Here is a 144,179-nt window from a genome sequence, read left to right on the forward strand (position 1 = left end):
CAGCTAACTAAACAGATTAAGCTATGAAGGCAATAAAAGAAAAATTATTATAGTACAACCAGTTTTAACTTACTATAATTAGGCTTTAGAAAGATTTTTGAGTAAAAAAAAATGCTTCAATTATAACAATATGTTTGGCAAGTTCTGTATGGCATGATATTAAAAAAGAGTCACATTCCTTTGCTGCACTATGATTAATAGAAATTTTGTGTTAGTTACTAATGCGTACAGAAATTTATTTTAAATTAATCTTTGTCAAGTGAACACATGAGTAAACTTAAATAAATAAATAATTCACTGATTTATTGCATATGCTAATAATGTTATCATCAGCAAGTAGTGTACAGAATCGTGTGTTAAGGGAAACAGTTGATAATGAGCCCAGTCCAAGGTCCCATTAAAAGACCATTGGATCAAAATGTCATTGACACCACATCTTACTGCAGGACATGTAAGAGAAAAAAGATAATTGGACAAATGTCAGTTTTCATTAACAATCAAACTGATCGCTACAAAGATGTTATAAACAGCTCCACTAGCAGCTCTTTTAAAATAATGAGTATACAGACTCTGTTGAAAAACTTAGGTCAATAGAGAGCCCATCTCTCACTAATTATAAACCTTGGAGAGTTGTGATGTATTGCATGATCATTAGAACACACAATTAAGAATTTCACTGTAATGACTCTGTAAATCTATACTACTGGTTGAATTGGACATTCCAGACTTTGGGGCCTCCTGAATTGAATTAGTTAAGTTTTAGGGTAGCAGGGAATTAAGAATCTACTCTGGAAACATTTGGCACAAGGCATAAGCCAACCATGGATGTGACAACAGACTATTGTAGGGTCACTCATGCTCACTTAAGTATTTATATCTCCTGTCACCAATAAGCCTTGTCTTTGCAATGTAGGAGGAAAACAGAGATGAACAAATGTGGGCACCTAGAGATCTTTCAAAATCCACACCATGAATTAGTGAATTTAGAGCTGCGAGGATGCCACTCTAACTGATGCACCCTTATGATGGACACATTTTACAACATCCATCCATTATCCAACCCGCTATATCCGAACTACAGGGTAATGGGAGTTTGCTGGAGCCAAACCCAGCCAACACAGGAAACAAACCCCGGGCAGGGCGCCAGCCCACCGCAGGGCGCACACACACACACCAAGCACACACTAGGGACAATTTAGGATCGCCAATGCACCTAACCTGCATATCTTTGGACTGTGGGAGGAAACCGGAGAACACGGAGGAAACCCACACAGACATGGGTAGATCATGCAAGCTCCAAGCAGGGAGGACCCAGGAAGCGAACCCAGGTCTCCTAACTGCAAGGCAGCAGTGCTACCACTGCACCACCCTCATTTTACAACAGATTGCTCAAAATAGTTCACATAGTGGCCCTTGCAAATATGAGTAACAGAAAATCCTAACTTAAGGGAAGTGTGCTAACAAAGCTAACATTCGTTAAAGGAATACTCCACCCAAAAAAAATGTGTATGTTTCTTACTTCGTATGTACACAGTGATGGCGGAGAAACATTTTTCTTAGTGATGACTGAGAAATAAGTTTTATACTTAGAGTAAGCAAAACATATGTATTTTTTGTAAAATAATAAAATATTGATGAGTAAATTACTCTGGAAAATGAAATTAGTTCACACACAGGAAGCTTCTTCACAGGGGTTGCACTTTTAATTTGTAGACAAGACTCTTGACCAACGAATGAGAAGGAGAGATGGGTCTTCAATTGAAAAGCTCGTTTTACCCATGGGGAGCATATGACACCAGTCAGAAACTTTATTAAGTCCATTTTTTTTCCTTGGTCACCACTACAAACTACATGCGGTAAGAAACATAGCAGTGGTATTCCTTTAAGCCCCAAACCATCAAAACACTTTGGCAACATTAAACTTTTAATATTTAAATCAATGCATAACTTGAGATAAAAACAGAACAAAGGTACAAATTTCAGGATTGTAAAAATTAAATATATGAAAATATTATTTCAAAATGCACAAACCCAAATTTTGAAAAGAACAAAAATATTGAAATATTGTATATTAACAAACTGTAACAAAATTACTGACATCTCTAAATATTTTAACCAAAACCAGAAAAATAGATACATTTTTATTAGTTTTGTCATCATTGGGAATATTTGTTTTTCTTTTTTGCATCGGTGCTACCATTTTGTTTTCTTGCATACTATGATGCATCATGTTTGCTAAGCACATGGCAGCTGTGGCTGGTGGCATTTAACATGATCCAAACTTTTACCAATTAAAAGAGTGACTCTAGTGTTCAAGCAAACAAATTAACAATTTAGGAGGAAAACATTGTGGTTTTAAGTTTTTTTTTTTTACTTTGTTTTTGTTTATTGTACTTGTTGAACATTAAAACTACATTACTCTGCTTCATGACTTTGCTCTGCTTACTCTGCTACTTGTCATTAACACAGACCGTGACCAGCACTAACTACTGTACCAACACGCTGCCCAGAACTAAACTAATATTATGAAAACAGTTTATTGTTCAGACCTTAAACAAAATAATTATCATAACTGCGATATGTTTTATGCAATATTGTATACTTGTGGAAGTCTTTAATTGCAACATGTGCTGTATATGTTTTAAAAGGTTACAGAAAATTGTGATAGAAATTCATAACTTCATAAGTTACTCAAAGTACTGTTATTTATAATGTTGCATATAATTGTGTGTAACAAATCGGTGCTACTCCTGATAAAGATAAAAGAGAGAATATTAAAATAGAGGTTAACCAGGCTAGTATCATGGATCATTTTTAAAGACTCCTAAAAACACTTTTTTGATTTGGCTTTTTTTGTGGCTACATTTAAAAAATATATTCATCATGTATTTGCAATCATTACTAATCTCCACTTTTCTCTGTTTTCTTTTCCAGTTTTCCTGATCAAGGCACTGTGCGCGAATGAAAGTGGGTACCCCTGCTGTCCTTGAGATCCACTGCATTCCGTCCTAGTGAAATTTCATTATTTTCCTAATACTATATTTTATTATACCTGTACTTTTGAACTTAATCACCCTTTCTTCAATTGTGCAGCTCAAATGTCAGATAACATTTTAGATAACATATTTCAATATTAGCCAATCTCCTGTTTTTCAGTGGTTTTGCCTTGTATAATAATAAGAGGTACTGTATACTCTTTGACTGACTGTTAAAAGATGGTTCATACTGAATTTTTCCTGACTTCACTGCTGTTTTTTCTTATCTTTTTCATACTCTTCTGAGTTTTTAAAGCATTTTAATTTCAATTGTAATTAAAGATTTAATTTTAAAGTTATATTAAGTAGTTGAATTATTTTGGCGCTATTTTGTTTTGTATGGGATGCCATTTTGTGAAGCGACTGCCACAACGTCACTAAGGAATTATACTAGTATGTGAGATTACAAATAAACTTCTGAGTTATTGTGCATGTATTTAGGGTGATCATATTCATGTAAAAAAACAACTTTGTGCTTTGTTTAAACTACATTGAATTACAAATATATTTTGGAGTTATTGCTAGATTATTTTGTTTTACTGGAATTTGAATTTGGCTTTGATTTTTGCCTTCATGTGTTCTCCTGCCTATTCTGCCTGAGCATGAGAAGAGGACCAGGAGATGAAACATGTTTAAAAACCAGAAATTAGACGAAACCTAAAGGATGACACCTTTTTGCACCAAAGCCAAATCACTAACTAGAAATTAAAGTCAGAGTGAAAACAATAAGATCAGAAGCAAGAAATTTGAGAAGGAAACAAACACTAAAGTGTGATAATGTAAATCATGGATACAGAATGAGTCTTTATGCCAGATTTAAAGGGTCGCACTGATGACGCAAGGGGCAGTGATGTCCTAAACAACATTCCATGGCAAATGGGAGGATGCCAACAACGGGAATCACAATATGGCAGCGCCCAAATGCAAAACAAAATAATGCTGTGGCACTATGAATTAATGAATCATTATATTCATATAGCATTATAATGCAAGGAAACAACACAGAAAAGTTTCAATGAAAAGGCAACTCATATTCCCATGTATATTTCTGTTCTAAAAATTTTATTTCAAGAAAAGAAAATCTCAGTGTGAATAAATCATAACACTGTCTTTCACTAAAAACATTACTGCTAGTTACCTTCTTAGGAGATCATACTGGTAATACTGGCCTGGTAAAAGTAAGTAGAGAATATGTGCGGATATGTCCATGTGAGCTTCTGGCATCCCACCTAGGTAACTTTATGTTGTATTCTGTTGGACGTGTTGATGTCACTTCCCGGGGTACCCCTTAACAAGCACCCGCGAAAAGGATAAAACATTAAAAGTGTATTAAATTGGTGCGAAACAGCATACACTGCTGTTATCAGCAACTGAGAGAAGTCTCTGGAAAATGGCTTGACAATCCCACTTCAAGAGATTAAGTTGTCACCTGTGTCTGCCTGGGGAACTTGAGTCTTGTCCAACACAGGACAGTAACAAATGCATGCAACATCTCAGGTTTGTCTGGGTGTAAACTTCACTTGCCTGGGCTCTCACAGTCTGCTTTATATACACTACCAACCAATTATCTTCTAGTAAAAGTTGTTTTCTTAATTCTGACTGGCCAATAAATGTGACTAACTCACTGTTGTATAGTTGCAATGATTTGGTCACAAATGAAAGTTTTTGTCACTTCCCCATTGTTGTTTGATCAACATTTTGATCCTTTTATTAGGTTTCTTCCTCTTCTTCAGCTGCTCCCATTAAGGGTTGCCACAACGGATCATCTTCTTCCATATCTTCCTGTCCTCTGCATCTTGTTCTGTTACACCCATCACCTGCATGTCCTCTCTCACCACATCCATAAACCTTCTCTTAGGCCTTCCTCTTTCTTAGCATCCCTTTCCCAATATACCCAGCATCTCTCCTCTGCACATGTCCAAAACAATGCAATCTTGCCTCTCTGACTTTGCTTCCAAAATGTCCAAACTGAGCTGTCCCTCTAATGTCCTCATTTCTAATCCTGTCCATCCTCAACACACCCAATGCAAATCTTAACATCTTTAACGCTGCCACCTCCAGCTCTGTCTCCTGTTTTTTGGTTAGTCCCAACCGTCTCCAACCCATATAACATAGCTGGTCTCACTACATTTCTGTAGACCTTCCCTATCTCTCATTATTTTTTTTTTCAAACAAAATGTATTTTATATAGTTAAACTATTTTTGTGTCATTTTCATCATCATTATCATTTTGTTTATAGAGGGTGTTGCCATTTTATAGCATGTCTGTTACTGCTGGGTAATCGACCAGGAAATGTCTGGCTGGTGACATCATCAGCCTGTAGGTGTAAAGGTCACAGCATCCCATTGGTCCGAGTTTATAGACAAAGAACCAAAAGTTTGTGTTTATTTAGCTAGTGTTTTGGGGTTATACAACCTCTGCTCAGTTTATTTTTGATAATGAACTATTCTTTTGATCTTTGGTTTGATGGAAAATGTATATTTGACTTCACAGTTATGAGTATTTGCTTGATTTTTGGCTCACATATTTTCTTCTGGTCCCTTATTTAAAAACTTTTCTGTCAAACATACCATGGCAGAATAATAGTTGGTGGATTTTACTTCAGAGCTTTTGTCATCCTGATCAAATTTTGCTCATTTGAGGATCAGCCCAGCTTAATGTTAAAATTTAAACACAGTCACTCAGCTAATAAGTAGCAATGCCAGTCAGCACAGCACCTGTCATATTTAAAACAACCGTTTCACAAACCCCCAGCAATCATATTAGCAGCACGTTACAGACTCATTCTGAAATATACAGTTTTTTTTCTTCTTTCAGCTGCTCACGTTAGGCGTTGCCACAGCGGATCATCTTTTTCCATATTTTTCTGTCCTCTGTACCTTGCTCTGTTACACCCATCACCTGCATGTCCTCTCTCACCACATCCATAAACCTCCTCTTAGGCCTTCCTCTCTTCCTCTTCCCTGGCAGCTCTATCCTTAACATCTTTTCCCCAATATACCCAGCATCTCTCCTCTGCACATGTCCAAACCAACACAATCTCACCTCTCTGACTTTGTCTCCCAACTGTCCAACTTTAGCTGACCATCTGATGTACTCATTTCTAATCCTATCCATCCATGTCACACCCAATGCAAATCTTAGCATCTTTCACTCTGCCACCTCCAGCTCTGTCTCCTGCTTTCTGGTCAGTGCCAACGTCTCCAACCCATATAACATAGCTGGTCTCACTACTGTCCTGTACACCTTCCCTTTCACTGTTGCTGATTTCCATCTGTCACAAATTATTACTGACACTCTTCTCCACCCATTCCACCCTGCCTGCACTCTCTTTTTCACCTACTTTCCACAATCCCCATTACTTTGTACTGTTGGTCCCAAGTATTTAAACTCCCCCACCTTCGCCAACTCTACTCCCTGCATCTTCACCATTCCTCTGCCCTCCCTCTCATTTATACACTTGTATTCTGTCTTGTTCCTACTGACCTTCATTCCTTTCCTCTCTAGAGCATATCTTCACCTCTCCAGGGTCTTCTTAACCTGCTCCCTACTATCACTACAGATCACAATGTCATTAGCAAACATCATAGTCCACAGGAACACCTATCTAATCTCGTCTATCAGCTTGTCCATCACCATTGCAAATAAGAAAGGGCTCAGAGCCGATCCCTGATGTAATCCCACCTCCACCTTGAATGCATCAGTCACTCCTACTGCAGACCTCACCATTGTAACACTTCCCTCGTACATATCCTGTACAATTCTTACGTACTTCTCTGCCACTCTCGACTTCCTCATACAATACCACAGCTCCTCTCGAGACACCCTGTCATATGCTTTCTCCAGGTCCACAAAGACACAAGGCAACTACTTCTGGCCTTCTCTATACTTCTCCGCAAACATCGCATCTGTGGTGCTCTTTCTTGGCATGAAACCATACTGCTACTCACTAATCATCACCTCACTACTTAACTGAGCTTCCACTACTCTTTCCCATAACTTCATGCTGTGGTTCATCAATTTTATCTCCCTGTAGTTACTACAGTTCTGCACATCACATTTTCTACATGATAAAATTTCAGATTTCATATGTAAAACATGAGAAAAAAATAAAAACACCTGTCTCCTCCTAATTTCAAACTATAAAACCAATTGTAATTTTTGAATATGTTGTCACAGACTTGCACATAGGAAGGAGCCAATAGGCTTGAAAGATGGTAATGCATGCCGGAATAGGGGGTGGCAGTGATCCTAACCCTTTCTCACTTTCCCCAACAGACCACCTGAAGGAAATCATGCCTGAACCTAATGACCTCAGATCCAGTTCCGACCATAATGATATCACTTCCTCCAACCTGCCTATGTAAATGATATTTTGCCTCCATTAATTCAGTTCTATTTTCAGCTCAGCCTGTAAAGACCTGTTACTGATGATTTTTTTTTGCCTCATTTTGTCAAATATATGGGGTGGATACCGCCAACCTTAATCTCTTTCCTTGTTGTGTTTCACAATGTGTTAATTTAGAATGTTCAGTTTTGGAATTAATATCAACATCAATGTACTGTTATGTTTAATTAAGGTAATACCCAGTACAATGCAATAGTATCATTAAGATAAACCTCCAGGTAACTTCAAGATGCTGATGGTGGCATTTTTCCCATGCTCCACAGTATGAGCTATAATGTACACATGCACCCAGTAAGTTAACAGCTAGGAATCATTGATCATTGGTGGTGTTTAGCAAGACAAACACAGAACCACACTTGCTGTATGATGAGAAAGCATTTCTTATATTGCAAGTAGTGCATTAGAATGTAGTTCATCTCCTTCAGTGGCATTGTTGAGCAAATCATTACTGTATTACTCATTCACAGACAGCAGGCCATATACTGGAAAAATTATATTTGCCTTTAATGCTGCATAGTATTTAGTCTAAACATTTGAAAGTATTTAATTTGAGAATAAATATTTACGTATTTAATATTCTATGTTTTGTGTTTTTTTGATTTACCATTTGTTTTAGAAAAGAGAAATAACCTCCTGATGTTGCTTCAGTCTTTAATTTCTGGATCATTAATTGCTCCACAGTGCTAGTGTCATTTTCTTTAGCTCCTCTCCATCCTGGAAGAAAGTGTTCTTTAAATTAATGGCTGGATAGATTATTTGTTTCAGTTTAAGTAATTTTATTACCATTATACTGTATAGTAATGTATTAATTTTTTGGTGCCTGTTGATGTAACTGACATGGCAACATTCGAATGACAAATGCTTCTTTTCAAGGGCTAACAATTTTCATATTTAGATAAAAAAAGATCATAAACTCATCCAGTTAGTGTCCTGTGGCTAAACTTAAAAGCATCCTGTAGTTTGTATAGCAAGCATATGGTAGAAACGCCTCATGCGTGTAAAGGATTAGGGATACACTCTTTAGTTTATTGGCTACACATTTTCTTTGCTCTGTATTATTTATTCATGCTTAGATTTTCCATACTGGTGAATTTGTTAACAAATTTAACTTCCCTAGAGGGACTAACGATCTGTTGTTCCACTGACTGTAATGACATCTAAATCAATAGGTTTCACTGCTGCTGTTGTTTTAACTTTTGCCTGCTTCTGTTTTACTGCCAGGCGGATTTTGGCTCTCCTTTTTCCTCTTCAGAGGCCTACAATCTGCACCAAATGTTTCACATTACCCAGTGTGAAAAACCTCCTATTCTTTCAGATTTTTTACAAGTTCATACATCCGTGGAAACTTGATATTTCATATTTCATTCTGCTTTGTGGATGTCATTGGGAGGGACGCTGGTTCACATGCAACAGTCCGCCGAGGTCTTTGATCAGTCTGACCGCAACTAATTGTGGATGGAGAACAAATGAAAGAAATATTTACAAATTTCATGGGAATTCAAGGAGAGAACTAAGCTTTCTTAATACTTACATTAACAGAAAAGGTCCACTGAATATTTTTTCTAAGGTTTGTGTTTATTTATTTATTTTATGTTTTGTTTTTTGAGTTAGGTGAGGGCAGTCAAATAAATTAAATAGAAGGCTTGCTGGTAAAGTTTTCTCTTATGCTTAAGAGCCAATAGACTATGAAACAGAAGCACTGTGATTTTAACCTCCCAAGACTCAATGAACAGCATCAAAGAGTTCTGGAAAACTCCCAGAAATAGTCAAAAGGAAAAGGATATATGGATAACTTTAATGGAAATTATTGCAAATTATATACCTTTTAGGGTTCATATTTCAGACTGAGTTGGCATTATGCTATACCCATTCATTACCTGGAACAAATACACCTACAATGAAATAATTCATGACATCAAATAAAAATATTTACATGTGTAAATATCCTGTAAAATGACTTGTGAATATAAATCCAGAGTAGCACCATGGTTATTGCTTCTACCCCACACATCCAGGGTCATGTTCAGAGTAGCGTTTGCGAGAAAGTTTTCTCTTTGGCTGTGAGGGTTTTTCTCGCGGTTCTCTGGGCTTTGTGTTTATGAAGTTAACTGGATATGCTAAACTGCTGCAGCGAGAGGGAGAGAGTATACGTGTGAGGAAGCCCCATGATGGACTGTCAGAGTTGTGCCCACTGCTGCTGTAATAAGCTTTGGTCTTCCACAACCCTGAAATAGATTAAACGGGCAGTGTGAGAATGTTGTGTTATGTTATGTAATTTCTTTATCACTAAAAAACAACACACTCCATTTACTTAAGTAATATTACTTTGCGGCCAATTATCTTACACCAATTAGTTGATTTTTTTTACATTTCACTGAGGGGCTGATTACTAGTTCAATTTTCTTTACTATACTTAGTATAAATTGTATAACTTGTGCAGTATGTTGTTCCTGTTTGACTAAAATCCACTGTCGCAGATTTGTAGCTCTCCTGTAGAGTAGGAAAACAAATCTGATGAGCTAAAGGAATGTTTCCTTAACCTGTGAGGCTACTATTACTCCTCTGTCAATGAACCACTTGTAACAGGTTACTTCTTTCTCTTTTACACTGTGCACACAGTTTGACTAATAATTTTATGAATGGCACCACATAGTGGAGTTATGGCTAGCACTCCTGCCTTATACATCCAGATGACTGAGTTCCAATGCCAGCCTAGTCACTATCTTTGAGGCATTTAAATGTTACCCAGTGTCAAACCGACAACTTGTTTATGATGAACAAACATACAATAAATGCAACTGAGACTTTGTTACCAATTTGCTGCCTTGTTATATGCACCTTGTTGATAACTGGCAAATAACTGTTTGAACAGGACATCCAGATGTGCCAAACAAAGACTGGAAATGGCATGAGGCCTTCAAAGAAGCAAATCAGAGACCCAGTATCTCTCAAAAAGACTGTAAAACCTAAAGGGCAAGCAAAGAATCTTCTTTATATATATAAAATACAACGTCTGTCTGTCTTTATGTCTGTCTGCTGTTCATGAAAGATCTACTTAATGGATTTAGATCGCGTTTTTTTATATAATCTGTTTGAACATACCAGTTGATTTTGCAACCTCTCACATTGCGCCAAATATCATAGTTCACTTGTGTTACCGATTTATTTGCACGAATCCGAGAGAGACGCAGCGGGCCGAAGGGAGAGGGGCGGGGTCCTCCTCACTCATGCGCCAACCTCGGGGAGTACCTTACATTCGCTTAGCTAGTGAATGAGAGAACTACTTAATGGATTTAGATCGGGTTTTTTTCTACAACTTGCTTGAACATTCCAGTTGATTTTACGACTTCTCTCATCGCACTAAGAATCATAGTTTGCTTGCAGCAGCAATATATTCACGCTAAATCTGAGACAGCGGCTGCAGGCCGAGGGGAGCAGGAAGTGTGACATCAGGAGTGAGGAGTCACTCTGCCTCTGCGTTTTGAAAGGTACTTTCCCTCCGCTTAGCTAGTGATACCTTTTTGTTTATTGATGTTTAAAGTTTGTCCTGTTTCACTACTATGTGGGTGGAAGGGTGGGGGACAGCTAGCTATAAATAAAATGCTCTTCTTAAAAAAAAAAAAACTTCAATGAACACAAAGACACAAAAAGAAGGCCTAAAATAAATCAACTCCTAGGCAAACCACTTCAGTAGAGAAGTCAAAATACAGTGGAAAATTTTTAGAAATCCTATGATCACAAGAACTGACTAACACACCTTATGCATCGAAACAAACTGCCTTAGACAGAAGGTCACCCTAGCTTTAATAGAGTTGGTGGCAGTTCCAACTGGAAGACAGACAGGTGGCCTCATCTCCTGGGGAACACCCACAAAACACAAGAAACAAAGAGGAAAATAAATAGACACATTGAACCTAAATGATCAAATATATGGACAAAGAATACATAATTATACCATAATAAACATGGACAACATTATTAACAAAATTAAAGCTTCAAACATGCACAGCAGACATAAAGAAGAAGAGAAAAGAATTAAAACAAAATGGGGGGGAGGAGGAGAGAAGATGGGAAGAAGCTGCTATGTCATACTGACGACTAAAAGGGCAGTCAGTCTAGAAAATAGGAGTGAGGCACAGAAGAAAGAATGGAGTTAAGGCAAAGCAAAGGTCAAAACTAAAAGTCAAAAAGTGAGACGGTCAGAACCAAATCATGAACCAAAAATAAGAGTCAAAAGGCAGAGCTTTGTTTCAATAAGGAAAGTGAGTTGCTAGGTTTGCTCCAGTTTCGGATACAAGTGACTGTTTTGGAAGAAACTTTATACTGGTACACTAATGACATCAGAACTTTCACATCCCCAGTGCATCAAGATAGAAAGTCCCAAGGAAATAGACAATGCAATATGCCAACAAATTGCAGCACCCATTGAAAAGCCAAAATGAAGCTGAAAAAAATGGCAAAAAAAGCATCATCTTCAAAATGGAAGCTCTAAGTATAATTCTGCCTGCAGAATTGGATTCCTTGGATATTGAAAAACCAAAAATGACAACAAGATGAATTTCTGAGCCTTAGGAAAACCCAAGAAAAATTAAAAAGAAACTCAAATCATAACACTAGAGTCAGTTCACTTAGGCAGGGGCATTGGTGAAAAAAGTAGAAAGGAGTTGTCGATAAGAAGTCTAAGGAAATTCCCACATTACAGTACACCCAGCCCAGTAGATGCTAAGGGTACCTAACTCTCTTATTAGAGTGGGGGTCAAGTTAGCATAAACTGACAAAGGCCCATTACTCTCTTGCAAAATTTTTAGTAAGCAGCATATGGTCCCCACAGTGTTGAAGATAAAACACAAGGTACCTTTTTCAGGAAAAGCTCAACAGGTGAGATGCCTGGAACACACAATAGTTTAAGAGCTATAAAGGGTTCATGGTCCATGCTAGTGGTAGCTCTAGTTTGGTATCCTTGTAGGTTAAAGAGGGGCTATCTATGATATTGGAAGTGATTGCTGAATTTTGCTGGAATTGACCCCCAAGAAGTAAAGTGAATGAGAAAAACATGCACTAGAAAAAGAGATGTAAATTGATATAAAAGCACAAAAAGAAGGACATGTACTAAAGAAACAGGTTATGCTCCATTATAAGGTAAGACATTATGCAACCCTGCATGTTTCATACCCACTCTCTATAAGATTTTATAGGAGATTAAACCATCTCCTGGATGAAAGAAAGCAGCGCATGTCAGAGGAAGTGGATTATATTGCCCTTTTAATGCTGTGGTCATGGGTTTTATTATTATTATTATTATTATTATTATTATCGGGCGGCACGGTGGCGCAGTGGGTAGCGCTGCTGCCTCGCAGTTGGGAGATCTGGGGACCTGGGTTCGCTTCCCTGGTCCTCCCTGCGTGGAGTTTGCATGTTCTCCCCGTGTCTGCGTGGGTTTCCTCCGGGCACTCCGGTTTCCTCCCACAGTCCAAAGACATGCAGGTTAGGTGGATTGGCGATTCTAAATTGGCCCTAGTGTGTGCTTGGTGTGTGGGTGTGTTTGTGTGTGTCCTGCGGTGGGTTGGCACCCTGCCCAGGATTGGTTCCTGCCTTGTGCCCTGTGTTGGCTGGGATTGGCTCCAGCAGACCCCCGTGATCCTGTAGTTAGGAATATAGCGGGTTGGAAAATGGATGGATGGATTATTATTATCTGAAGCCCATTTGGCAGTGGCATATAGCTCCATTGTGGAAGACATTTATCTATATTGGCCTTTCAAGAGAGGGAGGATTGAAGCTGCCAAAGGGACTGTCCTAATTTTTCATCTAGGACACCAGGCTAGAACACAATTTAGTAGCCTCAGGAGTGCTTGAACCCCACGGCAGCCACACACTCCTTAGCTCCTTGTAGGAGGTAACTTGTTCCTTCTATTTAAAAGGAAGAACACCTTGTGGCCTCCATGTTGCCTCGCTTCTCTATCGACTGTCAACTACAAACGATAAACACTTGGTCACCTGCCCTTTAATGTCCTTATTTCATACTTCAACCGAGTTTACAGAAAGAAGACCCTAAGAGATTCTTTGAGTGTTTTAGTAGTTAAAGAACAGTCAAGGAGGAGGTCAAGTGCATCAGGAATAGTAAAGGGGAATTAAAAGATACAGACAGTGAAATAGCAGATGCCTTAAACTTACATTTTTCTGAGGTGTTTACAAGTGAGCAAGTGGATAACCTCCCAGAGGTAAACGCGACTACTAAGGAGGTACTGAGGGATTTGGAAATTGTAGAGGGAGAAGTACTGCTCAGATTAAATAAGCTGAAATCGAACAAATCACCAGGACCAGATAATATTTATCCTCGTGTTCTTAAGGAGGCTAGTGAGTACATATATAAACCCTTGATGCATATTTTTAGGAAGTCGCTGCGCACTGGAGAGATTCCGAAGGACTGGAAAATGGCAAATATCATCCCATTATATAAAAAGGGTGACAGGGCAGATCCAAGCAACTATAGGCCAGTAAGCTTAACATGCATCACTGGAAAATTAATGGAAGGAATTATTAAGGATAAGATCGAGCAACACCTGGCAAGGACAGGAGTTATTCTAAGCAGTCAGCATGGGTTCAGAAGAGGGAGGTCGTGTTTTACTAACATGCTGGAATTCTATGTGGAGGCAACAAAAGGATATGATCTAAGTGGAGCTTATGATATTATTTATCTGGACTTTCAGAAAGCATTTGATAAGGTGCCACATGAGAGGTTGGGCATCAAATTAAAAGAGGTGGGAGTTCAGGGTGATATTTGTAGATGGGTGCAGAATTGGCTCAGACAAAGGAAGCAGAGGGTGATAGTGCGAGGAACCTCATCAGAACTGGCCGATGTTAAGAGTTGTGTTCCACAGGGGTCAATGATAGGGCCGCTGCTATTTTTAATACATATAAATGATTTAGATCTATAATAATAAAAGGCAAAGTCCTCACTGACTCACTCACTCACTCACTGACTGACTCATCACTAATTCTCCAACTTCCCGTGTAGGTGGAAGGCTGAAATTTGGCAGGCTCATTCCTTACAGCTTACTTACAAAAGTTAGGCAGGTTTCATTTCGAAATTCAAAGCGTAATGGTCATAACTGGAACATATTTTTTGTCCATACACTGTAATGGAGGAGGCGGAGTCACGTATCGCGTCATCACGCCTCCTACGTAATCACGTGAACTAAAAACAAGGAAGAGATTTACAGCACGAGTCACACGCGGGAACGAAGGTAAATGACGTTAATTTTTGACTGTCTTTTAATACTGTGTAAGCATACATATTAACACATGTGCAATTAAACGTGTGCATTTACGGGGTGATTTCTCAGGCTTAAAAGCTCACCTTTTATCAAACGCGGGGAACAAAGGTAACTGACGTTGTTCACTGTCTTTTAATACTGTGTAACCATACATATTAACACATGTCCAATTAAACGTGTGCATTTACGCGGTGATTTCTCAGGCTTAAAAGCTCGCCTTTTACTAAAAAGGTAAATGCAAAACTATTTTCAATCAGTTTATTGAAACGCTCCCGTTAAGGATTGCAATAACATATTCGCGAGATAAAAGAACGAAGTAGGGGGAAATGGAGGAACAGCCGCAAACAGCGAAGAGCAAAAAATTTATTAAACAATTAAGAACGGAGCGAGTTAAGCATACAAGCATGTTCATAAGGGAAACAAAGCACGGTGTAAAACGTAAGTTTAAATTAAGTTTATAGAAACGCTCCCGCTGCGGATTGCAATAACATATTCGCGAGATAAAAGTTTAATGAGAAGACACGAGGTATAAACGAACCACACGCCGTGGCGCAACGTTAGGGGCAACAGTTTCAACCATTCTATGATCTGCTTCTCGCAACTGAAAGATGGCACATGGCGGATGTTAGCCGACTTGCTGACCGCAACGTTAGGGGCTTCAACTATGGCGCTGACGCCACATCTCAGTGCCAACACTTTGCAGACTGTACTTAAAAGACACGCCCTCCTCACTGGACAGTTAAAAACACCAATCAAACTAACGATGACATCAAGTATTACCCAATCAAAACTAGGAAAGGAGGCATCTTCATAAAATGCGTGTGGGATGATTTGCATGAGACGCTGCTTTAAAAAAAAATGATAAAAAAAATACGGGATAAATCCCGTCCAGTATTGATTCAAAACGGGACGCGCAATTTCATTCTCAAACGCGGCACGATTCCGTATTTTAAAGGACGGGTGGCAACCCTACAGTGCCAGGTAACCACCCATACAATCAGATTGTGATTCAGACTAGGAATGCAATGAATGTAATTACCCCGATCTACATACAAGGCAAAAGTCTTGCAACATTCAAAGATGATGGTTTGGGATAAGTACACCATACAACATAAAAGAGCTTATGAAGCCTTGAACCGAAAAAAGCAAGATCTCAGAGATCGTAAAAAAAAAAATAGGAGGTAATGCCGTTTTACTCGCTGTAGATTTTAGTCAAACATTACCAGTTATTCCACGAGGGAGACCAGCAGATGAACTCAACGCGTGTTTAAAATCCATGCTTCTCCCACGCTCGGTTATATGTCGCGTGTTCTCGGGTAGGTGCACCAAAAAATGTATACATTTAAGCATGTAATGGGCAAACAAAAAATGAGGTATACCCGAAGGCACTGCAGTAGTACTTAATGTAACTTTACTTCTTAAATGTTAATGTTTTACTGTTTAATAATTTATACGCTTCTTATATGTTGTTCAAATTCTTTTATCAAAATACCACTGACAGCGCAATGCACGATAACATGGAGTGAATACACCATACGCATCCGCCCACGGCTGCCCTGCTGTGCGCAGATAGGAGTTGATTCTACAATAAAATAAAATAAACATAAAAAGAGTAAAACAATCATCACCCATAAACCGTGTGTGTGTGTATATATGTGTATATATATATGTTGATATGTGGATGTGTATATGTATATATATATATATATATATATGTAGATATGTATATATATGTGTATATGTATATGTATATATATGTTTATATGTGTGTGTGTGTATTTTATATATATAAAACACAGCAACACTCATAACAATGACAACACAATTACATTGACAATCATGTTACGTTATTTTTAAAATGTTTCCTTTTTTTTTCATAACCTCTTTAACACACTACTTCTCCGCTGCGAAGCGCGGGTATTTTGCTAGTAGGAATATAAGTAACAAGCTGGTTAAGTTTGCAGATGATACCAAGATAGGTGGATTAGCAGATAATTTGGAATCCATTATATCATTACAGAAGGACTTGGATAGCATACAGGCTTGGGCAGATTTGTGGCAGATGAAATTTAATGTCAGTAAATGTAAAGTATTACACATTGGAAGTAAAAATGTTAGGTTTGAATACACAATGGGCGGTCAGAAAATCGAGAGTACACCTTATGAGAAGGATTTAGGAGTCATAGTGGACTCTAAGCTATCGACTTCCCGACAGTGTTCAGAAGCCATTAAGAAGGCTAACAGAATGTTAGGTTATATAGCACGATGTGTGGAGTACAAGTCCAAGGAGGTTATGCTCAACCGTTATAATGCACTGGTGAGGCCTCATCTTGAGTACTGTGTGCAGTTTTGGTCTCCAGGCTACAAAAAGGACATAGCAGTGCTAGAAAAGGTCCAGAGAAGAGCGACTAGGCTGATTCCAGGGCTACAGGGGTTGAATTATGAGGAAAGATTAAAAGAGCTGAGCCTATACAGTTTAAACAAAAGAAGATTAAGAGGTGACATGATTGAAGTGTTTAAAATTATGAAGGGAATTAGTGCAGTGGATCGAGACTGTTATTTTAAAATGAGTTCATCAAGAACACGAGGACACAGTTGGAAACTTGTTAAGGGTAAATTTCGCACAAACATTAGGAAGTTTTTCTTTACACAAAGAACGATAGAAACTTGGAATAAGCTACCAAGTAGTGTGGTAGACAGTAAGACGTTAGGGTCTTTCAAAACTTGACTTGATGTTTTCTTGGAAGAAATAAATGGATAGTACTGGCGAGCTTTGTTGGGCTGAATGGCCTGTTCTCGTCTAGAGTGTTCTAATGTTCAATGCACCATTGTGCCACTCATCAAATATTAGGCATAAGCTGAATGTTTTTACACTCATAAACACACACACTTAGCGACACACATGCCGTTTACCTCAATTTACTGTATGTTATTTTTTTCTAATATACTGTACAAAGAATATTCTTTACATTTTTACACCAGCATCTATCCACTTCACTCCACCCAACTGTAAGGCAGAGTGAAATGGCAGACAGAGTAAACCACACAGTTGCCAGTTACAGTGGTGTGAAAAACTATTTGCCCCCTTCCTGATTTCTTATTCTTTTGCATGTTTGTCACACAAAATGTTTCTGATCATCAAACACATTTAACCATTAGTCAAATATAACACAAGTAAACACAAAATGCAGTTTTTAAATGATGGTGTTTATTATTTAGGGAGAAAAAAAATCCAAACCTACATGGCCCTGTGTGAAAAAGTAATTGCCCCCCTTGTTAAAAAATAACCTAACAGTGGTGTATCACACCTGAGTTCAATTTCCGTAGCCACCCCCAGGCCTGATTACTGCCACACCTGTTTCAATCAAGAAATCACTTAAATAGGAGCTGCCTGACACAGAGAAGTAGACCAAAAGCACCTCAAAAGCTAGACATCATGCCAAGATCCAAAGAAATTCAGGAACAAATGAGAACAGATGTAATTGACATCTATCAGTCTGGTAAAGGTTATAAAGCCATTTCTAAAGCTTTGGGACTCCAGCGAACCACAGTGAGAGCCATTATCCACAAATGGCAAAAACATGGAACAGTGGTGAACCTTCTCAGGAGTGGCCGGCCGACCAAAATTACCCCAAGAGCGCAGAGACGACTCATCCGAGAGGTCACAAAAGACCCCAGGACAAGGTCTAAAGAACTGCAGGCCTCACTTGCCTCAATTAAGGTCAGTGTTCACGACTCCACCATAAGAAAGAGACGGCCTGCATGGCAGATTTCCAAGACGCAAACCACTGTTAAGCAAAAAGAACATTAGGGCTCGTCTCAATTTTGCTAAGAAACATCTCAATGATTGCCAAGACTTTTGGAAAAATACCTTGTGGACTGATGAGGCAAAAGTTGAACTTTTTGGAAGGCAAATGTCCCGTTACATCTGGCGTAAAAGGAACACAGCATTTCAGAAAAAGAACATCATACCAACAGTAAAATATGGTGGTGGTAGTGTGATGGTCTGGGGTTGTTTTGCTGCTTCAGGACCTGGAAGGCTTGCTGTGATAGATGGAACCATGAATTCTACTGTCTACCAAAAAATCCTGAAGGAGAATGTCCGGCCATCTGTTCGTCAACTCAAGCTGAAGCGATCTTGGGTGCTGCAACAGGACAATGACCCAAAACACACCAGCAAATCCACCTCTGAATGGCTGAAGAAAAACAAAATGAAGACTTTGGAGTGGCCTAGTCAAAGTCCTGACCTGAATCCAATTGAGATGCTATGGCATGACCTTAAAAAGGCGGTCCATGCTAGAAAACCCTCGAATAAAGCTGAATTACAACAATTTTGCAAAGATGAGTGGGCCAAAATTCCTCCAGAGCGCTGTAAAAGACTCATTGCAAGTTATCGCAAATGCTTGATTGCAGTTATTGCTGCTAAGGGTGGCCCAACCAGTTATTACGTTCAGGGGGCAATTACTTTTTCACACAGGGCCATGTAGGTTTGGATTTTTTTTTCTCCCTAAATAATAAAAACCACCATTTACAAATTGCATTTTGTGTTTACTTGTGTTATATTTGACTAATGGTTAAATGTGTTTGATGATCAGAAACATTTTGTGTGACAAACATGCAAAAGAATAAGAAATCAGGAAGGGGGCAAATAGTTTTTCACACCACTGTATATTCCCTGCTCCAACTCACTGCGTCACCCTGAGCAAGTCACTTAACCTGCCTGTGCTAGAATTGTTAAAAGTAAAAAAAGTAAACATTTGTGTTATCTACTGATCTTCTAACTAGCCTTGGATAGACTAATATCCCATAATACAGCAGTTTTATTAAAAGCCATAAATATCCTTCACCACCCCTCGTATTTTTAGCCTTTCATTTCACGTAATTTACTATATGTCATAAAATCAGATTAACTCAAAGAATTGTTCACTTATTTTCCCACACAATAGCTGTATTACAGTGAGCCACGGGTTTAACCTTGTGGCATCTGATGACAGATACATTGTACTGCATTAATCTTTTCAACCAGGTTTCAAAGAAACATTTTTTAAGACAACTTTCAGGAAACTGCACACTTTCAGTGCTTGCTTACATTCCTTTTTCATGATGTCGGAGACAATTGACAGATTATGAACACTGGATCTCTTTCTGTAGACCATATGTTGATCAAACACTACTTAAGTATCCATTTAGAACTGCTAAAAATATACATTTATGATCCCCTTACTTTAACCTCATTATGTCAATGCATTTCACTGAATAGTATAGTCATTTTGTTCTCAGAAATGTATTTTAACATAAGTGCTTTTTTGCTACAATCTGAGACCCTGCCTATTCTGTTAGGAGCTTAAATATTTTAATGCACCCTGCTCTGTTTTATACAAAAAGTAACACAGGAGTGCAGATGGGTATTGACAATTTATACAACAAAAACTCCATACCTGTGCCAATGCACATTTATAATGCCTCATTGTGACTGTGACTGCTGTTGTTAACTCTAGCCAAGTCAAAAGATTTTCTTACTTTTATTTTCTTTCCTTTTAGTCATTCTGGTGTATATTTGAGAGTGGGGATAATTAATAATTTAATATAATTTATTTATTAAACCTCTGTAAAAAGTGAAATTTCCCCTGGGGACAAATGAAGTGCTACCTATCTATTTTAAATTATGTATGAAGGAAAATGCTGCCTGAGCATTGGGAAGTGCCTTATGTTACTTGAATTAAAACAAAACAGCTGCAGAGATATTATAAAAACTTTCTAAAGGCATTGATGAAGACCATAGTCAGCAGAATCTGTTTGCTCTTACTTCTTGATATACAGTATAAGTTCTATAGCTGAATTTGTTCTTATAATGTAAATGATCTGCAAAAACTAAATATAACATTTCCTTAAATAAATAGATAGTAAACAAAAAGAATGCATAATTTTCACTTGTTTATTGATTATCTAACCACCATTTTTCAGTTTAAAGGTTGGGGGTGAATAAATAATAGTTTAAAAATAGTTTTTACATTAATCTGACACATTAATTTAAAAATCAATAACAATAGGTAAGCATGAAAAATATCACTAACATTTCATAACATTCAATAAAAAGTAAGTAATTACTACCCCCATCATTTCTAGCTACAATTAACTATACAACTGGAGAAAACTGCTGGTAAGAAAATAGACAGACTAAATTAAAATAAGAAGAAAAGGAAAAAGCTGTAGTGGAGCTGTCTTTCAGCACTAGCGAGTGAATTCATAAATGAATAACCGACTATAACTGTCATGAAGGTAGTGCTGATGTTACTGATTCAAGAAGCCAACCCTAGGATCTAAAAAACAAATTACCCTGCGGTCTGGCTTGTTTCTCAGGGCACCGTCTTCTGATATATCCAAAAATAGTTTCACAACTAAATTTCCACAGGGTGACCCCAGGAAAGTGAATCTGTCATCTTAAAGCCAGCGTTTAGTTTTCCAGAAAGTATAAGGCATATTTTCAAATTTTTCTAATATTTATGAGAACCTTTACAAAAGCCAGACAGTGCCAAAAATCATGACAAGGCAATTCAAAAAGTCAAGATTTATTGCTCTTGGAAAAAATCAAAATCTGTTAGGGAACCAAAACAGAGAACATTAATGTCTTCATTTGTTCAAGCCAAAAACCATCTATCTTTTCATTTTTAAGGCATTCTGCCCTGGCAATGCTTCAGTTTGCTTTTTACATCCCAAAGATGTGTAAGCCTTTTTAAACTACATGAGAATGACTGAGTATAGATTTGTTCATAAAAGTGCCCAGCTATGAACTGGTATACTGTATATGGCCAAAAGTTTGTGGACACCTGACCATCACACTTATATGAAGATGTTGGGCATCACATTCCAAAACCTTAGCCACTAATATGGAGTTGCGTCTCCTCCCTACAGCTATAACAGCTTCCACTTTGCTTTGAAGGCTTTCCACAAGATTTTGGACTGTATTTGTGGGATTTTGTGCCCATTCAGCCAAAAGGGCATTTGAGAGGTCAGGTACAAATGATGGATGAGAAGACTGGGCTTCCAGTTCATCACAAAGGTGTACAATGGGTTTGAGGTCAGGGCTCTGTGCAGGCCACTTGAGGTCCTCCACACCACATCACACGGTGTCTTTATGGACCTGACTTTTGCACAGAGGCAGAAACATTCTGGAACAGAAAACAGTCTTCCCCAAACTGTTGCCACACAGTTGGATATTAAGTTTGCTTGCAGCTACTCAGCTGAGGAAACTCATTCCATTGAGCTCATGACACATCCAGTTCTTGAGCTGATATTGGTTCCAAATGCAATTTGCTGTGAGTGATGTAGCAGAGGATAGGTGATTTTTAAGCACTATATGCTTTAGCACTTGGCAGCCCACCTCAGTGTTGTCTGCTACTTCTTGGCTCAGCTGTTGTTGTTTCTAGACGCTTCCACTTCACAATAATAGTACTTTAAAGCTGGCCAGGGCAGAAATTTCATGTAGTGACTTGTGGTAATAGTGGCATCCTATGATATTTAAAGTCATTAAGCTCTTAAGTCTGGCACATTTTACTGCCAGTGATTGTCAATGGAGATTACTTGACTACACTATGTGCTGGATTTTATGTACCTGTTAACAATGGGTGAAACTGAAAGACTTGAGTTCAATAATTTGGAGGGGTGTCCATAAATATATACAGTAATCCTTCACTATATCGCGCTACAACTTTCACGGCTTCACTCTGTCATGGATTTTATATGTAAGCATATTTAAATATATATCGCAGATTTTTTGCTGGTTCGCGGATTTCTGCGGACAATGGGTCTTTTAATTTCTGGTATATGCTTCCTCAGTTGGTTTGCCCAGTTGATTTCATACAAGGGACGCTATTGGTAGATGGCTGAGAAGCTACCCAACCAGAGCGCGTATTACATATTAAATAAAACTCCTCAAATATATTGTGAGCACAGGGGCTGTTCGCACCCCTAGAGGATACGTCCGCTCCCCAAAAAACGCTGAAAGATTACCTTCACATTGCTCTCTTCCTTGCTGGGCTTACATATGGCTACTTTGTCAAGCAATATGCTTCCCGCACTGTGCTTCGCATACTTAAAAGATCAAACAGCACGTATTGATTTTTGATTGTTTGCTTTCCTCCCTCTCTTGCTCTGACATTCTCTGCTCCTGACGGAGGGGGTGTGAGCAGGGGGGCTGTTTGCACCCCTAGACGATACGGACGCTCGTCTAAAAATGCTGAAAGATTATTTTCACATTGCTCCCTTCTGTGCAGCTGCTTTGTCAAGCGACATGCTTCCCGCACGGTGCTTTGCATACTTAAAAGCTCGAAGGGCACGTATTGATTTTTGATTGTTTGTTTTTCTCTGTCTCTCTCTCTGACATTCTCTGCTCCTGATGGAGGGGGTGTGAGCACAGGGGCCGTTCGCACACTGGCCTAGAGGATACGGACGCTCCTCTAAGAAATGCTGAAAGACTACCTTTACATTGTACATCCTTGCAGCTGCTTTGTCCGGCGGTGCTTCGCATACTTAAAAGCCAAACAGCCCTATTGATTTTTGTTTGCTTTTTTCTCTCTCTCTCTCTGACATTCTCTGCTCCTGACGTGCACTCCTTTGAAGAGGAAGATATGTTTGCATTCTTTTAATTGTGAGACGGAACTGTCATCTCTGTCTTGTCATGGAGCACAGTTTAAACTTTTGAAAAAGAGACAAATGTTTGTTTGCAGTGTTTGAATAACGTTCCTGTCTCTCTACAACCTCCTGTATTTCTGTGCAAATCTGTGACCCAAGCATGACAATATAAAAATAACCATATAAACATATGGTTTCTACTTCGCGGATTTTCACCTTTCGCGGGGGGGGGGGGGAGTCTGGAACGCAACCCCCGCAATAGAGGAGGGATTACTGTAGTATATACATACATACATACACGTATACATATACTGTATATATATATATATGCACATACCGCTAGCTAAGCGGAGACAAGGTATGCTCCAACATGTGGCGAGAGGTATGGCGACTCAAATGAAAGCTGTCGCATGAGTGAGGATGGCCACACCCAGCTCCCTACTCCTGAGGTCCTGCCTCCCCCTCCCCTTGGCGCGCATCCTGTCTCTCAGATTTGTGCCAATAAATCAGTGCTGCAACTGAACTATAATACTTAGCGCAATGATAGAAAACACCCCGATCAAAATCCGTTAAGTAGTTCTCTCGTGAAAAGCGGGCAGACATACAGACAGACAGACAGATTTTAGATCTTATATATATAGAGATTGCAGTAGTGGTTTCCAGACTGGAAGAGGCGAGTTTAAGTGAGGAACTGGAAGTGACCTCAAGGTTCCTTGATTTTCAGAGCTTCTGATATGCAGATGAGAAAGGAGAAGATGTGAATAACCGTGCCCGCTGTCAACCTGGGTTGGAATTATAATTGCATTAATTGAATTATAATGAGCCCTTAGAATGTCCCCACTCACGTTTGTGTGATAATATATATATATATATATATATATATATATATATATATATATATATATATATATATATATATATATATATATATATATATATATATCCATCCATCCATCCATCCATTGTCTCCCGCTTATCCGAGGTCGGGTCGCGGGGGCAGCAGCTTGAGCAGAGATGCCCAGACTTCCCTCTCCCCGGCCACTACTTCTAGCTCTTCCGGGAGAATCCCAAGGCGTTCCCAGGCCAGTCAAGAGACATAGTCCCTCCAGCGTGTCCTGGGTCTTCCCCGGGACCTCCTCCCGGTTGGACGTGCCTGGAACACCTCACCAGGGAGGCGTCCAGGAGGCATCCTGATCAGATGCCCGAGCCACCTCATCTGACTCCTCTCGATGCGGAGGAGCAGCGGCTCTACTCTGAGCCCCTCCCGGATGACTGAGCTTCTCACCCTATCTTTAAGGGAAAGCCCAGACACCCTGCGGAGGAAACTCATTTCAGCCGCTTGTATTCGCGATCTCGTTCTTTCGGTCACTACCCATAGCTCATGACCATAGGTGAGGGTAGGAACATAGATCGACTGGTAAATTGAGAGCTTCGCCTTGCGGCTCAGCTCCTTTTTCACCACGACAGACCGATGCAACGCCCGCATTACTGCGGATGCCGCACCGATCCGCCTGTCGATCTCACGCTCCATTCTTCCCTCACTCGTGAACAAGACCCCGAGATACTTGAACTCCTCCACTTGGGGCAGGATCTCGCTACCAACCCTGAGAGGGCACTCCACCCTTTTCCGGTTGAGGACCATGGTCTCGGATTTGGAGGTGCTGATTCTCATCCCAGCCACTTCACACTCGGCTGCGAACCGATCCAGAGAGAGCGGAAGATCACGGCCTGATGAAGCAAACAGGACAACATCATCTGCAAAAAGCAGTGACCCAATCCTGAGCCCACCAAACCAGACCCCCTCAACACCCTGGCTGCGCCTAGAAATTCTGTCCATAAAAGTTATGAACAGAATCGGTGACAAAGGGCAGCCCTGGCGGAGTCCAACTCTCACTGGAAACGGGTTCGACTTACTGCCGGCAATGCGGACCAAGCTCTGGCACTGATCGTACAGGGACTGAACAGCCCTTATCAGGGGGGCCGGTACCCCATACTCTCGGAGTACCCCCCACAGGATTCCCCGAGGGACACGGTCGAATGCCTTTTCTAAGTCCACAAAACACATGTAGACTGGTTGGGCAAACTCCCATGCACCCTCCAGGACCCTGCTAAGGGTATAGAGCTGGTCCACTATTCCGCGACCAGGACGAAAACCACACTGTTCCTCCTGAATCCGAGGCTCGACTATCCGACGGACTCTCCTCTCCAGGACCCCTGAATAGACTTTTCCAGGGAGGCTGAGGAGTGTGATCCCTCTGTAGTTGGAACACACCCTCCGATCCCCCTTCTTAAAGAGGGGGACCACCACCCCGGTCTGCCAATCCAGAGGCACTGTCCCTGATGTCCATGCGATGTTGCAGAGGCGTGTCAGCCAAGACAGTCCTACAACATCCAGAGCCTTGAGGAACTCCAGGCGTATCTCATCCACCCCCGGGGCCCTGCCACCAAGGAGTTTTTTGACCACCTCGGTGACCTCAGTCCCAGAGATGGGGGAGCCCACCTCTGAGTCCCCAGGCTCTGCTTCCTCATTGGAAGGCATGTTAATGGGATTGAGGAGGTCTTCGAAGTATTCCCCCCACCGACCCACAACGTCCCGAGTCGAGGTCAGCAGCGCACCATCCCCACCATATACAGTGTTGACACTGCACTGCTTCCCCTTCCTGAGACGCCGGATGGTGGACCAGAATCTCCTCGAAGCCGTCCGAAAGTCATTCTCCATGGCCTCCCCAAACTCCTCCCACGCCCGAGTTTTTGCTTCAGCAACCACCAAAGCCGCATTCCGCTTGGCCTGCCGGTACCTATCAGCTGCCAAAAATTTGGGAGGGAGACTAGGGAGACGAGACATGATCTTCTCGGAAGACAATCTGAAATCCCGCGAGAGACACTTTAACTTGCTCCCACCTCTTAAAACAACGACAAGCGACAAGCAAAACATGCAGCTCGCAAGCAGCAGAAAGCCAGCAGATGATCCGACCGCTTTTCCTTGTGTGCGTTCAGCCACACCCCCTTCACAACGCGAGCAGTGTTATACGTTCTGCGAGAAAGAGATGTAACAATGCCTGTGGCCGGAAATAAAGAACAAGTATTGTTTTTACAAAAGTTTTAAAGTAAAAGTGAAAATAATGCATATGTAACACTTCCCATGAAACTAACAATCTCTTTAAATTGTATATCCGGTAAACCAAACCCGGGGGTGGGTGAGCAAAGCGAGCAGGGGTGGAGCCCCCTAGTATATATATATGTTTTATATATATATATATATATATAAAGTATGTGTCAAGCTTCAAGACCCAGTTTCCAAGGAGAAATAACTTTATTGTTGAACAGGCAGGAACAGGTTTATGACTTTATTCAAAATGGAGTTTTTACTTCAGCCGGCACACAGACACACAGAATATGAGCAGCGATGAGGACAATCGTCCTGCTTTACCTCTCTTCTTCAGATAAATAGAACACAAAGTCTTCTTCCTCAAGTGGGCTCACCAGCTGAGAAACACAGGCTGGAGCAGACACAGTTTAGAGAAGAGAAGAAAGGAAAGACCAAAAGGGCAGGTGAGGACTCAGTTTTAAATGTTTTAAACATTGTGCAAAAAGCACGTTATGTGGTAAGCATGCAGCTGAGGTGTAGAGGGCAAATTAAGAGTGTGCTTGTTTTCCATTGAAATACTGTTTAAGAGGTAGTTTGCCTTTGGTTTACTTTTTAAGAGAATGTCAGCGCACAGCTAACAGAATATCAACGTGCAGCCAGGAGGAATGTGCAGCAGACCACCTACCAAGCAGTCTTTGCACAGCTGCCACCTTCATAGACAGCGAATAAGTGGCGACAGCAGTCACTAAATATATATATATATATATATATATATGTAGTGGCAGGATAATATATAAGGTTATATATAAGGCGGAGCGGCACGGTGGCGCAGTGGTAGCACTGCTGCCTTGCAGTTAGGAGACCTGGGTTCGATTCCCAGGTCCTCCCTGCGTGGAGTTTGCATGTTCTCCCCGTGTCTGTGTGGGTTTCCTCCGGGCGCTCCAGTTTCCTCCCACAGTCCAAAGACATGCAGGTTAGCTGGATTGGCGATTCTAAATTGGCCTTAGTATGTGCTTGCTGTGTGGATGTGTTTGTGTGTGTCCTGCGGTGGGTTGGCACCCTGCCCAGGATTGGTTCCTGCCTTGTGCCCTGTGTTGGCTGGGATTGGCTCCAGCAGACCCCTGTGACCCTGTGTTCGGATTCAGCTGGTTGGAAAATGGATGGATGGATAAATAAGGCGGCAACAGCCCAGGCAATGTTTATAGTATTTCTCCACATGGGGAAATATTGCAATGGGGATATAGGTGCCAAAAATGTGATGTTTGCATTTTTTCACATTCGCTTTAGAACATTTCTCGAAACACACTTAACATTTGAAAAATAGTAATTGCATTTCTCAAAACAATTCTTACAAACAGCACCACACAATGGATTACCTATAAGGTCTGTAACATGCTCAGAATCCTTAATTTTCTCTCAAATGTAAACATGTCAGTATTTTCAGAATGACAAGTCCTTGTGTCATTGTTTACAAACAAGATAGTCAAAATGCTTAGTCTTGTTGTTAGTATAACAGTGTATTTTATGCTGTGAGCTATAACTATGACAATGATTGAAAATGCACAAGGCTGCACTGTTTCTATGGCATATGTCAGTTTCAACTGTACATTAACACATTGCTGTATGTAGGAGATTGAATGCAAGAGATTGGACAGGATTCACATTTACGCTTTTACTGCTTGTAGTGTAATTTGTTGACAGACCATGTCATTATGATACAAAAAAGAAAAAGACAAGGCTGTTTTACATCACTGCATAGCACAAAGGAAATAAAATTGCAAAACTAGAAATGTAAACATAGGAAATACCCCTTAGGCAGAACTGCACATGAAGCGATGTATGGTAAATTACAGTACAGTCTTTCTACACCTTCCGACATTCTTGTGTGTTTCAGCTTTCGTATGGTATTTATCTGTATGAAGTATAACTACTGTGGAAATTGGACATGTTGTTTTGAGAATTTCAATTCTGATCTGAGAAATGCATCAAAATGACTGAGAAAAACTGTATTATAAAAACAACACAAATAAACAGATGGCCAAGCAACCTTCTATCTCTGCACTGGACCTGACGCTTCATCTTCTAGCCGTCTTCTAGTGACCCTTCATCCTTTTGTTTGAACAAACTACAGAATTATATTGTTCTTTTGCCCACAGTTTATGTGTTGATTATTTCCAATATTGCATACCATTTGGTTCACTTTATAGGCTACAAACTAGCACTAAGTAGAAAAAAATATATATACATACATACTGTATGTATATATATATATATATATATATATATATATATATATATATATATATATATATATATATATATATATATATGTGGGGCGAAAAAGTATTTAGTCAGCCACCAATTGTGCAAGTTCTCCCACTTAAAAAGATGAGAGAGGCCTGTAATTTTCATCATTGGTATACCTCAACTATGAGAGACAAAATGAGAACAAAAAAATCCAGAAAATCACATTGTCTGATTTTTGAAGAATTTATTTGCAAATTATGGTGGAAAAAAAGTATTTGGTCAATAACAAAAGTTCATCTCAATACTTTGTTATATACCCTTTGTTGGCAATGACAGAGGTCAACCGTTTTCTGTAAGTCTTCACAAGGTTTTCACACACTGTTGCTGGTATTTTGGCCCATTCCTCCATGCAGATCTCCTCTAGAGCAGTGATGTTTTGGGGACGGACACGGACTTTCAACTCCCTCCAAAGATTTTCTATGGGGTTGAGATCTGGAGACTGGTTAGGCCACTCCAGGACCTTGAAATGTTTCTTATGAAGCCACTCCTTCGTTACCCGGTCAGTGTGTTTGGGATCACTGTCATGCTGAAAGACCCAGCCACGTTTCATCTTCAATGCCCTTGCTGATGGAAGGAGGTTTTCACTCAAAATCTGACGATACATGGCCCCATTCATTCTTTCCTTTACACGGATCAGTCGTTCTGGTCCCTTTGCAGAAAAACAGCCCCAAAGCATGATGTTTCCACCCCCATGCTTTACTGTAGGTATGGTGTTCTTTGAATGCAACTCAGCATTCTTTCTCCTCCAAACACAACGAGTAGAGTTTTTTTCATCTGACCATATGACATTCTCCCAATCCTCTTCTGGATCATCCAAATGCTCTCTAGCAAACTTCAGACAGGCCTGCTCATGTACTGGCTTAAGCAGGGGGACACGTCTGGCACTGCAGGATTTGAGTCCCTGGCGGCGTAGTGTGTTACTGATGGTAGCCTTTGTTACTTTGGTCCCAGCTCTCTGCAGGTCATTCACTAGGTCCCCCCGTGTGGTTCTGGGATTTTTGCTCACCGTTCTTGTGATCATTTTGACCCCACAGGGTGAGATCTTGCGTGGAGCCCCAGATCGAGGGAGATTATCAGTGGTCTTGTATGTCTTCCATTTTCTAATAATTGCTCCCACAGTTGATTTCTTCACACCAAGCTGCTTACCTATTGCAGATTCAGTCTTCCCAGCCTGGTGCAGGTCTACAATTTTGTTTCTGGTGTCCTTTGACAGCTCTTTGGTCTTGTCCATAGTGGAGTTTGGAGTGTGACTGTTTGAGGTTGTGGACAGGTGTCTTTTATATTGATAACGAGTTCAAACAGGTGCCATTAATACAGGTAACGAGTGGAGGACAGAGGAGCCTCTTACAGAAGAAGTTACAGGTCTGTGAGAGCCAGAAATCTTGCTTGTTTGTAGGTGACCAAATACTTATTTTCTACCATAATTTGCAAATAAATTCTTTAAAATCAGACAATGTGATTTTCTGGATTTTTTTTCTCATTTTGTCTCTCATAGTTGAGGTATACCTATGATGAAAATTACAGGCCTCTCTCATCTTTTTAAGTGGGAGAACTTGCACAATTGGTGGCTGACTAAATACTTTTTTGCCCCACTGTATATATATTATATATATATATATATATATATATATATATATATATATATATATATATATACTGTATATAAATATATATATATATACACACACAGTCATGCATGTGCGTTGGAGGACCTTCTCAGAGGCTCGAACAAGGTACGTGTTAACCTCACATGACTGTCACTATTGCTGATGTTCTCTGCTACTTCTCCCACCCTCCAGCTCTGAGAAGCCACCCAGTGAGGGCACTTAGCTCCACCCCTTGCGGGACACTCTGATACAAGAATTCTGGCCACCCAGAGAGGAGTTGGCATTTGATCCACAAGTGGACCGCTAGATTGAGCTCAACTTAAACAACTTGTACTACCTGAAAGTAGCCAAGTACTATATTAAGCTCCAGTTCGGCAAATTGTTTTTGTTGCATTTTGGACATTTTGTTTGAACTACCTGAAAATTACTAAAAGGGACAACCTGGTTAGTGTCCCAAACATAGTCCTGTTGTCTGTCCTACCTTACCACACACACCTGGCCACTCTCTCTCTCTATATATATATATACACATATATATATATAGTTTTTTTTATTTGACGCTGAGGCACAGCTGGAATGTCTCTTTTATCTGCGTAGATAATTTTTACTTTTTTTTCCATCAAGACAATAGAAATCTCTTGTAAATAGTACTAAATATTTTGGTATTAGTTTTTTCTTAGAGTCTCGTGTGTTTTTTGACTCGGGGAGGGGAAGGGCTCCTTTAAGGCTTGCTTTGACTTGCAGCTGCAGTGTGTAGCTAATTACACATGCATTCAGCCACTGTTGCAAGTTTTTTTTTTACAAGCATGCACAATGCAAATCCAACTGGAGTGCATCTTATGTTGTGACATCACACATTCGCAAAAAACATCAGGAAGTGACAAAATTAATTAGATAAAACTTTATTAATCCCATGGGCTAATTCAAAAGTCAAAATGTGAAGTGGAGTATGCTTACATTACACATGCGTGAAAATTCTGCCCACAGCTGCTACAGCTCTGTGGTGTCACACTAGCCTTGCAAAGTATCATGAGGCACTGGGAAAAAATGTTTGACTAATCTAGCAACATGGCAAATTTACAGGAAAATGATCTGTGAACAAGGTCACTGGTGAACACAGTGCATTTGCTGCAAAAAAGTCTGTTGAATTTCGCTTATCAACACTACTTGTAATCCATGCTGTAACTGACCCTAAATACAGTCTTTGTATATGTATAGCTGTGCTGTGCCTCACAGTCCACTTTTGGTAAATGGCTCCTCGCTCTGACATGTCTTTTGCTCAGCTCTTTTTCTTTATCTGAGAATCTTCTGAGCATGTGTTTAAACGCACAAGCAAATTCTTAGGTTTGCAGAAAATAGAATATGGATATAAGTAGACAAAGGAAACCTATCGCCATCTACACACTTAATTGGATTTCTTTACTGATATAAGCAGAAACTTCTGACAAAAGTTTTACAGCCAACAATCGAATCATGATATGGAGTAAAGAAAAAATGCTTTGAATTAGTCAAATGGTGTCCTGCTGAAAGCCATAAAATGGGCTGCCAGAATTCCACACAGTGATAATAGGCCTTCTTGGGATTGGGTAGGGTATGAAAAATGAATTTTAAACCTTTTTTTATTGGAAAGGAGCTTTACAAGTAAAATGTATTGAATCACTCATACATTAATTTATTTTCTAAATCATGTTTTTCCAATATAGCTTTTCCCAGCAGCATCATGTTCAAAGCATGCACTAACTTCAGATAAGACAACAGTATACTGCCGGGCCATTTTAAAGTCACTCAGCAACCTGTGGTATAAAATCAGACTGGCAAGCGAAACTCACATGGTGACAGAGATCATGCACACTCCACACAGGTGGTGTGCAAATTAGGATTTGAACCCAGGAATTTAAAGGTCTAAATCTCTGCTAACCACTGCAGCATTGTCCCCCTCCATTATCAAACACAGCTTTCTTTAAAAATACTCATTACTAATTATCATTATTATTTATATGTATTTTTTACAGTGCTGGTCATACTAATCTGATCCAAATCTGCTTAATATATATTATACCATATATGTGGGCTGTTCATTCACAGTTATTATTCATATGACTTGTTCAGCAATCACAGTTCTTTCATTACACTTGTTTTTACCTGGTATTCACAGTAGATCATGTGGTAGAAATCAACATCTTAATTAAAGAAAGAAACTTATCCTCTACTAGGACAAGTCTTATTGAGTCAATAATCAAGCAGGAGAAAGTTTGTCCATCTGTGTCATTTATTACTTTTGCAGCACCATGCTGAAGAGCTGATGAGCATCCATCACAGCAGTCTGTTACAGCATGGTCAGAATGGTCAAAAAATGCAGGTAGAGGATTATATTTATAGACAACTGAATTAAGGCTTACATACCATTCTCTGATTGGTTATAATACATGAGGTGCTTTAGCGCAGAGCATAACCAGCCTAAAATAAAAGTCTTTCTCCATTATATTCTTGATCTTCAATGTCGCTTGAATTCAGCTCTTATTCTGTTATGGCAACTGTATACGCGCCAACTAGCAAGTCTTAATAGGTGCATGAAAAAAACATCACACCAGCCAGTTTCTTGAACTGCCTCCCTGGAAAATTCTGCTTGCTTACTTGACCAGTTCAGCAGTCTCTTTGTGACATTTCTAAAACAAATGTTTATATATTTCAATCTGTACTGCAAACCAAAATACTTAACTACTGTTACCTTTAAATTATTCTCTCACAATCAAAATCCATTCCATTTAAAACTATTAAAAAATAAAAAATGGTATTTATTTGCTGCCTGTGATGGGCAACATGCAATACCAGTGGCAGTACTACTACTTCATTTCCATACCTTTATGGGTCAATACAGTTGATTTCACTAAATGTGGATAAATAAAAGAATCAAAAGGGTTATCTGCATCTGCACTTTTTATCAAAGCCATTCCTAAGCTGCCCTGCCCCACTGGAAAAATTCAATGGAATTTTCCATTTTCCTTTATTCCAAGAACCAGCGGTATCCAGCACTGTACGGATTTATAAAACTTTCTTTTTTGCCAAAAGCAGTGTCTTGAACTCCTTCTGTTTATAAAATTATAGTTCTGCCATAAGCTTATACCATTAGCTGGCGCTTTTAAATTCCATTGCCACATGAGACGAGCCGTTGAGCCTCCCATTGACAGCGGCCACAACATACCTCACTTAACAAGTATCTAAACGCATTCACACTGTAACAGAGTTGAAACACATGGCTTGTAACACCGCTTGGCTGACAGTCACAGCATTTAGTAGTTTAGACATGCTCATAAGTCAGAAAAAAACCAAGTGTGGACAAATAGGCAAAAATGTCACAAAGTCATTTGGATGTTTCAAGACGTAAATGCAGAAATATTATCTATGGCCTTTTAAGTGTATAATTTTAAAAGTAGCAAAATCTGCTCGCTTGAAAATAAATGGTTTATGCTGACTTTTAGGTAAAACCTTTATGAGTAGTGGGCACACAATTACAAAATCAGAGCATTTTAGAGTTGATTTAAAGGCATCTAATTACTTTCTGCCAATACCTAACCACACTCTGATCATTTTAAACATATTGTTTTCCATGATGCAGCCCATGATAGCAGTGTCGTCAGCGAACTTTTGCACGTGGCAGGACTCCGAGTTGTATTGGAAGTCCGATGTATATAGGCTGAACAGGACCAGAGAAAGTACAGTCCCCTGCGGTGCTCCTGTGTTGCTGACCACAATGTCAGACCTGCAGTTCCCAAGATGCACATACTGAGGTCTGTCTGTAAGATAGTCCACGATCTATGCCACCAGGTATGAATCTACTCCCATCTCTGTCAGCTTGTCCCTAAGGAGCAGAGGTTGGATGGTGTTGAAGGCGCTAGAGAAGTCCAGAAACATAATTCTTACAGCACCACTGCCTCTGTCCAAGTGGGAGAGGGATCGGTGTAGCATATAGATGATGGCATCCTCCACTCCCACCTTCTCCTTGTATGCGAACTGCAAAGTGTCGAGGGTGTGGTGGACCTGTGGCTTCAGGTGGTGAAGCAGCAGCCACTCCATGGTCTTCATCACATGTGACGTTAGAGCGACAGGCTGGAGGTCGTTCAGCTCACTAGGACGTGATACCTTTGGGACTGGGGTGATGCAAGATGTTTTCCAAAGCCCCAGGACTCTCCCCTGTTCCAGGCTCAGGTTAAAGATGCACTGTAGAGGACTCCCCAGCTCCAACGCACAGACCTTCAGCAGATTAGTTTGTGCTTATCATGTGGCACTTCCCTGATTTTCACCCTTTACTGTTGGAAACCTTATTCTAATATGCTGTGTTGGCTTACCTGTACAAACTGCATTTTGAAGAGTTTGAAGGCACAAAATGCAAATTACTCACCAGTTGCTACAGTTTTGTGATAAATCCCATGGCCGGCGCTGTTACCAGTCATTCAAAGAATTTTCACCAATTTGCACCTGCCCATTGTAGGCAAATGTCCATGTCATATGACTTTTGGGTTGTTTTAGTGTGAAAGTAGATAATTTAGCAAACACTGTGAAAACACTAGTATGAAAGGTGATCGTTTCCATTTAAATATGCTGAAGATGTAGTAGTGTGGACATTGCCTAGTTTTAAACTAGTTTAGAAGTACTGAGTTAAAACATTACATGACCCTGATGCTGTCTGTATCACTGCCACCATTTAATAACATCCCTGTTCTTTTTGTTATTTAAAGACCAGTAATTATGATTAGTCCATTATCAATATGTAAAATCAAAGCTAACATGTCTCTTTTTAGTAAACCAGATCTCATTATCAAGTACAACATTTACCTAAGATGCTCTGCAGTGTTTATCAATTCACTACTCTCTGCCACTAAAAAGAAAAGGCCAACCCCCAAAAACAGCAAGAGTGCAATGAAGAGAAAATAATCCATATGAAAAGTAGAATCTAAATGTGCATTATTATACCTTCTGAAATCAGTGAACACTTTCTAACATACAAGATTTAGCTGGCTCTAAACGTTGCTGTGCCTATGACCCCAAGACACAGGCCAGCACACACAAGCATAAAAACAGACAAGTCTCTTGGAAGCTTTGTGATAGTGATGTGAAACTCAAAGACTGATGATATGTTGTCTGGTGTGCTTAGTGGAAAGACTAGACCTAATGAAAAAAAATATTGAAACTTAAACTAAGACTTTTTAAGTTGAAAGTTTTAGAATCCAAAATCTGATAACAGATTAAGTAAACAATTGCCATACTGAAAGATGCAGAATTCAGGACAACATGTGTCAAAAGATACAGGCACAGATGTGCTTTCAGAAAAACCTAATGAAGATGTGAGAGAAACAGTCTGTCCGCATCTGTAAAATAATTACTTCTTAACTGCAGAATGAACTGGAGCAGGCTGTGGATACGCTTCTTACGATGGGGAAGAATATTGTTTCCAGACCACGAGTGCTAATTAACCAGTTTACAACAAGGACTAAAAGAAATCAATATAAAGACATGTCTGTTTACAGGAGTGGAAACGTCATTTTGCAGAAGACCTCTCAGTGGAAGACAGGTGTAAGAATGCAGACTGAACCATAAAGCTGACATAAAGGGGAAAAAAAGTCAAATTAAACAAAAAACATGTTTAAAAAGGTTTAGAGTAGCCTTTCACTTGCATGTATGTTTTTTTGTGTTTCTGGATAGTAAAAGATTTTACTGTAAGTGCACTTTGTTTATGGATCACTCCAAAGTCAGGAAAGAAACTTAAAAATAAAGGAATTAATAGCTTTAATTCTGTCATTTAATATATCGTTAGGCCTTCTTTAATACTTTTAAATATTAAATGTGATTACATTTGTGTTACATATAGAAGGCATATTTTGGTGCTAAAGTTCAGTTTTGGAAACTTGTAAGGGCCAATTAAATTAAAATTCTTTTTTTTATTGAATTTATTAAAAGCATGTAATGTTCCATATAATCAAGTCAAACTTAACAAAACTAAATTTAGTTCAACTCTCACCCATGAGAAAGAGAAGAAGGCCAACAGCCACAGTAAAACTTTAAGAGTAGTAAAGTGGGAAAGAAGTCCTTATCACCAATATAAGTGCTTATTCTAAAATATTATTGATTACATCCTGCCAGGTTTAAAATAAGTTTTCAACAGATGCTCTAAGTAAGAATTAGATTTTTTTCCCAGTTTCAAGTAGTATATAACATCAGTTACCCACTGTCTTAAAAAAGGTCGGCTAGGATTCTTCCAGTTGAGCAAGATAAGTCTACCTGTTAATAGTGAAGTAAAGGCAATTACAGTTTGTTTGTCCTTCTCCATTTTAAGTCCATTTGAGAGTACACCAAACACAGATATTAATGGATTAAGAGTGATTGTGTCACCAAGGCTGTCTGATAAGCATTTAAAAATTTTTGTCCAGAATGAAGTAAATTTGTACATGCCCAAACCATGTGGCCTAGTGAGGCTGGAGATTGATTGCAACATTCGCAGGTTGGATATTGCCCTGGAAACATTTTAGACAATTTTAAACAAGATAGATGTGCTTGATAAAAGATTTTAAGCAGAATAATTGAATGCTTTGCACATCTGGAGCTCGAGTGAATTCTGTGCATGGCTGCTTTCCACTCCTTTTCTGAAATGTTGAGTAAGAGATCCTTTTTCCACTGTCCTCTTCGATCTTTAATAGGAAGGGACTTTAAAATGGCGTTATATATTATAGAAATGCTGTCTGAATCTTCAAGACTGATCAGTATTTCTTCTGGAATAGAAATAGGTTGGAGGTGTGGAGAATTGGGTAGATTTTGTTTAGCAAAGTTTCTAATTTGGAAAAATTGTGTTGATGGGAAGCTAAATTTAGATTGTAATTGTTTGTAGGATGCAAACACATTATTTATATACAAATCTCTAAATGATATAATCCCATATGTTTTTCCAAACATTAAAAACTGTGTAGGTTCAAGAGGGTGGAAATATTCTCTAACCTTGAAGTACTTCCTACATTGGTTCCAGATTCTGAGTGAATGAAGCACAATTGGATTGTTAGTATTACCTTGTATTTACTGGTATACAAAGCAAGGAATATAAAGAAGTACTTTGTTCATCTACTTGTGTGAATGTTCAGGCTTTTATAGCTTGTATATTTGCCACCCAGTAATAAAACTGAAAATTAGAGCCGTGTCACCTTCTGATTTAGGTCATTGTAGGGTTGCCCTTTGGATACGTGGATATTTCAAATTCCAAATAAGTGAAGTTACGATCGAATCGAATTTCTTAAAAACGCACTTGTTAATGTAAATGTAGATGTTTTGAAATTACATGAAAATTCTGATAGTATAGTAGTTATTTACTGTTCAATTATTGGAAAAATTCTCATTATTAAGTGTTAGTTTAATGAAAAATGATTCATGAATAATGAAAATAATTAATTAAGAAAAACAATTATAATTTCAATAAGTTATCTAATCTGTTTACACTACCATTTTACTATTATTAATCATCCCATAGCTCATTTTCTTTCTGTAACTTGTTTTATTGATGCATTACATTTACAGACTATATGGTTGAAATAAAATTATTCTAAAGCAAATGAATAATTGTGATTTTTTCAGAAATGTATTGGATTTTTATGTGTCTAGCATTTATTATAATAATCCATGGCCTAAAAAACAGTATTGATTCTTTTCTTATAATATTTAATCGGACAAGAGAATAACTATATACAGATGTTGAACCAAGCTAGTATGCAAAATGTTTTTCTGCTTCTTTGTTTTTATTCATACATTTATGGAATAATATCTTCAGAGTACAGGTTTTAATCAGATCCTGAAGACAGAGACATCCATTGTTAAATATTGATTCTGTTTTCCGTAAATCAATTCTTTTATGACATTGAGATGTATTTTAATATCAGTATCATAAAAACTTTTCCTGAGTTTTATGGCAGAAGCAACCATGTGGGTATTCCATGAAGGACACATCTAAAATTTTCACATAACTGAATAAGTTTCAGTTTAATAAAAGTCTTTTTAATAAGTCTACTCCACGTAGCTAATTCATATATACTGCATATGACCCATGCTACCTTCTTTACACTAGAGCAGGGGTCTCCAACATTTTTTCCCCTGAGAGCTACTTTTACAAAATGAAAATGGTCGAGAGCTACTCATGTTTTCTAACATTTATTCTCATAGCTTATTTCAACCCAAACAAACTGAATAAGCTAGTTTTGCCTGAACATTTACAAAATGTTGGTGTCCACAACTCACATTTTGCATTAAAACATCACAAAAAATATTTAGTTCACCTGCAAGTGCATTTTGTATGTCTGTATGCATTTTCTAGTGTATCTCACACTATTGAATTAAAACATGAATGTTGTCAAAACCAAACAAAACAAAACAATGGAATTTCAAATACATATATATTACTTATTCATTTGTCATTTTGTTACATGTCACTGTTTCACTTCACAAGAGTATTCACGTGTCCAGTTGCATGTGTGATGTGTTTTTAGTTAGTGAGATGACTGGCACTGCATGGAATCAACAAGTGTATGGTGGAGTGTAGCCACTTAGGTTCACTCTTATGAAGTCATTTAAATGTTCATCTGTCAGTCTTGTTCTGAACTTTAATTTCATGACATTCATGTCAGAAAAGGCAGACTCACAGAGGTATGTAGACCCAAACAAAGCAGACATTTTCAGAACTGCTTGGTGAAGATTCTTATAGTTATCTGGCTCTAATAAGCTTCAGAAATGCTGAGAATGCTGTTGAGAATTTAACTGCACATTATTTTGAAGGTTTACTAATATATGATATAGTGTCTGTCTGCCTGTCCGATTTTCACGAAAGAACTACGTAACGGATTTAGATCGTTAGAACCTCAACTACAATGACTTGTACAGTTTCAGACAGCCAGTTTGAAACACAACCACATGCCTGTCCAAAATGGAGTCGTAAGTTGGTACATGACTTTGCTTAGCTTGTGAACTTGAAGTTGGACTCTATATTAAGCATCAAGAATGTGGTATTAAAGTAGAGAATAGCCTGTTACAAAACACTATTTTTCAATATGGGATTTCTAAAAAGAAGCAGAACAGAAGTGTGTATTGTAAATTACATAATAGGATTTTACATATGTGATGTGCGTACGCGTCTCCTCGACACATGCCACATCTGCTGTTCTGTATAATACAGTATATAAACTACATGTATGATACAAACATAAAAAATAATCAACACAATATAAAAGAAAAGCATAATATTATATAAAGACAAAAGTGAAACCAAAAACAATGCAAAAATGATGTTTGAAAAACAGCAAAAAGATTAAATAAAACAAAAAGTAAACTTAAGCCAGGGCAACAACCTTAGGCTGAAATATGACAGTTGTATTGGAGACACAAAATGAATCAAGAAATTAATGACAGCAAAAGCAGCAGCAACAGCAGCGGGCAGTGTGGCGGGATGGGTCTGGTTGGACTTCCAAATAATGAGCACAATGGTGTGGTCTGGTTATATATCTTCATGAGGAAAAATGAAGCATGTCAAAGTTTAATAAAATGCACAGCAATAATCTTTGATGATGTGAATTAGAGACATGAAGACAGTTAATTTTGATGGTGTAGTGGCAATTACGTGCATTACACAGCTCAGGAAAATAAACTCAGATAAACACAGGTAAAAAAAAAGTGTGTACAAGGCATTTTTGCACTCTAGAAAAACATTTTAACACCCTGAAAAGTACTTGTGTTTCAAAATTGCAAAATAACCAACAAAATTAATTTTAGTGTCAGTTTCACAATAATATGCAAATCAAAACATTCGTGTTTTACTCAGGCTGCATGCAATTGGATGAGTATAGAAATCAGTGCCGTTAAAATTTGCATATTTCTTGCCTTGATTTCAGAAGTAAATTTCTTCTAAAAGTATGTTTTAATATCTTGTTAAGCAACTATTATGTTGGAAATTATGTTTTATTTTTGGTCACTTTCTGCTAGTTTGATGTAACTAGTCATAACCACACCATACTTCACTCCATATTCATGTTCCAGAATTCAAAGTAAAGGGCAGACATTGCTGTTTCAGAAGTTTTACATCTGTAGAATAAATTATCTTGTGTATACAAGTTGCACCACAATAATCTGTAAAATCTTTACCAAAAAATACACTTTGAAGGTTTTTTTTGTCATAAGTGTTGCAATACACTTTGAAATTCCTGAATGTAAGACAGAAATGAAAAAATTGTTATTATTGTCCATAACACATATAGTTTTACTGTTTTAAAGTAGTAAAACATTATCCTTTTCATCTGCTTTTGAGTTTTCAAATAAGTAACCATAGCTTCAGCATGCTTTATTCAACATATAAGTTCCATATACTGTATCTAAGTGAAAGCCTTGTGCTTTCAGAATAGATGCATATGTTTAGCGAGTTGCATAATATGTAAACATTACAACATAGTAAGTCTCTAACAAAAATGTATTTTGTAAAATAAAACCATATAAAACAGCAGAAATTAAAGATATTGTTTCTGAGAATAAAAAAGAAAATGTACATCAGACTTTTAGTAAAAATTAATATTTTATGAAAGTATAAAAACTTTTAAACGACACATTAAGCCTGAGCATACCTAAGTATATAACTAAAAAAACCAAAACCTTTAAAATATGTATTTTTTTACAGTTTTTCAGTGTCTCTCAGAATTTATTGAAAGATCTTTAATTCACACAAAGACTTCCTTTTTTTGACAGGAAGAAATTTAATTTCAGGGTCAGGCAGTATGATTTAGATGGCAATGATGTTGCCCTGGCTCAAGTTTATTCTTTGTTTTAAGGTTGTGTTATTTTTTAAATATTATTTGCATTTTTTTATGTTGATTAAGCTTTTGGTTTTGATTTTTCTTTTTACTTTTTTTGTGATATTATAATTTTGTATACAGTATAATGTGTTGTTTAATAATTATTACGTATTGTACGTAAAAGGATTTTTGTTGTATGCTTTGTTTTCTGTGGGTGAAACCTCAGAAGGTGGGCCCACCGTTGTGTAATTGCTGAAGGACTACCCTCAGCCTATATATTCTATGGATTCAAGTTTTATTTTTGTGAGTATTGTTGAGATTTTAAGGTTTTTGATTTGTTTTATATTTTGAATATGATTAAAATGATAATAGAATAAATAGCTCTGGACTATCTAACCTGTCTAGTACATTTAAAATATGATATTTTCTATAAGGTATAGGAGCCTTTCTTGACCTACCTTAGCACACTGACTTTCTGCTATACTGACTAAAGGTTTTACTTGAGATGGTTAATTGGCCTATACGTGAAGATGATATCTTTCTTTGTTTGTTGTACATACAGTATATGCAATATTTGTGAAGTTATTGTGATTCTTTTTTATTTTTAGTCCAACCTGCATATATGTAATACAAGAAAAACTAATAAAAAATATTCTGAACAAAAAAAAAAGAGGAAGTACTGTAGATGGAATGAATATCAAGAGCCACAGCAGCCCCCGTGGATTTAAGTTTGACAAGCCTTCCCAGCTTACTTATATAGCCAGAGGGAAGACCTAAGAGTGGCGACGCCTCGGTGGCTCCACCCACGAAGAACAGGAAACATATGCTGCACTACATCTGAAGTAGGAAAGTCAGAATTTCCATTTTCCCAGAATTTTCAACTGGAACACCTCCTTAAGTTATATTTCCTACTCAGAAACTCAGGGCTGGTCTCTCTACTCTGAGTTTGCCTGATTTTAGTTCAGACATCAAACCAAAATGACAACATACACCCCGCGTTTTAGTGAAAACTGTATACTGTTTATTAGCACTTCTGTCTATTTGTGCTTCTGTAAATCAGTCATACACAAGGTATTGTTCAACTTCTTTCTGTGGATATGTTGCTACATTGTTTGGATACACAAAATACAGCATAATGCATTGTTATCAACCGCTATTTATTCCAATGGAGTAAACACAACATAGGTTCTCCTGGTTGTGGCCATATTGTTTTCTGAATTTTTTTACTGGAACACAATCAACTCGGGTGTGTGAGCTCATGCTTAACTTCAACATCCAACTTCTGAGGTAATTGGAAAGATAGTAAATAAAAATAAACATAATAGAAATTATGTAAAAATGTGACAAATAATATAAAAAAAACACATACATTCCAACGAATACATAACTACTCCAGAGTAATTAGATTGCTTTTTTAAAAACTGATAAGCTGAAAATTTAATTTACATTATTACTGTGACACTTGTCAAATCTACAGTGTGGTATGTTTGTGGACTCTATAAGATATTCATATGCTAATTAATCGCTTCTTTATATTGTAGCTAATTGTATATTCTACAGGACAAGAGTAAGATTTCACTGCGTAGCCATTAACAGACCACTAAGAGGACCTCCCAGTTACCATACAGTATTTCTCACACTGGTCTGTCATCTTCTGTCCATATTTGTATAAGCTTTATATAGGTAGTATAGTTTACTTCCACATCTCAAAAATGTTCAAGTTGGTTGATTGGTGTTGTCATTGACTCGTGTTGTCATTGACAGGATGGTTTCGTGCCATTGGGTGGTCTCCAGTTTCCAGCAGTCATATAATGGATTAACCAGGATTAAAAAAATGGGTAAATGAATGAAGTAATGCTTTTTTTCATTGGTCTATGCATTGTACATTAAAGATTAATAGTATATTTATAGCATTATTGCTTTGTCTTTATTAAAATATCTGCCTTCCCATATTCTTATCCTTGTATTAAATTGTATTGCTTTAATTAAGTACTAAAGTATTAAACTTTTGGTTAAACTGATATACTGTATAATTACTAACATTTTCTGAATATTAATGCAAAACTAAACTAACAAGTATATGAGACACATGTTGAAAAGTACTATAGAAATTGCACAAGTGTTAGAATGTTTCACCTGTTGTGTTTTAATTTAGCATATTACTTGTGTGAACAACAACTCAAAAGGTATAGGCAACAAAAAATCTTTCTGAAATACTGTATAATAAGAAGGAAATTCAATAAAAAATAAAAAGCCATTTATAACAGAAACAGTGATCATTTTCCAAAGCACTATTTTAATTATTCTCCATAGTCTAACAAATTTGTGCTACTCCTACAGCCCAAAGACCTGCCGTTGTGCTGACTATTGATTTTAGAATGGCCTGCAGCGTTTCCCTGTATCCATTCTGTAATTCTGTGACATTTTCTCTCTGATAGGAAAATGCATATATGATTTTAGTCCCCTTTAGTCTTAAGGGTTATTGTGATAGATTTGAACAAAAGGAGAACTTGATGAATTATGTGCAAAATACTTAATGCCCAATCAGAGACTTGGAAACAATGGAATGTTCTCACAATTTCACCAAAACTCGTGATGTACAGTGCATCCTTATTCCTATTTTGCAATAAATAAGGAGTAGTATTTTTTATGCATAATACAGTTGGACTTAAAATAAACCTATTTAAGTTTTCAAACAGACCAAATAGATAACCCTGAGAAACGATACAAATGCGAAACTGTTCACTTATAACCATTATGTGTACATTCAAGCAACAGAATTTTCAGTTCTCTCCCAGTTTTCCTTCTGCAAACCATCTTCATAAAAGAATAACAAAAGGTGTATTAATGTATTATGCCTCGACACCAAATCAAACAGAAAATGAAAAATGAACTTCAACTGACAGATACAAGCATAGCAGCTCTTAAGTAAAAAATATTAAAAGGACTGTGATAAAACTGCACATGCATTCCACACAGACATGCAAACCTTTTTAGTTCCACACAGTTTGCTCATATAATGGTCAGCCACCTGGCCCCAACACTTTTAATGTGGGAATTTCAAACTGATTTCACTTGGAATGTCAGATGGCTTCTCAAGATGACGCACCTGATACTAAAAAGCAGTTCACAGGACTCGTCGGTAAGACAGATAGCTCCCATGAGGCTTCCTCTACCCTCAGAACCTAATTTTTTTACACAAGCTCAGATTTGACAGCCACTCGCTTTGTGTCTTTAATCCCTGAGCAAAGGCTTAATGAATTGACTTTGAGGGGTCACTGGGACTTCCCATATGCCTCTGTCCTTTCAGAAGGAATTGTTGCAAAGCCTGCAAATGGCAGGTTGAAATCTGCAGGAGGAAGAGTCAGGAACAGGTCAGTTAAAATTCTTCAGTGCTCAATGGTTTATTTTGAATTTCACTTGCACATAACTTTTTTGTTAGACTCTGTTCCAGACTAGAAAGACAGGCTCGGCTTTAGTCCCTTTCATGTAATCCGATCATCTCCACATTAGAAACATGTTGTTTCTTGGCACTGATACATGACATTATCTGGACAAAACACAAGTGTGAAACAGAGCAAGACGAAATCCAACAGCTTCAGAAGTCAAACAATTTTGCAAAAAATGTTCAGGTACAAAATGGTTTATTCATAATTAAAAAACAACTGCGACATATTTTTTATTTACTGTTGTGATTGGCAAAAAACTATCACTTAATACTTACAAAAATGACTCTGTCATCTTAAATTATGAAATATTTGAAAGATCCTTAATGTGGTACATTCAATTATTTCATGAAATAAGTGCTTCTATGTTAAACAAAACCCAATACCATTTCCCTGTGATATGTTTCGATTGATTTTTAAGAATATTACATTTATCAGACAAATAAGAAGAGATGATTTGGTCTATGTAATTTTTCTAAACTCATGAAGGTTGACTGCGGCCACCACTTTTTTGTACGGAGGGGTCAAGGAGAACATGTGCTGTAACCTCTTTTAATAGTAATACAGTATGTATTGACATTTAACTAAGAAAATGATAGAATGAATATAATGATCTATGACAGTGGAATAATAATGAAAGTGTATTCCTTCTCATAATGACATGCAGAGAGAAAATGAAATGTGTCCAAAAATAAACTCAACTAGAGTTTTTTGATTGATATAAGAATGAAACAGTACTGTTATCAGGTTGTGAACAATAATCACGGTAACAAAACCTCTATGCATAAGCCTATGAGTTGCAATAATGTGGTCAACTGTGTATAGTGTACGTGCAATTAAAAACATAATTCCAACTCTGTTTTTTGCAGGATGGATGGAAGTTAACATGGCTTCCATATAGTGACAAGTTGAAAAGCCAAGGTCATTTAATAAAACATCTTGTGAAAAAAGGAATTATGATGTAACGGATTTTACAAAGCAAAAGAAAAGTTATGATTGGCCTATAGTTCTTACACACATCCTATGACCAAGGAACCAAGGCCGCCACCTGGGCTTGAGCTATTTTTAGCCTTTACATAGAAATGATATGCTAGTGATTTCCAGTAATAAAAAAAAATACTCCACAAGTGAACATCACCACATTCATTGTGTTCACATGAAGATATTCTCTGTTTTATAACCAGAAAAAAATTATAAAAAGTGTCTTGGACATCTTGAGCTGTAAACAACACCAATCATTTTTTTTTAAATAATTGTTTAGAGCGAGATGTATTCCTCTGCATACAGAAATTAGCTAATTACTGACAAAATTTTATTTTTGTTTCATTTGCACACCGTTCAGAAAAGTATTTGTTAACACAGTAATGACACATTCTGTCAGACATGAGGTTTTAGTCAAACTCTAACCAGGCTAATACAGTATGTACAGTATTTAGTTGCACAGTGTTAAAAGAAATGTGATCTTGGTAATTGTAAGCATTCTCTTTAACAATATGTTAACTAAACCCTTTTCACATAGAGAAATCTCTTCCCATCAGTCACTCCACTGGATATCTATTCAAGTAATCTCTAAAATATTTGGAGTATGTATTTTCAAATTGTGCAGTGTGATACGCAGAAAATCCCTGACACTCACGTAATGTTTCAAAGAATTCTGTTTGCATCTTTTCACCTACTTATCTAGTTTTTACACACACACACTACCCGACTTAAGTTTCCTTTGAATAAATTTAGCCGCTGCTTATTGCTACTGAGAAAAAAGTTTACCACCTGAATATCCTATCTCGTCCACCTTTCATGTGTTCTGAGTTAAAAGATTGTTTTTAACTGAAGTTGGTATTTGTACTTGAAACTACCAATGAGATAAATGCAGAAATACACATACCATGAAATGTAAATTGACTGTTATGAATTGTAGGAGGCACACACTGTGACTGAAATCAGACTGCTGACAGGAAAATGACTTTACCTGCATAAATCAAGCTGCTGATCATTCACTTTAGCCAACAGGTGGAAGTGCCTGTGTTTAAGAGAATCAGCGATAGGTGTAAACTTGGTAGGAAATTTCACATTCTAGGTCTGGAAAGAGCGGTGCACACTACTTCCAAAATCAAAGGATTGATTGACAAAAATGGTAAATTTATCTATTTAAAGATAAATCTACAACACAATAAAGTGTACAGAAAGAGAAGGGGGTTGAATACTTTGTAATTTCACCAGTAATGTCATTTCTCAGGACAAGAATTCCTGAAGGACATATGTGTGGAATTTGCCTGTTTTAATCTGTTTTCTATCCCAACTTCCAAAGTAGTGCTGCTATTTTTTAATACTTTGTGATGGACGACCGGCTACAGACTCCGGTCGCCACCCCCAGGCCGCTAGGAGGAGCCCTCCGGACAGCATGATGGTGCCCCGAGTTCCAGCAGGGCCTCATGCACTTTGTAGTTTATATACACAGCCCTGCTGGATACCTTGGGGGCCACCGGGAGTCGCTGTAGGGGGGCTAGTGGGCTCTTGTGTGCCCTATAACCCGGGAGTGCGTCAGCATCACGTGACCGGAAGGAGCGACATGCTCCCAAGATGAATAAAAGGACTGTTTACACTGACCCAGGAGGAAAACGGACTTGTGGGTTTAACCAGGAACCACTTCCGGGTCAGGGCATATAAAAGGACTATGGGAAAGCCCAGACACTGAGCTGAGCTGGGAGGTAGGAGGGCGAAGTGTCTGGGCGAGGAGGATTGGCTTATTGTATTGAGAATTATTGTAGTTTATGAGTGTGGAGTGGAGGGTGCTTTGTGCACAGTTTAATAACAAAATAAATAGTAGTTATACTTTTACCTCGTGTCTCGAGTGGTACCTGAGGGTGTTAGAGGTGGCTCCACGCCTCTACTGCTACAACTTATAATTGTGTATTGTTAAATTTTGGAAAAATGAAAGAATAAAAAGTGTGATATATTACAATCAATGTTATCTGTAGCAAAAATATTTTGAACAGTGCACATCAATCGTGGCGTTTTCTTGAACATCCATCCATGATAGGTCCATTTGTCAATCACCAAGACCATTAGAGGATGACTGGTAGTTATAACCTAACCTGACAACACTGGATGTACTGTAAGGTAGGACACCAGTTCAGAAGTATTACCAGCATTTTCAATTGGAAATGTCTGTCATAATTCACATATTTTACCTTGCACTTCTAAATTTGCTATGGTTGAAAAATAACAGAGCAGCCACTGCTGGTGAATTTGTCCTAAGCGCTGTCCCACCTTAGCATGACTTATGCTTCTGATTGTTATGTATTACTATGGAGTTTGCACACAGTGCACACCGCTAAACAGATATAGTAAAGTATCTAGAAGAATATAACTTATAGCAGTTGGAAGATTTGAAACAAAGGATAAAAGCTTGATTTGATTATACCACAAAATAATGTCAGAATAATTCTTTTTATTTAAGAAAATTTACATTTAAGCAAAAGTTATTTTTTTCTGACAATATCATATTCAAAGTTTTTACATGCTTATCATCTCTCCCTCCATTTTCTCAGCCCATTCATCCAGTACAAGGTCACTAGGAGGTGAAGCCTATTTTGGCACAGTTAGATAGGAGACCAAAAATCCACCCTTCGTTTGCCACAAGTCCAATACAAGCTACACACACACTCATACCTGGGAAAATTTTGTATGACTGACTAACCTAACCATCACAACTTCAGGATGTGGGAGGAAACCAGAGAGAACATGCAAACGCAGAGAACAGTGAGCCAAATGAGGAATGAACACACGTCCTTGCAGCTGTGAGATGGCACATATTGTGAATATCACTAGAGAGAAAATATGCCATTTTTAATAAAATATTAAATATTAATTGTCTTTTATCACAGTGCACTTGTATTTATAACAACAGAGCAACTATTATTGTGTGCTTAGTTGGTAACTTGAGAAACAGTATAGATAAGTACAGACTTAAGAGTGGAATAAGAACAAGAAATGTATAGTTGTCTGCTGTATACCATTCTTCAGTTTGTACTTTAGATTCATAGTAGCAAAGCCTATTAGTTACAAAGATGATTACTGAATAATTACAGTGTAATTGGAGAAACAATGTAAAATACGTTCTTTTGAATTTGAGCTATTAATTCAAATTTGATATTAGAGCAGTGGCTAATGTGATTTTTTGTTTTAAGTAGAAACAAAGTAGATCTTCATACTGATTTTATTGCAGTACAATGCAGAATATTGTATAATTTCCTAGCAATCCCGAATTGGAAAAAAAAAATATATGCATGTATACATAAAGTATAACTAAGAATGACTATTTTAAAAGTGACTTTCAAAGAGCCTCTATCTTCATAATGAGGGTGTGAGGGACTAAGTAAGGGCTTCTGTATAGTTTGTAAATGTGTTTCATATATATCAGGGTTGCTTTTAAATTCCTGTTGATGAAAGACAACACCTGCATTTTTATTTATTTATAAATGCTTCACTGACCAATGATGCTGAACTCACTAGAATGGAACTAGAATGTAAAAAGGCTGTTTTTTTCCTGTAGAGTGTACAGAGACGAGGGTGAAATTTTAATTTAGAGGTGGAATTACATGACCGTGTCAATACTAAAATATCCAAAATACCAATAAAAGAACAGACTCTATTTCATCAAATGTTAAATCAAACAATTTGGATCATGAGAAGGAAGAATATTTAAGCAGACAAGATTACCCAGTTGCTCTTCTGGGGACTAGTTCTAAAGATTCAGTTTGTAGCTTTGAGGGTTGCTCGTCTTTTTTTTCCTCGTCCCACTATAGAAGTGTCACTTCTTTCTTCTACTGTTATTCCTTATTGCCTTTTAAAGTCATTGTGGGGGCATTTTTGTGACTGGAGTCATCATCAATATCATGATACATCATACATAAAATACATCACTGCTATTTCTGGAGCATTGAAGACAAAAAGAATATCTTTAATTCAGGTGTTGTAAATTACACATCTTCCTTATTTTCTACATCTTGTATCAGACATGTAAAGCTGATGTCAGATTCTAGTTGTTGGGTATGTCAGGCTGCTGACAGAAGTTGCTGATCTCTTCGGTAGACCATGTCAATTTAAATGACTGAAAATCACTGGGCATGCAAGATTTAGTAACTAAGTGCCTACCCTTCAAACACAGTCGTGCTCACCCTTATTGTAACAGCCAATAATGTGCCACCTGACAGAGCCTAATAAAGGGTTAACAGGTAACTTCAACTGCAATCTCAGCTCTTTTTTTTTCTCATAATGTTGTCGTGCGTAAAACATGAGACATCAGACAAATTTCTCTTCTGTTGGTGAGGTCCAAAACACTCTCGTTTTTTATTCCTTGTTAATACATTATATGCATTGTACTTCCAGAAGAGCATTGATTGGTTATTGACTGTCAGGTACATAGAGCCCACTCTTACGATTAAAGACAACTTAAAATCAGTTTGATTTTATTGGTAAAAGTCATGGACCAGATGAAGTGAATCTCTGAGTATGTCACATTACGCAACTGGCTTCACAGGAGCATGCCATTAACTGCCTTCAGACATATTGCACATCAGAATGTGACAAGTTTGGCGGAGAAGGTTGGAAGATAGAGGTTCACATTTTGAACGTTTGTTCCAATACAAGTGTGGGTGTTGGCTCATCGAATGGCACACAAAACACAAATATGTGTATTCATTTGTTTAGAGTTTGATAATAACTTAACAAGGTGTGGCATAAGGAAAATTACACTAACAGGTGGAAAACCCATGCAGATACAGGAAAGCATGCAAACTAAATTCAATCACTGGCTGGACTAAAATTTAAAACCAGTCTTCTGAACCTACAGTATGACTACTCACTGTCCAGCCTTAGTACACTGTATTAATTGCAGAGACCTGCAGTATTATTTCTTAACATGATTTAAGTAACCAAAGTAAAATGCAAAATTATTCCAAACAACTCAAACGTCCTGATAATCAGAATTTGGGCCGGCAAAAAATCTTCAAAGTCCATGTGCACACATGTCATTTTCAGACTTATTAACAACTATCAGTTAATGCACAAACTGGATTTATGTGGATAACAATCAGGGATCAATATCTTATAGTACTATTTGAAAAAAAACTTGTGTTTTGGCAGGTAAGTGTAAATACTAAACAAGCCTGATGGGAATAATCAAATACGTGTGTAGAAGTTTCAACAAGGCATGGAAGTACTGAGGTTTTATATGTAACTAGCAGTGGTTCTCAGTGCAGCCCAGTGTTGGGGCAACAGCGAGATTTTACAATGAAAAGAGGGATCTGTGCAAGCTAAACAAGCTGGTGTTAGTATGTTTGTGTATTTTAGCGTTATGACAGAAATTTAATAAAAATGTTGTGCTGAGTATATTTGTATTGGAAATGACATGTAACTAACATTTAAATTTGTTATATGGAGATGATTTACTATTTTTAATTTGTTTTTTACAATATTTCACCATTGTAATCACCATAATTTTCATTCCACTTTTTCTGCTTTTAAGATATTACAGTATTTACTAATGAGCACCTTAGTGGGTCTGACACTGAAGTAGCTGCAGCCTTTTAAATGTTACAATCTTTCCCGATTGTTTCTTATTATTGTTGTTGTGGTATTTTGGACTATATTTCATTTTCTTGATTTGTACTGATAAGACCAATGTGTTTCACTGTCAGAATGTGGTGGCTGCTTTTCCCCAAATTCAGAATACAAGATGAAAAAAAAAAAGCTAATTAAATAATGAGAAATAATGAGACTGATTTGTGGAAAAATAACTCACTGATTTTGAAACTGGTTGAAACAAAAACCTGCAGCCACACCACTGAACCTGAGAGTCTCTGCTATAGTATTATTTCCAGGAGGCAGCTAAATACATCTTCAGATTCCACTGCAACATTACACACAGGTCTGTAAAAGTAAACTCATGAAAATTGTTTTAATTGCAAATAGTTATTTTTACTTGCATTCATGAATACAATAAATAATTGAATTCAAATATTTCCTTCATGCCATATTTAAGTCAATTCAGCATGAAACTATTTAGTCAATGTAATGTTTTTAAAGATATATGTATAGAAACGACCAATACGTATTTATTGGCTTGCATATAACTTCTCTCATTTTTGTAACTTCTTCAGTTTTTTGTTCTAAAGAGAATCATCCAGCAGTAGCCCACAATCATACTGACATACCTGTACCTTCTTTTCATGTCCTTCATATCGTGAATGGAGTTTTTTACCTCACTCTTCACTCACCACTCCAAGATTTTCAGGGATAAATTCCAAAGGTGAATCCAAAAAAGGAACGTTGAGACTCATGTTGTAATCCAGTTTCTTAAACTTAACTAATAAATCTTTCACAATTTCTTTATAATTTGGAGTTTTATTGTTACTTAAGATCATATTTTTTTGTTACCTAAAAACTTATTTTTTTGTATGATACTCAAGCCCCTTGTTTCTAGGTTAATCCTCTCATAATCAAATTCTGCTTCAGAACTTAGTTTTCTAATATCAGGTCCAGCAAAAATACTCTTTTTCAGTTTAGTCTCAGACAAACATGGAAATTGTTAGCACAAACACCTTATACAAGGTCCATCTTTTGATTGGGCTTTGGCAAACTGCCTCATTAAACAGCTTAATTTGAAATGCGGTTTGCACTACTTTATCTGGATTCATCAGGCTATGTCTAATGATGTTTTTGGCACCAAGCTGAAGCTTTTGTCTAGCTGGTCACTCCTTCTAAACCGAATATCAGTTCTTGGCTCTGCTGTCCCACTCACAGAGCAAATATGGGCTTCTAACGGCTTCACATGCTGCTAAGACTTATCACCGTGTTCATTTCCAGCTATACTCTGACCTTACTATGGAATAGTATAATTGGTCAAGAAAATATTAAATTCACACAAATTATTATTAAAATAAAATATTGGTATTTCATTAATAATAATATGAAAGAATAAAAATGTATAATTAACAGCTAAAATGTGCTTTATAAAAAATGTTATGTGATGGAGGAAAATGTTTTTTCATTTTTGAATTGAGCACCCAAACAAAATATATAAAAATCATATGAAATAATCAAAAAAAATTTTCAATGTATACCTGTGTTATCAACAATCATAGAAGTTTGGATTGATTGCAAGATAAAAATGTTTTTGTATTTGATAAGGTGATTAGTTTCAATCTCATCCTAGAAGTGTTTTGAACAAATAATTACATTTCTTCTTCTTTTTCTTTCGGCTGCTCCCATTAAAGGTTGCCACAGCGGATCATCTTCTTCCATATCATCCTGTCTTCTGCATCTTGCTCTGTTACACCCACCACCTGCATGTCTTCTCTCACCACATCCATAAACCTTCTCTTAGGCCTTCCTCTTTTTCTTTTGCCTGGCAGCTCTATCCTTAGCATCCTTCTCCCAATATACCCAGCATCTCTCCTCTGCACATGTCCAAACCAACGCAATCTCGCCTCTCTGACTTTGTCTCCCAACCGTCCAACTTGAGCTGACCCTCTAATGTCCTCATTTCTAATCCTGTCCATCCTCGTCACACCCAATGCAAATCTTAGTATCTTTAATTCTGCCACCTCCAGCTCTGTCTCCTGCTTTCTGGTCAGTGCAACCGTCTCCAGCCCATATAACATAACTGGTCTCACTACCGTCCTGTAGACCTTCCCTTTCACTCTTGCTGATACCCGTCTGTCACAAATTACTCCTGACACTCTTCTGCACTCATTCCACCCTGCCTGAACTCTCTTTTTTCACCTCTCTTCCACAATCTCCATTACTCTGTACTGTTGATCCCAAGTATTTGAACTCATCCACCTTCGCCAACTCTACTCCCTGCATCCTCACCATTCATCTGACCTCCCTCTCATTTACACACATGCATTCTGTCTTGTTCCTACTGACCTTCATTCCTCTCCTCTCTAGAGCATATCTCCACCTCTCCAGAGTCTCCTCAACCTGCTCCCTACTATTGCTGCAGATCACAATGTCATCAGCAAACATCATAGTCCACGGGGACTCCTGTCTAATCTCGTCTGTCAACCTGTCCATCACCATTGCAAATGAGAAATAAATAAGCAAATAAACTAAATAATTGGCAGTTCAGTTTCTGCATAAAATGCTGATGCTGGTCAAAGAAGATTTAATAAATAAAGAAGACTTAATGTACAGCAAAGTATCACGCATGCATGTCAAAGGGTCACCTTCCCGGCTCATCTGAGGGAAACACAGCCACTTTGGGACACCAGGAGGTGCGATCACTATCTCTCGTATTATTATATTCTGAGCATCTAAAGAAGGTGAATCATTTCTAATTCTTTTTAAATGAGGAAAATATCTTTCACCCCTTTAGCTGGAAAAAAGACGGTCAAGTAAATGCACATGCAAAAATGACTTTTACCAATGCAGTTTTCAAATTGTTATTTTCATCATTTGCAGTGGAGCTATCACAAGCTTAAGATGAAGAATCTGATATGAATGGCCAAACAAGAGACAAAATAGTTGCAATTAACCTCCGTGTCGTGATGTATTGATAATATTTAGGGAAAAGACAGGTGCATATGAATAAAGAATACAGAATGTGGTGACCTAAGCTTTCTTTTCCTTGTTAATGGTCCTTGAAATCACTCTCACTGATGCATCCACTTTAGCTTACAGAGCAGTCTGCACAGAAAAATGTGAACCTATTTGCTTTTTTCCAAAACTGAATTTTAGAGAAAGATATCGGTCAACATACTTGTCAAAACATTTTTGCTTAATAACTTATATAGATTTTAATAATATATATTTTTTAAGGTGCAGAGCTAACACATTTCTGAAAAAAAAGCCCAGTGAAAACAGACTCAAAGGTATGGAGCGTTAGGAATCGTGCAAACATGGGCTTGTAGTCCTGAAAACAATGATCCACAAGCAGCACAGCATAAACCTGCAACAACATTAAGTGTATCGGCCTCTTACTTTTATTTTGCCATGTGAACTTCACAGATATTCAATTTCTTTTTAGAACAGAAAGAGCCTGAAATAATACACAGTGCAATATATTTGAGTTAAAGATTATTTGCATGGGAACTTGTCAGTAATATCAATTTGTGTTTTGGTTCATGAAAACCTGATTGCATTCAGAGAAACTGAACCAGGCAAAATAAGAAAAAAAAAAACAGTCAAAGCAGGGAATCCTGCTAAATGGCTGTCACATAGATCGTATATTCTCAGAATCGCACACTCAGAGTGACTAAATACGTTTTAATCACCTCATTAATCTGAATGGGCTAAGAAGGAAATGACTGAATGATTAAGTATGACTATTCAGTTATCATTGTCTTAAATTCATTAATTTTACGGCCAATGTCTCAAAAAGCATAGGTGAAAATATTGATAACAACAGAAGGAAGGAAAGGAAACCACTACCTGAAGCTGTAGGGTTGCAGTCATAGTCATATACGGTAAGTGATGCCACCAGAGTAATTGTGGCTTCTGTCTCTTGACCTTATTATTCTTGTCTTTGTTTTCTTCTGCATTTTTAATGTCTACAATTTAATGAAAAGATGAGTGTGCCTTTCAGCATATTCTTGTGCACTGCTATATCTAGCAATAAATATGGTTGTTGGGAGAACAGACATGGAGAACCTTGCTTTATCTGCTGCTTTCTAAGTTGAAGATGCCATGTGTTAGGAACTCCTTGAGAGTATTAAATGCTGTACAGTTGCTGCTAATTCTCAGTCAGTAGTGTGAGATAAGTAAAAACCAAAGGAGCAGTGCCCTTACTCAAAGGGAATTTTGGTGTGAACCCAGATCATTCTGTCACCATTGGTGATGGTCGCAAATTGACTGCCTTGTCTGTGCTGATGGGAAAAAAGACAACAAAGCACCTGGCTGCAGAGTTCTTGCAAAAATTGATTAGGAGGGCGGCTTCTTGGAAGACTGGGACAGGCTAGTTGTTTCAGTGATGTTAAAATTTGTGTTAGGATTTGGTTTTGTTTCAAATTAATGTTTTCATTTTACACTTTTTCTGGACCATTTACTAGCGCTATGAGGTTTTGAAGCATGCAGAACTTGATTTTGACCATATTTTTTCCTAAATCAGTTATTTGGAGGTATGGAAATATTTACAATACAGTTTATAATATAGTTTATTTTGTATAGCCCAAAATCACACAGGAAGTGCCACAATGGGCTTTAACAGGCCCTGCCTCTTGACAGCCCCCCAGCATTGACTCTCTAAGAAGACAAGGAAAAACTCCCAAAAAAACCTAGTAGGGAAAAATGGTAGAAACCTTGGGAAAGGCAGTTCAAAGAGAGACCCCTTTCCAGGTAGGTTGGGCGTGCAGTGGGTGTCAAAAGAAGGGGGTTAATACAATACAATACACAGAACAGAACAAATACTCAACAAAAAATTAAAAATAAACATTTTTTAGAAGTACGGAGCAGAATTTAACAGTAGATGATATCACATAATAAGATTTGGATAATTTTAGACTCCTGGAGATCTCATCCATCAAGCTGCCTCCCCCATTTGGCCATTCCACGGCTGAAACAGTGTTGGGCCAGCCAATCCGATGAAAGGACCCCTCTTTCTCACGATTCCTGCGATCCTCCATCAGGGATGACTTTACCTTAGGCAGGCAAAACAACTTGGCAGGTGGGCCGTGGCACCAAGTGCCACATTTGAGTACCGAGAAGAGAAACAGAATAGGTGAGGGTTAGTATCCAACTTATGTTACTTATGTTTTAGTGCTAATGACTAACAACAGAGATGCAGTCTGTACAGTTAATCAGCAGCTCTAGTCAGGATATGCTAAACTGAAGTAGTGAGTCTTCGGCCGGGATTTAAAAGCTGAGATCGAAGGGGCATCTCTTATAGTAGCAGGCAGACCATTCCACAGTTTAGGGGCCCTGTAACTAAAAGCTCGACCTCCCATTGTTATTTTAATAATCCTTGGAACCATAAGCAGACCATCATCTTGAGATCTTAATGTGCACTCTGGTTTGTAAGTCATGATAAGTTCAGACGAGTAAGCTGGACCTCGGCCATTTAATGCTTTATATGTTAAAAGAAGGATTTTGAAATCTGCCCTAAACTTAACTGGGAGCCAGTGTAGGGATTTAAGAACTGGATTTATGTATTCGTATTTTCTTGTTCTTGTAATAATTCTTGCAGCCGCATTTTTTATTAACTGGAGGCTGTATAAAGAACAGTTTGAACATCCAGTGATCACCACATTGCAGTAGTCAATCCTACTAGAGATAAATGCATGAATTAATTTCTCAGAATCCTGTTTATTTAGAAAGCACCTTAATTTCCTAACATTGTTTAGATGGAAGAAGCATGTTTTGGACAACTTTGTAATATGCGCTTTAAATGACATGCTAGAGTCAAAGATAACTCCTAGATTGCGGGCTGATTCAGTAAAATTAATTGGGATTCCAACTGAGTTAAATGATGACAAAATATTGTTATGATCAGCGTCATTCCCTCCAACAATTAACTTCTCTGTTTTATCTGTATTTAAAGACAAGTAGTTCTCATTCATCCACTCCTTTAATTCGCTAACACAACTAATTAAACACAACATCGGGGAAACTTCATCTGATTTAAATGAAAGGTATAACTGGGTGTCATCTGCATACGAGTGAAAATTAACATTATGTTTACTAATGATAGATCCCAGTGGAAGCATGTAAAGTGAAAACAGTAAAGGTCCTAGTACTGAGCCCTGCAGGACGCCATATTGAACTTCTGTGTATAATGATGGAGTACTGTCAGCACATTTCTGTACATATTGGAATCGATTTGATAAATAAGAACTAAACCAAGTGAGCACAGTGCCTGTAAGCCCAACATAATTTTCTAGCCTGTGTAGTAAAATAGAATGGTTGATGGTGTCAAATGCTGCACTTAAGTCCAACAACATAATTACAGTGGAGTTTCCTTCATCAGAGGAAATCAGAATGTTGTTTACAACCCGCGTTAGTGTCGTTTCTGTACTATGACCAGTGCGAAAACCAGACTGGAATTTCTCAAATAAATTGTAATGCGAAAGGTGTGACTGAAGCTGATTGGCGACTACTTTTTCTAGTATTTTAGAGAGAAACGGTAGATTTGAAATAGGCCTATAATTATTTATATGTGTGGGTCTAGGTCTGACTTTTTAAGTAATGGTTTAATGACTGACACTTTTAGTGTATCAGGTACTGTGCCATGCAATAATGAACTACTGATAATGTTTAGAATAGGCGCTGCAAGAACATTCATTGCACTTTTTACTAGTTTTGTTGGCACTGGATCTAGGGAACAAGTAGTGGGCTTCATTTTCGAAATTAAAGTTAAGACTTCCTGCTCAGTTACAGGATTAAAATGACTAAAGTGCTGAATGCAATGTGAGACAGGGTCTGCTAAGCTAGTATTTGGTTTGTAGTGTGATGCAGAGATCTGGGATCTTATATTTTTAATTTTCCCATTGAAGAAGTTCATAAAGTCTGTACTGCTAATATCTGTTGGTATTTTGCACTGTTGATCTGAATTTCCATTTGTTAATTTAGCCACTGTTCTAAACAGTACCCGAGGATTTTTATTATTGTTATCTATTAATGTAGAATAGTATTCTGAGCGAGCTTTAAAGAGGGTTTTTTTATATTTATTAACACTCTCTGTCCATGCAATTTGAAAGACATGTAGCTTTGTTGTTCTCCATCTGCACTCCAGTTTTTAACACTCTAATTTAAGAGCTCAAGTGTTTTCATTAAACCAGGGAGAGTTTCTATGTGCTTTGATCACTTTTGTTTTAAGGGTAGCCACTGTGCCCAGAGCATCTCTCAAGGTCACATTATAATGTGATGTTAGCTCATCTAAATTGTTTTCCACAATTACACTTGACTTACTCAAAGTATCTATAAATTTTGAAGCAGAATTACAATCTAGATGTCGCACTGTGTTTGTTTTAATCTGGGAGTGTGTTGACAAGGGCAGAACTAAATCAAATGTAATTAAGTAGTGATCAGAAATAACTTCATTTAATGCAGTGATACTTAAATTTTGAATTTCAACTTTGTAAGTTATAATTAAATCTAATGTGTGGTTATGATTATGAGTTGGACCTTTGACAATCTGACAAAATCCTACTGAATTTAAAAAATAAGTAAAACATTTGCTAAAAGTGTCAGTTTCCACATCAATGTGTACATTAAAATCCCCCATCAGTACTACGTGATCATAATTTATAGCCAAATCAAATAGAAGGTTGCTAAATTCAGTCATGAACAATGAATACGGCCCTGGTGGTCTGTAGACTAGCACTATAATTGTGTTGGAATCTGTTTTAATATTTAAAATGAATGCCTCAAAGGATGTAAAGTTGCCTAAATTTTTAGAAGTGATTTGCATTTTGTTACAATGAATTATTCCAAGGCCTCCTCCTCGACCTGAATCTCTAGACTTATGAAGGAACGAGTATCCATCTGGTGACGCCTCAGCTAGGGGGACAGTGTCAAATTTACTAAGCCAGGTTTCAGTGAGAAGACACAGATCAGATTTTGTACTTAATATAATATCATTTACCAAAACAGCTTTAGTGCCAAGAGAGCGAATGTTCAATAAGCAGCATTTAAAACTGCATGGTTCTTTCTGAACTGCTGATATATTTTTTGTTTTAATTCGAAGTAAATTTCTATTACAGATGCCCCTGGTGGAGGGTCTGGTTTTATCCCTTGGTCTAATTATACACCTTATTTTTTGGTTATCAATTAATTTAAGGTTTGTATCAAGACTAAATTTACTGGATGCCCCATGACAAGGATTATGGGTAACAGCTTCAGGAAAGTAACAGGTGGGATAAACAACAGCCTGTGATTTAAGATCACATGACTGCGGCCTGGATGGTGCTCTAATCAGTCAACCAGGCAGTTTGCTGCCATATTTTGGGATAATACATAAGATCCCCTCCAGTTAGGATGAAGACCATCTCTTCTGAAAAATCCAGGCCTTTCCCAAAAATCATCCCAATTGTTCACAAACGCTATGCTTTTGTTTGCACACCAGGTTTCTAGCCAGCAGTGAAGGGAATGCAATCTGCTATAAATCACATCCCCTCTATGTAATCTTGGTAAGGAGCCAGATACAACTAAATTCCGACATTTTCTTTTGGCTTTGATGCATAGAGAGATGAAGTTCCCCTTTAATACCTCAGATCGCTGTGAATAAATATCATTAGTGCCGACATGCAGCAATAAGGAAGATACTTCATCGTCGGCGAAACGGTCCAATGCGGCCTCTATGCCAGAAATCTTGGCCCCTGCGAGGCATTTAACATTAACTGCTGGTTTAGCACAGTTTGGAATTCTAACATTCCGCACTATGGAATCGCCAATTATGAGCACTTTCTTATTCTCAGTTTCCACAGGCGCGCTGCGGAAAATATATTATTTGGAAATATATTATTATTCTGCTAGCATTCTTTTTCTATGGATACCACCTTTTTGTGGCCGTGATGAGGTGATCATTTCTAGGGGGGGAAAGTTTCAGATTTATGACCTGTGATGTCATTGTTTAATTGTTATAATTGTAATCACTTAATACTGTGCTGTTTGAGGGGCTTTTTATTGGTAAGGACTGGGAGAAGAGACGTGGTAAGAAAACATGCCAAGTTTGTAACCAGGAAGTCAAAATTATATATCAAACAAATCTTAAACTCAAACCAAAATTATATTCCTTAAACAAGCTAAGTCTTTTGCTACCAGAATTATGCCAAAAGAAATAATGCACTAAAAACTGGTAACACACTAATATGCAGGTCAGGCTTGTCTCTCTGGTGTCATCGCATGCAGCATATGTCCTAGTGCTTTCTGGGTAAAATCCCTATGGAAACTGCAACACTGAATAACAGAAAAAGGTTTCACCCAATAAGGCGATGAGAAATAATGCTAAAAATGATCACTTTTTTTGGAGCCTTTTTACACTAAACTGATGGTGGAATCTCATTCTGCAAAGTTAAAAAAAGAACCTTAAAAAGGTGTATAGTTTGTTCCCACAAGATGCAGAACACACACATATATGTTTAATAAATAACATCCATCATAACAAACATTTTCTAATGTTTGACACAATTTAATTTCATCTACTTTAAAGCATATTTCAAAATAAAAATAAATGCTAAAAATGGAATTTGCAACTCAGTGTCATTATTAAAAACTGTATACACACACACACACACATATGGACCTACATAAATGGATTTATATTTCTTATTAAAACAACATAACCTTCTGAAAAAAAAATGAAAAGAACAACTCTGCTAGTATTTAGCTACACAGTTTGTTAGGGAGCATGAAAACACTCTGCTCCTATTGCTTTTTCTGCCTATCAATATTTATCAGTATTTATTTAAATGTTATCTTAGATGTTACTACAGATAGCAAAGATCCACGAGGCTGGAGTACTAAACAAAACAGTAACCCCTTTCATTTTTAACCTAAGGAATAAAAAGAACTGTTGAGTTTCCAATGAAAACCAGTATTCTCAAAGCCTCATTAGCATGGAAATGAAGTTACAGCAGGACTGGCCAAATAAAGGCTTGTAGCAGCACGTGGAATGTCAAGAGCGAAGAAGCAGAAATGCAAACTGATTGACCTTTTACACTCATCAAAGCGCAAATTAGACACGCATGCATATGTGTGAAATCAATCACTACTGAATCAGACGTGTCGCTGTAATGTTAGCCTTCAGACAAACTGTTGTAATGCCACAGTGTAATGTAACAACAAAGTATCAACAATTTATTTGAATAGAATACTCTTTGTTATATTATAATATGACTGTGATCACTAAACAAACCACTGCAAACACAGCCATTAACTGGTAGTGAAAGAGCAAACACACACAAAAACATAATTTGACATAATATTCTCGAAACATACTTAATTCAATTCAGGGTTGCAGGTTTCCAAGGCCTCCCTCGGTGGCATCAGGCACAAGGCAATAACCATCCCAGACAAGGAGAGAATGTGCAAACTCCACACAGAGAGCAACTGGCTAAGGAATTTGAACCCAGGTTGCTGGATACATAAGGTGTTCTACTGTCCCACTACGGTGCCCACATCAACCTACGCAGCGGGTGACAAATGTAATTTACTTCAGAATTTAGATGAATGCCCTAACTCTGGATGAAAGCATACTCTTGTGGGCCTACAGTTCTTATGTATTATGTCTGTCTGTCTGTTCCAAGTCGTTGTCCCACCACATTCTTTACTAGAAATGGTATTTTTGCTATTAATATTTTTTTGAGGACACACAGATCTGGAGAAGACCTGCTGCCAGAAGGGGCAGAGCCATCCAGTCAGAGAAGCCTTGCAGGTGGTGTGTGTGTGTGTGAGAGAGAGAGAGAGAGAGTGAGACAGAGAGAAAGATGATCAAGCACATCAAAAATAGCAGTTATTAGATGATGTCTGTATCTTAAAATCCATTGGCTGGAAGCATAGCCTCAAATGAGTCTTGGGAACACCCTGGATTGAACCATCTCATGGAGTGGAAAGTGAGTGGTAAGATAATGTTGCCTCACCCCAAATGAGTGGGGAGAGATGGAGCTGGCAGGGTGGCTGTTCAGGCAGTAGATTAGAGCATTGAGCTGCAATAAACAAACCAATGAAGATCAGCCGCAGTGGCATTGGAGGTCAGTAAAGTAAGGAGACGGCCACCAGTAAATTTCACACTTGGGAGTGAGGGAGAGACACCCCCTTTTAAAATGAATTGAGCTCCCAACACCAGTGATCATATAGATTTTAACAAAACACTAATAAAATTGTCCAGACTGTAGTGGCGATTTCACCATTCAATTATTGTATAGTGTAGATAACACTTATACAGATTAATGGATTAGAGATTAGAGAGATTAGAGATCTTGTCACATACACTTCAAGTGCATAGTGAAATTCTTGTACCGCAGCTGTGGTGATGTATAAATAAATACAGTAAATAACTAAGAGTAGAAGATAAATAAATAAATACATACATAAATACTGCATATACATACATACATACATACATAAATATAGTTTAAAAAAGTAACACACAGTACAGTTACACCTAAACCAACAGATGGGTACAGTACACAACGCAGGACAGTAGGATCAGGTTGTTGGGAGTTCAATGACCTCTTTGCCTGGGGAAGAAGCTGTGGTGAGGCTCTGGTAGCCCATTCCAGAATGGCAGAAGTAAAAACTGAATGAGCTAGAAGGCTGTCATCAGATAGGATGGATTTAGCTCTCCTCAAATATCTGGTTGGATAAAAGGTATGAAGCTGTGGAAGGTCAGTCCTAATGACTTTAGAAGCTCTAGTGATATGGAGGAGTTTGTGATCCTGGCAAGTATGGTTTCTAAACCACACCGTGATGCATCCAGTCAGGATACTTTCAATAGTGCAGCAGTAAAAGTTCACTAGTGTTTCGGTTCATACCCCAAAGTTTTTTTTTAACCCTTTCAGGGATAAGACATTTTGCTGAGTATTTTTGAGTATGCTGGTGGTGTTGACTGACCATGAAAGGCAGTCTGTGATCTGGCCTCTCAGGAACTTGAAGCTGCTAACTGTCTGGACTGAGGAGCCGTTGACGTGGAGTGGAGCATGACAATGCATGCAGGTCCCTGTACAGGAGCCATGAGGATGATCCAAGTAATTAGCAAAAGAAAATGATTGAGAGATGTGAAGAAGGAAATATGGATGGACAGCTACAATTACTGTAATATGGACCAGAATTTAGAATAATATTAACTTGCAGGGGCAAGGTCTAAAAAGTGTTAGTTAAGAATAATGATACTTTCCCTCTGGGTAATGAAATCTACCTAAAGCACCTAAGCACACATTTTGTGATGAACAAACACATGATTTCCAAGACGCAGAGTACATGCTTTTTCCATATGTCATTCAGACACAGTATACCTGCAAACCTGTATACCTAGGATTAGACATATAGAAACAAAACACCTGTGTGTATGGAGCAATCTGCTCTGTTCACACTCAACCACAGCCACTAGATGGCGCATGCATGCACTTTTCAATTTTTTTGGCGCTTCCATGCACCAAACTTCTCACTACAAAAGACCTGTGTACAGCAAACACCACCACACAACGGCACTGTGCTAATGACACAGATGAAGAAACACCATGTTGAAATGAAGCAAACGCCGCAGTTCAACAACATGCAAATGAAACAAAACAGCAACAGAGGGCAAGGCTTGTAATTTTCACCAAAAACATTGTCTATCTGGAGGTATTTTCTTGAGACAGAGATTAAAAGGACTCATATGCCAGTGATACGGCTAAGATATGGTATTATCAGTGTCTTCTTAGGAAAGCCAGTGCGGTAGCAAACACAGGTGGGTCCACGTCCTCTGCACTGGGTAATTCTTAAGAGTTAGCTGATGTCTCCCCAAATTTACAAAAATAATAAAACCACACACAGCTAATATAAGATAAATAATATCTTTAGATTACAAATTAATGATCTGTTCTAATGATATTTCCATCAGAGCTGAAAGTTTGGGATCTGCTGCGTTGTCAGTTCCTTGACCACTGTGATATCCTCAACGTTTCTCGCTAATGTAGTCCAGGAAATTAATCACAAAAAGGTTCATTGTCAATCACTTTCTATTCATCTAGTCTCCAGTCATTTATTGTCACATGTTATTGTCACTTGGTATACTTATAAAGTCTAAATGGGTGATTTATTTTTGGACAGAGTTTTTATTTGAGAAAGTGCATTTAGAACAGCATATTACATTTAAATTTGCATTATGCTTTTTAAGATATTTCAAATTTAGGTCCCACAATTTTGGTAATGCCTCTGAGATAGAGTTTAAAGTTAGAGCTAATGGCGCTTTGTGTATTTTAATGTTGTGAACACAATATATTGGCACTGCTTCAAAGAAACCAGTAACAGTTTCTCATTTATATCTTCCTGCAGGTGCTTTGGTCCAATCATGGGAAAAATAACACCCATTGTTTTATGAGTCATTTGTTTCGGAGTTAATATATTTTGATGTATGCCTAGAAAACCCTGGGATAAAAGTGGAGAAAAATTTGGTTTTAAAAATAATAGCATGGTGTATGCTACTGAAAAGAAGTAGCAAAAGATCTGTGGGGAAAGAACAAGACAGGGTATGGAGTGCAGGCAAAATGCCTCTGATCCTCCTGGTTGATAGGTGACAGCATTTCTTCACTAGCTAGGAAAACTGAGACCATGTTGCCAATTGAAGGGTGTGTTCAGTAAAGGCTGGCAAAAGCTTTTTGCCCAATGACTACAACTTGTAGGAGGCACAGAAAGTTCTCAAGTGAGAGAAATAGACCATTGTTACACTTTCAGGAAGTCTTCACAGTGTGAATGAAGCAGGAGACGTAGTTAAAAATATGAAGGAAACAGTGTAGATGTAGAAGAAATATGTCGTAAAATCTGGAAAGGTGTAAACAACAACATTTAATTATAGAGCACATTTTCATACATGAAAGTAGCTAAAAGTGCTTTACAATAATAATAGGTAAACACAGATACAAAAAAGAGTAAAAAGTAAAGAACAGCTACTTATAACAGTAGAAAGTCTTAACATCCAGCTTAATTGCAAACAATGGTCAGATTGCCAGGGAAGACAGGAAAATCCAGTTGGTGGGATGTGAGAGAAAATAAACCTGTGGGCTTCCAAGGCCAAATGACCACTTAGCCCCCTCTGGGCATTCTGCTGTCAACAAATGTCTCACCATTAGCAGAATCTCTTATGGAGCTCTCTTTCTTCAGCTTGCAAATATCTCAGGTGGCTGTAGCATACTTAGATCAGGGAGTGCCACCACAGAGTACCAGGAAAAAAAGTAACAATTAGTGGCCAGTCTTCAAAACACTAAAAAAAGTGCATTTAATGAAAAGAATCTGTTTACTCCTGCCCTCAGCGTGAAGGAATGCTAGTGAAGCTAGTAATTTGTGACGTGATCATGAAAGCTAGATTAAATAGGTATGTTTTTACTAGTTCATTGAAGTGTTTAACTATACTGGCTGGTATAACTCTAATGGTAAAATATTCCAGATTATTGGCACATGGAAACAGAAAGTTCTTGCACCTTTCATGCCTCACTCTCAGAAAACTGAGAAGGCTGATGTTAGATAATCTAAGAGGAAGCAAAAAAGTGGAGCATATAATATTATTTATCTTTTCTTTCAGAAAGCATTTGATAAGGTGCCACATAAGAGGTTGGGCATCAAACTAAAAGATGTGGGAGTTCAGGGTGATGTTTTTAGATGAGTGCAAAATTAACTTAGACATAGGAATTGGCTGATGTTAAGAGTGGTGTCACACAGGGGTCAGTGCTTGGGCCGCTGTTAATATATATACATGATTTGGACAGGAGTATAAATAATAAGTTGGTTAGGTTTGCAGATGATACCAAGCCATGTGGATTTTCAGATAATCTAGAATGCATTGAATCATTACAGAGGGACATAGACAGCATACAGGCTTGGGTAGATTTGTAGCAGATGACGTTTAATGTAAGTAAAAATAAAGTGTTACAAGTAGGAAGAGAAAATGTTAAGTCAGAATACACAATGGGAGGTCTGAAAATCGAAATCCTTATAAGAAGGATTTAGGAGTTGTAGTGGACTCTACGCTATCAAGTGCCATGGCAGTGTTTAGAAGCCATTAAGAAGGCTAACAGAATGTTCTGTTATATAGCATGATGTGTAGAGCACAAATCCAAAGGGGTTATGCTCATGCTATATAACACACCAGTTAGACCTCAAAAAGAATACTGTGTACAGATTTGGCCTCCAGGCTACAAAAAGGACATATCAGTGCTAGAAAAAGTCCAGAGAAGTGCAACTAGGCTGATTCCAGTGCTAGTTATGAGGTAAGATAAAATTATCCTTATCCTTTTCAGTTTAAGCAAAATGAAATCAAATTTTACACAAACATTATTCAGTTTTTCTTCACCTGGAATAAGCTACCAAGTAGTGTGGTAGACAGTAGGAGTTTAGGGACCTTCAAGACTAGACTTGATGTTATTTTGGAAGAATTAAGTGGATAGGCCTAGTGAGCTTTGTTGGGCTGAATGGTCTGCTCTGGTCAAGATTAGGAATGTAGGGGGATAAGCACTCCAAAATATAAGAAGGTGCTAGATTGTTTAAAGCCTTATTAATTAAAAGTATTTCAAAATTAATCCTAAAGGACACAGGCAGCCAATGGAATGATGCTAAGACTGGTGGGATATGCTCAGGTTTTATCTTTTTAGTTAAAAATTCTTGCTGCTGCATTTTAGACTGTTTGCAGCCAACCTACGTCTTTTTTTAGGTAATCCTGACAGAAGTCAGGTCAGGTCAGGTTGGGCATCATGCACTGGTATGGTACTGCACCCACCACACAACGAAACAGCACAGGATCCTGGTTAGCAACACCCCAGGCAGACACACAATCCAGTCCCACCCTCCAGAAATGACCATCTATCTGACGCAGCCAGGTGTTACTTCGGCGTCCCCTTGGCCTGGTCCAGTCACTCAGGTCCTCAACAGTGAAGATCCTGCTAGCTGGATCACCCTCGGGGAATCACGTCACAAGGCTGTAGTGCCGTAACTGATGATCCCTCACAATGCAGGCAATGTGCCTCATTCTTCACTCCGTGAGCAACTGCTCATTCTACACAAAGTCACACCAGCTGAACCCAAGGCTTCTCTGAAGAGACACAATACCAAAGGAGTCCAGTCTTCATCTCAGGACACTGTGCCCATGTCTTGCAAACATATAGCAAAATAGGAAGCACCAGGACTCTAAAGACTTGGACCTTCGTCCTAACAGAAGTGTATTGTAATAATCTAGACGGCTCAAGACAAAAGCATATATTTACATGTGAAGTGCAAATATTAGAGAACAGACAATCTTTGATAATAATAATAATAATTATGATGAAAGAAGTGAAAATGAATGGGTACAATTCCACATATTAGTAAAGAAAAGTATATCAGGGTACTACTATAGAGGAAGCCCATTTATTCCATGAACTGTTTTTCCCCTAGAAAAGTTTCTATCCCTTTCCCTTTCTGTGCACAGACAGGACCATCAAGATATACATAGCAGGGACCTTTCTAACAATTTTTAGCTAAGGTGCTCAGTGGTGCCTAGCAGCTTTAAAGATGAAGTACCGAAAAGAGGAATCAGTGTTATTGCAGATTACCAAAGAGAAGTACAAATAAAATAACCTCTCTACGTAAAATTACTTTGAGACAGATTCTGTAAATTACTCCAGAATAACTTCTGTCTGAAAAAGCTTGCTGACTTGGAGCAAATGATATCTAGCCGCAAGGTAGTTTCCTGAAGTTAATATACAATTAAGTGTGGAACTTAAGAAGGGAGAGCTCAGTGGTGTTTTAAGGTGTTTTAAAGTAAGCAAAAAACCAAGTCACACTGTCAGGATAATGAGCACTGAACCACTGGGTTGGAAGAGGTTTATTGTTATATATATTATAGTGGCTTCTGTTACTTCTTGTAATGACCCCATATAACATTTTACTTAAATAATTATTTAACAATTATATAGTATACATATTGTATATGTGTACATATGCGTATGCTGAGGATAATCACTCAGTTGAAAAGGAAATACCATGAGCAGAGACAGCATCAAGGTGGCACATGACAAAAGTAAAGTCTGGCAAACTCCATAAAAAGAGAAATATCTTTTAGGTACTTCTCTGTGCATCAGTGGAGTAGAGGCTGAATTTGGTAATGGCAGGAGGCTGATGCAATTCTTCCCGCTGCTTACAAACAGCATAAAATTCCCAAATGGGGTTGTCAGTCCTGCATTTTCGTTTCACAGGGACATTAGGATTAGAAGCTAAATTATGGTCCTTGCACATTTAGGACTAAGTAGAGTTCGGTGGTGGGTTGATCACAGACTGTCAGTGGCCCTAAGATTTTAAAGATCTACCTTTGTAATTCCAGAACAAAACAGAACCTGGAACTGAATCCAGTGATGGGTTTAATTGTCATTCCTCATCAGTAGACCAATGTATGTGCAGGAAGAAGGTGAGTTGGCATGAAAGCTTACTACTAGGGAGAAAAGTAGGCCAGAAGTTAATAAAGAGAGTTATGAATTTATGTTTTTTAATCTAATTATTTTTTTGGTTTTATTAAATTGGTTAATTATATCACTATGATTATGTTATTTTGTGGTGCTCCTTTATATAATTTATTGCATTTTTGGACACTTCTCATATGACTGTTTCCAATGGTTTCTGTTGCTGGTCACATTTCACCATCTACACAATGCATGACATGATCGTACATATCCATTACAAGATGGCATCGACCATTTCATAATGTCCAAATTTTTGCTGGAGTAGGATTTAGACAGTAATATGATCATAATGTGATTTAGACTTTGTGTTTCTTGACTATAGATTTTGTGCTACAAATTGAACTTTTGACTGTCATTTCTGTCATGTTGTTCTGCTGGCTTTTTAGCCCATCTTTCACCTGGCGATTCTTTTTGGCTTTTATCTGTGTCAGTCTTAACTTCCAGATATGTAATTCAAATTTAAACAGCTGTTAACATAACCTCATTACAAAATATTAACACATTTGGGTAATGGGGGAGTGAAAGGAGTACCTGCATTGTGGTAAGTTGCAGGTAAGATGATGTGAAAGTCACGCCACCTCATAGAATCAGAGACATGAAGAAACATTGTGAATAAGTAGACCTAGAGGGGAAGTCAAAATCTGTTTATGGTCTGTTTGTTCTAATGCTTTGTGTTGCCCCTTTGGTCATTGTCCATGTATATTTTGGTATGTAAACAAACCATTTTAATATATGTTTTCAGGTTTACTAGAATTATTCTGAGTATGATGGTTGGTTCCCATTTTATGCTCAACTTATCTTAATAGGCTTTGATCCCCTTAACTCTAAATTGGTGGGACAGATGATGGTGGACGAATGGATTTATTTTGCAGTTAAAATCCTCCTAATGAGCATTACTTTAGCACAGGTTCAGTATTTCAAACAGCACAGCACTGGGTCTGCTGCTGACATATGGACCATCAGGTGGTTTTGAATCCCATGCCTAGTTGCTCTCGGCATGAATTTTGCAGGTTACCCCAATGCCTGTGTTGTTTTTTCTCCAGGCCCTCAGGTTTTCCTTCCATGCCTCAAAGATATGTGTGTAAGCATATTTCCCACTTCCAAACTGGCCATGTTTAAGCATTGGTGTAGATGAGGATGGGTGCCATGGTGAACTTGGTATCCTGTGCTAGCCAAAGCTGTTTCCTGCCTTGAGCGTAATGCTGCCAGGATCAGGACTCGTCATCCATGTTCCATGTGCTGAGAATGTTATGATATCTCATTTTAAACAGTAACTACTGAAAACAGCAAGTCTATGTAATTGTAAAAGGAATACTTGGAAAGGGTGACCTTTAAAGTGAAATATAAATATATTATACAGTTAGTGGGTATTTAAAGAAAAAAAAGCATAATGAACCGAAAACAAAAGAGTATCATGTTTATTTCTACTTTTGCTCTTGGATTGTATTTCAGTTTTCCCTGCAATAAACGAGTTTTGATCTGCCCCTTGTTTGTTAATGAAACAGGCAGAAATAGTAATGTATACTATATGCTGAATCAAAGCAGTGGTGTTATTATAAAAGTGTGCTTTAAAGCCTTGAAAATTTTAAGAAAAGTAAATAAACAAAGATTTCTATATTTTCAAAATGTAAAAACACAGTCAACATTAGTCTGTAAATCAAGCCAAAACACAACTTGATTTATTCAAGTTAAATATTAAGCATAATGTCTCAAATACTGCTCTATCATCAAATATAATGATTGTAAAGTTATATTTTTTTTGAAGAGTGTGCCCTGCAGAAATGTTAATTAAACATTTAACAGGCCAAAAGATTTCATAAGCAACCTTGGAGAAATGGCAGTTTTACATCAGTCAAAAGGTCATTACCCGAGATGTAAAAATGAAACAGACATATTGCTTCCATCTATATATACAAAATATACAAATGTTGCAGTTGTTTTCTTGTTTAAGATTTTCCATTTTTTCAACTTTTATTTTTTTTATTTTACAAGTTGTAAGTGACGCTGATAGAGTGGCTCAGTCTAGACCATTTATTTATTTAACTAGCTGTGCTATCCATCTAAGACGGGTTAAAATGTAAGTAATCAATGTAGAAACGTAGACCTCAGTGTTAACGTTTGCAGTGCACAAAGCAATGCATAAGTCTCTGTTACATGCCATTAGGTATGAGATTCATAAAAGCAGTGTTAATGCATGTGATTCACTGTTTGTTGGGATTACAGATGCAATGCATTTTTTGCTAAAAAATGTTTGTGATGCACCAGCTGTTGGAATGACAGAGCCATAGCAACAGGACGGACACACACACAGAAACACACACATTTACCCTTTTATTAGGGTTGATTGGTGCCTCCTTATTATTTATTTAAATATGAAAACAATGAGACTTTCTATTTTATTCAATCAATAGCATTAAAAAGAAAAACAAAAGTTAAAGGGAAAAAATTACTTTAATGCACAAAAGCATTAGTAGTTGATGTAGTTTTGATGTCTCCATTACAAGAAGGGTATAAATAGAGTTGGGGAAGGTGCAGAGTAGAGGTGCTTAAGGTTTTACTAAACTAATGGTTTTCTGATATGAGAGCGTTTAACAGTGCTTGAGCCTTTCTCGTTTTCCTTTTTACCACGAAAAAATTATGATCTATGGAAAGCTCGAGCTTTAGCTGATTTGTGGTAGCCAGAAGAAGAGTCATCCAACAAACTGGTTCCTGCTGAACTGTAACCTGATAATCCATGAATGTTTTACCCAAGGCTGGATCAAGACTCCCACAGACCCCAGGGTGTCGAAACTCAAAAGGGCCACCCTTATTTCACTAAGTCCACCAGGCACACATATATACTCATATATTATGATAATAGATCAGGTATAGGCATTGAAGCAGAAAACAAAGGTGGATGAGTTTAAATACTTGGGATCAGCAGTACAGAGTAACAGGGATGTGGAAGAGAGGTGAAAAAGAGAGTTCAGGCAGGGTGGAATGGATGGAGAAGAGTGTCAAGAGTGATTTGTGACAGATGGTTATCAACAAGAGTGAAAGGAAAGGTCTAAAGGATGGTAGTGAGACCAGCTATGTTATATGGGTTGGAGATGGTGGCACTGACCAGAAAGCAGGAGACAGAGCTGGAGGTGGCAGAGTTAAAGATGCTAAGATTCTTTTCCCAATGTATTCCTCATTTCTTCTCTGCTTGTGCCCAAACCATCTCAATGTACTGTAGCTTCTCTCACTTGGACACCGAAATGTCATACCTGTGTTGCCCCACTAATATTCTCATTTCTAATCCTGTCTGCCCTCTTTATTCTGAGTGAAAATCGTAGCATCTTCAACTCTGCCACTTCCAGCTCTTCCTCCTGTCTTTTCATTAGTGCCACCATCTCCAGACCATAAAACATAGCTGGTCTCACTACCGTTTTATAGTCATTTCCTTTTACTGTTCCAGTTTCTCTTTTATTACAAATCATTCCTGTCATTCTTCTCCACTCAGTCGACTGTGTCTGAACTCTCTTCTTCATCTCTCTGCCACGCTCTCCGTTGCTTTGGACTGTTGAACCCAAATATTTAAATTTGTCTATCTTCACCACCTCTGCTCCTAGCAGTCACACCCTTCCACCTTCTTCAGTCTCATTTAACCACATATACTCCATCTTACTCCTACTGACTCTCATTATCCTTCTCTCCAGTGCATACCTCCACATCTCCAGATTCACCTCAACCTACTATCTACTCATGAAGCAATGAGAGTGAAGTGTACATATAGCACATTAGTAGAAAGATTCTTGTGGGATTACAGGGGCAGCAGGATCTACTTCGGAGTGTTAGAGCTACTGTTCCTCACTAAGAGATAGGCTGACCTATGACCTAGAAATGTTCCTGCGGAGACTGAAAGTGAACTTGGAACTACTTAAAAAGGGCCATTGAGGTAGAGAGATCAGATACTTTTCAGAGAAGGTGTTGAAAGTGGAAAAATGAGGTGTGCTGGTAGTAACTTTAGGTGGGCAAATCATCAGTTAGTCAAGATTCTTTGACCTGTTAGTTAGGATGGATACTTAGAATACCCCTTGTATTTTTTTCCCTTATATTTAGTAGTTTTGTAATTAACTACCTTATTTTAGTCATTTGTTTTGTATAGTAAATTTTCTTGATTCTGGGACACATCAAACGTGTCCCCTACTAATCACTATATGTCTGTATATTTATACTGTACAATAATCTAGGCAGCTACATCTGTGATATACAGTACTTCAGAATTATTTCTTATTGAGGGGAGTGTATGCTGCATTGCATTGTCCTATGAATCCTATTTGTTTCGTCTCTGTGATCATCTTTTTTCCACACTGATGGTATTCTCCTCTGACCCCTTTTTTATTATTGGTTTAAGTTGACTTAGAAGAAGTATTTGATTTTGGTGGGCTGTACAAAAAGAGAATGTTTTAGAGGGCAAGGAGAAGGAGGATGACAGTGAGCACTTAAATGTGGTATTGGGCACTGTTTGAGTTGTAAATACTTGTCAGTTGTCAGACTCATGTCTCCTCATGTTAGATGTGGGAAACAATGATGGAAAGAAGAATTCCTAAAGTATTTGGTATGAAGATGTTACAAGTCAAACTGAACATCTGCAGCAACACAGATCCACAAAAAAAAAGGACTCAGGCAGAGTTTCCATCATATAGTGGGGTTTCTTGATTTATATACATACTGTATAATCAGGGCCTTCTTAACGCATGGGCATGCTGGGCAGTTGCCCAGGGGCCCCACAAGCATAGGGGCCCCATGCTAATCTATGTATGTTGTAACTTGCTGAGTGGTTCTGTAGGTAGGTGACCCAATACACTGCTTTGCCCAGGGGCCTATAATGTTGTTAAGATGGTCATGCTGTTTTTTTTATAGTGTTTTGTGGATTGCCTCCACAGACTTCAACACACAAATCTTCAGGAAATCCTACTGGAACGAGTATGAAGGGTTAATCAAAATTGCTTCAAATGATGTGAGATGAAGGCAGATTTCTTTTGCACATAACAATTTAAATCTGAAAAACAACCCCCATGACAGTGGTGTGTACACATATGCAAGAATACATTGAGAGATTTTTATTTTTAATTATTCTTACTAAAAATGTTCTTTATATCTTTATTGTTGGTCACAAGATGTTTTTAAAAGCAAAAAAGTCTTATTTAGTATTTCTTTATTCTAGCATTTACATCAACAAGTGTTGAAATTTCAGTAAAGTTGTCGTGCATGGGCATCTGAGGATCACCTTCCAGGCTCAAATAAGTTATGTGGTACCCCACCGGGGCAAGAGGAGGTGCCACCACTAATAGTACCATCTCATTTCTCCTCTGCAGCTCTGATATCTGCCCTTTGATGGTATCTAAGCGCCATTCGTTTCCATTGAAGACTCATCTTTTCCAGTCTGGGCCATATAAATCCGAGAGATCCTGGAAGGCAGTGCTTCAGTTTAAAGGCAACAGTCCCACATGACAGAACGCCCTTTCCTGTACCAACTTGAGATGAATATTTAGATTAGCCACAGGGGCTCAAAAAACATCTGATACAGCTCCTTTCTGTTGTGCCACCGCACACTCATTTTTGTTCAGTGCTTTGGACAATTGCAGTAAACAAGGTGGCCCAGTTAGCACCCCAACTCTTCTTTGGGACTCCTTTGCCTTATTTGCCTTTCCCAGTGTGCACAGCTTTTTGATACCCACTCTAAACATAATATATTCCTCAATATTTCAGTGCCTAATATAGTAACAGTGTGGTTTGTTTTGTCAGGAAGCAACAACTATTAAATTAACGGCATTCCCTGGAAACTATTCAGAATGTTTTTTGGACAATTGCACATTGTCAGAATAAAACTTTCACTTTAGCATCAGGTAAATATTTTTTTCCATTCTCTTTCCTAACTTTTCACTTTTGACTTATTTCCAATTAAACACTAATTTTTAAGGTCAGCAGATTAAATATGCTGGGGGAAGCTTTAAGTATTAATTCCAAGATCATCATTTCTGTCATTACATCGTGGCTGGTTAACACATGATATATTCAATTGTTCAAGTATTTTTTTATGTTTATTTCTGGCATCTTTGCAAAAGAACAATGTTTAATGTATAGAGAAATTCAAAAGGAAGCTTTCAATGTCATGGTCATCATTCACTGAACAATAGAACAGCTGAACTGGGCTGAAACTGGCTTAAGTGGATGTTCTGAAATTTGAAAAAGATGATTTTGACAGGGGTGGCATGGTGGTGCAGTGGTAATGCTGCTGCCTCGCATGTAGGAGACCCGGGTTTGCTTCCCGGGTCCTCCCTGTGTGGAGTTTACATGTTCTCCCCGTGTCTGCGTGGGTTTCCTCCGGGTGCTCTGGTTTCCTCCCACAGTCCAAAGACATGCTGGTTAGGTGGATTGGTGATTCTAAATTGGCCCTAGTGTGTACTTGGTGGGTGTGTGTGTGTGTCCTGCAGTGGGTTGGCACCCTGCCCAGGATTGGTTCCTGCCTTGTGTTGGCTGGGATTGGCTCCAGGTGACCCTGTGTTCGGATTTGGCGGGTTGGAAAATGGATGGATGGATGATTTTGACAATGCAGAAGAAGGAATAAGGCATTAAAATTGCAATAAAGAAGTTATTTATATAGCAAAACACTATCGGCATAGACAGTAACAGTAACATAGACAGTACAAAAAGCATAACTTCTAATAAGTCTGTTTAATTGGGGATCAAACTTCAGAGGTTCACCAGGCACATGCTTACCTAGTAAAACTCACATGCTAAATGATTTAATTTTATCAATGGGATTGTTAATGTTAGATTTGTCATGTTATTATGGCAGTTTTTAAAGAACAGAAATCACTGGAGTGGTGTTATTTGGCCATAGACAAAGTTCTAAACCATTGCAGTCATTGAAAAATGCACGAACATACAAACACAATCAATTAGTTTTTTATGTAAAACCTTTCAGTATTGAATACTGTACCACGGGAATTTTTTATTGGGAGCACTAGAATAAAATGTAATATATATAGCTTTATTTTTGATGACAGTAATGCCTTGTTTAACATATCTTATATGAATGAAGCTACGACATCTGCATAAAATGCACTATAGTGCATGAGCAAATTCAAGTACTAGTCTGCTAGAGTGCTGTCATTGTGCAATTTCTTTCCACGGTATTGTTGTTGGCTGTCTTTGCTAACGTGTGTGCCACAGAATGCAGGGCTGTTATATACATGTATTTAGTTAAGTCCTGGGTACATGTCCACTAGTGAGTCTTCTGTTCACTTAGATTGCCACACACAATTGAGAAAAGTAATGCAGATGGTGTTACCTCTGAGCCCAAGTTAGGTGCAAGGGGCAGCTTATGTGGAGCTACAAGGAAAAGGCCGTGCAAAAACAGTGCATTGTTAGTGATATTGCAGTGTGGCCACTGAAGGGGACAGCAAACAGCATCACATACCAACCTGCCCAGCCTACCAACAATAAGCCAACATGTGCCGAAGCACTTCATATTTTGTTTATCCATTTAGGGTTAATAACAACAAACTCTGGCTGGATGGGCAGATTGTAGTGGGTCTAAAAAACATTGTGCTATCTTTTGACAGTTTCTTTGTTAGAGTTATTTGTAATGTGAATTTATTTCTAATTATCTAGGGGCTTCAGATTCAGTTGATTCAGTGTGCCTCCCTTGAAGTGATGCAAAATATTTGCTATTCTAGAGACAAACTGACAATGGAAAAAAGTATCTTGTTAATAAAGGTCTCCATTGAATTGTCATTCTCTTTACTGAAATTCTTTGAACCAATTAGTTAAGTCTAAATGTGAATTAAAAACAGAATTCTAATTTGGATGCTATTTTTGATTTCTATTGACAAACAATACTTTACATGCCTTTTCATAAAGAATTATTTTGTATTTTGTTGTTTTATATAAAAGAATCGACTAAGGTTTGAGTTCTTTTCTTGATCAACTGAGATCATTGATCAAGTACAATTGTATATTATATACATGGTCTTATAGGCTCCTGAGTAAATTATGTTTGAGTCCCTGGAGTACAGCATTCTGCCAACTATGTCTCTGTCTAGTTTAACAAGTGTCACAAAACTCACAGTCTGCTTTGTTTTTAGACCACACTTAATTTGGAAGTGTTGGGAACCTGAGAATTCCTAAACACACAAGTCCCAAAAACTTCCAAAAATGCCCACCATAGGGCGATACCAGGGTCAGACCCTGGCAAGTAAGAATGGTAAACACAGGATCTTATAAGATAAAATATTTATTTTCAAAAAGACTATGTCAAACAGTGAAGCTCCAAGGAACACAAAGAGGCAAAAAGGAGTTGTCAGCAAAGTCAATCCAAGTAGAACAAAGTCCCAATACGAAATTCAATGAATAGTCGAAATACAGAGCACAGAGGTCAAATATCCCGCAAATAACTGAGCACAATTATCAGAAATCCTAGAACTCACCACTCCCTAGCACATTTGAATGAACCACAAAGAACTGTGGGTTGCCCCCACATTTAAAGGGCTGAGGGAAGTCCCTTGTGGTGGTGGGCAGGTGGCCATGCCTTTTAGGCTAACACCTACAAAACACAAGAAATTTCACAAAGGCATGAATGTGTATACATAAAAAGCAAAGAATAATGCAAAATATTAATGCAATATTCACATAAACAAAGGAATCACAATTAAACAAGAATGACATAAAAATAGTATTTGAACCTGGATGAAATATATCAGGAGAAGGATATCAATTTATTTCTATTTTGGGATTGTCATGAAAAGCTTTTATCTTTATTGTTCCTTATTCACACTGTTCATCACTGCCCCTTCTTTGCTAGATCCTCCTTACTTTGTATCTAAAATTCCCTATCTTCATCAAAATAAGAACTGCTTGTCGTGTCAACCTCCATTGTATGCTGACTGACTACTGTTGGCTTCTATATATTTTTTATGTTTGAGCCGTGTGCTTTTCAGGTGGAACACCAGAGATCCTGGCTGATGGGCAGGTATGGCACAGATCAATATTCGATTATTAAAATATATTTCTGTCGAGAACTGAAGTGGGGAATTACAGCATGACCACAGCTAGATGAATGGGCAAACACAAGTTTTATAAAAATTAAAAGCTTTATTCCTCTCAAAAAGTCTTTCAATCATAATGAAACTCCATAGAGCACAAAGGCAAAAGTGAAATTTCCTGATAGGGTGATAGGGTGTCAAGCACTAGCGCGTAGGACATGTCTTAGGGGTGTCGGGCTGACTACTGTTACGTGCAAGGATTTGAATGTGAAACCACAACTATCCCAATTTCCATTTGCCTTAGAATGGAGGAGAATGAGAACCTCCTGGATGACTGATGAGGTCACTTCCACCAAAAAGTTCCACTTCCACTTCTGCTCCGATATAAATGCCACTACCAACAGGAAGAAAGCATCATTTGAGAATGGACATTCATCAGAGACACTTTGACTGTAAGTTCCCTAACCTTTGGCACCATGACATACCCAACAATTTACCTTTTCATAGTCCAGTAACATATTAAGGGTGGCTACCCACTGGAACTCCAATTCTTCTTTTATTTTCTTGTGTATTTTAATTAATATAGATAAATATTGAAGTACAATTTCCTCCATTTTCTTATGTATTTGAAACCATGGATTGTGCCTGTTGTACAAAAGTGTTAAATTTGTTAATGATATCTTACTGCTTACCACATTAGAATGTGTGAAGAACACAAACATTTATCCAAAAGAACAAAGAACCAGTTTCCCAGGGTTAAGTAGTTGACCTGCTCACCCCCCCAAAAGTTGCAGACTCAGAACCAAAACTCAACACAGAATCACCGTCAGGGACGACAAAGTCTTAAGTATCAGATAATCAATCTGGTGTCTTGAATACAATGTTAATGCAAGAAACAATGTCATTAGCAAGAGAAAGTAAGCTCCTGAAATTTTAAACATTTTATCACATTTGTTTTCTTCCATAAGTCCTTCATTTTTATATAACATGACAGATGTCACAGACAATCACTGGATACCACTAATTTGTACAAAACAGAAATTAAACAAATGAATAATAGAAGGGATAACCAAAATTGTCCTTAATCTGACAATATGATTCCAGGCAAATTACTCCAGAGTCATATATGTTTACATTTAATTTACACTGACTGACATTATTATGAAACTGACAGTTTTCTTAACTAAATAAATTTAGAATTTTATTTGTCCACAGGGGGAAATTTGGCTTTTTACAGAAACCCTTTCAGTAAATAAATGCATAAATAGGTAGATAAATAAAGAAATAACTATTGTATTGTATGAGCTTTCTCATCTATTCATTTACCTACCATAGTTATCATTGTCGGCTTATTGTTGGAGCTGAATGAACTGCGCTATACAAGAGACACATCATCTGCGTCCTGTTCTGTAAATATTTGCTATCTGAAAATGGGAACTCATTGTTCCTATTCGATAGGGTACATTAGCTTAGTAATTACAGGTCTGCAGCAAGGGAAGAATTGTTTGGGTTTTTTCTGTGTTTATGCAATAATATTTCTAAAAGATGCTTAATTTATTTTAACAGATTTAAGTATTTAATACCAAATACTGTCATATTGAATGTGTAAACATAACTTACTGATGATACCACCCATTGTGCACTCATTGTCCACTTACTGTTAGCAAAGAACTGTAGCATATTGTATCAACACTACTCAAGCAGTGTTTGATTCCTTAATGTACATTAGTACCCTAATTTAAGGTTTCTATACAATATATATAACAGAAAAATAAATAACAAAAAATAATAATTACAGTGCAATTATACTAAAAATGCAAGAGCTGTAGGACTACTTCAGTTTCAAGTATCTCTCATGTTGAGCTGATGTCATCATTGTAGTAACCATAACAATACTTAATAGTGGGACATAAAATTCTGTAGGCAACAAGAAGTTATTACATTAAATCTCTTACTGTTCACTATAAATCTTTATTCTCTAAATCAAATGTATCATAATCATTGTTAATTGCTTGAATGCTGATATAACAAGTTTGACATATGTGATTCAATAAAAGTAGACAGAAAGGTACTCAGATCCCAAAATAAAATAAAGCACAATATATAACAAGAATACAGAGGGTTCAGAAAGTATTCGATTCCCTTCACTTTCTGCACACTTTATTTTTTAGGAGATTTAATTTTAAATTGATAAATGTGCTATTTTTGCCCATCATTGACAGTCAATAACTGTAATGTCAAAGTGAAAATGTATTCAGAACAATTTGTAAATTTATTAAAAATCAAAAACCAAAATCTCTCACTCAAACACAGTAAGTATTCAGACCCTTAATGCAGTACTTTGTAGAAACCTCTTAACAGCTTCTAGTCTTCTTGAATAAGTCCTTAGAAGATTTCCGAACTTGTCAGTTTATCTTCTTCTTCTTCTTCTTCTTCTTCTTCTTCTTCTTCTTCTTCTTCTTCTTCTTCTTCTTCTTCTTTTTCTTCTTCCAGGCAGATCCTCTCAACCTCAGTTAGATTTTGTGGGAAGTGCCTCAGGTCTCTCCACAGATGTTCTATGAAGTTGTGGCTTTAACTGGGTTACTCAAGGACAGTCAGAGACTTGTCCTGAAGCCATTCCAGAATTGTCTTGGCTATAAATTTCAGGTCATTGTTGTGCTGAACCATCACCCCAGTCTGAGGTTGTGTACAGTCTGGAGCAGGTTTTCTTCAAGGACTTCTCTGTATTTTACTGTATTAATCCTTCCCTCAGTTCTGCTCAGTCTCCCTATCCCAAAGAAGTAGCCCCATGTTGCGATGTTGCCAAAACCAATTGAATGACAGGTCGAAAGACAAGATAAATGTTGGGGTCATCTCCATTTATTTCCATGCTTTAAATAAAATGGGGCACAATGGCACAAATACAAACAAAAAGCTTCACCCTCTGGCATTCTATCTAACAAAATCAGTGCCTGTTAGGTTAGATTAGATCAACGTTATTAATACCAAGGACACATTCAAATGCATACAGCAACAGAAACATAAAAAATGAGAATACAGACTTAAAAGATAGATAATACATCCAATCAAATAATCAATCAATAAATAAATAAACTTAACGATTACATCGGGATGGAAACATTGAATTGCCTGGTGGCACTGGGCAGAAAAGACCTCCAGAGGCCCTTATTAGCACATTGTGGTTGAATGAACCTGTGGATAAAAGTGCTATTAAGACTTCCTCGGTCACTTTGCTCAGGGTCTGAAGCAGCTCCATCTCTTCAGTTTCCAGTCAGCAAGTGACACCTCCTTCTGGGTGACTGGGTTTATTTGGTTGCAAGGATAGGCTCTAGCCATTCCTGGATGACTTTTGATGTTGGATGACTTTCATGCCTCTAACTCATCAGAGCATAAAATTGAAATTTAAAAAAATGTATTGTTGTACCCTCCAAGACTGCAGACAGTTCCTGTAAATAACAACAGTTTTATTATTAACTGAAACTTGTTCATAAAATCATTACCGTATAGCATACACTTTCTTCAAATCGCAGCATTGAATATGAGTTTCATGTTTGACTCTTTTTTGTCTGTGAGGCTCATTTAACAAATTCTAATTTTAGTCTTCTGCCAAATGTGAAGTTACTTCAAAGAGAAAGAAGCCAGGTGGCCTTGTTTGAACTTGACAGTTGGTAATTGTAAACTCCTGAACTAATTGCTTTTGCTTTCTTTCCTAACCCCAGAACCGTTGTTACACTTAGCCATATTACACAATGCCCCACAGTAAAAAAAAAAAATCTAGACATATTTTCATAGGCATAAATGGCACCCATCATTTTGTAAGCAATTAATTACCATTCCGTTGAGTATAAGGTTTCACCTTTTGTCAGATTTTGGTGCCTGTTAAGAGGGATAAGCCCTACGTATATAATAATGACAACATTAGCCAATTCTAGATATCCCAGAGGCAAGAAGAGCAAAGATCAAAATATGTTGCAAATATGGACATACACTAGGCTCTTCTATAAACAAAGTAGAGTTTTGTTTGTGTGAGCACTTATCTGTTGGGGCAGAAATACATCTTACCCATTCATATAAAACTCTTGAATTACTTTGAGAATTTGGCTGTCCTCATTTTAGAATCTGATTCATTCAGAGCTGACAGGATCGCAGTGACCCATCCAAAACTAGGGTTTACTCCACCGCTGCAAAATGCTTCATTGCTGATATTTTGTGATGTGGTGGTTAGCAAATCTGAGGCAGCACTGCTTCTTGGTGGTATGGCACAGAGGTCAGAGCGATGGGTCATGAGCTCCATTTGGGTTTATTTCATTTTATAAAATGATACTTAATATGTTACTTACCCCATGTAGTTTGTCGTGATGGCTGAGAAAAAAATGGAATCTGATGCTTTCATGTAGAATAGAGAGAAAAAAAGTACCTGATACAATAAAAGTCCACAACGACCAAAGTTGGACAACAGCAAACATATTCAAAACATCCATGAAAAAAATCTCATTTTACTCAAGTTGCATAATCATCATGCAAAGTCATCCACTTATACGCTCACAACATCCTGAACACATTTATTTATTTTAAATAATTCGCTTCCAGAAAATGCTCTTGTAAACTAAAATGGAACATGTTCAGACACACCCAAGCATTTGAATTGAAGACCCGCCCCCCCCCCCCCCCCCCCAACTTACAACCCAGTAACAGCTTATTCATTGGCTAACATTTCATTTCATTGCAAAGTTAACTGAAAGATGTGTACAACGAAAAAATTAAGTTAAAGAAAGGCTAGTGAAAACATTATTAAATTAGTAAATACACAATGAAACACAAATTTAATTTAGAATCAACACAAAGAAATTTTAAAAATAATGGCATAGTTTAAACTTAAACAATGACCTTAAACCCGAGCTTTTATATATATATAACCATACAACAACGTACAACCTGAACTTGAATGCCTTCCTAAAAGTCAAGTTGAAAAGAAGGCTATATATATATAGGTTATATATATATAACCATACAACAACGTACAACCTGAACTTGAATGCCTTCCTAAAAGTCAAGATGAAAAGAAGGCAAAAAGAAAACGCATTAATTATCAAATTGGTAAAGCATATGTCAAAGTAAAAATGAAACAACCGAAACGACTGTTGACTTTGAATGCAGTGCTAAAGACTGGTTTAATTGAAAGAATAAGCATCTCTTAAATGGACATAAATTAAAACTTGTATTAAAACTCTGTAAATACTATCCTCAATTGTTCATTACCATCAACAACTTGATAATTATACTCTACACGAGTGTTTTTCAACTGGTGCGCCAAGAAAATAATAGTATAGTACCTAAGAGAGACACCCCCCTCAGGTGTTTGAAACCTGTCTGAAGAGGATTGGACTACCTGGAGAAGCTGACATAAAAGTAGTTTTGTGATTGCCTTAACTTTAATCACATTCAGACTCGTCTAACCCCTCTGTACTATCTTCTACTTCAGTGTTACAGCCTAGAAGCACAACGCTCTTTCACTGTCGCTCCCCTCTACTCAGTTGTTCACTCCGTGTGGTCTGTGCACTCCGTGCTGCACCTTCTCTTACACACTCATGCTACAGCCACCAGAGTGACTCCTCACTCCTCACCAACGCTAAGCAAAAGTGCTTCTGCTCCACCACTTCCCATACTCAAGCCCGTCTCTCTCATTCCTTCCACCCTTTTCCATGGACTTCCTTCTCTCACTGAGATATTTAATTTGCATAATGAACTGGCCCTTCTGAAAGCACAGTGCTTAGTAGCTATCCAGCCACATGGCCCTCTGTGACTTCTGCCTGATCATTACAATATTACTGTTTTGTAATGTAAAAAAAAATACATGAAAATGCTGTCCTAAACAAAGCACTGCCTTAGGCATTTGCATCATTGCCGGCCCTGGATGAGACAATATTTTTTAACACATTAAACTGGCCAAATTATTCTCAAAAATTAACACGGTAACTTTCCCAGGCCTAGTAAAAAATACATGCGTTTGGGATGTTGTGAGAATACTAGTGGATGACTTCACATGTGGATTATGCAACACAAATAACACAAGCTTTTTTTCAGTCATTTGGATAATTATTGTCCAATGTTGGTCACCATAGAATTATACTTATCGGAAATTTTTTATCTCCATTCTGTATTAAAACATGTAAAAAAAAGTTTTTTCTTTGCCATTGCTACAAACTATGTGGGGTAATTAACATATACTGTATAAGAAATTTTAGTTTTGGAAGGAGTATTCCTTTAAATCACAAAATATTTTCTTTCATTAAAGTATCAGAGGCTTCTGTAAAACATATAAGTAAAAAAATACAATCCGATGCCACAAAAAATAAAATCAGAACATTCAAATTCCAGCTTATTTGTAGGAGTGGAGTGCATCTGCCTCAGTGCTGTTGGCAGTGAATTTTTCAAAACGTACTTTTCAAATTTAATAAAGTGGCTTGGTGTTCTCCTTTTAGATTGGTTTCTCTCTCTACTGCCTTTTGGGGCACTAACCTTCAGTCAACTCTCAATCCAGGACTGTTACTTTGCCATTTGAAGTTGGAACATCTGATACCCTCAGTGTAATGCTTGCCATAATTCTTAAAGGAAAAATCCCAAAATGCAGAAATGTAAAACATTTTTGCAGCAGTCCAAATCTTTCTTATGTGTTTTAACTGCAAAATGTTTTCTTTATTGTGTCTAAATAAACAACTTCCAAATAAAGCAGAAATATATCCAAATATTATTTAGCTATGAAATTATGTATTAGAATTATCTGTTATCACGGGAAGTGAGTACTAATGTAATGTCTGATAAGTCTGTTTCCATGCAATGCCCTTATTTTTTCTATTCAATTGTTTATTATTTTATCATCATAATTGTAAATGAATTTATTACAGAAAAAATACATTAAAAGGTTACAATAGTTCCCACCTCTAGACCTGCCAATGATATTGATAAAAAGAGAATGAAATTAAAAAAATAAAACCGCAAATGATTAAAGTAGTAATGAATCTGTCTATTATATAAAAAAATCTTTGGACGAGACAAGACTTTTTCAGAGAGACGAGACGTGACTTTCTCAGATAAGACACTTTCACGTCCCGCGAGACGAGACTTTGTGCCAAGAGATTTAACCACTCCCGGGGCCGGAAATAAAAGATAAAGAATAGATGACAAAGTAGAATGTTGTAAATAATTAAAAAACGTTGGAGCGATACATATGCAGAGCAGCTATTGATAATGGAAGTACGATAATTTGAAAGTCTCAAAAAATTATAGTAAAGATCGCATTAGTGCAAACAAATGGAAATTATTGCTCAGTGAAATAAAGGAACGTTGAAAAGCGATCGAATATATTATTCGAATTTAAACTTTAAGTTGGAGACTTGTAGATCATGTAATTCGTGTTGCCATTAGGGAAAAGTAGTGTTTCTTCCCAAAGAAGAGTGAACGTTAAATCCACATATGCTGTCACGCTTGGGTCATAGAGTTGCACAGATACACAGGAGATTTTAGAGACAGAAACATTATTCGAACACTTCAAACACTTTAAACAAACATAAGTCTCTTTCAGGAGTGAATCGAGCTCCATGTGTAGTCGGAGGGGACAGTTCCGTCTCTCAATTAAAAGAATAGAAAATCTTCCTCTTCATTGGGAGCGGGGCCCCCAACTGGAGCAGAGGATTTCTGGGGGTGGGAAGAGAGAAAAGGCAGAGAGACAAAAGGATGTACAGGCTTTTAAATGTTTGAAGCACCGCACGAGATGCAGATCATGTGGCATGGCAGCAACAGCAGCAAGTCAGCAGCTGACAGGGCAAAGAGGAGGTAACAAAAACTGTATTTATTTCCCATTGTATCACCATATTAAGAGGGGGTTTCGAGTCTCCTTGGGATGTGTTCAGCCCCCCTCTTCACAACGTGAGTGGCAGAGATGCAAAGTGGCTTGTACATAGCGCAGGCCTTGGGGTTAGTGGACAAAGCGAGCAGGGGCCAAAGCCCCCTAGTCTACTATATAATAAAACACTAAGGTCTGTGTGTCCAGTTTCTCAGAGCAATCTGATTATTAAGTTTAACTTTGGTGACGTGACGCGAAATGAGGAAATGTGAGAGTGAGAGGCACAGGGACGAATAAAGGCACGTGCTAAGAGAGTCACCTTCAATGATTGAAAGTACAGAACCAGACAGGAGGCAAGAAAAGTGCTTCAAAAATAATGACAAAGTGTGAAAAGCAGGCTTTACGGAACACACTCGGGAAAGGAAACTCCGGTGAAGAAAAGTTCAGACACACCTGAATAAGGAGGAAAGGTGCTGAAAGTACACATAGATCAAGAGATAGCAAATATTTTAAAATTCTTCTATTAATAAGGTTAGTGAAACATAAAATAAATAATAAATAAATACACAAATAAAGAAAGAAAATGAAGTCTTCATTAGTCTACAGTGGAGTGTCATACATTTAGAAACGGCAATTACTTATTCAGTATTCTCTTTTGTGAATTCAAACACTGGATAGACTACAACAGACAAGCCAGCAATTCTTCAGTATGGAGATGTGCAGGAGATTGTTCTGCTTTACATTCATTGTTACCTAGGAAGGAACTTTTATGGTTGAACAAAAAATACATCCAGGGTTAGTCTAGATTGTCACAAAAACAACTAAGAGACATCAGAAAGGTTTGGGGCAGCCACCCTATAATATATCATTGGCTGCAAAAAAGTAATGGTTAAGAGTTGTTTACAGGTCAGAGTCTAAAACAGAACTGATTTAGGTAGTCAAAGATGGCGGCTTTATATGCCGGGAACGGAAGTGACTTCATCAGTGGCGATGGAATCCTGCGGGATTTCCCATGGATGGTCTGCAAGGGATTGAGAGAGAGTGTCAGTGCACCTCGCTGCCCCCTGATCTGGCATGGAATTACTATCATTCAGGCCCTTTAGCTGTCTCCCAATTGCATGTCTGTGACCTGATCCTAACTGCATTTATAATAATAGTGGCATCTGAAACTGCTGTTTGTCCTGCATTTTAAAGGTGGCGTTCCTATGGACCAGGAAACCCGCCACCCTATCAGGTAACCAAAAGAAGGAGACTAGGAGGGCTTCTGCATTTCTAAGCCAATGCTAACTAGAATTATAGAAATCAAAGGCTCAGTTTTTTAATTTTCTTAATGTACTTTTTCTCTGGAATGTACTTTGTACCTAAAGAGTACAAACTTTCTACATACATGGTTCCATCTAGCCATTCATATGTGTGCTAATGTTGTAAGGTGTATTACATTATTGTTGCCATATTATGAAATTACACATAGAATATGAGTCTGCTAAACCTGTGCCATATTAAATAGAATTATTCAAAAAACTAAATCCCATATATGGTGATAATGGAAGCACCATAGTGTAGATACAGTAATATTTTAGAATGTTTCAGGCATAATGTATCCAGTTTATATACACAATTTTCTGGTGAAATAAGGATTTTGTGTTAGCTGGTATGCTTCCCTTGACAGCTGTAAAATTACATATAACAAATTCTCAGATGAAATATATACAACATAGGACAACTGTCCAAAAATAGCCATCCTGCATTAAAAATGGAGAGGGTAGCATTTCTTTAATGGCAATTTACATGCAATACATTGTTGAAAGGCTGCATTTATTATTTTTAGGACAGCAATAAATTAAAGACTTTCATATGGTGGATGTAAGACATTCTTACAGTTGAGTTTAAATGTCATTATCTGAGCTTACAGCAAACATAAAGTCAATGAAATATGCAAATCTTTGCATACATATGAAGTAAAAACAGACACTTAACTGGTTTCATGTGTCCAGTAATCCATACCCATTGACAATCTGTCAGTTAACTATGCCTTAACTGTTATCAGGCATGTCACTTTAAACAGTGCATTTAGCAGTCTGATAACTTTACATTTACTCAACGGAAAGAAAACTTTTGGTATTGAGCTAACATAACCCTGAAGATGTTAGATTAATGGAGCCTAATCAACTCTTCCAAGATTATCATATCATTCTCAAACTGGCTTAAACCAGTTCAGGGTCATAGTGGTCAGTGCCTACCCCAGCAGAACTGAATGGGTAAGGCACCAGTCTATCGCTGAGCTTAAAGAAATATAACCTGTGATGAAATAATAGATTCAAAACTTCAAATAAGAGTTAGGGAATTGCCCCGTATAATATCGGCTAGTTTTCGGGTCAAAGCATGTTGAAATAAACCAAACAGTTGACAGCATACAGTAGTGGAATGATTGTTTAAATACAAAATGGCTACAGGATATGAGTTGGCAGGAAGTGATGTTAATGGGTCCCGGAAGTGACTTCATCTTGAATGGCCGGAAGTGACATCATCACCGAGGGACTTGAAGTGACTTCATCTTGAATGGCCGGACGTGATGTCATCAGCGAGGGACCGGAAAGTGACATCATTCAAATGGTCCGTAAGTGATGTGTTTGTATGGAGCCATTTTCGGTTATCAGTATTGTTGTTGGTGAGTGAGTGTTATATTTCTTCTTTTGTTCTGTAGATACAGAGAGAGAGATATTAGTTCCCCAATTCAACCCCCCGTCTGATATTACATTGCTCACCTCAGGACTTGTTGACTGCCTCCTAAGTGCACATGTGTGACAAACCACACTTTGGATATATGGCATATTTTATTGTCAATGTTTTTTGTAAAAAAGGTACAAAGCAAATAAAATCACAAATATATTAAAAAGGATAGTAACTTTAGAAATTAGTTCATCCTTAGCCTTCAGAAACCCATACAGATTTGTACTTACAGTATATCCTCAATATCCACGGGTTCCATTATCCACTTCCATAAACTGATAGCCCATTTCACAAAGCTCAAAGTCTACTCATGTCTGTTCCTGGCCATGTGCAGTAGAAAAAAAAATTCTGTCGCTCACCAGTGACATGAGCTCCACCAATGGAAGCTGTGGCCTTGTTCCCGTGGGAGCTGTTGTGTCAAGATTGTTCTTCAGCTTGACACATGAGAGATGCATTAATCAGTACTCTATTGCAAGTGCTTCTAAACAAATGCACAATTCCTTTATTGATGAAAAGGTGGTGTACTATTGATTCTCTTTGCAATACACCAAAACTAAGAAACCCTTCCATCTATATCCCAGAGGTTGTAGTTGGTACTGCAGATTGTCTAATACGAAGTGTGTCAGCATGTACTCCTTGGTTTGGGGTCTGCTCTGCTCCAGACAGAGGAGCAGCTTCAGCGACAGACTGCTGGCACTGTCCTGCTCCACTGACAGACTGAGGAGATCGTTTCTCCCCCACACTATGCGACTCTTCAGTTCCACCCGGGGGGGGGTAAACGTTAACATTATTCAAAGTTATTGTCTGTCTGTATACCTGCATTGTTATCACTCTTTAATTTAATATTTTCTTTATCAGTATGCTGCTGCTGGAGTATGTGAATTTCCCATTGGGATTAATAAAGTATCTATCTATCTATCTATCTATCTATCTATCTATCTATCTATCTATCTATCTATCTATCTATCTATCTATCTATCTATCTATCTATCTATCTATCTATCTAATACAGAATGAGTTCAGGAAAACTTGCAAAAAGTTAATAATGAGTACAGATCATAACACTTCGTACTCAGGCCAGGAACGGTTGACAGCTACTGGATTTAGAGCTCGGTTGGGGAAGGGGCATTGCCTATTTCAATCCAGGTGGTCCTTCTAATAATAATCAATAATAATTAATTTTATTTGTAAGTGCCTTATATAGTTATAATTCATTTGAAAAACAAATACAAGATTAGACACACTAAAACAAAAAACATATGTTAAGATCCAGAAATAATAAACATTATAAATTTCAAAAACACAACACATTAGCAGTTAGGTGGTGAAGAGGTGAGAGAGATAGCTAATTAGAGACAGGGGATGATAAGGGAGCCAGCACAACAAGGCCATGATGGGCAATTGAGCCAAGACATCGATGTACATTCTACTGTTTTCGAAGGGTGCCAAGGAATTTTTCTATGACCAGAGAGATTCATGAACTCAGCGTTATGTCTCATCTGAAGGATTGCACCCTTTTCACAGCACAGTGCACATAACTGCACTGACACATTGGAATCCATTCACAGACCACAGGGTTAAGTGCTCCCTGATGGCCTCACCAACACCTCTTCCTGCAGCAACCAAAGCTTATGCCACATGGTCTCCAAGTACTGGCGGGACCCAAACCTGCTTAGATTCAGATGGATTAACTGTTCTGAAGTGCATGTGGTATGTCTGCTGGGATTTTTTGTGCATCATTAGCAAAATAATGAAAGAACAAATTGTGCCCACATAGAATTGTAGGCCAAGGATAGAAAATAGAGCAACAACAGAAACTGACCAAGTATTGTCCCGTTTGGAACTCCAAAAATAACAAAGCAAGGTTTTGACTTTTATTTTCCAATAGTGACATGTTCTTTCAGCCTTGTAAGATAACAAATAAACCATTCCAATACAGTGCCTCAGCTAAGGTAGTAAGATACAATGTCAAAGGAAGCATTCAGATCGAGGAAGATACGTGGGCTTCAAGATCCTAAATCTTCTGACATAAGAAGAAAATATGCAACTCTGACTAGCACTGTCATAGTACAGTGAGTAATGTGTAAATCAGACTGAAAAACTTCAGAAGAATCATTTGAGTCTAGATGTGGCTACAGTTGGAGGACAAAAGTCTTCCTGAGCTCTTTAGAAGCAGAGAGGTTGGAGCTGGGATGGCAATTAAATAACCGCAGAATAAAGATTCAGTTTTCAACATTTGCTTTATAATAGCATACAGAAAAGCAGCAGAATTTTTGTAAGAACTCAAAGAAATTCATTATCAATAACAACAGCAAGGGGTGCTCAAACTACTACAAGGCAAGCTTTCAGCAGTAGAGGATACATAGGGTCTAGGAAATAAGCAGTAGAACGCAAAAAGAGTATCAGTAAGGTCTGGACTGGAGAAATGACAAGGAGCTAGGCTAAACTGAGTTGTTCCCAAACATTTATAATTTTTCTCTGAAAATGCTGAAGAAATCTTTCACAGGTATCTTCAAATTGTACCAGAGACATGACTAATTGGTTTGATTATAGGATCAGTTATAGAGAATAGACATTTGGGGGCCCTGTTGTTAGAACTTGTAAGCTAAGAATAATATCAGGACGTGGCTTTTCTAAATGCAATGAAAAATGATTCCTACGTGCTAGCCAATGAACAACTAAGCCTGACTTACAGTATTTCATTTGAGCTCCAGCCTGCAGTCCAGACTTTTTAAGGCCCAGATTTCTTCATTGGATCCATTGGAATGAATGACAAAAAGAAACAATGTGTATTTTCTCAGCAGACACGTGTGTCAAGCTTGTTCATAGGGGTGTAATTATAATAATCCATATTTTTTTCTAATGACAAAGCAGCAGGTTTTGATGACATGACATAAGATAGAGCAGATAAGAAAGCAGTAGCATCAAGAGCTTTTCAACTACAATAAAGTTATAGTACATTGACTAGCAGGAGCAGGTGAAGCACTGATAACATCAAGCAGCACCACACAATGGTGTGGTTACTTGAGTGTTGACAGCAAGAGTGTAGTCAGTTAGAGCAAAATCTAAGATATGACCCAGTTTCTTTGCTCCCTTTTCTCTCTTACCTTCCTGGGTGCTGCTGTCTCTCGCTCCTCTGGAACATCTAAGGCCCATGCAGGGCATATTGCACCCTGGCAGTGCTCCTACCTACTACTTTGGTATGATAGCATGCATTGTTCCTGCCAATATGTTCTTATTTCTATCCCTTCCTTTCCTTTGTGTTAACCTTTGCCTTTTCTCACTTAAATACCCTGTCTCTACTGGGTGACCTTTTCCAATCTACATATTTTTGTTTTAAAGGGTCATTCGTTTATGATTTGTGGTTACCTGAAAATTGCCCCAGGGGCACTGTACAATGACTGACTCAGTGGCTCCCCCCTCCCCAGATGTCATGAGAAAAAATAACTTCCCCGCTTGAATTAACAAAGTATCTAAAAAAAAGTGAGATGTTATCTTCATATTACTGTGACTCACTTTACTTTTGCTTTTTGATTTCCTTGGAAAGTTGTCATCCTTGACTGGGTGAGTGAATATCAGGTTGCACAAGCTACACTTCATTAGCTTGGTAATTTTCATTCTTTTGCATTAATTGTCCATCTGCATATAGTGAATATATTATCACTGTTGTTATAACAGAAAGATTTAGGGGCCATAGTGTTCAGTGGCGAGTGATGACAAGTACAATGATGCATCTTAAGATTTTAACCACTGGCACTTCACTCCACCATGATACAGAACAAAGCTTCCATAGACCATCACTGTACTGTCCAGTGACTACCAATCAATTCCACGAATGCTGAAGGACCAACACCCACATCAATGTGACATCTATTCTTTCAAAAAAACAAAAAAATAAAAAATAAATCATACATATGTGAGGTGTTAACCACTTGACAACCTACAACAAAGGGCATTAAATGCACTGACCGTGACCACATTTGTCAGGTTTTAGGAGTTATCTCTGTTTTTGAAGTGTTTTTCTTTGCTGGACTGTTATCTTATCAGAAGTTCTTGATTGTACATATTTGTCCTCTCTTGCCAAACAAATCTTATGTTGGAGAAGTCTGTTAATATTTGACATTAAAGATGTCTCACATTAGAATCATGTTTCTTTCCTAGTGTGTATATAAAACACAGGTAACTCCAGCTTCTGTATTTCTCCATGACTGAAAAAATGCCGTGAGCTGCCTCGAAAGCTTGTATTTTGTAATCTACTCAGTTAGCTAATCAACAGTGTCATTTTGCTCCACTTCTCCTGGCATCCAGAAATGGGTAACACATTATGTCACTCTACTACTACTGGTTTCCTCCATGATTTCCTCTGCCATGAATGAATTTTGAATTTTCTTGTATTTGACCTTTGCTACTCAAAAATAACACCAGTTATCTAGGGAATTTTAAAGTAAACATTATTGCTTTTGATTCTTTTTCATTTACCCATTTCGATCATGACAATATTGTAGGTAACCAAATAATATCTAATCATGCTCACCCTACAGAATGGCAGGACAGATTTTCAGCATTCATAATTTTCTGTAGATGTTCAATAACACTCCAAGAGAATGTTTCTGTAATCCAAAACACTATCATATTTCAAGTACAATCATGACTGTTGGTCATTGTACTCTCCACGTTTCTAGTTACTCTGTTGAGTTCTGTTTCATTTTCATAACATTAATCAAAAATTGATCAATCTAGTCTGTTATGGTAAAATTGAAAATGGTGAAGGTTAACCTTAAAGATTTTAAATGACTACTAGAACATAGTATGATCAAGTGGGGAGCACTCTGACAATCAGAACACAAATTCTGTTTTCCTTTCCCATCATGGTGAGGATACCATTAATAGTTCAAATAATGCAAAATCAGAAAAAAAATTACTACAGGATATCCTCTAGGGGTTTTCATAGTTCTAGAGCACTTCTGTTCACAGTGCAAAAACAAAGAATAAACTAAACCTTCAAAAGTCCACAATACAACAATCCCTCAGTTTTGAAGGTTTATGGACATTTGAAAGTCACCATTACCAAATAATGCCTCGGCTGGTCGCAAGCTGAGACTGTCCCTTCCTTGCTGTCAGAAGTGAACTGAATGTCTAGTCTTGGATTAATTTTAGTCAGACATATTGCTCTCACTGGTTTTCTGGGCCATTGTCCAGGCACTTCTGGTGTCCTTCTTCTACGTCAGATCAGTTTTTTTCTCTCCTCTGGGAGCAAAGAAAAGCACTCTCTGATGTATCTTGCCTTGCCTTTTCCTTTATTGGTATTCCCCATGTTCTCAGTTCCTACCTCATGAGGACACGGACCACAACAGTTAATGGTCTATTTGCTTATTTAAAGGTGAACACTGGCATTAAGTCTAAATATCATTTGGATCTGTGACCAAAAGCGGGTGCCCCAGAGCCACAAACTTAAAACACAAATTCACCCACCTAGTCAAGGATGCAAATAAAGTGACCTTTAATATACAATAGAACTTTTTGTAGGTTCTTTCTTCAATGTACAAAGTGACCTCTCAAACAAACTCAATAATCATCCTCCTCACTCCTCCAAGCAAGTGTTGTCCTCTTCCACCCGACTTCAGCTCACGTGAATGAGCTCAAGCGGATTCTTTTATGATGGACCTGGGAGTATTTCTGGTGTATGCTGAGGCAGGAGACACAAGAGAGCCTATTGTGCTGCATAATTCCATAAATGTTGAGCTGCTCAACCTAAAAAGTAAAATCAGTAAAATCACTGCAGATGATTTCAAAGAAATCTCTAATACATGGCCTCTGCCAAGTACAGGGTGTTCGCCTGCCCTTTATTGTATTCACTCGTTCTTGTCAACCTCCAATTAAAAACAAACAAGGCGATTGTAGGCTCGGTTGAATTAACGGAACCAACAACCACTATATCAGTCGACATTTTTAATTTCAGGTGGCAAAGCAAACTTTATTTGCATAAAATCATTCAAAGGAAACACAGACAAATCACATTAATGTTTTGTCGACTTTTCAGAAGTATTACTTCTATTTTGCACATAACTCCAATGGAAACACAGCTATTATTCTTCCACCTCAACTGGGATAATAATCAAGCACCTTCCTAGCCAGGTTAGGCCTCTATATATAGAGGCCATCTATTATGGCCTTTCGTCTGTGCCAGGAATTGCTCCTCATCCCAGTTGGGATTTCAGTCCATCCCTTAGGGCACCTACAGGTGTGTATAATTTGTTTCTCTTTTTATTGTTTCATTCCACACACTGAAAGCTTGTAGAATAAAATGGCACTTTGACGTTCTCTTTTCTCACCACACAGATAAAAAAGTTTCATCTGGTGACTTCAATCAGAATGCTTAAAAATTTATACTGGAAAAAAATTAAGTTCAGTTGTAAGGTACTTTACATGATCATAAGTCATCATTATTATTAAATGTGAGTGTTTAACAGTTTCTTTTCCACAGCTTTGGCCTGGTGTATGTCTGCAACACTGAACTATGTTGTGACTTGCACTGTATAGCTTAAGATTGAGGACATGTGCCAACCAGATAGATAAGCTGCTAGTGATGATGTTTAAGGGCAGACTTGATAAGGCAAGATAGATGAGTGAAGGGCGTAAAACATGCAGAAAATGGAAGAAGGTGAGGAAGTCAGTGAAAACTAAAACAGTAACTAGAGAATAGGCTAAAATTTAGCTCAACACCAGCAAAAAAGTCAAAAGCACAAACAAGGCATATTCAAAAACAAAGCACAAATCACACACAAAGTCAAAGGGTAACTTACTTGAAGGTCCAAAATACCCTAAGTTCTTGTCTATAAGCCGGACTCATGTATTAGCCGGAGACCAAAAATCATACGAATTTTTAAAATAAAATCGTATCATAGATAAGCCGGACTCATGGATAAGCCGAACGTACTATAACCTATAACTAATAGAAGGGAGGGAGGTCAGTGGTCTCACTCGCGCCCATTTAATTTCTTTAAGGGGGGAGAGAGTGTGAGATATTGGCGTCTCTCTCACTCCCCGCATGGCGCGGTTGGAGCGGCCGGAGCGCGTTCTTTCTGCTCTGGGCGTCGCCGAGTCAACACGAGCGCGTAGCGGTCATTTAAATTGTGATTTTATATGTAAGCATATTTAAATATATATCGCGGATTTCTGCGGACAATGGGTCTTTTAATTTCTGGTACATGCTTCCTCAGTTGGTTTGCCCAGTTGATTTCATACAAGGGACGCTATTGGCAGATGGCTGAGAAGCTAGATTGCTTACTGTTCTCTCTCTCTTGCGCTGACTATCTGTGATCCTGACGTATGGGGATTGAGCAGGGGGGCTGTTTGCACACCTAGACGATACAGACGCTTGTCTAAAAATGCTGAAAGATTATCTTCACGTTGCTATCTTTTGTAAAGCTGATTCCTGAAAAGACATGCTGCACAGTGCTTCGCATACTTAAAAGCTCGAAGGGCACGTATTGATTTTTGACTGAAAAACAAACTCTCCCTCTCTCTCTCTTTGTCTGCTCCTGACGGAGGGGGTATGAGCTGCCGCCTTCAACAGCTTTGTGCCGCGGTGCTTCGCATACTTAAAAGCCAAACAGACATATTGATTTGTTTGCTTCACTCCTTTGAAGAGGAAGATATGTTTGCATTCTTTTAATTGTGAGACGGAACTGTCATCTCTGTCTTGTCATGGAGCACAGTTTAAACTTTTGAAAAAGAGACAAATGTTTGTTTGCAGTGTTTGAATAACGTTCCTGTCTCTCTACAACCTCCTGTGTTTCTGCGCAAATCTGTGACCCAAGCATGACAATATAAAAATAACCATATAAACATATGGTTTCTACTTCGCGGATATTCTTATTTCGCGGGTGGCTCTGGAACGCAACCCCCGCGATGGATGTATAAGCCGGATTTATGTATAAGCCGATATTCTATTTTTTCATTTTCACAACTTTTTTCCTTAGATAAGCCGCGGCTTATTGACAAGAACTTAGGGTACTAGAGAAAACTATCAAAGCAAGAGATTACTTGAGACCACTAATATACTCAACAATGGTGTGGCGAGCAAGTGCAAACAGCTTGCATAAATAATAAAGTGGATTAGGTCAAATTAGCTTCACTGGACTGCTGAGTGAGGAGTGTGAAAAAAGGGAGAACAACAGGCAAAAAGAAAGATGATGACTGAGTAGCAGGTTGGAGGTGAGGCCAAGGGTTAGACTAAGAAAGATGCCTGTCAGTGGTATGGCAAAAAATATGTATGTTTTAAAAGCATTTGTTCAGTTATAATATTATTTGAGAGGTTCTGCAACTGTGTTTTCAGAGTATAGATTTCTGAATGCAGAGTTACTTTCATTCATAGAAAACTATATGGCACAAATCCTACACATATAGACACTGTCTAATGATAATAAGATAAATGTCACTCTCCATTTTGCATCTTGTGGTGATGCAATTTCTTCTGTAATATTAAAACCTTATCTCAGTTTTCTCAAGCCACATGGCTTCAATTTCAAGGTCCTTCCAACTTCCTAGGAGTTCCTCCTTTTTATGTCTTGCATTTTTTTGAAAAGAAAATGATTGTACTTTATAGTCTGCAATTTTAAAAGTACCCATTCAATGAAAACTCTTCTAACATACGTGTTGACACAATAGCTTGTCACTCGCAGTGATACGAATTGGCTTGTTACATGCCTTTTTGACACTACTCATTATCACCTGCACAAAACCAGGAATGACAGATAAGAGGATGCAAGAAAAGCCACAATCATACTTCCGTCTTTTTCATCATGGCATTCTGAATGAGCCTCACTCGTTATTATAACAGCATCTCATGAAACTGGAGCCGACTTCTTGCTAAATTCCAACATTTGTCATAGGTGCATATTACAGGATTTTTAAATGTAGTGTAGTTTAGTATAAATTCATAACAGACCACAGTCTGCGATGCTGATGACCCAAATGATCCCTATGGATTTGGTCAGCTGAATAAAATGATTATTTCAGGTAATATAAAAAAAGTTTTTAAAATTTGCAACTAGCAACAGTATATTACTTTAAAATTAGAACTGTTTCCTTTGTATACAACAGGAAATTTGTAAACATATGTATTGCTTTGGAGGTAAAGCAACAGTAATTATACTCAAGTTTTGAGATGTCCCAATACTGGGTTATAACAACAGATGGCATATGGCACTGATGTGCCTTTGGAGCAATACTACAGCCATTTTTGGCATAAAAAGAAATATTATGGAGACCATTCAGGCCATCAAGCTTGTTTGTTTATCTAATAGCTAAGCAGACCTAATATCTCATTCAGATACTTTCTAAAACTGCTTCAACTACATTACTCTGTAGTTTGTTCTGGATTTTCACAACTCTTTGCCTAAAGAAGCGCTTCCTGGCTTCAGTCTTAAATTCACTTCCCCTTAATTTCGATTGGCGTTCTCAAGTGTGGAATTCACCCTTATGTTTAAAAAATTCTCCTGGATCTACATTATTAACGCCTTTGAGAATTTTGAAAACCTGGATTAGGTCCCCACATAGTCTCCTCTGCTCGAGACCAAGCAGGTTTAATTCTCAGCCTGTCAAAGTACAACATGTCCTTGAGTCCTGGGATGCATTTGGTTGTTCTCCTCTGCACAGCTTAAAGTGCTGCTATGTCTTTCTTCTACAGCAGTGACCAGAACTGCACATAATACTCCAGATGTGGTCTCACTAGTGCCTCCTATAGACTATATCAATCTTGGTTTGGTGGCAACTGGGCGACAGTCAACTTGGCGAAAGACAACTCGATGTAAAGACAACTCAGCAAAAGACAACCCAGCGAAAAGACTAACAGATGAAAGACAACGCATCGAAAAGACAACTCGATGAAATACAATTCAGTAATAGTTAGGTTCAAAGAAATTTTTTAATGATATTTAAATGACAACGTGTTTTAAAATGTTGAAGATAAATTGATATAATTGACGAACAAACTTTATTCTGCAGATGGAACAAACTCTATCTTACATTATCTTCTACAACCAAAATTGCTAATCCTTTATATAAATTGTATTGATTGTAATTGTATGATAATGATATTTAGAATACAAAAAGTGTTAAAACAAAATTCTCATAGATAATAGTTAGGTCCAAAGAAATCTAATTACAGTATTTCAATGACAATATGGACTAATTTTACGAATTCGGTCAAATTCTTCTGTGAGCACCTTCTCTTAGTATATAATATGTTTGCTTCCTGAATTTCATTTCGCAGAGTTGTCTGTCGCCCAGTTGTCTTTGAATGATCAATCTTACACAATAAACTTCTGACATTTTGTTTTAGCTCCTATTTGTACCTTAAATTGCTGTAAACCAGTATTGTTAGCCCTGTTGTGTAACAAGAAGGTGAATACTTCACAAGGTATTTTGCTGAAATGTTATAAATCTTGATACCTGGGAAGCATCTTACCTTAACTCCTGAATATACAAGATTTGGATTTTGTTTTGTTCCTTATTTTCGCCTAATTTCTTCTTTTGGAAATTTGTTAGTTTTCATATACCCCTTGGGGTCAGCGCTCAGGGTCAGCCATAGTACAGCATCCCTGGAGCAATTGCTGGTTAAGTGCCTTGCTCAAGGGCTCAGAAGAGTAGGATCTCTTTTGGCAGTAATGGGGATTTGGACAGCAACTTTCCAGATACCAGCGCAGATCCTTAGCCTCAGAGCTACCACTCTGCCCAAACATTACAGTTTGGAACCTTCAATGAACATGTAAGCATAGTAATAAGCAAGTTTTATCCATCCATCCATCCATTTTCCAACTCGCTGAATCCGAACATAGGGTCACGGGGGTTTGCTGGAGCCAATCCCAGCCAACACAGGGCACAAGGCAGGAACCAATCCTGGGCATGGTGCCAACCCACTGCAGGACACACACAAACACACCCACACACCAAGCACACACTAGGGCCAATTTAGAATCGCCAATCCACCTAACCTGCATGTCTTTGGATTGTGGGAGGAAACCGGAGCGCCCGGAGGAAACCCACGCAGATACGGGGAGAACATGCAAATTCCACACAGGGAGGACCCGGGAAGCGAACCCAGGTCCCCAGATCACCCAACTGCGAGGCAGCAGTGCTACCCACTGCGCCACCGTGCCACCCAAGCAAGTTTTAATAAATGACATATTACAGACTTTCATTTAAATATTTCCTTAACTGCTTATTCAGTTCAGGGTTCCTTGAAAGCAGTGCTTATCTTGGCAACAATGAGTGCAAGGCAAGTTCCAAACCTGTTCTTTGCACAGAACACTCACTCTCCCAGACTCATCTACACAATTATTTAAAGTTACCAAATAACCTACTGTAACACATGTATCTTTTGAATGTGACAGGAAATCAGGAGTACATGGTGGAAAGCCAACACTTACACAATGATAACATGTAAAATCCACACACACAGTGACTGGGTTGTGAATGCAGACATAAGACTCTGGAGCTGTGGGGCAGCAGTGATGATAGCCACTGCCCAAATGTACCAACCATTATGGACTTTATATTCACAAATACATTTTTCATATTTATCCCAAAACGTCTGGCTACTGAATAGAAGTATTCCATTCAAGCCCAGATTAAGAACCCCAACAGGTCCCCGGGTGACTTATCTCCTTAACAGAGAATTAATCATACTTTAAACAGCGCGTGGATGCTGGATAGTTTAAGATTGTGTAGTATTTCCTATTGCATTCAGTACACGGGGACTTAATTGTTTCATCATGCCACGAGGGGTTGGGTTGCAGTACTGTAGATTGCTGAAAAGATCCCTTGCGATTGCAGACCCCTGTAAGCACACCCAGAACACTCTGATTGCTAATCAGCCCTGATTTCATTATTTAAGAGTCAGATAATTAAATGTATTCTGCCAAAAAGACAACATGGCATGCTCAAAAAATAATGGACCAATACAACAACATTTGTTTATATAGCGCTTTCCAATACAAAGTATAATTAAAGGTGTTTTTTAAATGGTAGTAAGTGGAAATGAAGAAAAGCAGTAATGAAAAAAAACTAATTATACTAAGAGTCAAAAGGTTAGAAAGGAAACAAAAAATTCTTGGGTTCAGCTCTGGTTAGGCATCCTATTGTATATCTAAAATAAGAAAGAAAGAAAGAAAGAAAGAAAGAAAGAAAGAAAGAAAGAAAGAAAGAAAGAAAGAAAGGACTTCAGTGTTGTTCTTCCTTCCACCAGCCTCAAGGAATTTTGTTCACATGGTGGTTGCACAGGGTCACCACCAGATACCTAGAAGATAAACAAAAGCCATGCAATTTGATTAGTCACAAATTTATCCAAATGCTAGATTTAAAGAGTAAGGTTTATGATGTGATTTGAACAACTCTGTCATGACAGTTTGATGTATCTCTATAGGTAGATTATACAGGTTGACATTCAAAAATCCGGCCACCGATAATCTGGTTCCTTCAGATTTCTGGCATGGATTTCGGAGCACATTTTCAAATTTACCGCGTTGGCGCTCCACTGTTTTCTGGCGGCGCCGTTTATGTTTTGATGGAGCCTTAGTCGATAATCAGTTGTTGGGTCTTGCTTGCACCTGCAAACAGGCATTCATGCTCATTCCTTCTTATTTTATCATGTATTTGCTGCTGTATAGCCCCATTATGGATTCAGCAAAGAAAAGAGGTGTCGTAAAACGTAAACATCGTGCATTGTCGATCGCAGAGAAAGTGGAAGTGCTAATACATTAACAGCCATTTTCTGTTAAATATTGTAGCAACCTCCGCGTCAGGTTCGAGAAGGAAAAAAAAAGGCAGACAGACGTAGTAAAGTCTCACAAAAGTTTACATGAAGAGTCAAGAAAAAAAATAACACCGACTTCGTAACCCCACCACACAACCTTCCAGCTCCTTCTCTAACTCACAACTCTCCACCCTTCTCCCGTCCAGGGTCCCGCCCCACTCCTTACCACGCCAATCATGTCCCCACTGTCATTCCTCCGTGCTGTACTCCACCCTCCCTCAGTTGGACTCAACAGTCACTCCAAAAAAAAAGGCTTCAACCTGGCTGAGACGCTACAATATATACAGCATATATAACCATCCAAAATCCGCCATTTTCGAAAATCTGGCACTCCTCAGGTCCAGAGGTTGCCGGATTTTTGAATGTCAACCTGTATCATATTTTTGGAGCATGGAATCTAAAAGCAGTTCTTTTATTTTTTACTCTCAGAATATTCAGCAAAGCAAAATTTTACCAGATATACTATAGTTGAAAAACACGCCGAAGATTATAAGAAAATCAGGAACAAAAAAATTAGAGAGCCAGGGTACTGTGTCACAAAAGCACACAGTAAGGTTTGTTGTAATATTCACAACCTTGGACAACCAGGAGATGCCAAATTTTTTACTGAACCACCATAACATAACATGTTGTGAACTACTAGTCATTGTCACCTAGCAACTCAATGGCAATTGCCAACAAATATACCACAAACTGAAGAAAACAACATGGTGCTACAGCACAAATAAAGCAAGACGTGAGAATATTTTAACCAATTTAAAATGATACTGAAAGCAAAAGTAAAGGATAAAATCTACACTTTAAAAAAACCTAAATGGGAATCAAAAGAATCAGAAATAACAGAGAGAAACATGAGAAAATTTTAAAACCATACATTGATGCAAAAACGTTTAATGGATTTGGAATCCTCAGATCAGGTAAAGAAGTGCACTGACGGCTGACCTTTTAACCTGTTGCTTCAATTACAAATGGCTCTTGACCTTTGAGGCCGCACCCCTAACAACATGAGAAGCAAACCTAGCAATGGGTGAATAGCATAGACTATGGATACTTAAAATGGCAGCCAATAGGTTACAGAAGAATACATAACTTATAAACTATTTGGAGAATCAGCAATTCCCCAAATCAAGTATAATATCATATCAAAGGATAACTAATATTGAATAAAATATTAATAACACAACCCAAATGTAACACTGTTGTGTTATCGGATCTAAAGTTATGTGGACGCAGGTGAATAAAAAAGTGGTTTTATATGATCACACTCTCTTTTAGACACAGATTTAAGATGCTTAATTTCAGACGGATTCAGCCAAACTGAAATTTAAGGTTTTTGAAGTCCGAATAACAGAGAAACGAGCCCTAAAAAGAATTCTGTTTAATTTTCTACATTTAGACACAAATAATTATTTTTCATCAGTATACAAGTGAAAGTAGAATTTGATCTCCTAATGGCATCATCCAGTGCACAGAGAAAAGGAAACTGATCCCAAAACCAGAACCTGAGGAGCAACATGTGTAACTGCAGACAGGAACGACGGAGTACTGTCTTCACATTACTGCATTACTTATAAAAACATGTTTATAAACATAAAGTAAACTTATTAAGAATATTGCTTGATAAATTGTCAGGCCTGTGTAGCTGAATAGTAAAATCAGTATAGCAAGTGATGTACTTAAGTTACATTGACAGTGATGAGAAGATCATTTACAGCATGAATTTCAGTCATAGCTGGTTCTGCCATCAGGGTGACTGGTGTGCACACCCCGGGGCCCTGCTTGCGAAGGGGTCTTTGCATATGTGAGAGAAAAAATGCCCAATAACAAGAAGAGTCCACTGACAGTACAGGCAGTTACAGAAAGTCTGCCTCCAGCAGCCACTTTGATCCTTATAATGTTAAACCTACTCAATCAAAACTAAATTCAAAAACTCTTAAAAGAAAAATATGAGTGGGCTCGATCAGAGCAGGTGTATACTAGGTCACTTTTATGAGACTGTACATTGAACATGTTACTGTGCCACAAAAATGAAAAAGTCCACATGGATGCACATTCAAAGCAAGAGCCCAGCAGTGCAGCAAAAACAAAAATTAAAAACCAAATTAAAGCAAAAGACACTGTTTTGCTGAAAACTTTACCTGGCATATTAAAAAATACATACAGTAGATCAACGCATCTAGTAGCTTTAACATCAATTCTGCGGAGTCACAGACATAGACGGAGTGGTGGCTCTGAGGCTAAGGATCTGCGCTGGTATCCCAAAGGTTGCCGGTTCGAATCCCCGTCACTGCCAAAAGAGATCCTACTCTGCTGGGCCCTTGAGCAAGACCCTTAACCTGTAATTGCTCCAGGGGTGCTGTACAATGGCTGACCCTGCGCTCTGACCCCAAGGGGTATGCGAAAACTAACAAATTCCTAATACAAGAAATTGTATAAGGCAAAACAAAAATAGACGTGGACCACAATGTGGTAGACAGCAAAGCCACTGCTGGAGATACAACACACCAAATAATGCCAAACCTGAACAACGGACCCCCTTTTTGGTCTTTTATTTTATTTAGCCCCAAAATAATAATAATGTTCTATCTACCTGTCTGTCTATCTACCTATCTATTTATCTATCTAAAATGCTCAACTATATCTCACCATTTTGCCACAAAAATGCTTAGTTGAAGTCCATTAACTGTGCTAACAGAAGAAAGTTGATTTCCCACAGATGTGATGTTGTACTCATCAAATCGTTTGTTACCTTCATTGCAGTACACAAATCGACAAAGAAGGCTTAAGGATTTGTCGTAAAGTGATAGACTCAAAGAATTCAACCTGTTTAGTCTCGAGCAAGGGCGATTATGTGCCGACCTAACCCAGGTTTTCAAAATTCTCAAATCCACAGATAGAGTAGATCAAGCTGAATTCTTTAAGTTTAAGGGTGAATCACAGAGCAGACCAGTGGAAATTAAAGACAAGGGTATTTAGGACTGAAGCCGGAAAGCACTTTTTATGCAAAGAGCTATGGGACTCTGGAAACAACTACTGAAACATGTAGTTGAAGCAGAAACCTTGACAACCATTAAGAAAAATCTGAATGAAATATTGGGACAACTTAGCTATTAGCTAAACAGACTTGATGGGTTGAATTGTCTCCTCTTGCTTGTCATATTTTTATGTTCTAAATTGACCTGATATAAAGTTTTGGACTTTTTTCTATTTTAGTAATTTTAGTATTTCTGTAATCTGGTGGGGTGACAGCCAGGCAGATGCTTTTTTGGTTAACCTTAAGTTCATATTATTATGATTTTCTTTCTAAAACTTTATGTAAAAAGTTACATTTTAAAGCGGTATTAAAAAAAAGGGGGGGGGGGGGGGTTTTGGGCTCCAAAGTGAGAAAGAACACATGAAAATGTGAAAAAGTAAATAAAAACAGCAGGTACCTGTATGCCCTTTTTGTAGTTAGTATCCTCTAACATCTGTAGTTAGAAAACTGAGCAGATAAGAGATAAGGCTTCAGGCTTGTCTTCATCAGTGTCATAAAAAAACCTGCTTTTTCTCAGTCATTTCACATTGCTTCGACTACTCCAAGTTAAAGGCCCAACAGAAAGAGGTCATGCCCACTTGTAAGAATTATATAAAATTTAATATGAGCACATTTCCAAGGTATGAAACAAGGAGAGACAGGTGCAGAAAGCTCTGGTTAGGAGTAAACAAATCCTGATTTTATTAGTAGCCTGCAGGGTGTGGGTTAAACATTGAAAGCACTCAGATGAATTATTGTGCGCTATTCTGACAACCATAAATAGATCCGAATCATGTATGTTTTTTGTAAATTAAAAAGAACTTTATATGTCAGAGCAAAAAAGGATGAGTTAAGTGTACATGCAGCAGTTTCATTCCCATGTCACTGAATTACACTATTGCCCTCTTTGACTTGTTGTTTTAGTGGTTTTATGACTTTTTACATTCAAGTTATGAAAATTTTACAATCATAAGAAGCATTTTGATGTTCCCTCTGTTTCAATTCTGCAGTCAGCTTCTTTCAACTTATTCTCTTCAAAGTTACAGCTCCTTCCAGCCTTCCACACTGGAATTTTCAGAAACTCCCTTTTTGTTCTGAGTCACTCATTATATTTTAATTTGGCAAATGTTCTTTAAGGTGGTACGGTGGTGCAGTGGGTAGCTCTGCTGCCTTGCAGTTAGGAGACCCGGGTTTGCATGTTTTCCCCGTGTCTGCGTGGGTTTCCTCCCACAGTCCAAAGACATGCAGGTTAGGTGGATTGGCAATTCTAAATTGTGCTTGGTGTGTGTGTGTGTGTGTGCACGCCCTGCGGTGGGCTGGCGCCCTGCCTGGGGTTTGTTTCCTGCCTTGCGCCCTGTGTTGGCTGGGATTGGCTCCAGCAGACCCCCGTGACCCTGTAGTTAGGATATAGCGGGTTGGATAATGGATGGATGGTAATGTTCTTTAAGTCCTAAAGTTAAGTTGTGTACTTTGTTTTCCTTTCCAATATAAATACCATGTTCACTCTTGATACTAGTAATGTTAATTTCAATTAAATGACCTAATTTGTCCACTTTCTAAATGTCATCTGCTGGATGGTGTGATACATATAGGGAGTGAGTAGCTGTTGGATATCTATTGGGCTGTCTGTTGCGGCTAGTAGATCTATAAACATACACAAAGCAAACACAGGCTCACCTCCTGTTATCTACTTGTCCATCTATTGTTGATTCGCCCTGACAGTGTCACATTACAGTCTCCCACCTGCAATAGTTTTGCTGTGGAGAGACACAAAGAGTGCAGTCATTTAACTATGTCTCCTTATCTCTGTGTTCAATCATTTTGTATCTCAAAAGTATCTTTCCCAAAATGACAGAAGGATGATTAGTAATAAATTTATGCTAAAACAATTATCTTTGTAAAACATTTCTTTCCAGGTCTTTACAGTTGCTGCCGAAAGTAAACTCGTCTTTGGTGTGCAGTTTTTTCAGAATGCACAATTTTGATAGATTCTGATTTCAGCAACTCATGGCGGAGAATCTTTTCTCATTTGGTCAGCATGCCATTTAAAAATGTATCAGCATGACTCTTTACACTTTAGGATCTTTATAGATTTAATTGAGGTTTTGATAATACTAAACAAAAAAAAAAAAAACTTAATACAACATTAAATTGCTAGTGTACATGTCTGTGTTAAATTAGCTTTAAAAAACTGCATATATATAAATATACTGTATATAAATAAATACATGTTGTGATATAGGGCCGGCCGTTTATCTCGGCCAATACCCCCAAGCCAGATGGAGCCCTTCCTGCAACATGGAGATGCCCCGAATTCCAGCAGGGCATCATGGACCTTGGAGATTTCCTTCACAGCCCTGCTGGATACCGTGGGGGCCACCAGGGGACGCTGTAGAGAGGCATAAGGATTTATATTTTCATTAAAGCCCGTAAGTACTACCTCGTCACAAGGACGGAAGAAATGAAGTACTTCCGGGCTGAGGAAAAAGAAGTGCTAGGAAGTCGCGTGGACTGAGGGACAGAAGCATTTCTGGGTCAGGGACTATAAATGGACTCTGGGAGATCCCAGCAGTGAGCTGAGTTGGGAGGAAGGGTGACTGAGCTGCTGGGAGTAGAGGATTGTGCATTGTGATTATTATTGGAGTTATTATTGGAGTATTGTGGAGTGGAGGGTGCTTTGTGCACATTATTATTATAATAAATAACATTATTGGACTTTTACCTGGTGTCTGACGAGTAGTCTGAGGGTTCAAGGAGAAGACAGCGCCCCCTATCTGTCACAATGTATATTTATATATATAGAAAGATGGAATACCATTCAAATAAAAATTCAAGGACCTTAAAATAATTTTGTTATAATGGAAATTTTGTTATAATGAATATGGGAAAAATATGGGAGTCCGGGGTTGCTGGCGATTCTCCATCTCTAATGGCAGTGGCACAAGGACAGCTCCATAGCTGCTCTACTGCATTTGGCAAACAGAAACCACTGGCAAAGTAATTATATATATATAGTGGGAACAGAACAGATAATTTAATGTAAAAGGGTTGGGGTGTTCTCTGAGCACCCTGTTTAATAGCAGCAATGCTAATAAATTTTTGAAGAAAAGAAAGCAAAGAACAAAACAGGTCAGAGCAAGAACCCTGTGCTAATGATTATGTGTCTCCGACAGATGCAGGTTTGAAAATTAACTCCAACTTCTTGCAGGTTTTGTTTTTTTATTTTTCTGAAACTGGAAGAGGCAGGACTGCCAAAGCACACTGGAAGTGAGGTCACTCATCTTCAGTGGATTCTTCGTCGACACCGGAATCATTGACCCCACCAACCCCCCTTTCCTCATTTGCTATATATTGTCTTGATTCCTACATGTCTAATCATTTTCCTCTGATAAAGATAATCTGGCAGGTGTTGAAAGCTCAGGAATAAAAGACTATTTTAAGATTTGTGATTAATTTTCTCCCTTTGTAGATTTTTATCTATCTATCTATCTATCTATCTATCTATCTATCTATCTATCTATCTATCTATCTATCTATCTATCTATCTATCTATCTATCTATCTATCTATCTATCTATCTATATATATACATATATATCTCTATCTATCTATCTATATATATACATCCCCGTGCTTTGCGGCGGCGAAGTACTGCTTTTAAATTTTTATTAAGAAGAAAACCGTTTTAAATTGAGTGAAAATCTACCAATAACAATTTGTTAAGGATCTGTTTTTTGTGAAGCTGACTTCACACAGCCTCTCCGCTGTTTTATAAACGAACGTCATATAAGGTCTTCCTTTTTCGTTGCTTTGCCAACGGAAGCAGCCTTTTTATTTAATCCTGTTTTTACGATTGTTCTGTTTGTATATCACGTTGTCAGTTCAGCACTCCGGTTGTAATATGACCAAGCCGTGCAAGCACACTCTTGAGAATGCAACGTATAGTTGTACAGGAAGAAAGCAATCTTGCCTGAAATCAATGGCAACCTTTTGTAGGTCTATGAACTTAATTTAAACTTTAGGTTTACACGGTGCTTTCTTTCCGAAGTACCTGCACTCATGAATATGTCTGTATGCGTCAGTCGCTCAAATCCCCGTGGTTCGCACCGGCGAAGTTCTGCTTTTAAATTTTTATTAAGAAGAAAAGAAAACCTTTTAAAATTGAGGGAAAATATACCAATAACAGTTTGTTAAGGATCTGTTTTTTTGTGAAGCTGCCTTCACTCGAGTGATCACTTCGAGCTTTAAGCCTGAGAAATCACCCCGTAAATGCACACGTTTAATTGCACATCTGTTAATATGTATGCTTACAAAGTATTAAAAGACACTCAACAATTACACAGTATTAAAAGACACTCAACAATTAATGTCATTTACCTTCGTTCCCACGTTTGACTCGTGCTGTAAATCTCTTCCTTGTTTTCACTTCATGTGATTACGTAGGAGGCGTAATACGTGATGACGCGATACGTGACTCCGCCTCCTCCATTAGAGTATATGGACAAAAACAGGTTCCAGTTATGACCATTACGCGTAGAATTTTGAAATGAAACCTGCCTAATTTTTGTAAGTAAGCTGTAAGGAATGAGCCTGCCAAATTTCAGCCTTCTACCTACACGGGAAGTTGGAGAATTAGTGATGAGTGAGTGAGTCAGTCAGTCAGTCAGTGAGTCAGTCAGTGAGGGCTTTGCCTTTTATTAGTATAGATATATATATATATATATATATATATATATATATATATATACTGTATATATATATATATATATTGTGACAGATAAGGGACACTCTCGCTCCCTTGAACCCTCGGACAATACGTCAGACATCAGATAAAAGTCCAAAATGTTATTTATTATAATAATAAATGTGCACAAAGCACCTCCACCTCCACTATACTTCAATAAACAATCAATATTACAATAACAATCACAATAATCAATCCTCCACTCTCCCAGATGCGTTGCCACCCTTCCACCCAGCTCAGCTCATCCGTCTGGGATTTCCCAGAGTCCTTTATAGTCCTTGACCCGGAAGTGCTTCTGAACCCTCAGTCCATGTGACTTTCTAGCACCTCCTGGTCAGATCAAAGCTCTTCTTTTTCATCCCGGAAACACGTCATTTCTTCTGTCCATGTGACTGGGACGTACTTCTGGGGTGTAGGAAAAATAGTCCTTACTCCTCCCTGCAGCGTCCTCTGGTGGCTCCCATGGTATCCAGCAGGGCTGTGAATTAAAAGTCCACTGTCCATAATTCCCTACTGGCATTCGGGGCACTTCCACGCTACAGGGAGGGCTCCACCTGGCGGCCTGGGGGTATTGGCTGGGATGAATGGCCGGCCATATCCCACAATATATATATACTGCTCAAAAAAATTAAAGGAACACTTCTTAATTAGAGTATGGCATCAAGTCAATTAAACTTCTGGGATATTGATCTGTTTAGTTAAGTAGCAGAGGGGGTTGCTAATCAGTTTCAACTGCTTTGGTTTTAATGAAATTAAGAACAGGTGCACTAGAGGGTAATAATGAGAACACCCCCAAAACAGGAATGGTTTAACAGGTGGCAGCCACTGACATTTTTCCATCCTTTTTTGACTGTTTTTTACAAGTTTTGCATTTGGCTATGGTCAGTTTCACTACTGGTAGCATGAGACGATACCTGGACCCTACAGAGGCTGCACAGGTAGTCCAACTTCTCCAGGATGGTACATCAATATGTGCCATTGACAGAAGGTTTGCTGTGTCTCCCAACACAGTCTCAAGGGCATGGAGGAGATTCCGGGAGACAGGCAGTTACTCTAGGAGAGCTGAACAGGGCCATAGAAGGTCCTTAACCCATCAGCAGGACCAGTATCTGCTCCTTTGGGCAAGGAGGAACAGGATGAGCACTGCCAGAGCCCTACAAAATGACCTCCAGCAGGCCACTGGTGTGAGTGTCTCTGACCAAACAATCAGAAACAGACTTCATGAAGGTGGCCTGAGGGCCCGACATCCTCTAGTGGGCACTATGCTCACTGCCCGACACTGTGAAGCTCAATTGGCATTTGCCATAGAATAGCAGAATTGGCAGGTCCACCACTGGCACCCTGTGCTTTTCACAGATGAGAGCAGGTTCACGCTGAGCACATGTGACAGACGTGAAAGGGTCTGGAGAAGCCGTGGAGAACATTTTGCTGCCTGTAACATCGTTCAGCATGACCGGTTTGGTGGTGGGTCAGTGATGGTCTGGGGAGGCATATCCATGGAGGGATGCACAGACCTCTACAGGCTAGACAACGGCACCTTGACTGCTATTAGGTATCGGGCTGAAATCCTTGGACCCATTGTCAGACCCTATGCCTGTGCAGTGGGTCCTGGGTTCCTCCTCGAGCACGACAATGCCCGGCATTCATGTGGCGAAAGTATGCAGGCAATTCCTGGATGATGAAGGAATTGATACAACTGAGTGGCCCCCAGGCTCGCCTGACCTAAATCCTATAGAACACCTCTGGGACATTATGTTTCTGTCCATCCGACGCTGCCAGATTGCACCTGACTGTCCAGGAGCTCAGTGATGCCCTGGTCCAGATCAGAGAGGAGATCCCTCAGGACAACATCCATTGTCTCATTAGAAGCATGCCCCTAAGTTGTCAGGCATACATACAAGCATGTGGGGGCCATACAAACTACTGAGTATGATTCTGAGTTGCTGCAATGAAATTTCGTCAAAATGGACTAGCCTGCCGCATCATGTTTTCACTTTGATTTTCAGGGGGTCTTTGAATTCAGCCCTCTGTAGGTTGATAATTTTCATTTCCATCAAATGATGTGGCATTATTTCGTTTTTAACACATTACCCAGTCCAGAGCAGTATAGATATCCAGCATGATTTTTTTTCCCCATTGGGATCTGATGTGTTTTCAAAGAGTTCCTTTGATTTTTTGATATATATATATATATATATATATATATATATATATATATATATATATATATATATATATATATATGATTTATAGGGAACAGTCCAGCTCCATAAAACCAACACAGACAGGCTCAGACACTGGTATAAAATGAATAAAGTCTTTTTATTGTGGGAAACCCTTCCTCTGTAAGTGTTTCTTACCACAGCCACAAGTACAAACACTGTAGCACAAGAACAATGCAGTCAGCACACAACAACTCTTTGTCTCTTCTTCTCTCTGTCTTCAGCACCTCTCTGCCTCCTTCACTCTTCATGTCAAGCTTTGTCCTCCTTCCTCTCGACTCTGGCTCCCTGAGCAGTGGCAGGCGGCTCCTTTATCTTATCCCCAGAAGTACTTCTGATGTTCCCAAGGCCTAGGGGCCCTTCTGGGTAAGGCTGGAGCCCCATGACATAGGGCTCCCCAGTCCATGTGGTACCCACGGAACCCAACAGGGCTGAGTCATTGAACTCCAGTCTCCATGGTGCCCTGTGTTAATCCGTGGCGCTACAGCAATATATATATAATGCGTGTGTGTGTTTTCTATATATATTGTAAATATTCACTATATTTGTTTTCTGTTTTTTTTTCCTGTGTTTATATTGCATGTTGCTTGTGTGTTTAGCATAATGCTTATACACCCAGTCGAGGGCTTACTCCTACCTTGCACCTGATAGATCTGTGTATTTATTTATACAAATCTTCCAAGATTCAATATTTTACTGTTATCATATCTCATCTCCTCTCATTGTTAAACCTTCAGGAAGCTTAAGTCTGTCCTGACAGCAGAAGACAGGTAGCAGCCCTGTATTTGGCCCCCAAATACACAAACTCCCTGGGACCTTTTTAAAATCATTGGTTACCCCAGCCTGCAAAGCTTTGGACATGTGGGAGAAAATCCTCACAGAATTTTGAAAAACAAGCAAATGCCACATGGATAATATCCAGGCATGGAGATCACACCCAGGACACAGGATCTGCCACCGCACCACTGCTGTTCATATTTACTGCATATCATATTTACTTATAAATATATAAGCACCTGTAGTGAACGTAGAGTGCTACAGAAGAATAAATTACAATGAACTTAAATTAACAAAGGAGGTTTATTTGGATGTAGGTGTGTACTTTTGCTTCATGTAATTCTGTGTTTTAAATGTAATTAAACTGTATTTGTAGTATAGCCTCACATTTACGAATCTTTTGCTGTCAACAACGGAGAAACAGTAGATTGAAACTGAAATCTTGAAAAGAATTTTGCTCCCAAAGTATCCAAAAATCACAGTAGAGTAGGAAAGATTTCTAAATGCAGAACTACACAGAAAAATACAAGAATGACAATATACGTTAAACAAAAGAAGAATAAAACTGGTGGGGCTTGTTATGAATGTAGAACACCACGAACAGGCAGGCAAAAACTGACTGGAAGCCATTTAGATGGAAATATGGAGTTAACAAACACATTGATATGTGACTGGAATGGGATAAAATTGGAAAGAGGGGACACAATATACTGTATATGGAGAGCAGTGGGCAAGGCAGACAGGATTCTTGCTGTATAAGTATATTGGTGAAAATATATAAATAATTATAAAAAGTGAAAGGTCCATAAATGGGAATAGAATAGGCAATAGAACAAATTTAATCATCTAATCATCTACAGTAATCCCTCCTCCATCGCGGGGGTTGCGTTCCAGAGCCACCTGCGAAATAAGAAAATCCGCGAAGTAGAAACCATATGTTTATATGGTTATTTTTATATTGTCATGCTTGGGTCACAGATTTGCGCAGAAACACAGGAGGTTGTAGAGAGACAGGAACGTTATTCAAACACTGCAAACAAACATTTGTCTCTTTTTCAAAAGTTTAAACTGTGCTCCATGACAAGACAGAGATGACAGTTCAGTCTCACAATTAAAAGAATGCAAACATATCTTCCTCTTCAAAGGAGCAAACAAATCAATAGGGCTGTTTACTTTTAAGTATGCGAAGCACCGCTGCACAAAGCTGTTGAAGGCGGCAGCTCACACCCCCTCCATCAGGAGCAGCGAGAGAGAGAGAGAGAGAGATAAAAAAATCAATACGTGCCCTTCGTGCTTTTAAGTATGCGAAGCACCGTGCAGCATGTCACTTCACGAAGCAGCTGCACAGAAGGTAGCCAACGTGAAGATAATCTTTCAGCATTTTTAGACGAGCGTCCGTATCGTCTAGGTGTGCGAACAGCCCCCCTGCTCAATCCCCCTACGTCAGGATCAGAGAAAGTCAGCGCAAGAGAGAGAGAGAGAGAGAGAAAAATAAGCAATCTAGCTTCTCAGCCATCTGCCAATAGCGTCCCTTGTATGAAATCAACTGGGCAAACCAACTGAGGAAGCATGTACCAGAAATTAAAAGACCCATTGTCCTCAGAAATCCGCGAACCAGCAAAAAATCTGCGATATATATTTAAATATGCTTACATATAAAATCTGCGATAGAGTGAAGCCGCGAAAGGCGAAGCGCGATATAGCGAGGGATCACTGTATTCATTTTTGTAGTGTTTCAGGGTTCCCCTAATCCAGCAGCACTGAGCTTTGAAAGATCAGCATATCAGATACTACAATTTTTCCAAAAGTTTCATTCTAATTTTGCTCAAAGCCTCCCAACACTATTTTTGAATTTGTTTATTCAGTTCTGAGCTCTGATTCCAGAATGCTACCTGTTTTTCATTTTAAGTTCCACCATTTTGGCTATATTGTATGTTTTGCTTTACATGTCAGACTGCAGATTAGTTCCCTAAATACCTATGCTGAGGATTCCCCTGCACTTTGATTTCTTGCTTGATCCTGTCTTTTAGGTCCTGACATACATACATACATACATATGGTGAAGCAGCTCCATAGCATGATGCGTAGTGTCACTGTTGCACCAAACACAGCACTCAGTTTTGTGGCCAAACAAAGTAAACTGTGATATCATCAGACAAGAAAATTTTGTTTTAGCGTCACCCCAAAGTCTCATACAGGTTTGACAAAGTAAAGTTGACATTTCATATGCTGTATATATTTTTTATTTATACAATTATTTCAATTTTTCACAATACCACAAAACACCTGAAAAACTGCTGTCATATGTAATATTTATTCCATTTCAGCTGTAAAAACTGCAGCTCATGTACAGCACTATAAGCTTCCTATTTTTCTCCTTTTTTATTGTTATAAACCATAAATGTAAGTACATTTTTACTTAGAAGTAATCTACAAGGACAATTATTCATCTCTCACCTGAGGCTGATTTTAGCCCTAACAATGATATTACTTTAGGATGAATCTTTTTAGCCAATCAGCATTCAGCCATTAAATACAATTATACTCTTATAGTCTGCTAAAGCAGTTTTTGACCTTTTTGTTCTTTTAATTAAATAAATGCTTAGGTAATTTTGCTCCAGATTTTTGCTCGGCCTTTGTTTTCAGCTTTTTACCAGTGATTTTCAGCATATGCAATAGAGATGTTTGTAGACCCATCAGTTTCACTTACGGTGTGAGTGATGAGAGCCTGCATGAAGGATGAATGGAATTGAGGTAGTTGCTATGTTAGTGGGCAAAACTGAGGAGAAATTGCATAGCAACAGGGATGCAGAAGAGCCTGTGTGCTGCGAAGAAGTCAAGGTGGAAGTTCAGAAACTATGTGCTGGAGAGGAGATTGTGAGGAGTTAACCCATGATTGTTAATCAGTGCAAATGATGGGGGACAAAGATAGGTGGGCCATCACTTGCCCTGGTGTCTAGGTGCACATTTTCTTTTTTGGAGGTGTATCCCTCGGCTCCTTCCTTAATGGGGAAGTGTGCGTAGGTGTGCTAGAGTTGTTGCTTGCATTCAATGAAACAATAAATTTGCCCAAGAAGGGACTGTACTGCTCATTCTTTGTGAGTCTCCATCAATCCTGGCTCCATGTTCACTGTAATACTTCACAATACATGTATTCTTTCCATCTGAAGATAAGTTACGTTTCCAACCCATGAACCTGTAGTACAAGAATCAGTAACAGTAAATTTTGTTAGATTGTTCATATAAAGCAGAAAAAAGTATGAACTTTATGTCTCCACAGCATGCTGTTTATTTATTTATAAAAATTAATATATCTGTACCATAAATAACCAAGGTCAGCACACAAATTATTTGTATACTTTAACCCTTTCTTAATATTAATCTCAAGCAGTAGTAATAAACAGATAACCAGTAAGCGACCTGAGATTAATTGAACAATTCCACAATCACCCGGAAAGTTGTAAGTGCCATCATTACTATCAGCTCCCATGAGTACAGGAAAGTAATGCTAATAATCTGCATTTACAAAGTACATGAGGAAACACATTTTTGGCTAAAAACATTTAAAAAGCAATAAGACAACCAAAATCCCCTTTCTAATTTTTGGCCTGGCGAGGCATGCAGTAGTAACAAGCTGAGTAGCAGTTCTGACAAGCTAAGCAGAGCAGACAAAATTCGCCCTAATCAAATAACAGTCCTCGGCTCCTCACGGGGAATTCCCAGGTGCTCCCAGACAGCTCAAAGATATAATTGCTCCAGTATGCTCTGGATGTAAATCTGGGTTTCCTCCAAGGGGACGGTGCTCAGTACACCATCCGCTTTGAAACCATTCACACTAGATACCCAGGCCAGACTTCTGAACCCTCTTCATCTAGAACTGCTGCTTTCCCAGAGAACCTAAAATGAAACTGTATCAGCCATTTCTTTCTCAGATTTCATTCTTTCAATTGCTACAGAAACCTGTTGAAGATTGACAAGGAAAAGGAAGTAAACAGACCTGTAAATGAATACCTTTATCTCAGGACTTAGCTTCTGTTAAACCACCATCATTCGGTAACATATTTTCAGTCACTTTATCACCCAGTTAGCTTTACCATCCAATGCAATTTTTTTTTGATGAAGAAGAAGACCACCATTGAAATTCCTCCAGTTGTGTTAGCTTTTTTTCCACACTTGCAGAGAACAAGCCACTCAACAAAGGATTTCATCTGAAGACAACACAAATTTGGCCCAAGATTCTCTAAAATAAATTGCGCTTAATGACACCTGGAAAGTATTTTCATGGCAATACTGAGCAGGAGGAGAAAGAACACATATCTTTGATGGAGTCCTAACTCCATCTCAGACATCAAGAATGCAGATGGAACTTTCACACAACACCAGAGAAGCCTCCAATTTTTGGGATTTTGAAGTGGTGGAATCATTCCATATGTTTTACACTCCTTTTGCAGTTTTTTTAATTTCATGGGGCTTTGGTTTGAATTCTTTCCTTTGTTTTTGTCTTGGCAGAATGCATCAATGATATTCTCAGCATGTATGTATTTGGTACCCCACTTCATGTTTTATTGTCACACAAGTGCACACGCTTTCGTGTTTTTTGAGGCAAATACAGTTGTGTTGTCTTAGATGTGTAAACCCTGGATTGAGTAGGAGTTCTATTAAACTAAATAACATCTCGTGTTCAGTTGGGAATGTCCTTCCTGTCTTGTTGTACCCCTCATGTTGCCCAGTAGCTATGTGGTTTTGTAGCTAACCATCTCTCTTCAGGTGGTAATGGTTTGTTTATCTCGCTATGTTGGTGATATCATCAAGCTTTGATTTTTTAGAATTGGTTACTGTGACTTCACGCACTGTACCATAGGTGGCATGTACTATTTGTGCATACAACACCATAGGGCATGGGTGTATGGTTTTGGTGTCCAAATTTGTAATGGCAAGCAAGTCACATGCACATTAATTAGGTAAGGAAAGACTGTTTAGTAGAATGAAAAATAGTTAGTTTAGTTTTCAATCTTGCTTAATACCTGACAATGAGCCAATTTTGTCCTTTTGATTCTGTAATAAGTTCTTCCTTATTAATAAGTGCTACCCAATCCTGCTGTCCTGACTATTCTCCCTCTGCCATTGAAAGTAATCCAACTTCTTTAAATACGGAAAGACTGGGTTCTTACTACACTTTTTGGCCACAACTCTTTACAAACAACAGCACCAGTAAATTATGAATATGATCAACACCTCAATTCCTCCAAAATTCATTCAGATATCTTTAGGAGCGGAGAGTCAAACTTTCTGTTATTTGAGGCCACTGTTAGGCATTCCCTTAGCATCCACTTGGGTCTTTCAAGTCTATTCTCTCAATTCTTCTGCCATGTTTGTTAGCTCACCACCAAGCAGTGACCAGCTGAAAGCACTTCACCTCTCTTTACTCAAACGTGAATTCAGATCAGATATCCATCCATCCATCCATTTTCCAACCCGCTGAATCCGAACACAGGGTCACGGGGGTCTGCTGGAGCCAATCCCAGCCAACACAGGGCACAAGGCAGGGAACCAATCCCTGGCAGGGTGCCAACCCACCGCAGGACACACACAAACACACCCACACACCAAGCACACACTAGGGCCAATTTAGAATCGCCAATCCACATAACCTGCATGTCTTTGGACTGTGGGAGGAAACCGGAGCGCCCGGAGGAAACCCACACAGACACGGGGAGAACATGCAAACTCCACGCAGGGTGGACCCGGGAAGCGAACTCGGGTCTCCTAACTGCGAGGCAGCAGTGCTACCACTGCGCCACCGTGCCGCCCTCAGATCAGATAACATTATCAAATTGATCAATGACTTTTGGCTCCAGTTACATAAGTTATATAAGTAACAAGGAGCTGGTGGTGGATTTTAGGAGGACCATGCCCCTCATGGACCCCGTGATCATCAGAGGTGACTGTGTGCAGAGGGTGCAGACCTATAAATACCTGGGAGTGCAGCTGGATGATAAATTGGACTGGACTGCCAATACTGATGCTCTGTGTAAGAAAGGACAGAGCTGACTATACTTCCTTAGAAGGCTGGCGTCCTTCAACATCTGCAATAAGATGCTACAGATGTTCTATCAGACGGTTGTGGCAAGCGCCCTCTTCTACGCGATGGTGTGCTGGGGAGGCAGCATAAAGAAGAGGGACGCCTCACGCCTGGACAAACTGGTGAGGAAGGCAGGCTCTATTGTAGGCATGGAGCTGGACAGTTTGACATCTGTGGCAGAGTGACGGGCACTGAGCAGGCTCCTGTCAATCATGGAGAATCCACTGCATCCAATGAACAGAGGAGAAGCTTCAGCGACAGACTGCTGTCACTGTCTTGCTCCACTGACAGACTGAGGAGATCGTTCCTCCCCCACACTACGCGACTCTTCAATTCCACCTGGGGGGGTAAATGTTAACATTATTCAAAGTTATTGTCCGTCTGTATACCTGTATTGTTATCACTCTTTAATTTAATATTTTCTTTATCAGTATGCTGCTGCTGATATGGAGTATGTGAATTTCCCCTTGGGATTAATAAAGTATCTATCTATCTATCTATCTATCTATCTATCTATCTATCTATCTATCTATCTATCTATCTATCTATCTATCTATCTATCTATAAGTATCGAGTCCAGTTATGAACAACCTTGTGTTTACACATGATGTTTGTTTAAGGCAATCTAAAGCAGAAACCTGATAATAATTAATAACAGTCAGGTGGTTACTTCCACATCAAGTTTCTCAATGTGTCTCACTCACTCTTTACATTAACAATGAACTCTCACTAAGATTACAGTGTCAGTAGGTGACATCCTCTCATTGAGCCTAACTCACTAAGAAGACAGAATACTGATAACTGTTTAAAAATGCATACATGCAAACAATGGTGTTTTCATCTTAAGCTCAGATTGATACCTTTACTTTAGTGTAAAAGCTACTGTAACCAGTGCAAATGCATCAAACAAAGTCGAACAAATAATATAAAAAGCACACATCCTATGACAAATAAATACCATACTTAAATAAATAAGGGACAGGAAATTATTATTCACTAAAGTAATCAAAATATGTACTGGAGAAAAAAAAATTGCAACAGTTTTAGGAGTTCTTAAAATTTAAAATTCTGACGACCCAAGGATAAAAACTATCTGCAAATCTTTTTGTTTTACTTTTAATGTTCCTGTACCACCTGCAGGAGGGCAGTAGTATGAAGAGTGAGTGGCCATGATGGTCTGTAATGATTTTCCTGGCTCAGCGGATGCATTGGGCACTGGAGACAACTTCCAGGGAGGACAGAAAGCAGCCAATGATTTTCTCTGCCATGGATATTACACTCTGCAGAGCTTTCCTGTCTGCTGCTCTACATCCAATATACCATCTTGAAATATAGGGTGGTCCAAATCTAATTATGCAATTTTCATTACACTATAACTTGTTTATTACAGCACCTGCGCTGCACATAGAAATTTCACTTAAAAGTCATTTTATTGCCGATAGATGGCAGCACCTGCCCTGCATTCCAAAATGGCGGGGAGACGGTTGTCAGTCGAACAGTTGCATAACTAGATCTGGACCACCCTGTACAGTATGCTAAAGCAAGAATAAATTTGTCCCCTAAAACCTTCAACAACAATATCACCCAGCTGAAGGCTTAACTGTACTCTTGAACCCACTGGAAGTATCGGGCACTGGTTGATTTAAGTGTAAGAAAGGCCACACTAATAAATAAGCTAGAGCTATATGCTGAGGTGAATCCAACTACGTATAGCCATTTCAACCTTCAAGATCTATTCCTTCCAGTCAAGTGATATTCTGTATCCCAACAGCCATGATGCACTACCAAAGTTTAGTCTGTGGCTGATCACACAATCACATAAATCCTTCCACTCACACATTGTATTTTTTTCATGTGGCCATCAGTTACTTGTTAGTGAACACCATCCCAGACTGAGCATTAGTGTCACTATTTGGGCAGTTGGAGCAATAGAAGATGTTAGCTCTTCATAACAATCAAATTTCTTGTCTGGCCCCTTCCAATGCCAATACCAGTTGTTTGAAGTGCAACCATAACAATCCCAGATGCATGCATACCCCTTCACCATAAAATTGTAATGACCCAAAATCTCCTCATCCTGTTAGCTAAATCTTAATGGAAAATATCAACAGTAGTCCTCACTTAAAAAGTCTGGAAGCTTTCCCTTATATCTAGATGCCTCTTATATAGGTCAATGGAGTGGCTTTGGAATTATTGGCTTGAAACTTCCAATACCATCCCAGTTTGCCTTCATTCTGGGGCAAGTTGTAAACTTTTGTCCATCAAAGATTTATCCTGTATGTGCGAAACAGTAAAGTGATGCTTCCCGAAAGGTTAAGTGTTATCTTAAATAAATGAGAAAAAAAAGAATAATTAAAATGAACAATTTTTGTGTACGTTCAATTAAAGTAACCATTCACATTATTTTTTAGAACAAATCATTCCATTGCAGAGGCTCTAAACTTTTAACCCATTCAAGAATACAAGATGTTATTGATATGAGTTATTTTAAGAATATGCCTTTAATAGTTTTGCAAAAATAATGAAAACAGTAAACATAATTAAAATAAAGTATTAATTTTCAAGTACAAATATACACACTTGAGTTGCACAACAAAATGAAAGTATATATTTCACAATAATAATTACAAAAATATAACATTCAAAGAAATACAAAGCACCTGCAAATGTGCTTTGTTTGTGATGAAATAATGTTAATGTGACAAATCAAAAGATTTCTTCCTTTCTTTTATTTGCTCTAAAGCTAGTACAAAGCAAAAAAATTTCCAGCACAAATTGTTTGTCATTCTTCTTTTCAGATGACAAGAAAAGAAAGTATTATAGCAGCAATGTAAACAGTCTCCAGTGTTTGACAGATGTGGAACTTTCAAAATCAAGAACAATGCAGGCAGTGTTACAGTAAAAGAGAGCCTTTCAACAGGTCCTAAAAGAAAATATTAAAAATAAAACATTGCGCCATGGGTTACTAAGATCCTTGCTTAGTCAATGACAGGGAAATGCAGACACACAATCTGGCTTGTAATAGCTTGCTAAAAGACAGTGAAATCAAACTAATTGCTGTGTCAAAGAAAGATGATTAATGGTAAAAACATGACAAAGTAGAGTTTTCCTCAGCATTTATTGAAGCTGTTAAACAATGTCAGGTACTGGCAGTGTTATCTGATGCATCTGTGAAGCTACCAGCAGAAGACAGATTGCACTTTTTGTGAGATTCCTGATTAATACTGCCAAAAAAATTATTTTTAAAAACTTTCTTGGTTTCACATGAGCAGTGCAGAAATTAATTACTTAGAATACATTTTCTAAAATAACTCTAATATATATATGCAAAATAAACACACACAATAGTAGTAGTTATTTAAAAAGTCCATTGACCAAAAAAACAAGGTCTAAGAACGTTACATTTGCAGGTTATAAAGTATAAATAATAAAATGCAGTGAAATTTGCAAATGAAACCCCTCAAAAATATCAGGTGAGATGATTAACCCGACAGAAATCCTTTGTGTTTAAGTGAACTCCTTTTCTGGCATCTCACAAAGCAAAACTCGTGTGTGCTAAAATGACAGCAGCCACATGACATGCAAAGCAGACATTGCTTGTTATTTCAGTCTTTTTACAAGCAGGGTGGTACAGAAATCAGTCCTAATGATGCACCATGGGACGGTAATAATAATAGCAATTAATTACCTTTATATAGCGCTTTTCTAACTTACTCAAAGACCTTTACACAGACAGTGGGAACCACTTCAACCACCACTAATGTAGTACCCACTTGGATGATGTGACGACAGCCATTCTTGTGCCAGTGTGCTCACCATGTATTAACTTTAAAGTGGTGAAGGGATAGTTAGCCAGAATGACACAGTGGATGATTAGGGGACCAGAATGAACCCCTAATTGTCAGGAAACACCATAGTCTTTTCAAAAGATGCCAAGACCTCAGGTTTAAGTATCATCCGAAGGACAGCTCCAATTATTTTAGCACAGTGTTCACATCACTGCAATGAGGCATAGAAATTTACACATACAGTAGGCCACAGGGTAAAGACCCCCTGATGGACTCACCAACACCTCTTCCAGCAGTAACTGAAGCTTCTCCTTGATGGTGTTCCATCCATGTACTGGCCAGATACCAAACTTGCTAAGCTTCAAGTGGATTACCTGTTCTGAAGTGCAGGTGGTACGGCTGCTGGCAAAGCATTAAGGGATAAAGGATCACTGGGGTGCTGCCCATGTTTCATGTGTAATATTTTGGGCAAGTAACAAAAATCCAGGATGTGAACCTTTGTTGCCTTACTACAAGGCAATTATACAAGCAAAAAGAAGATTATAATATGATAAAAAATATCCTTAATGAAAAATAATTGAGAAGAATGCCATTAATAAAAATAACTATATTAAAAAAACAAACAATTTACAAAGACAAAGAAAATAAAAAATAACATGAAACACATATCAGAAACAAAGCAGAACTTTGACAGCAGGTTGAGAATGACTTTTTCATCCAGTTTCCTGCCCAGCTAAATGGGGGCTGACAATCTTGACTGTCCTCCTTGCCAGCCTCATAGCTGGTCATTATGGCATTCTGTGTGTCAGCCCTTCCATGTCTCAGATTCTTATTTCTCTCTTGTTTTGGGTGCTCTGGTATTAAGTGTATATTCCTCACTTTGATTCTGTAAAGATTTGTGGAGAAATAAGTCATTAAAGATTTAGCTAGAGAAGAAAGCACCAGCTCATTAAGTAATGAGATTAATTTAAGGTAAAATGACTCACCGATTAGGGAACTGGTTGGAACAAACCCTGAAGCCTCAAGGGAACCCCAGGCCCGGGTTTGGATGCAGTGCCATAGAGTGCTAAACATTCAGCTTGCTCTTCTATCACAAACACATTTTAATTGTGTGGGACTCCATCAGTTGTTTAATGGTAGTGGAGGGGTGATTGTTTTTGATCTCTACTTGACAATAAATTAAATTACCAAACAAAAAGAAGATTTGTAACAATATTCATAAGAAAACTGAAGTACACTGCTTCTCTAGGGTGAAGATTCTAAAAATTACTACAGTAGAAGATCTTGATGGATGTCTTCCTTTTGAAAGAATTTATTGTTGTCACTTTTCAATTTGCTTGCTGTCCACTCGTGCCGTTCAGATACCCTAGGCTGGTGCAGTCAGAGGTCTAAAGCAATCACAGGAATGACAGTAATAATAAAGTCTATGGGTTGTTAATATAACGTACAAATATCTTTTCCTACAGGCCAAAACTTTGAAAACAACAAAGACCATATATGTGTTTTGCATTACAGATTCTGTCTTCCTGTTTTATTCAAATATCAAAATGTGTAAGCTAGGTAGGTGTCCTTCATCTGTATTAAAATTTTATTATTTTCATTTGCTTTCTTTACAATTTGTGCATTGTGTGGAAGCCAGCCCAGACACAGACAGGTGGACATGTTCAAGTCACCCACAACACGTTTATTATACATATTTACAGTTATAAGTGCACCTCAAAATCCCCCAAAGTCCAGGCCAACTCAAATGCCTTACTCTTCAGGCCGCCTCCTTGCCTCTCCTCCCGAGCTCCGTCCTTCTCCACTCCTGACTCAAGCCTTGAATGAAGGGAGGCGGCCCCTTTTATGATGTGCTCCAGGTGTTCCCGGCAATCTTCCAGTGTGGCGGAAGTGCCAGCTGCATCCCCGGAAGCACTCCGGGTGTCCCTGCTTCTCTTCCCCCCAGCACTTCCGGGTCTGGTGGAAGTGCTGAGGTCCAGGGCTCCCAAGTGGTCTGGGGAAGGTGTAAGCCTCTTCCGGTCCTCCGGGGTGTCCCGGAGTCGCCACCCCCCAGCCACCTGCGACAATTGTTAATAAAAGAAAATTAATGTTGTTGTAGTGCCCCGCACATACTGTAGGAGGTGTGTGGGTCTGTGCATACGCTTTTAGAACTAAAGGTGCCAGAGTGATTCTTCAGCATGATGCCATAGTTGAACCATTTTTCATTCCCAATAGACCCATCCACATGAAGGTTCCAGAAAGAACTGTTATTAATTTAGATCCATAACAGGCTCCATACAGTAAATAACTGCGAATAGATGATAAGAGATTTGTAAAATAACAATGTGTCGTGATTTTAAAAGGATTCTCACTGCATACATTAACACAGGCCAATTCCAGGTTATTTTAATCTGTTAGTGTCTCGCTAGATTTTACTTTTTTATATTTTAGAAAATTTGCAAAGCACAAAGATCACACTTCATATGCAAAAAAAAAAACCTTTATAGAATGAAATAGTGCTTGGTCAAGCAATGGCTGTATGAGGAACAACACTAAAGAACTTTACAATGCCATTAAAGGCCCAGTACTTGGTTCATTGGGAGCTGTTATTATAAAAGCATCTTTTTCACAATCTGCAGTGCTTTAACCTTTTCCAAAATGCTAAAAAAAACTTTCAGAGAATTTTCTGGAAATAATATTTGAAAAAAACTGCTTTAGCTTTCTTACTTTGAGTCAGTCAGTCAGTCATTTTCCAACCCGTTATATCCTAACACAGGGTCACGGGGGTCTTCTGGAGCCAATCCCAGCCAACACAGAGCACAAGGCAGGAACAAATCCTGGGCAGGGTGCCAGTCTTACTTTGAGTTTGTTTTATTATTTCATTTGGTTAAAATGAAAGGTTTCAAAAAAGATAACGAAACCTAAATATGCAAGCTGCACATATTGTATGACAGAAAATTGTTTAATAGTAAAATGGCCATTCTAAAAGACAGAATTTAAAGCCCTGCTGTATGTTTAATGCAGCTGAGTTGAAAGCAGCTTCTGCTCTGCTGCGTTTTCCTGCTGTCTCATGCCAACAGTATTTGGGCATTTTTTTAATGTGTGAATTGTAATTCATATCATATCATCTTATGCCTGAGTATCAAGTTATTCACTTTTAATCCTTTAGCGAGGCTGATATCCACTGAAATAATTCCTCAGGCATTGCTAACAAAGTGGCTTGTCATCAGATATAAACAACTATAAGGAGATTGGCTTGTTGATAGAAACATTCAATGTGTGTCACAAAGCCTCCCAACATCAGGTTATAACCAGAACACAAAACGTAGTAACCTGCCACAAAGAAACAAATTCATCTTAAGGTAGCTATTTCTCAAGCCCTTTGAAAGATGTAACTCCACTTAATCTGGCCTGAGGGAACCAAAACGTTGGGATTACTCTCATATGTAATGCTTTCCTGTGGGTGCACAGTGTTCTTTAACTGTTTAATCACATTAAGGGGTCAAAGGTGTAATGACCTCCAAATGTAATTCCAACTTAGACTTGGAAAATATGCTTGACAGCAGCACAAATGGACACTTCCTGCCTATGACAGATAACCTTGAAAGGAGGGGCTCGGGACAAGAGCTCAGTCCTGTACCTGATATAGTATGTGAAGGACACATAATATTGCTTGGAAGTGCTTTGAATTTAATGAATTTTGTTTTTGTTTGTTCCTTATTAGCTTTGTTCATTTGTGAAGAATGCAAGCACTTTTTTTCTTATCTCTGGCTTATAGATAGATAGATAGATAGATAGATAGATAGATAGATAGATAGATAGATAGATAGATAGATAGATAGATAGATAGATAGATAGATAGATAGATAGATAGATAGATAGATAGATACTTTATTAATCCCAATGGGAAATTCACATTTTCCAGCAGCAGCATACTGATACAATAAATAATATTAAATTAAAGAATGATAATAATGCAGGTAAATTTAGTATTTCTAGATTTCTAGATCAGGCACACCAGTTTTGTATAAGCAAATAGCATTAATTAAGTCGTTTTCTTTTCTGAATCTTGTATGTTCCAGTTAAAAGAGGGCTTTAATCAGGAATGTGCCATTTTATGTCATTGCAAGACAGACAATAGTCTGGAGCCACGAACTGGGAGGGTGTCCCCCGAGGGCATCCATTTACATAGGTACTCACTGCAATGACAAATCTATGGGATTTCCCCTTAAAGCACACCATCAACACACTACAACAACATAGTTGGAAACCTCTAATCTCCGTTGCAAGAATGTCAGTAGTTGTAATGAACTTTACTTTTTTAGTAAAGGTTAGGTTTGATTTTGTCTTAAGTCGTATTGGCAGGGTTGTAGTGTGGGCATGAGAGCTGACAAGCAATGAATGCTCATCCAGAAGAACAATGCATAGAATGTGGAGATGGGGAATCTGGAGCATTCATGTTTCAAACCTCATGAACAGAAGAGTGGCTTGTCTTTGTGATATATCTTGATTTACAAACCAGAACAGAATAGAAAAAGAGAAAAAAGGGCAGGGATTACAACTAAACTTGCCGCACCTGTTAACTTGTTAATCCTTCCTACAGTGCCAGCTCTGTCAGACAGCACATCATTGTCACAAAAAGGATGAGCTGTGCTTGAAGGTCTGTAAATGTGACATGAGCAGTGATTTTCAGTCATTTAAATTGACATGGTCTGGCGACATGATCAGCAACGGCAGTTGACAAATCTGACATACCCCGTTACTAACACTTCACATTATATTGAACAGAAAAACATTGTGTCTCCACTGCCAATGTGCCTATGGTTCTCACACGTATAGACTGAAAGCAGGACTCTAGAACAATGAATGAATGGGACAAGCTGGTCTTCAGTTCAAAAGTGCAACTCTACATGAAGGGGCTTCCTGTTCATGCTCTACTTTCACTTTCTGGACTTATTAATTTAACAGTAATTTAGCAAAAAAGACACGTGTTTTGCACGTTGTAAAAATATAACTGGATGAGAAGACATGTTGATAAATAGACAAGAGATTTTTTTCATGGACATTTTGACAGTGTGTGCTGTTGTCCAGCATTGGTCACTATTGGGTCAGAAACCTTGTTTTTTCTTTTCTCCACAAAAACATGAAATTAAAATTTTGTCAACCAGAACTACAAACAAAATAAGTTACGTATAAAAAATATATAATTTTTGCATGGAGTATTCCTTTAACCTGTAACACAGTATACACTTTTGACTACTTACATGTTTGCCTTAATGTGCATGTTTTAATATTTTGACAAGGGGGTGCACACAGTGGGTGCTGATAAAGTAACTTAATAAAAAAAGAACCAAAATTTTGCTCCCTCTGTTGTTCCTAATGTACAAGTTTTTCATTTCTTGTCCATTCCAGAGATCAGGAACACCGACTGGACATTTTGTGACTATCTCCCTAAAAGCCCCAATGACACCACTAAGATCAGTATACACTTCAAGTTCCAGACGCTGGTCTCCTTTGCCTGTCCTGTTCCTCATAACAGGAGACTGGGCTGTGCTTTTACCATGTGGGTGCCACGTATTTTAAAAGCATTTTAGGTAGAATTACCCAGGCCTCTTACCCTCTCCTGTAACCTCTGTCTCTCAAACTACTGAGTTGCCTGTCCTCCAGTATCCAGGGGGCATTGCACACTTCTATCCTGGCCTCCACTTATTTGTGCTGCTGTCCCTTGCTATGTTCTTTACAGAGCATCATCTTCCAAGTATTCATAAAACTGTTTTAAGTTAAGCCTTTAGTTACAAAGCTGCCAAACTGTACAATGATTACCCACCTCATCTCTATCACCACCTTGCAAGCTTGGAAAGTGATATAGTGGTTAAATGTGTTAGTATTATGTACTTTACTAGTACTGCATTATAACTGTAAAACAATGTACGTGCTGTGAGCCTGTAGTCATTGTTACCCAAGGGTAAGCTATATGCATTTTTTGTTCAATTTACACACACACATATACATTATATAAAATAATAAAATGAACACTTCAGTATTTAAATACATACAGAAAAAAATAGTTTAGCTATTAACAGAAATAAGCACTTTACACAAAGTGATCTGAAGTACAAGCATGTTTGATCCAGTAGCTACACTAGACATTAGAAGAAAGAGAAAGACCAAGGATGCAGTTATAAAACCGTAATTCAGTGGAAAGCATTAACAAATGGGGAAGCTGAAGACGTAAATGGGTCAGAGACAAACTCTAGCTGTTTATATCCAAGTGTCTGCTAAGATATATAGTTATCTTAATTGGACAAACTATATAAATTAAAGGATTGAAAAATATTACACACTAGTTTCATGTTAAACATTTTCATGAATCTTCTACAGTGATTGTCAAACAAACATTTAATCATTTTTATAGCATCTTTCTATGTGAAAGATATTTGTAACTAAACATATATATTTGTTTGCTTACTGTGTTCACAGTTTTCTCTGAAATTCTAAAGGTTTATGAAGTGACGCAGAGATGAGGATGGAACCAGCAATTAAAATGAAGAGTGGTAAACAATAGTGTACACCATCACTGGCAGTCACAGAGAACTTGTTTCAAAGCCAACGATAATGGACAGTTTGTACAAACCTCCATATTATTTGAGTCATAAGGCACCTTTTGCAAAATACACTTTAACAAGAGTAAATTAGAAATTTGTCCAGAAATTTAAACTTCTCATTTACTGCATGCAAACTATGTTTTCAAAAATAAGAACATAAACAATCTAACAAACAAGAGGAGACCATTCAGTCCATCAAGCCCATTTGTTTAGCTAATAGCTAAGAAGTCCCAATATCTCATCCAGATTTTTTTTTAAAGGTTGTTAGGGTTTCTGCTTCAACTGCATGTCTCTGTAGTTTGTTCCAGAGTCCGATAGCTCTTTGTGTGAAGAAGTGCTTCCTGGCTTCAGTCTTAAATGCACTTACACTTAATTTCCTCAGATGTCCTCAAATATGTGATTCACCCTTAAGCTGAAAGAATGTTGCTGAATCTACTTTATCAATCAATGCCTGTGAGGATTTTAAATACCTGGATTAGGTGCCCATGCAGTCTTCTCTGCGTGAGACTAAACAGGTTTAATTCTCTGAGTCTGTCACAGTACGACATGTCCTTAAATCCAGCAAAGCACTTGGATGTTCTCCTCTGCACAACTTCAAGTTCTACTATGTCTGTAACTGAGCTCTTCACAGATGAATGTATATCCGTTCACATTAAAAAAAAAATTAAATATACTTGTTTTACACCATAACTTAATAAATAATTCAGAATTAGAAAATTTGAAAAACTTTATGTGTGTATATCACTTTATAGGGTTACATTCATTCCTGAAGTACACATTCAGTATAGAAATGTCTTCTAGGAATGTTCCTGGAAAAGTTAAACAAAGTAGATAAGTATTTAGTATTTCATAAGTTTACAAGAATAAAGAGAACTGCTATTTTTTAACAAAAATAAAAGTTTGTACTCACCAGTGAAAGTACAGGTCGAGTGAAGCAAATTTCAGGAATCCATTGAATATTTTTCATTGCTTATAAAAAGTCCACAGTTAATACAATACCAGGTAAGAATTCAGCTTAGTGCAGTTTTTAATTTTTATTTTTAATGACATCTTTAAAACCTCAGTTTGTGGATGGTTTTTAATCTCATCTAAACTGACATGAGTGTTTAAAATCTTATATATAAACGTCTACGCGTGGAAGTGTGTGCGTCTGTCCGGCCCGGAAGTGAGAGGTGGAGTCGGGGTAAGGGCTCCGCCTCCAAAAAAAACAGAAAACTCGCTTAGCCACTAATAACACAAGTGATGCGAGCACGTCAGCAAAATGAAACCTCCGAAGAAAGACAAAGTCGCTTAGCCGCTAACAACGGCAAGACGGTATCCTTTTTACTTTTCCTCCCGTCGCAAATGCACAAGTGATGCAAGCACGTTGGCAAAACTAATCCTCCTAGGAGAGAGATGCCCAGAGTAGTTCCTTTCAATTACCTGACATCTCTACATTTCAATTTTTTTTCTGATGATTTCAATAATTTCTATAACCCAGGCTTTTTAGAGCAGATACATCTCTCACAAATTCCTGTTAAATATGAATTATGCATATTTTAACTACGGAAACCCCAATTTAATTGGAACAGTATAGTTTTAATTAAATAAAGGAAATAAATAAAAGGAAATAATTTTAAACTATATGATGCCGTCTGAAAGGTGTAGTTTTCTACATAATTAGTAATGAGCCAACCATTTCCAATGCAACATCTGCGTAAACATCTGAACGTTTGTTTAACCTAAGTAGGTTGCAGACATAATTATAAGGCTGGGGAGAGATGTAAAACATTATCGGTCACACACAATTTTGAAGGGCATGAAATTATGAATACTGGAATTTGTTGCAAATGTCTTACAGAGGAACTGCAGTTCAAGAAGAATTTGAGTGAAGGACAAATAGGCCAGAAGATGGAAGACACAAAAAGGACTGGTAAAGGCATAGTGGGAGCACAAGTGTTGCAAAGACTTTACATTGTTGTTCATTATTTGTCCTAACTACAGTTATCTTTATAGTTCGTTTTTAGAAAAAGAGATGTGATGCTTACACACTGAATGCTTTGCTATGTGTTTCCATTTAAATAAGGTCTGCATCATGATGTAGCACATAGCAAACAGCTTGACTGCAGGACTGGCAAAGTGTTAGCCTATAAACAATGTGGTCACTGCCATCAGAAAAAAAAATCATAAAATAAACAGTGTCTGCAACAAATGATAAAACATAATGAGAAAGAAAAACATAATAAAACATTCCAAAATTGGAAAAACCATAATGCACAATGCCAAAGCCAGGAGTGGTTCTACTATGAAACTAAAGTTTAAGCTTCAAGGCCCCTAATCCCGGAGTGCACATTGCTTAAACATTTTGGGTGTCTGCTGTATGAGAAGGAGTTTGTAGAAAATAATTAATAATATAGTGTAATTCAATACAAAATAATAGTTTATTAAAGTATTATGTAAACTAGCTGTAAAAGAAAAGATTTTCAAGTTAAGGATTTTTTATTCTAAATATATTTAATATAAAATAATTATAATTAATTTAAAACACTATTAACATTTATGACAGAAATGAAAAGTTTTATTTAAATTATTTATGCCTATCACGAGCTGTTAATCAGAAAGGAATTTTCTCAAGCTATTCTTTATAAAGAACAAATTTTGGTCTGCCATGACTAAAGTGTGCTTTAATTCCTTATGCATATTGCAAGGAAGCTCTCATATGATAAAACTGCTCGTCAATATGTTGCTAGAAAAAAAAACACAAAAAGTTTTTTGTAAAATGTGGTTCAGTCTAAAATTAAAGATTATATTGACTGTGGAATTTTTTATGTTTTATTTCACCAATCTATGATGTATCACGCATGTAACATTATATAACATATATAACATTTCCATAATTTTCCTCCCCCCATAACTTGAAACCTATAAGGCATAGGAAATTATTAGTCACACCAGTGACTTTGACATGTGAGATAATCCAGTTCAGCGGGATTAATCAAAATCTGAGATAAAGTGGTTACATTTTTTAAAAATTTCTGGTGATCTGTCGTGGAACAACACCATTGAAGATGGGCGGAGTGGTGGCTCTGAGGCTAAGGATCTGCGCTGGTATCCAAAAGGTTGCCGGTTTGAATCCCCGTCACTGCCAAAAGAGATCCTACTCTGCTGGGCCCTTGAGCAAGGCCCTTAACCTGTAATTGCTCCAGGGGCACTGTACAATGGCTGACCCTGCGCTCTGACCCCAAGGGGTATGCGAAAACTAACAAATTCCTAATACAAGAAATTGTATAAGGCGAAATAAATAACAAGAAGAAGATAACAGTGGTTACCCAGACCTCATTGCTGGTTGCAAAGGGGCCCTCATAACAGTTCAACCTTCAGAGCCCCAAAAATGTAGATCCACCACTGGCCAAAGCACAGATTCAATACAGTATTAATATTGGGGATGTCTAATTCTGAAGGACCTCTCTTTCTGAGCAGAGAAGATTTGGAGCCTTCCCATGGCTATCCCTGCAGATGTAGTTTGGTGGACTTCTGCTAATTTCCAATATTTTATTGTAGGAAAGCTTGCAACTGAAAGTTAGTTATTTCCATGATACCTTCAGCTTTAGATCTCTGTAAAGTTGCCTTTTTAATGTGTAGCCATTCCAGATAAATGAGGTTACTGCTGACCTGGGCCACTAGCCCCTGCATGGATCTCGTCTTCTTCTTAATTGGGTAGTTGTTTTAATTCGGCTTTAGAACTTTGAGACCAGTTCACTGAACTGCAATTTATCTTTCACTTTTTTGCAACAAACATTTCTAAAAAGCACTAAGAGATCTTAACATCTGCAGTCTGTCATTGGTGTGCAAAAATCAAACGCTTATTCTGCAAAAGAAAACAACCTCTGTCACAGCTTAAGAAGCAGACTCTTTGTTAAAAAAAACTGAACGGAGTTCACAAAGTCTGCAAGGCTGGCACAACTTAATGATATTCTGTTTTACAAAGTAGTTTCCATAGCTTTATCATTACGCAGTCAGATTGTTTTTGATTGCTTTGCTTTAGCAGTTTCTTGTCTTTCTGCATCTGGAGGCTGTTGTGGAAACCTTCTTTTGTGCCTGATTTATTGTAATATATTTTCCATCCACATGAGGGAGTATAGAGCTGTGAAACAGATGAGGGATGCGCGTGCGTTTGAGGCTGTTTAATCGCATGTGCTGTTCTAGAGGTGGCACTGTAGGAAATGTAAAGAGATCTGATTTTTAAGTATAGTAATTGCTACATGATTTATCAAATGTAGGGTGGCCTTAAATCTTACTAAGTCTTCACTTTTTAAAAAATATTCTGTATCATATCTGTTTATCACAGACTGCAATGAGAATATAAAATGACAATGATTAAGCCAAACAGATTTTTGTATGCATCCAAAACACATCTTACCTAATATCAGATGGTAACTTCAACATAAAATATCTGTTCAGTGGGTCCTTTTCATTCTTTTAGAACTCCTCATGGTTGCATGTACCTGACTCAACAAACACTTACTATTGTTATATTAGCTGAGCTGAACATCTTAAAATAAACCAAGAGCATATGTGCATACCATTTCAAGGCTACAGTTTCACAATTGAATTCCTTAACTTTTATGTTTAAAGTTAATGTTTCTTCATTAAAATCATCACATTTTGCATAATATTGAGCACTTTCATTTATCTTGACAGACTTAAACAAATGCATTCAAATATTTTTTCAACCTTTAGGATTGAAAGCTGGCTGTTTTGTAAAGAAAAATAAATAAATATCTGGCATATTTATCCTCGTTTGGGAACATACCAAGCTTTCCACAGATAGGGAAAAGGTCAAAAGAAATTGGAATGAAGTTTTTATTTAAAGTTTTATAAAAAAAGAACATTTAGAAAACACATTTAGTTACATTATCTTTTTATAGAATAACAGTCAAAACTGGAAATCTTATCAAGAATGAAAACATGTAAATCTGATTTTTTGAAAATATTACTCATACACTATATTGGTCTTCTCACTGGTTACATATTTATATAAATCATTTCATTATTAACATAAAAATAATTCAGCATGTGAACATCCACACAGTAATGATTCACATACTTGACCAGGACAGTATTAATTATTTGTTAGGTTTCTTAACAACTCATTAGCAAAAAAGAGAAGGACTCCTTTTGATATATTTATCTATATAGTTAGTTTTTTACTGCTTTCACACCAGTTGATGAGTAATACACTGGCATACTGTATATGTGGATAACATCAAAAGTAAAATGTAGGCTATATGAGCAAGTGGAATTTATTTTGTTATGTCCATCCATCCATTTTCCAACCCACTGAATCCGAACACAGAGTCACGGGGGTCTGCTGGAGACAATCCCAGCCTTATTTTGTTATGTATTTCTTAAAATATACTGCTCATATATAACAATCTTTACATTCTTGTCTTTTACCTTAGCACAGGTTCCTAATCCTATTATGGCTGACACTCTTGTATTTTGAAGCCCTTCACCAAATGTTGGAGGGAGGAAGGGAGTGTGATTGTAATTTTTGGTTGAAAGTAAACATGTCTTTTTCCCATCACAGATTGACAACGTGCAATATTACAAACTACATCATAGAAGAGGGGAGCGGAGAAGTTCTAGTGGTTTAAAAAGTGGATGAATATCTTTGAGATGGATATGTTTTAGTAACTTAGTAACTAGATAATTTTAACAATGTTACTTATATAAACTGCTGCAAATATTCTGTACCCTGCGAAGAAAACTAACGTTTTCAGAGGATATCAGGTTAAAGTCTCACTGGGTCCACCTCCATTCAAATATATTAAAACCACTCAGCCAACTCTTCTTATTAGTTAAGGGGTATTTGCTTAACATTACATAGCTCCTAAAGAGCAAGCACAATGCTAAACAAACATAATATGTGCTCAAAAAAGTAAGATAATATTATAATTGTGAAATGCACATATCCAGTTGGAATATGGCTAACAAATCTCAAGTGAATTCAGTTTCAAAAGATATGATTTTGTCTGTTAAAAAAAAAAATCAGAAGAGCAGTCTTTGTCATTGTTCTGCCATCAGTAAGGTGAACAAACTGAAAGTAAAGACAAGGACTTGGAAATGAGACATAGTCAGACAAAGCAGGGCTGTCGAAACCAGGAATTAAACTGATTTTTTTGCTTTGCCAAAGGGGTTATCAAAACTCAAAATTAGAAAAACAAAGAAAAGTTTTTTGTCAGAAAATACACTTGAAAGAAAATTCACAGAGTGATTAAGTTATGAACACACTTGGACAGTGAAAGTCTGCATAAGACCGGCTTTCAAACTACTGTATTGTGCCGATGCCATGATCCAGTGTGACTTCCAGGAAGATCCCCTTAGTAACTCTCCATTTTGTGCCAGCAACCAGTGTGCAAAATCGACGCCCATGAACCAAACAAAATACAGTCACGGTAAAAAACAGGAAGCAACTTTTAACAAGCAAACTAACTTTACCAAAGGATTCAGTGAAGTGAAAAACAAGTTTCAACCACAAAAATGTACAGAAAAATGTACTATGTTCTTAAAAAATTTAAAACATAACAAAATCATGACAGTTGTGATCTTACCTGGTCTCTGTCCCTGGTCTCAGTTTTATTTATTTTAGTTTTTTATGTTGTTATTTTTTATTGATTATTTTGTGATGTTTTTCAAATGTAATGTTTTTCTCAGGGTTCTGTTTGATATTTTATCATTTCTCTGTAATTGTTGGGCGGCACGGTGGCGCAGTGGGTAGTGCTGCTGCCTCGCAGTAAGGAGACCTGGGTTTGCTTCCCGGGTCCTCCCTATGTGAAGTTTGCATGTTCTCCCCTTGTCTGCGTGGGTTTTCTCCCACAGTCCAATGACATGCAGGTTAGGTGCATTGGCGATTTTAAATTGTCCCTACTGTGTGCTTGGTGTGTGTGTGTGCCCTGCGGTGGGCTGGCGCCCTGCCCGGGGTTTGTTTCCTGCCTTGCGCCCTGTGCCAGCTGGGATTGGCCCCAGCAGACCCCCGTGACCCTGTAGTTAGGATATAGCGTGTTAGATAATGGATAGATGTAATTGTTTGTTTTGTGAATTCTGTTTATACTTGCATTAGTTTTATATAAGGGGGTGAGGCTTCCTGACACTGCAGCTGTGCAGCTACTCCAGATCTCTGGCTATGAAGAGCTAAAACTGTGACGTGGAACCACATTTTTTGAATCTTATCCTTTTCCATCATGCACTTAGTGAGTATGTTTGCTTATGTGTGTGAATCTTGAATGGTTTAGTGTTTTATTGCTATCACACTGTACACGTATTTTGAGTTTGCACTTAGCCAAGAGTGATATACAAAGATCCAGAGCAACTCATACAGACATTTTATGTTAAACCTTTTAAGGTAAATAACTTTTCACCCTATTTAAATATGAATATTATTTTGTGCTGACTCACTAACTGTGCAAACGTTCTTGACGGTATAATCAACAACAACATTTATTTATATAGCACATTTTCATACAAAAAGTAGCTCAAAGTGCTTTACATAATGAAGAAAAGAAGAATAAAAGACAAATAAGAAATTAAAATAAGACAACATTAGTTAACATAGAAAGGAGTAAGGTCCAATGGCCAGGGTGGACAGAAAAAACAAAAAAAAACTCCAGAAGGCTGGAGAAAAAAATAAAATCTGTAGGGGTTCCAGGCCTCTTTATAGAAGATAAAGAGTTTAAAAGTATTCAGCAATAATTCATTTCCAACATTTACAAAGAGGTCATATGAAGCATTTGTGATCTTATTTTATGGAGAAGGTTGATCTTCTCATTCCTGAACTTTTAGACATTACATAGTCTATATGAGTCCAGTGCCATATTAAGCCTTTACAGAACAAACAGTATTGCTTGTCTTTCTTTTTATTTCTTATTCATGCAAGCAGCTACTGCATTCTGCAAGTGGGGTAAACAAGAAATAATGGCCATTAACAAAGCCTTTCAAAACATTGTATATATCTTATAACTAACTGTTGTTTAAATAACAGCAGCAAACTCTACACTTATAACAAACTTATTGAACATTATTATAGCATTACAGTTTAAGAAGGTAGATATTAGTTTTTATGAAAATGAAGGAACAAGTTTCTGCAGGTACTATAAAGAGGTTAAAAAGTTATTGCACATCTGTGTTATTTTGAAAAAAATACCTCTTAGGCTTCTAACACAGGTTCAAATTGCTCAAGATTTACTTTATGATAACAGTTGCATGAAGGTGCAGCCTGCTAGCAGGGCGCTTTGTATACACAGGAATTATGCGCTAATTACACCTCTGGGTGGTTGTCAGCCCATCAAATGACAGTCTACCTGTGCAAAGACAGGAAAGAGAACATTTGAAACATTAATCTAACGAGTAAACACTTAACTCCATTTTTCTGTCAAAATGACTATTAAAGCCTCTTTTAAAAGACAGTTATGTATGTTTCAATGTAAAACAGATCAATTAAGAGCACAAAACCAAACTGTCAACACCAGGAAAACATCTGAAGACAAAAATGTGGACTCAAAAGCCAAAGGCTGGCTAAACTAGTCCAGACGCTATCTAATTTAGTGTAGGTTCACAGGGAAATCTCGGAAATGTGCAGTTTTATTATGAAAAGTGTCTTTCCTATTGTGTGGTACAAAGAACAGATGACTTGTGGACATAATTAATATGCAAAGACATAATTAGTGTATATTCTTTAATACAGTGCTAAACAAGTTATTTTCTCTGCTAGCTTGTTTGAAATTTCATTTTTTCTGGTATATTATTTCAAACAATTGTGTTGTAAGAAGTGGTGCAGCAACATTACAACCCTTGCATTGAAGAAGAGTAATACTTACAGCCTGGACTAAACTGAATCTTTGGAACAAATGTTTCATTTTAATGGTCCTCTGCAGCCTTTGGAAGTGAAAGTCTTAATTTCAAGTCCTGGTGGCCTGATGGATTGAGTGAAATAGGATGGTTCTAACAGTTCATGTAAATCAGAGCATTGTTTAAATTTTTTGTTTGCTTGTAAGGAGGCTTGCTTAAACCATGCAATATTGAAATCCTTATGGTGGTAGCATAATGCCATTCTGTTGTTGTCCTTACTGACAGTGTGCAAGTCAAGAAGGAGGACTGCTTGTCTATCAGCTTGCACACACAGAAGAACAACAAAGTATTGTGTGATTTCTGTGGGCAGAAGCTGTTAACAGAGCTGCAATTGACACCTCATGTTTATGTGCTTAGTATGATGATAATTATTTTTTTAGCAAAAAAGTGATCAGACAAATATGACAAATGCAAAGTGTCAGGAACGGCCATTAGTTATTAACTATCCTGCTAATGGTAATCCCATTGACAAAGCAAAGGCCAGGAGAGGTCATCAATTTTCAGGGTGACGTTGAGGTGAAAGAAACAGTGTGAAAGTATTTAAACTCTGAATAAAATTTTTTTTTTTAAGTGTGCCAAAAAAGAAGGAGAATATAATGAGAAATAAATCTACTTTAGGAACTCTCCTATATAATTTATAGGAACACAATTTAAGAGATAAATAAACTGGCCTTTTTGATGTAATTTCATTCTATAGGGTGTGATAACAAGATAAGACAAAGTTAAAGTGTTGGGGCACCTTGCAGCAAACTGAATAATAATAATTAAAAAAAAAACATGCATTAAACACAAATGGAGTTGTCCTCAGAGCTACAAATACAGGCAGGAAGAAGGGGGAACGCAGAAGTGACATCAGAGGAGGAAAGCTGTCAGTCTTCCTTTCTGCAGAAGGTGGAAAAGAGAGGTCGTCACCACACAGCCCCAACCCCTGGATCAGTGGAAAATTACCATCACCCAAACCCTTAAACTGTCTCCCATGCACCTGCACCCATGTGACAATGGCTCTATTTTATGCGAGGGTATCACAATGATCTGATGCCAATCAAGACAGACGAGGCACCACCATCCCATTGTTTGACTGATTTTGTGTGACATGAAAGGTGCATGTTTTGATAGTCATTAGCAAAAGAGGGACAGATATTATTAGTTAGGTAAGTTAATACATACTTTAAAAATGTCTACACACATATAGGAAAACTGTAGTGTAGTCCCACTGGCTTTAATTTCTTGTAAAAAGAGGCAGATTTTGCTGCGGCCCTTCACTACGCTCAGCTGGCAGTGAAAGTTTGTCAAGTTACACCCTGCTTAAATGGGTAAGTTTATCGAGAGTTTGCATGGACATATTTTAAGAACACTTTGTGTTTAACACTAATCTTTCTAAGAAAAGTACACAGGATTATCAAAGGTGTTTGGCAGGAGCGCAGTATGCACAGAGTAATGCAATTATCACATAATCACACTACAGAGATCTGGTCATAAAAAGTGTCTTGTTTTAAAAGCACTTAATGTCTAGTAACAAATAGCTTTAAGTATAATTTCTGTGAGCTAACAAGAACTGTAGCAGCCTTTAAGTGTAGAAAAATGATGATATAATGTTTTTAGGTCTACAATTAAACATTACAAGTCTGACAAAAGGAACAGAAAAACTTAAATATTAATAAATATATAAATATTTACATTTTACACTATAATTAAGACACCTGTATGTTCTTTTCTTTTTTAAAAGAGATTTCTTTGCTGTTGAAATGGAATTTTCTTTTCTGTGTATGTATAGAACTTTTTCAACAGTTTGGAAAGCCCCACTGAGGCTGAGGAATTTACAGATATTTTTTTGTGCTTAAATTACTCTGGTGAAATTCCGGCTTGGCAGAAATACAGTAGATAGGCAAGCTGCAGAAACAAGTCTAATAAGACTCGACAATCCCACATGACCCTTTGGAATTTTGACATCAAGGTAAGCCTGGAAAGCCAAAGGAAATTCAAAGATAGTCATAAGAAGAGGTGCAAAGAGGATAAAATGGGTTATGAAGAAAATCTGAGTTGGTTAAGCAACTTCTCACTCCAATGAACAACAAAATACATCTGATTGAATTAAAGACGAGATAAAAATCCGAAAAAATTGTTATGATAAAAGTAATGTATCCATATCAAAACTAACAGTGCTGCTTTAAACATGGAGAGAGCATGTTATGTTATATATATATGCATATCAATCAACATGTGGGTTAAAAGATTTTGGAAATTAAGTGATTCAGAATAAAACTAATAAATTATACAGAAAATTAATTTATTTATGACTACCCCTGCTTTGAGAAGCTAAACAATTCCTGCAAGTCCCTCTGCAACCTTATTTTTCATAATACAGATACATAATTAACATTCATTTAAACAGGAAAATATTTTAGGTGTTCTCTGACTTCCACTTTTGATCAAATAATATAAAATACCTGTAAATTAGTTTAATAGTAAAATTAATCTGTGATAAAAATAAACCGTGATCCATCTTATCCTTTCATTCAGTACTGTTCAGTAAGGCTGTTAACTTATGCTTCATCACTTATAGATTCCCATTCATAGGAAAGGCCTTTAGATCTTTCTTTGGCTTTCCAATTCTTTTTTAATTTTTTTCTGGAGCCAGGATGCCCAAGATAATGTGAGAAGACACAAGAGCAATATAGGTTGCAGGATGACAGAAATTAGCCATAATAATGACCAAGACTGTGATTTCACATCACCAACATCCAGCCTTGCCTGAAAAATACAGCTTCATCTTAAACATCCAACCCTGCTATGTTACGCATGCTGCAGCATGTTACACTCAAAATGGTTACAGAGATGATCAGGTTTTAGCACTAGGTCTGAGAATCAACCCCAGACTCAGTCTTTGTAACCACAAAAATTGAGCTTTCTTGTGGTTCCTAAGACTATAAAATGCTATTAAATTACTTTGTTATACCCACATTTTCATAAAGTGATTGTACGTAATTCTGGAGATGACTATGCCTAAAACGACCCAATTTTATTTTTTGTTTCCATGTTGGGTGACCCAAGCCATTTAGTAGGAGAAGAGCCTAATAAGGCTGTAGGAACCAGAGGTAAGCATGCACTATTGTAGGCTGTTGTGACAGTAAGGAAGGAAGCAAAGGCACAGCTGGGGAGTGTGATGTCGTTTATGTAAGGGAAATTCCAGAAAGGCTATGCAGAATGTTACGAGACATTGCTGAGAGAGACAAGAAAGGAAATAATAATGTGAGACAACAATCATAATGGGGGCCAGATTAGGTCATAACTGGAAGATCAAAAAGAAACAAGAGTGAACATAGCAAAAGGTCAAACAAAAAATAAAAATCAAAGTCAGAGAGGTGTTCAAAAGCCAAGATGAGGCCCAGCGTTTGGCCTACGTTACATTGCATACTAACTATTGCTAAAGATTATTGAAGTTTATCCACCTGAGTTAGACAAAAACATGAAACCGACACGTTTTTTATAACGTAATTACTGCTTACGTTACAAATGCACAGACTGCAGTTATGTGTGATGTCTCCCGTGTCGCATAAACAAAAGAATGTAATGAAAAAAAATAAAAATAAACTTTGTGAAAACAAAACAAATTAGTTAGAAACATCCATGATAAAAAATAACAAAGACACGAAAACCACATGCTGTACATCAACTTGTAATTGTTACCCAGAAGAAAAAGTAAGGAATGAGGTGTCTCGATTGCTTCAGAGCACTACTGGTATAAAGGTTCACAGCACCCAGCTAATTTCTATGGAAAATATGAGTATGATGGACACAACTGGTGAACCTGTTCAGTTCCCACTAAATATGTGAAGCTGGCATTAGGGACAAGAAAGCTAAAACATGCAAAATCATTATCGTAGGATTCCACAAAATCATTACTATTCCTTTGTTGGTCTTCCTTAATTGTTTATTTGTTTATTAAACTTCTATTTCTGTATATCATCGCCAGTTCGGTTTTATAATGTGTACAAGGACCAGTACCAAAGTGACCCTTGTCGGGTAAATAATCTGGTTGGCTATCCTATCTATGATAAGTGTATCCAGAACCAAGATGTCATTTTTGTCCCTTCTAAATGTTGTTTCTTGTTATGGGAAAAAGAAAACCAGGAAGAGATTTACACAAATAAAAGTAGGTGCAGGAACTGAGCTGGAGTGTGCACCTAGTGCAGGGGTGGGCAATTATTATTCCAAAGGGGCCACGTGAAAAATTGGAATTGTTTTAGAGGGCCGGAATATATATAATACACTTCATATACTGTATACTTAATACCTATAATACTCTTAATTAATTTGGAATATATATGATATCCCACTATAAGAAATATTAAATGAAACATTACAATGAGAAAATGTGGAAGATATATATATATATATATATATATATATATATATATATATATATATATATATATATATATATATACACAGTGGAACCGAAGTAATTTCCCCCATAGGATTGTATGTAAATACAATTAATCCGTTCCGGACCATACAAGCTGTATGTAAATATATATTTTTTAAAGATTTTTAAGCACAAAAATAGTTAATTATACCATAGAATGCACAGTGTAATAGAAAACTAAATGTAAAAACATTGAATAACACTGATAAAACCTTGAACAGAGAAAACTAACATTGCAAGAGTTCACGCTACAGCCTTACGAACCGCTCTCTGTAAACACTTTTTTTAATGAGTTTTAAGCACAGGGAAAAAAATAAACATTTGAAAAATCCGTAATTTATACAAAAACTAACCATAAACAACCACGAAAACTAACCTTGCATGAGTCGAGTTTTGGCATACAGGAAGTGAGGAGGAGAGGAGGGTGGAGAGGAGATTACAGTTTTGAGGTATTATCTGTGACGATGCGGGTTCGCTGCATGCTCCCATCTCGCTTCCGGGAGCCCTTAAACCCGTCACCGTCGGTAATGTTACCGATGAGCATGACAGTGAGGCACTACAATGGAGCAATCGGATGGTGCAAACAAGTGCCAAGTGCTTTTATTAAAATCAACAAAACAACAATCAAAAACAAAGTCCAAATTAAATAAAGTGCGGTGCTTTCAGAATCCTTCAATAAATAAATGATCCCATAAAAACAGAAGTGAAGTGGAGGTTAAATTCCAATAGAAAAAAGTCTTCATTAAATACAACGAGGTTAAAACAATGCTCGAAGCAGTCTCTTTAAAAACAAGCCCGGTGCATTCTTTAACTGCCTTCTTGGCCTTACGCGGCCAGCCATCCTTCTTCTGGTCACTCCTTGTCCTTGATCGCTCAGCTGGAGCGACCGCTTCCTTCTGCCCCACCGAGTGTCGGCCAAAACACCTCTGCTTGAGCTCACTGTCCAGCTGCCTGCCAGCGAGCACGTGCTTGCTCGCTCCAATAGAAAAAAGTCTTCATTAAATACAACGATGATAAAATAATGCTTGAAGCAGTCTCTTTAAAAACAAGCCCGGTGCATTCTTTGCTGTAGCAATCAACCCCCAGCGCGTATGAACCGGAAGGGAAACAAAATAGAGCACAAAGAGTTCACAGCGAATGCACAGGGAGAGACTGAACACGTGCGGAAATCATCGGCGTGTACAAACCGGAAGGAAAACTGGCTTGTTCGTCACCCGAGTGTGTGGTTGTGAACAGATGCAAAAGTTTGGCGAACTTTTTGGTCATAACCCGATTTGTACGTGGTCCAAGACGTTCGTGACCCGAGGTTCCACTGTATATATTATATATATATAAATATATAAAATTCTATGTATATAATTCTATTTAATGAACAATCACAAAAACAGTTTATAAAAGTTCAACTTTTGCAATGTTTAAAAAAGCTAGCACCATAACTTAACGTAAAATAGCAGCATTAACTTACATTGATAAAGCACAGTAAACCAAACATGTCAAACAGTGAATCAAACAAGTGTGGAGCACAGAATTATTGCACTATTTAAGGAACATTTATAAAAACAAATTAGAAAATGTGCATTTTTGCAGCATTTAAAAAATTGCATCATAACTTTATTAACTAGATTTCAAAGACCCACATCACATTATTTTACCTCAGTTCTTTTGGTGTTCAGTGAGAGAAATCTAGCCTGTTTTGGGCTTGAACAAGTGCACTGAAGTCAGGTTGAATATCTGAGGTGGAAATGCGAAGGACAGCACACAAGTGATCATCACTGAGAGAGGATCTATATCTGGATTTGTTAAACTTCATCACTGAGCAGTCCTGACCTGCTCACAACAAAGAGAGACATGCATTAAGGTGGAGAAGAGGACAAGTCACTCCTTCTTGTAGACAGGTTAAAAACTATAGGTACACTTGGGGTGGCTGCAGATTTTTCTGTCTTTCCTCATCCTAGTTTCCTATTTTTGTATATGTTGACTGCTGTCCTTCTTTGCTTGTCATCTTATTTAGGACTGATTACTTAAGTAAGTCTATTAGTGGACAGACAGGCTCTTTCCTCCTTTAGGCTGATGAAGTTTTAAATATTAAATTGCATTAGATGTATACTACATATCACTAATATAATAAATTGTTCATCTAATTTATGGTCATGGAGGAGCCAAACCTAACTTGATTAGAATAGTAACAAGGAAGAAAGAACATCTGGATCAAGTGTCTTTGCGCAGCTGGGTGCACCCAAATACAAATATAAACGCTGTGAACATGAGATTCTTTACAATGCTATTATTGCATAGAATTATATAGCAGTGGAGTTTGCTTATTCATTCTTCATAACTTAATTGTGTATATTTTCTTCATGGTATATGAGTAACAAATCATTTAATGTGAAAGAGACACTTAAATCAAACCTCTTATCATTCAATAATCCAAAGGGGTGTCTTAAACAGATAATACTAAGGTTGAAATGCTGTGTGTTGTCTGGCCAAAATGACCCCTAGCTATTTATTAGTCAGTTAAAGAAAAGCA

Source organism: Erpetoichthys calabaricus, chromosome 7 (genome assembly GCF_900747795.2).
Source record: "Erpetoichthys calabaricus chromosome 7, fErpCal1.3, whole genome shotgun sequence".
Lineage (NCBI taxonomy): Eukaryota > Metazoa > Chordata > Cladistia > Polypteriformes > Polypteridae > Erpetoichthys > Erpetoichthys calabaricus.